Here is a 144,179-nt window from a genome sequence, read left to right as displayed (position 1 = left end):
TATTTTGTGTTGAACGTATGTGCAGTAATCTTTCTGTTTTTATTGGCAGTGATGCCTTTGTTTGTCACTTAACATACAATTGTCTGATTTAATTAGAGCTGGGTTTCCATCATTCACATAATTTTCTCCCAGTAAAAGGTGTATGAATATATCCAGATCTTTAGAAGATTATGAGATATGTACCGGAGGACAAGGGGTATCCCTCTTCTCTTTACTGAACTGATTATGCAATGGATATATAGTGGTCTTCCTGCACCAGAGGAGAAAAGAAATGTTTGAAGTCGTATTCACCTGGGACTATGAATAAGACTATTAATTAGCAGCTAGTTTTAATTTCTATCCAAAAGAAAAGGACAAAAATGATCAAATCTGTTTGTACAATGTTCTTCTACTCTTGAAATGAGTGGTTATGGTGTTATTTTAAGCATAAGAAAGCACACTTAATTATTATTTTAATAAAAAAAATTCCTTTACAATGTTTCAAAATGGGTGTCACAGTGGTGCAGCAGTTCACATTGCTGCCTTGCAGGTTCAATTCTGGACCTGAGGTTCTATCTGTATGGAGTTTGTACAGAATGTTGTACCCATATTCGTGTGGATTTCCTCTGGGTGCACAGGTTTCTTCCCACAGCCCAAAGATGTACTGGTTGCTTAATTGGCTGCTGGGCTGTGTGTGCACTGCAATGGACTGGCGTCCCATTCAGGATGTCTATTGCTTTGCGCCCATTGTTTGCTGCGATAGGCTCTGGCTCCCCCACAAAACTTAAATTTCCTTTTGATTTCCAATTCCACTTTGCTTATATAATGTTCAAGTGGGGCTTATCAGTGTCACACAAATTGAGAGGAGAGGGCTAGTGTCAATGTTTTTGCTTCACCGTGTTTATTTAAATAAAAAGTAAACCATTCCTCTGCTCTCTCTCCTAATAGAAACTGTAGCAAATGGAAGGAAGAACTGAGCACGTCCAGCGTTACTATACCTATACTACCTATACTATACCGGAAATAATATTTACTGCTGCAACCTTACTTTCAATCTTTTATTTAAGATTTTATTTAACAAACTGCAGTATGTCCAAAATTCATCAGCCAGGATCCTGACCAGGTCTAGTGCAAGTGATCACATTACTCCTATCCTGGAGTCCTTGCACTGGCTTCCTGTCAAGTTCCATGTATAAGGCTCTGCATGGTTTGGCACCTCAGTACCTGTCTGAACTTTTATCGCCCTACTCCCCACCTCGCAACCTTTGCTCTTCAAATTCTGCCCTCCTTATTGTCCCCCAAGCCCGTCTACATTGTATGGGTGACAGTGCCTTCTCCTGTTATGCCCCCAAGCTCTGGAACTCTCTCCCAAGGATATCAGTGAGTCACCTTCTCTAAACTCCTTCAAATCCAGACTCAAAACCCTTTTTTCCAGAAAAGCCTTTACTTAACTGGTTCCATTCTTTACCCCTCTGCTCCTGCTTAGTACCTACTTAGTACCACCATCCATGGTCTTTCTGCAAAGTGCTTTGAGTAGCCACCTTTAAAGACGCTATATAAAATATTTTATTATTATTATTATTATTATTATTATTATTATTATTATTATTATTATTATTATTATTATTATTATTATTTTTATTATTATTATTATTAAATCAATGAATAACAACACTGCTAAAACTGAACTTGACTGGATTTGAATTTAACTAAGCTGCTGATAATATTAATTGAGCTGGTACCTTAATACATTTTTAGGATTTGTCCAGCAATGCCAAGTGCATGATTTTGTAATTTTCATATTAAATGCAATTCTAGAATTTTATATCATTGAATAAACAAATCCACATAAGGCTATTACCTTTATCTTAGTAGTAATTTTTAATGCAAAATGCTGAAAAATGTGTGGCTTATTTAACTTACTGAAATAATTTCAGCAAGTGGCAGAATTTTGAAATGATGGAATGGAATTTTTGTTGGGTGGAAATTCGGCAGTTAAAAGGACATCATTAGATTGCTTGCATTCCACAACTTTAGCTGAGGTTTTTATTGGTTGGACAGCTGGTTGCTGCCTGGAAAGCCTCTATTTATACCTGCTATAAAATCTAGACATAAGGTAGTACACACATTTTACATGTAAAAAACACATAAACACTATATCCTTTGCCCTCATGGCACTGCCCACCATAAAAACCATGAAGGACCCTATTATTAAAACATACATATACATACATATGAGCTGTCAGTCACCGGTAGCTTACCACAGTGACTTTAGTATTTATTTAAAGGGTACATCCTGACTGTTTTGCCTTACAGTGCTTAAACATTGAAATAGATGGTATTCTTTTATGAAGAGTTTTAGGGAATTTAAAGAAAGACTAAAAACAGCAAAAGCATTTTAATACAAAATTATGCAACTTATTTTATTAATCATTTTGGTTAGTCCTTTTCTTTTCTCTTGCTTTAGTAGACTATATGAGGAATTTGTAGTATAAATTGTATACCCTATGCAGTGCATTTGCCATTTGGGGGAAATTACAGTAGTTCTTAAGGATTATGGAAGTTATACTATCCTGTTTTCTTAAAAGTGTAATGTAGGCTGCATCATGGTTGTCCAAAACTCTTAATTAGTAGAGCTAAATAGACAGTATGGTCCAAAACATACAGACATAGTAAATTAAACTATTTCAGAAACTGAAAAATAAGTTGTATTACTGTGCAATTGGCTTAAGCCAGAACTGGACAAGATTGAAAAAAGCATTAAAAAGCCATCTATCTATAGATTAGTTCAGTTACAGTATTTGTGCAGTTTATTTAGTTTTTGCAAGTATACAGTATTAAGACATTCTCCTAGCAAGACATTATCTGACCAGGTTAAAAAGTCACAAAATAAATCTTAGAGGAGCTGTTTTAAGTCAGCATGAAAACAGGAAACAGGGTTTGTTTTTTTTTAGTAAACAGCACAATTTCCATGGATTTCTGCCATATTTTAAAGAGCAGCAGTTAACTTTCAGTTTGAATATTTATTTTGTGTATTTCTTTTCAGTACTAGTTAATACTGAATGTGTTGCTTTTATTTGACCTTGGGTTGACAGGATTTTCAATGACCAAGGTTGTGAACTTACTTAATCTGAGCTCCTTTATTCCAAAATCTAACAGTTTAGTCACAGAGAAAGTGAAACGAACTGTAGTTAACATGCATGTGACAACATTTAGAGGAACATTTAAAGGATTTTAAGAAGAAACTTTCATACTGAAAAACTGATAAACGATTGAAGAGCCAATGCTGAAAAGGAGTTAAATGTTTTTTATGTTTGCTTGTTTTTTTTGCTGTTGTCACATGACAGCCATGGGTTTAAGAAAGCAAATGGAATCATGTGGTACATGTGTGTAAACAACAAACAAAAAATAAATAACAAGAAAATCACCCAGGCAGTGTCGATTACCAATAAATGTACAAGAAATGACAAAAAATTAAGATACGTTTTTCTTTTCAGAAATAAATTTGGGATAAAAGGGCTTTCTAAATATATTTAACAGTGGTGACTGAAAAGTGTCTCTCAGATTTTAGATAAAAGTTTGTGACACTTGGAAGGGTAAACACTTCTAACTTCAAAGGAGAGAAGATGTTTGCTGAGGTTTCTGGGAACAGAAACTATTGTAAAGTTCACCTTAGTATACCTAAACAAGCTGTGAATTAATCATTGTCAAGGAGCAGTACAGACACACACAATATAAGATCACATGAAGTGCAGAGAAAGAAACAAGAAGCAGACAACAAGGAGAAAAGAGAGGAGTCCGCAGGACCAGAGACTTGAAGCTTGTGCCAGCGAGAGCCCCTACTCCATGAACATCCAAAACCTCACTGGAGCCAAGTATTTGAACCTTATTAGAGAGAGCATGCTATTCTGTGTTTTTAGGGAACTTGGGTTTCCTGAATTAAAGATATCTAAGTTAGAAATATCTTTCCTGATTAGGGTGCATTTTATGGATTGGGATATAGGCTCCCATTTATTTCGTGGCATCCAGGGTGCAGAGAGAGAGATTTAACTGCAGGTTGCTTTATATTTAGTTAAAATGATGCTCATCTCTTATGTGGCCTGTGTAGGCATATTAAGAGTTTAATGTTTAGTAGCAGTCTGGGGTTTTCTGGATGACCAGAATGTTAATAATAATAATCATAATAATTGCTTACACTTATATAGCACTTTTCTGGACACTCCACTCAAAGCGCTTTACAGGTAAATGGGGACTCTCCTCCACCACCACCCATGTGCAGCATCCACCTGTGCACCCATGTGCAGCTCACCACACATCAGCTATCAGTGGGGAGGAGAGCAGAGTAATGTAGCCAATTCATAGAGGGGGATTATTAGGAGGCCATGATTGGTAAGGGCCAATTGGAAATTTGGCCAGGACACCAGTGTTACACCCCTACTCTTTTCGACAAGCACCCTGGGATTTTTAATGACCACAGAGAGTCAGGACCTCAGTTTTACGTCTCATCCGAAGGACAGCGCCTGTTTACAGTATAGTGTCCCCGTCACTATACTGGGGCATTGGGACCCACATGGACCACAGGGTGAGCTCCCCCTGCTGGCCCCACTAACACCTCTTCCAGCAGCAACCTTAGTTTTTCCCAGGAGGTCTCTCATCCAGGTACTGAGCAGGCTCACACCTGCTTAGCTTCAGTGGGTTGCCAGTTGTGAGTTGCAGGGTGATATGGCTGCTGGGTTAGGCCTCTCTAACGCCTTGCTTGTAAAAACTGTACATGGAGTAACTTGTGTGTTGTTTGTTGTGTGTAGTGTAGTTTGTGTTGTGTCATTGTAATAAATATTTGTTAACCCAGTGTGTCTGGATTGTTACTTCTCTCAACAAAGCTGTGCCAGAGAACAAAGAATTCCTGTGCCTCTTATACCAGCCGCTCAGGTATATTGCTAGAAATCACTCACGAGTCAGGGGTAATGAATAATTATTTCACTAATTGACAAATCAGCTCAGTCAATTTTTGATTTTCACCAGTTTCATAATCCCCCGTTTGTAACAATAGAGACTGAGAGAAATGGAAACTTAAAGAACACAGTGAACTGCAAGTACTGTACAGTATGTGTCAAAATCAAAATCAGAAATCTTAAGAAAGATAAAAAGAACATTGTACCAATAGAAAAAACTAGCATAATTTGTTTTTCCAGCACTGAAACAATGAAAGAAATGTAAAGGAAGAGCTAAAGCTTAGAGGATTTTGTGTTGATTGTACATCATGAAAACGGTGTTACAGTAGTTATGCTAAAGGTTCAGGACCCCGGCGTCCTGGCCAAATTTCCCATCGGCCTTTATCAATCATGGCTTCCTAACAAACCCCATCTATGAATTGGCTTCATTACTCTGCTCTCATCCCCACTGATTGCTGATGTGTGGTGAGCATTCTGGCGCACTATGGCTGCCGTCGCATCATCCAGGTGGATGCTGCACATTGGTGGTGGTGGAGGGGAGTCCCCATTACCTGTAAAGCGCTTTGAGTAGAGTGTCCAGGAAAGCACTATATAAGTGTAAGCTATTATTATTATTATTATTAATATTATTATTATTATTATTATTATTATTATTATTATTATTATTATTATTATTATTATTATTATTAAAGGTTCACAATATATATAAAAAGGTGCAAAAGTAAAATTGACTATGCCACCTAGGAGTATATACAGGTTAATTAGGTCAACAAGGACGTATTAACCTAATGAAATATCGTATCAAAATATTTAAATACTAATATTTAAGTTTTAAGAAAAACTTTGAAAAAATCCCTCATAGAAGATAATTAAATTAAAAACTATAGGATTTTAAAGTAATAAATACACAAGAAATGAGAATAGGTAATAAACATAAATCATCCTATGGATTCAAACTCCAATCAAGCTGATGGACTGTATGTAGTGGTGTATGACAGAGTTTCATTTTAGGCTTTTGTTTACTCCTCATCTATGCCAACAATTTCTTAACACAGAACCAGTTGAGAAAACTCTATAATTCCATGGAAATGGGGCAAATTGAATTTAACATTGATGTGGTAATTGCAAAGGGTAGTATGGTGGCGTGGTAATTGACATCTCTGCCTCTCCGTGCTGGGGTCCTGGGTTCAATTCTAGACCTGAGGTGCTATCTACAGTATGTGGAAATAATAATAATAATAATGAACTTTATTTTGTAAAGCACCTTTAAAGGTGGCTTCTCAAAATGCATTACAGGATGAAAATAACAATAAATAAGAATACAAAGAGCAAAGAGTTCCAGAGCTTGGGGGCATAACAGGAGAAGGCCCTGTCACCCAAACAATGTAGACGGGCTTGGGGGACAATAAGGAGGGCAGAATTTGAAGAGCAAAGGTTGCGAGGTGGGGAGTAGGGCGAAAATAGTTCAGACAGGTACTGAGGTGCCAAACCATGCAGAGCCTTATACATAGAATTTGACAGGAAGCCAGTGCAAGGACTCCAGGATAGGAGTAATGTGATCACTTGCACTAGACCTGGTCAGGATCCTGGCTGATGAATTTTGGACATACTGCAGTAAGGTTGCAGCAGTAAATATAATTTCTGGTTTAGTATAGGTAGCATAGGTAGTGTAGGTATAGTAACATGCTCAGTTCTTCCTTCCATTTGCTACAGTTTCTGTTAGGAGAGAGGACAGAGGAATGGTTTACTTTTTATTTAAATAAACAAGGTGAAACAAAAACATTGACACTAGCCATCTCCTCTCAATTTTCTTTATTTACAGGTTAGTGACATTTTTTGGTGTAAATAACATTAAATCCTTGTAGTAATCTAGGTGTTCATTACACCACTAATATACATTATACAGTATGTGATGTTCAAATTTATTTTAATGTTATCTGCAGTAATTTTTGTTATAGGTTGCGAGGTGGGGAGTAGGGCGATAATAGTTCAGACAGGTACTGAGGTGCCAAGCCATGCAGAGCCTTATACTGTAGGTGAGCATGGGGATTTTAAAGTCTACACGGAATTTGACTGGAAGCCAGTGCAAGGACTCCAGGATAGGAGTACTGTGAACACTTGCACTAGACCCGGTCAGGATTCTGGCTGCTGAATTTTGGACATACTGCAGTTTGTTCAGAGTAGATTTAGATATCCCAGCGAGTAGAGCATTACAGTAGTCAATTCGAGAGAATACAAATATGTTTATCAGCTTTTCAGCCACAGTTAATGATAGCATAGGGCGTAGTCTTGCGATATTTCTAAGGTGAAAAAAAGATGTTTTGACAGTATACTGCACATGTGGGTCGAATGTTAAGCCAGAATCGAATATAACCCCAAGGTTATTCCATTTTGTTTGAAGCTCAAGTACAGAGCCATCTACAGATAGGATTACAGGACTGGCTTTACGAAGTTGATGGGGGGTGCCAATAAGCATGACTTCAGTCTTGTCGCAGTTAAGATGTAGGAAGTTTTGAGTCATCCAAATTTTTATGTCAGAGATGCAATTAGATAGAATAGAGACAGCCACATCAGTGTCAGGTTTGGTATGGATGTATATTTGGGTACCGTCAGCGTAAAAATGAAAGCTGAGGCCATGTGATCTTAAAAGTTGACCAAGTGGGACCATGTAAATGCTGAAGAGCAAGGGGCCCAGTATTGAGCCCTGAGGGACACCAGTAGACACCAATTTCAGACCTGTACCCATTGAGAGAGACAATGTGACAGCGATCAGTGAGGTAAGATTTAAACCATTTGAGGGCAGTGTCAGAAACTCCAAACACAGTCTCAAGACAAGAAAGTAAGATGTTATGGTCAACAGTGTCAAAGGCAGCACTGAGATCAAGAAGGATGAGTATAGAAAGAGAACCAGAATCAGAAGCTATTAGAAGATCGTTGGTGACTTTGACCAGGGCAGTTTCTGTGCTGTGAAGTTGACGGAAGCCAGATTGGAGGGGTTTGAAAAGGTTGTTTGTCATGAGGTGGTTATGTAACTGAAGTGTGACAGAACGGTCTAGAATTTGTATGTTCTCTCTATGTTGGTGTGGGTTTGTGGTGCTCTGGTTTGCTTCCACTCCAAAAACCAACATACTTGCACGTTAATTGGTTTCTGGAAAAATTGCCCTTGGTCTGATTGTGTGCGTGTCTGCTTGTCTGCACTGTGATGGACTAGCATCCCATCCAAGGTGTATCCTGCTTCATGCCCTTTGCTTGCCAAGAGGTTCCAGCTCTTCCAAACCCCTGAATTGGAAGAAGCAGTTAGAAAATGGATGGATAGATGGAATTGCAAAGGGCTCCATGCAGGAAGCAGTATCACATGGGTGATACAGAGCTGCAGGAAGCTGTGGAGGAAAAGGATGTTTAAAGTATGTACATTTCTCTACAGGGATCATTTGCCACTTTGGATCCAAAAGTGTGACATTTAAATCAAGGGAAGTGTGAACAAGCTTAATAATGTTAAATATTATATCCTTTGAAAGAGTTGAAAGACAAATCACAATAATGATTCCTGGTCTCAATAGAACATCAAGTTAAAGGAATTAAAAGAGACAAACAGTAGATTTGGTACAAATATATAAGAAAATAAGAGGTGTAGATTGGGTTAACCCGGGAGACTGTTTCGGTCTCAGTAACAAAACAAGAACAAGATAGGAAAAACCTCTTTGCACAATGGTTATTTGTGTCAGGAAAAAGATTATCTGCTAGATAATTGAGCAAAATTTTAAACTTGTGTTCTTCTGGAACCATTACATTGATCTGACACTTTCATCACTCCCATTCTTATGTCAGAACTGCACCTCACAGTAGTTCTCTGGAGAATTCACTTCTTTCCTGGTTTTCATTACAGACAACCTCTTCCTGAAGCTAACTGGTCTTTTTAAAGGAACTTCTCACTTGATTAGAAGTTTATAGCTTGGGGCTTGTAGCCCATCTATCTTAGATGTTTTTTTCCAAAGAAATATAACAAATAGTGGTCAATTTTCTTCTCAACTTGCATATTACATGGTTACATCCTCTGACTGATAAACATAAGTGACAGGTGAAAATAGGTGAGAAATGAATTATGTCTATCAGACAATGTATCTATCAGAATTGTGTTCTGTAGTGGTCCAGTTATATACATTCTTGCCCCACTTCTTCACACCTACAGCTAATGAGCACGTGCTTAACAAAATACACCCTGTAATGTCAGCTCCGATTCTGCAAACTATCCATTAATTATGTTCAAACTTTATGAAAATAATTTGAATACCCAGAGAATGAACATATTGTACATTAAACTAGAATGCTAGAATGCTATTCTAATTACCAGCACTCCCTCTGATCTATAATTGAAATTGTCTCAATAAAATCTAGTTTATCTCAATCACTCCTATCTTCACAGCTTCCATTTGAAGTATTAAACTTAATAACCCACAGTAAATCAAGGAAACCAATTAACCTAATGAGCATGTCTTTTTCAAGTGGTAGGAAACCAGAAAACCCATGTGACCATAGGTGGAAGAACATGTAAACTCAGCAGATGGCTCTCCAAACGAGAATTAAATTTAGGGCTCAAGACAGCCATGCAAACCATCAAGCCACTGTGTCTCCCATAAACAAAATAAATGTTCATGACTAAAATATCAAATGCTAATGTGTATATAGTCACATACAGTATAATTACATATGTCCTGACAAATTGCTGGTCCAGTTCTCTTTATCTCTGTTGACTATAAATTAAGATAAAGCAATGCCAACAGCTCATAAACTATTTTTTTTGTTAGGGAGAGTCCAAACTATACCTTTAATGTATTTGTTTTTTAAGTTTCTGCTTGTTTCACATATTTCTGCTTAATGCTTACATTCATTGTTACTGTTGCTTAGTTCTAAATCAGATATTTGAGAAACAAACATAGGACATCAACAATTAAGAGGTTTAATGCTAATTTATTATAGCTGTAAAACTGTCAATAATTACACAAGGCACATTTTCAAGGTCTTAATGTGATTTTGAAGATTTGTCAAATTTTCTTATTCATATTATACTTGGGTAAAAATATTATGCAACATCTTACAAGCCCTTTTATGAGCCTTATTGTCAAGCTTGTGCTAATTTCAGAGCCAGGCTGTTTTCATTCTCTCTGCTAGTAATTTAGAGGCCCATTTTATAGAACTGTGCTTGACTATAGATCTAGAAACAGACAGAGTAGCTCTGCCATTCTGCTGTTTCACATCAATGTCTTGGCCTACAAAAAACAGAATTAAGCCAAATCTATTTTTAGGGATGATGAAGAGCTTGATAGCTGTAGGAATATGCCAGTGAACCTCAATAAAGTCCGTTTTAGGAAGTACGCACTATATTCTTTGAACTGTATTCAAAGTGCAGTGAATTACTGTCAGAGGACTAAAATTCGACTCACATTTCATAGAACACAAAACAGTACACTCCTTTCTTTTTGAAACACACAGGCCTATGTGCTGGAAGTTCAGGTTTAAACAAAATGCTGAAGAAACCAGTGGCATACCTAAGTGTGTTACCATGTATTCATTAAGTAGTGCATCACACTGTATAATAATAACATTACTTTTTTAATTTAAGATCAACACTTTTCACTATATAACTATATATACTGTATACTGTATATATTCTATTTTGCCTATTCTGCTGCATCTTTGTGCATCTTTGGAAATTTTGGAAAGCTTTTCTTTACATTCTATATAACCAGTATCCACTTATTATGTGCAATGCTTATTTCTGCTACATGTACATTAAGTAGGACTTAATATCAATATATCTATATTAACTTTACTTTTCCAAATGTTGTCTGACCCTGTGATGCAGTTGTTTTGACAGATTCACCTTTAAGCACCTAAACCAAACAACACCTTTGGCCCCTTTCTGTGTTGGAATTTATGCTCTTCAGACATCTTAGGGAGTGGCATCAAATCAGTTTACATTATATTAAAATACTATATAGTATATGTTATACTCTCCCCTTCTAAATGGCAAAAAAAACTGAGCAGTTGACATACATCAATTTCCTTGACTACTTAGTTGAGTCAGTTATTAGATACAAAGGAATTTCTGGCTAACCAAAAATGATGGAGGGGAATGTCACATTACCAGGTACAATCTGTTCTGAAGAGACAGGAAATATAGAAGAGGGGGAGGTATTTTACTATATATTAAAAAAAGGATCTCAGGTTCAGGATTGTAAGTTAGAGAAATCAAGATTCTCTAAATCTATGTGGGGGAGATTAATTCTATTCCAAAGCTGTAATTTTAGGTGTATACTATGGATCAGATCAAATACAGATTATAATAATAATAATTGCTTACACTTATATAGCACTTTTCTGGACATTCCACTCAAAGCGCTTTACGGGTAATGGGGACTCCCCTCCACCACCACCAATGTGTAGCATCCACCTGGATGATGCGACGGCAGCCATAGTGCGCCAGAACGCTCGCCACACATCAGCTATCAGTGGGGAGGAGAGCAGAGTAATGTAGCCAATTCATAGATGGGGATTATTAGGAGGCCATGATTGGTGAGGGCCAATGGTAAATTTGGCCAGGACACCATGGTTACACCCCTACTCTTCTCGAGAAACGCCCTGGGATTTTTAATGACCACAGAGAGTCAGGACCTCGGTCTTAGGTCTCATCCGAAGGACGGCGCCTGTTTACAGTAGAGTGTCCCCGTCACTATACTGGGGCATTGGGACCCACATGGACGGCAGGGTGAGCGCCCCCTGCTGGCACCACTAACACCATTTCCAGCAGCAACCTTAGTTTTTCATTGATTAAAATTCAATAGTAAATAAGGGATGTAAAAATGTATGTACAAAAGAAGTAGTTTATATGAGAGACTTCAACTTTCCCCACAGAGACTGTGCAAGACCTACTGTATATGTCATAGCTGAAAACAGCAGAGACTGATGATTAATGACTCCTTTCTCTCCCTGTTTGTCAGAACACATACAAAAGGAACTCCTTGTACAGAACTTGCCATTTCAAGACAGCATGAATAAAACGGAGATGAGAGAATAATTAGAGAACTGTAAAACTATACTGGTTGAGTCTAGATTTTACCATTTCTGGAAAGCAATTTTAATTACTTCATAAAAGATAATAACTGCAAGCTTTAAATAAACAAAATGTGAGATTGTGCCATGTCTGAATGTGGTCTCAATTCATTGTTTTCTTTCCATAATGTTGTACTGAATCCTTCCAGGTTGCCCTCAATGATAGAGATATTCACCAGTAGTCACAGCTCAGGTTGTTGTTTTCAGCCAAAATATTCAGAAATGGAAAGGATATGTTTAATTACTGGAACTCACTACATCTTAGTGTAATTATTTTTGATTAATCTTGTTGCTGGGTTGGGTTTTGCATTAAATATATTATGAATATATTACATAAGGTTAAATATGTTTTTAATAAAAATGGTTAACAGTTAGCCACTTTTATAAATAATGGTGTTGAGTTGATGTGTGTACAGGACTCAGACAATATTGTCATTTATCCTCAAGATAGCAGCACCAGTAATGAAGAGTAATTAAATTACTGTTTAATCTTGTCTTTTTGGAGATTCCAGAAAAGTTGTTTTATTCAACAAATGTCAGTGTCTTTCAATTGCTGTATTATAACTTCAGCATCTCTACAGTAGTCAAGTATTTCAATTTAACTCTTACAGTAGTTGTTGGCTTGTGCACAGCATAACAGCACAATGTTGAAAACATTTTAATTAGGTTAGTACCAAAGGCTCTTGATCTGAATCAGAAGCATCAGGATGTCTGTGTTTGTGTAGCTCAGGTCCTGTCTGAGGTGGAAATGTTATCGGGAACATTTAAACATTTACAAGGATACTGCTTGATGACCTTTAACCTTTGGATACACTGTAGTTTATTGTCCCACAATCACTGTGTTTCCATGTGCTGTCATTGCAATGCAACTGTTTGTGACTTTTCCTGTATCAACGGGCTTGGGAGAAAGAAGTTTCAGCATTTTATTAAAGAATATCCAAGGTCACATAAGTCATGGGAATGATAAAATGTCTTGGCAGCGCTTGCAGTTAGTTAAAGCTTTTCTATACTATTTTATTGCATGTTGAAATGAACACTAGTTACAGTATATACCAATAGGTATTGTGAAATATCAATTATACATTCAGTATCATTTAGCCAATACAAGCCAGAAAACAAAGAGTAAAAACTGATGGCTCACTAAGGCCACCTAATTAGTTGGTCCACTATCTGTGGAGAGATATGCAAAGCTCCTGGTGAGGTTAAGGAAGTTGTCTTCTGTAACTATTCATCAACTGGAAGTTATTTTCTAGGGCAGAACCATGCCTTTGGATGGCTAAAGAGGTCAACTGGAGTGAGACAGCAGAAAGGATAAATGGTATCAACCAGTCTCAGCCACCCATGCAGAACGTCTTTCCTTGAAGGAAGAAACAATTAGGTGGAATCATATATGGAAGATGAAACAAGGTAATGACACAGAACCCCAAGAGACGAGTGAATGACCCAAAAAGAACAGGTTAGTATATCAGATGTAGGTAATTTCTTGGTTGTATTCTTTTTCTTTCTCATCTTCTAGAAAAGAAGAAACTAAATGCTGTGAGTGAGTTCCACCATTCTGGAAATCCAAATCATCATTATTTTTTGCCAACTCTTTGTAGAAGGTCTTTATGAGTACTGAAGAGCCTGGAAGCTCCTCCCCTGTTTTTACATTTGAGGAAAGATTTATTTTTTTTACCAAAAAGGTAGAAAATGTATCTCTCTGATGCATTATCTGGTTTATACAATCAGTTCCATTAATTAAACATCAGTTTTAGGAGGCAGACGTATTATAGAGAATTCAGCACTATCTCCCGAAACAGATGTGTCATTGTTAATTTGTAGTAAGACTCATTCTTTTTGTGGGGTAAGTGAAAAGGATGTACAGTCTCTGTAAATGATTAATGGTAAATATTGCATAGTAAATAGTACATATTTTATATTGTTATTGTAAAAATATTATCATATTGTAAATACATAGTGTTGTAAATAAATATTTATTTGCTTTTTAAATGTGTACCTTTTTATTGCTCTGCCTTCTCACTGTGCCAGGAAAACAACAAAACAACTTGGTCATTTATTTCATTCTTGACAACTGGGGGAATGTTATTAAGCATTTAAAATTGTACAATTAATACATTTCTTATTAATTACTTCTAATTAATAAGATAAATAAATGAAATATTTCGTGTTTATAAGATTATATTTTGGTTAAAAACATATTTTTAACAGAATAAGAGAAAAGATTTTTGTATTTCTTTGCTTGAAATCAGGGCTAGGGAATTAGAGGTCGTAGTACACACTAAAGGTCCATTGACCAGGAGCCACAAAAGTCTGATGCTGGCCCTGACTATGGCATATTTATGCATATAATTTTGTTTTCATAATCATTGCCAGTTATTTTTGTCATACCTACCCAATTTTTGAACAGCTAATTGTGTGTTTTTCATGTCCTATCTCTCATTAAACCCTTCAGCTGCACACAGAGAAGAATGAGGAAGTGTACACAAACTCCTCTGACTCAACCCATCTTTGAGTTCTTCATTTTTTAAAATGTCACAGGCAACACAGCCCAGGCCTGGAAGTTCATCATCAATTGGAAGAGACGTACCTGGGAGGCAGGTTTGTAAGATGTAAGAACATAAGAATGGTTACAAAAAAGAGGAGGTTATTTGGCCCATCTAAGGCATTGGGTTAGTATTACATTATCTTATTTCCCAGTTATTTCTTGTTGTGCATTATTAAAAAAACACTTCACCAAAGGTTTTGTTTAAATAATTTATATTTTGGAAAATGAATTCTGTCTTTATAAAATTATTTTATTCTTTTTGCTTTTCAGTGTGATCTCTATACCAGTTATGTGAGCCGTTGACTTATATTGCAGATTTCCTCCAACGATAATGTAATCAACTGAATGGCTTGTCTGTTTAATGACTTTTGTTTCAGTTAACTCAGGTTCTACAGACTTCAGACTTCCTTTCCATCATGAAAGTAACAGATGCAAGGTGCCAGTAAGCCACATCTGATGTTTAACTAAATAAAGTGGATAAACAGTTTCCAAAAAGATAATCTTTGTTACCATGCTTTCAAAGTACTTGAGAAAATCACATGATACTCATAGAAGGTCATGGAAGTGTCAATGGTTGTCAAAAAAAGAAGAAGTATTCCCCACTAGGTGGCAATAACTTACTATATCTGTTGAATATTTGTCCCATCCTGAAAGCGAGCTGGATCAAAACATGATGTGATGCAGCATGTTGCTCACATAAGCATACAGTATCTCCTGAAATTACATGTACTGTACAGTACAGTAAGTTTTATAATTGAAAGTGAAATCAAGTCTACAAAACACCTAATTCTTTCCTAGTGATTATTATATAACTGTTATTTAATGTATATTGTAATTGTGCTGTTGAATTGCAGTTATTGTATTAAATGGTATTATTTTGTATTATTTTGAGTTGAAGAATGCTATAGTTTCTGTAATGTAAATTTGTATTTACAGAAGCGTTTCAATAACCCATCTGAAAGTTGGTTACTGTCAGATCAGCTCATTGCTTATTTGAAACCTCTGAATTTAAGTTCACTGCAAGGCACTTAAAAAGAGAATTTAGAGATACTGCTTAAGTGAGCCAGCATTACTTTGGAGGCCATAAGAAAACCAAAACATCTGGAGATATTGAGAGCTTCCTTGTGACCGTATCATTCTGCACATAATCATTTACAATATTTTTTAATTTTGACTATGACCTCAAAAGGATAGTGAATTATGGAACTATAACAAAACTTCATACAAAATAATAACAAAGGGTATAAAAGAAATTTGAAAGGAGTCTCGCACCCTGATTTTCTTGTAACACTTCTCTCTCTGGCTCAATCCTCGCATTTGATCCTCTGATACAGTACAGTATGTCCTTAAAGCGAGTCTGCTAATTCCCTCAGCCAGGCAAGCTATTCCAAATACACTCTGCATATTTCATTTGTCTCTTGCATTTACTAGGATCTACAGTAACTGAAATACTGCGACACTAATAATCCCAGCATATACTGTACAGTAGATATCCATTTGCGAAATTATACAAAGATGTGGTTTCAGTTGTTCAGTTTGGAGGCTGTAGGAAGTGGGCTTCTCATGCTTTGACCTACTGTAGGGGCCACTGTGTTTTGTGGAGGGCACCTTTGACAACTTGACTACTGGTACCTGTATGTATTGTGTCTTTAGCATGAACAATGCTCTACCAGCAAAGTTATTTTTTTTATTTTGTGGGTCTGTACTTATAACAAATTTAATTATAGTAGAGAGGTTCATGGACAAAGGTATTAAAAACATTTCATGACATGCTTTAAGGTCTTAGCTCAATCCCATAAAAAACATAATGTGGGTGATTTCCTCTTGAGTGGCAAATAAGCAACTGAATGGCAAAGCATTTTTATGAATTGAAAGTTTAGCCCAGGATAGGGACTACACTTTATTAAATCCATCCTTTATTTTGTAGTTTTGTCTCTTGTCCTTATATTTTTGGTTAGACAATGGATGTATTATGTATGGTCTTAAAATTAATAAATTTGAAATTGAAAAATGATACCTTTATCTTGTACAGTAGGTTAAGTGTATAGCTGATATACAGTAAGTCATTAGCCACTAGTTTTCTTGCTGTATTCTATTCTTAAAGGGTTATTAGATCCCATAAACATTACCTGCAATTACCGAAACCTTGAAATAGAGAAATCTTGGTTGCTACAAATATATTATTTAATAGAAGAGCTAGAAAATAATAAATGTTGATATAGATTATTTACCAATGTATTTTGGGCGGTTTCTTGGACACCTTTGTTTTACAGTATATACAATTTTAAAATGTAGTAACAGAAATTTTGTGTCATGGAAACACTGATGCTAAATTTGCTTTCATAGCAATTTATTATATCTTACCCTGTTGCTGAACCCTGTATTCAAATAATATTCATTCTATTATTGGCTTGGTCATCACATTGTGACTTAAGGGTTTATTACCATGGAAACGTTTTTCCATTACAGCTGATCCAAACATTTCACAGGATTCTGATCTTTTGCAAACAAAATTTTTTTTTTTTAGTATAACCTGCTTCTTCCTTTTTTCTGTTAAAGTGCTCTTGATCTGCATTGAGTAGGTATTTTTGTGTAATTGATGTTCTCTTTGTTCATTACATTATAGGATGAGGGCACTTGTTTAGCTGTGTTGAACAATCACTCTGGAACCCAGCAGCCGCTGTTAGTGTGGCTGCTGCCTTTTGTTTCCTAGAATCTTGTCTTTCATTTAATTTACCATATATTACATTACTGTTGTCATAAATACTGAATTCTTTAAGAGTGCAATGTTTCAGAGTATAATATTGTAAATAATATAAATACTGTACATCACATAACTTGTCTACTGTCAGAGGATGATAAGTGGAGATAAATTGGCAGTTCCTGTTCAGTTTGAACTGCAAGTGGGGAATGACTTTCTGTCCACTGACCAATTGCAGGAAGGCAATCATGTACAATTTTGGTCACTGTGCTACAAAAAAGATATTGCTGTTCTGTAATCAGTCCAGAGAGGAGCAAACAGATGTATTCCTGGACTTACAGGAATGTCCCACACTGACTGACAGGCAGAAAGAACTGAAAAATGAATTTGTATGTACTGTACCACATTTTGATATTGTTTTAATACATTTGAAAACTGTAACAGCACTTCCACTTGACATACCCATGTATCTCATGGTGTTCAAGTAGTTTAAAAGACAATCAAGGACATGTTAGAAATATTACCATATATTAGCAATAGATTTTGTAGCTTATGCAGTAGTTCTGCCAGTATTCCAGTTCCAGTAAATATACTCAAGACTCACTTTGGTGTTGCTAGCGGAAATCCACTTTTAGATTATGGAATGTCTCAACCATACCCCATATGTGACTGCTTTTGAGTATTTGTATGAGTACATTTTGCAAAATTCTGTTTTTTTTTACCAAAGCCTTTAACTTTGGTTTATTATCTATAGTATACGTTATATATTTTTCAGTTTTTGTCTGTTGCATACAATATGAAGAACATTTCAGAAAGGACACAGTACTCGCTAATCAAATATACAAATATACAAGGGGATGTTTCTCATGCCTATACTGTATCCCCTTGCTTCACATCTGGATGTAATTGGTGTTCAGCTTTCTGCTGCTTTCACTTTGCAGCAGGTGGTTTTTGTACATTTATTTTTTCCATCTTATTTGGAGGTGCAATGCCACATCAGTCCTTCTAGTATCAAACAATTGATAAGAGTGTCAGTAGACTATGTGTTTGATTTGAATTGTTTTGTTTTTAAATATCAGAGTTATAAAGTTTGTAAAATTAAATAAAAACAATAAAAACAAAGTAAACATGACAAACAAAAATAAATTTAAATATTTAAGGTACAATATGTGTTCTCTAGCACTAATGTACAGGTGATTATTATTAATAAAGCAACCCCTCTCTTCATTCAATAATACTACTACTACTTCTAATAATAATAATAATAGTTTTGTACTATACAGACAGTAGTTAATACAATTCTGCATTTTCTTGGATTATTTGTGGTATTTTTCAGAAGAAGATAAATAAAATGTATAAAGGACATACAAAGGATAAATAAACATTTCTGACTGATTTAGAAATTTTAGATCTAAAAATGTTTAAAGTATATCAAAGGTGTAGAGTATAGACAGAAGTTTATAGTTCAAATGACTCAAATATCCTGATAAACTTTAAGAATAGAATTTCATACTTCTAAGTTGGACACCATGGTCAGAGGATAGAGAACAACTCTGAATCAGCATAGAACTCCTTATGTTTTTCATAAGGAAAGGAAGATATTTTGTTTCCAATATGAGCTTTACCTTTCTGTACTAAGTGTACTTTAAGAGATACTATCTAAAAACGTACTTGCGTTTCATTCAACCACATCCTTTGGCCCACTTGACTTGTGAGTCAATTAGTTGCTTTTTACTTAATTCATGTCTTTTTATGTTGCCAGGGAACTCTGCCACAGACCCTGCATTCATGATGTCAGACTTTTGGACACATTGTATCCAGATGATATCAGAGTTTTTTGAAGATGCCTAATTGATTCCCATGAGTGTGGAGTTAGTTTCCCCAACACTCCTTTTCTGATTGCCATTTAGATAAAGTTTTCTTACATCCTCTTCCTGGTGGAGAAGAAAAAGTATACAGATTAGGCCTACAGTGTAAACTGCTTGGTGCTCAACTACCACTGTGAAAATCAGGATGTTTTATGTTTTTTTTTTATATCCTTGGCTAAAGTTGTTGTGGTCAATAATATTATACTGTACATTACAGCTTCAGATAGATCACTTTATCCATTCTGAAGTGGTTTTGAGTAGTTTGTTTTGGTCTTTAAACTGTAACACCCAAAGGTACAGTAATCTAGCTTCCAGAAGCCACTATGACATTTCTAAGGCTAAAAAACAATGAATTTATAGTACTTTTTAGGATGTAGAATGTTTAATGGGGACTGCAGTCCCAATTTCTCAGACCTATTATTAAGCCTCAATAACAAAATAAGTTTGTTGACGTTATAGAAAAAATTGAAGAATTTCAAATTAAGCACAAAATCATGAACTGTAAGTCAACATGTTGGCACAAACTCGTAGTCGCACCTGGGCGAGACTTAAGAGTGCATGAATTGCGATGTGATACAGGCTCTTCCTGCTCACTAGTCACTGTAATGGCTAATATAATGTGATGTGTGAGTGAATGAGTAGAAGTTACGCAGTAGACATTTCACTGCAGAAATGTTCCAATGTGATCTGCATGCAGAGATAACAAGTAAGTAGTATTTATCTGCAAAAGCATTTAAATTTGAGAGCAATATCTCTATTGGATTTAAAGAGGTGTGTTCACAAGCCTGCTTGTTTGCAATGTAATAAGAAGTGTCACATATTATCACGTCATTGGAAGTTTCGTTGCCTTGTTCTGAATTTCAGAATATCAGAATATTATGCAGTGCATACCAGGAAATATTGTCTATTTTGTGATGTAAATTGGAGGTTTTACAAGTAACTGTGTATGTTTTATTTTTATTATGGTTTGAAATATGTTCATTAATGCTGATTCTTTCTAACCCCAAAATATAAAAGTACCATTTGACAATATATAGAGTTGTTTTTGATGTTTAATATCCTTTTGCATATTTTTATTTCATACCTACAAAAAAATTTAAAACTCTTGATGTACCTATGCATTTTCTTTGCTATGGCAGCTTCTAGTTACAGTATGTTACATGGTCCTCTGTTTGAATTAGGCAAGTGTGGGAGGAAATTAAAATGACAGAATAAGTCAATTCTACTCTATATAATCCCCCTCTGCAAAGATACTATGTTTATCTCAGACTTGTGTTTGAGATTCTACTACCAAAACATCCCTTTGTACTGTTAGCTGTTATCAGTTGTCCTGCAGCTGTTACAATGAGTTTGAAGAACAAAAAGATTAGAACAAATTGTCATTTATGTTTGTCACATAAAAAAGCAACAAGTATTTTGACAAAAAACAAGAAATTTAAGGGCGGTGATGGTTTTACATTTTTTGATGCAGCTCTTTAATTTGTGTCAAGAACTACAATTACAATAACTACAATTTGGTATGCTTACAACTTTATTTGTTGTCTTGCTCTTTAGCTTGTTGTTTCCAGTTTGCTCTTGTTGCAAGATTGCTTTGGGGTTCCAGGAGTGGGTGTACGTTGCTTTTAGCTTTTGTGCAGGCATTGGTAATACAGGAGCACAGACAGGAATGATAGAGATTTTTTTATTTTATTTGTGTGATCCAAAGGAAAATAAAGGTACTGAAACAATAGAAGCAGTTTGGAATTTTTTTAAATATTTTTATTGAACCAATTACATAATAAGAATTTTCTTAGTCTCATTCCATAATTGCCCTGATGATTTTAGCTCATTAGTCTTCTTTGTACTGTACATCACACAGGCAAATCCTCCAGCTGCGTAAATTAAATGCTTAAACCCTAGGGGGACTAAAGTCTATAAAGACTAAAGGGACTCTAAAGCACTGTTGCTTTGTTATATAGGCAATTTGTTTGATATTCTAGAGAGTAACGAAGATATACTGTATTCCTCTAGGCACCCAACATGGGGCCTCCTGTTCAGGGCTTTTTGTATAATGTCTGTTTTTGAAATCTTACAGTCAGCATTTCTTGGCTTCAGAAGGGGGTAGGGTGGTGGGAGGCACCCGCTAATTGTATTTTAAACACAGATGTTTTGTGCAATACAAACTAGGCAGCAAAAGACTTCCACATGTTTTGGTCTACTCTGGTGTTGATAGGGGGAATTGACTCAAAAATGTCTAGGTAAAAAAAAAGAATATATGTAGTATTTATTTATATTAATATACATTCATGAAAGTGCCATATCTTTAAGAAAAAAGAACATGCATTGAATTTTTCAAGATCTTCCAAGAATAGATGCAGTTTTTACATTTAAAGGGATTTTTAAAATTAACAATTCAACATTAGAATATTGTTTCCAAAATCAATAACCCAAAATCTTAGAAGTAGGGCATTTTCGGATTAATCAGCAATTGAAGAATAAATAGGATTAAAAAGGCAATATATATATATATTTAGAGTCATTGACAAGTATTAGAAATCATTTATTTAATCTCATTTTATTCTTTTCATGCTCTATGTTACTTATACTTCTGTCTGCTTTCTGGTAGCTACCAATAAGAGCACTGTATGTCATTTCATTATCAAGCAGCACGATTCCCATTTGACATTTGCATATCCCTCTCCTTTAATCCTCTGGTTCTGAGGAAAACATTTTTTACTGACTGCTGTGTCTGCAACACCCCTTGAAGTTCAACAAACTAGTAATCATTACAATCAAAATGTTTCCTAAGGCCATGCTCACCTTTGGTTACCAAAAACACTTTTATAGAAATGGAGAAATGTCTCCTCTTCTTTAAGACACAGTGCTCACCAACTCATACACCTGATGAAATTAATACAGTATACATCAAATAACATATTTATTTACAGATTTAATAGCATTGCACAGAGGAAAGTCATATTTGTCATAAAGAATTTAATTCTAGAAAACGTGAGTGTGGGTGGCATAGTGTGACAATGGTTAGCATTGCTTCCTCACTGTGCTGAGGCCATGGGTTAAATTCCTGGGGCCTGGAGTTCGAATGTTCTACCCATGTTTGCATGGTTTTCATCTGGGTGCTTATGTTTCCTACCACAGTGTAAGCGTAGTTTAGGACCCTATGCAGACAGGTATAATCCAGAAGTAAGTGGAGAAGGACAACAGCGCAAACACGATGAGGAATCAGGATGGGATGACAGACGGGGGGCGTGACGACGGTGATCTGATGCTCTGGGGGCATGGTGCAGGGAAACAAGTCCAAACAGTCCAAGGGGGCAGTCCAGGTCACAGTCCGGGGTCCAGAAACCGGTAGAACCATCAGAGTCAGACTAAGTTAAAATCCGTAATGGGATCTGGAACAGGAACAGGGACGATCAAGGCGCCGTGATGAAGCCTATGCCGTCAGGTCTCTCCTGGACCTGCTGGTAGGCAGGCTTCTGAGAATCCATCTTCCAATGCTGAGCCAGGAATAGCAGGAGCACCATGCCTAAATAATAATAGACAAAACAGGGGGCAGGTACAAGTAATCAAATAAAATATGAAAGGGTCGGAGCACCCTTAAGAGCAGGGATGATGACTGTGACACACGGTTCAAAGACATACAGTACTGATAGAATAACTGGCTTCTGGGAAAACTGGCCCTCATGTGAGTGTGTGTGATGGACTGGCATCCCTTCCAGGGTTTGTACTGCTTGTATCCATTGCTTGTTGGGACAGGCTCTGGCTCATTCACAGCCCTGTATTGGATAAAACAGTTAGATGGAAGAAACATTAGGTACACATTTATTCACACTCCAGTTTGTTATTCTGTAAATCTTCTTGTGATAGAAATTATTCTGACCAGATTCCTCCTTTAGTGAGCTACAGTATTTGGCACAGTTTGTGAACATTTCCTCCATGTAGAATTACTCTTCAGACCCTTTGGTTCATGTTAGTGAACAGCTATTTTGAGTTAGAATAATATCAATTGGATTTTGGTTTGGAGATTGAAACATTTTTTATGCAGTTAACCATTCATTTATTACAGTAATTTGGATATACACTTTGCATCATTGTCGTGGTGGAATGTCCATTTTTGTCCAGGCCTGAGCTTCTTGGCAGAACAACCATGAATCAAACCAGGGATCTATCCAAAATGTCCTGGTACATGGTGGAATTCGTAGTTTCTCCCACTAAAGAAGGGCTCCAGGATTCCTAAATGCAAACAATCTTAAAACATAACAGACTCCCCAAAGACACTGTTTAGGTTGTTTGGCAAGTCTTTTTGTGGTTGACCTCAGAAAAGGTTTCTTCCTTGCTGCCTACAATATCTACAGTATGAATGCCACATTCATGCAGAAACCTTAGAATGGTAGTTTCTGAATTTTTTTATCCTGAAGATGTCAGTGCATCTTGGAGATCTGTACCATCTTTACCTGTACCTGTAGAATTTAAGATTGTCTCCCAAACTTCTTGTCTCACAGCATATGGTTGTAAACTTGAATTCTATTCCTAGCAAAGTTATACCAGTAGTAGATTCCTTGATAGCAATATCCCAACTTGCGAAGATCAAATGACCACTTTCCTTCAGACTTCAAAGAACTTGACTTTAACCATGATGAGCATGTTACAATTAATTTTTTTTCTTGTACGGGTATTATCTCTTTCCATTACCCAAAGAAACTGAAAACCTTCAGAGGCCTCTATATAGTTCAGCAGGCTTCCATTTCTCTCCCAAAGTAACACTTAGGGGTATGAATAAATGTAACTTTATTGTTTTCTAGACAAATTAATAATTTCTGACAAATGTCACTTTATGTGTAGTGCCACTATGATTACAGTACAACATTAATATAATTTTTTTAAGTGAGGCACGTTATCTAATTCGTAATGCATTGTTCTACAGTATATGATATTTTGAATTCCAATTTCATACTGGCATTAATAAACCTAGATGGCGCTGTTTCTGCTCTTCTTGATATCCTCTTCCTCAACAGCGAAATCAAATTCCACTGTTGAGAAACAGGAACCATAAAATATCTAAATTTTTTGACAATGTTTTGTAACTGAAGACTTTCTGCAAATAACACTAAACCAAATATATATACAATAGTTGAATTATGTTCACAGTGGTTCCCAAACCAGGTCCTGGAAGAATGCTGAGTCCTCTTTTTTTTGTTACAGCCAAACTCTTATTTATAGCCTATTTGTCGATTTGGGGAATAAATTAAATACATTTGATTTCAGCAGGATTTATAATTGGTATCAACCCTGTACCAATATTTGAAACAAGTTAAATAGAAATTAAAGCAATCAAGCAGAACAATTGAGCCATCAATTACCATCTGCAATTTAGATTTCAGCTAGAATGAAAACCAGCTGATACAGTGAACACTGATCAAGCGGTTTTTAATGTAGGAGATCAATTGTGTCTCATTTGAAATTACTTCTTGATAACAGAACACAAAGGACAGTCAGGTGGCATTTTGCACCGAAACCATATTTCAACAATCTCTAATTGTACTGCCAACAGAATACCTAACAAGCAGCCATTGTAGATTATGCAGGACCTTCATTTTGTCACATGTCAAGTTATCTTGCCAAACAGTTGGACAGAAGAAGCTTGTGTAAGAGACCTATAGAAAGTACAAACATAGTACCATCCTAGTGATAATGCAATCATGACACAGTAAATAGGGTTTCTGTGTAAGCCAGGATGCCTGGCAGATAGCCATTTTGTTCCCTTCTTCATAAATATTGCAAAAACGATTGGCCAGTTTGTTCCAAATTTGGTAGGCATCGTACTAGCGACAATGCAATTTACACACGTCAAATTGAGGCTTCTGCTTAAATTCCGTCTGCTGCCTAACCACCATTTTTCTGAGAATTCATACTGCCTCTGTTTTGTAGGCAGCCATAATAGTTGAATGGTTGAATAGAATTTGGCAGGATTTATCAGCACTCAAACCTGGTTTAAACTTGCACTTCACAGATTGCAGAAATACTGTACGTTTTCTTCTCACATTGGGTCCTTTCTTTGTTGTCAAATTTCTAGTCAATAGATGGCTTGTAGTCATAGATGGCAAAGTCATATTGTTCAAATCTCATTACTGTCACATTGCTTTATATAAGTATAATATAACAGGGACTTCCTTCAAACTGTTTGGCATTTTCTATTTCCTATTCAAGAATCATTCAACTTTGAGCAGAGGACATTTCTTTATTACTAGAGGCTTGAAACTGTCTGCAGTTTGTGCTCCAAGACATCATAGAAGCTTACAAACATTAAATATTGAAAAATATCTTCTAAAATAGTAATTTTGTCACAGACTAGGACACTGTCAACATCAGTCTGGAAAAAGAAAACAAAAAACAAAACTATGCTGATCTGGATAAAATGAAGTACTGGCATTGTATCCAAATACTTCTATCTAAAATATAGAGCTTTGCAAATAACAGCACAATTAAACATTCAGAAAATTAACAGCCAGGAAGGGGCATGATGGGAACATAAATTAGCTCATATGAGTACGAAATCCATCAGCTTAATATCTTAAACATGGTATGCAGCTGTTGGTAAATTTAGTACAGCTGTTATATGATGCAACAGATCTGTTACCATTAGCACTCTTTAATGATAAGAGAGTGCATAAAGAAAACAGAAGTATAATTAATTATGTTATGTCCTTTAAAAGAATGTGAATATGTTGGCAGGTACTTTCGTCTTTCGTACTTTTGTCTTGCCTTAACACATAAGAAGCATGACTTTTATCCAGATGTTTTGGAATAGTTCAGGTATTTTATCACCCAAGGCTTTCAACAAGTCTTTGACACAGCTAGTTGTTTAATTATACACTTGAATTAACTATTGTATTAATCAAAAATTAATCCTGTCATGGAATGAATTGGATGGTCTGGTATTTGAATACCCTTTCGTCAAACGGTTACTGTCCTGTGCCTCGTCAATAGATCATTCTTATCGTATTATTTATTATCATATTATCATATAACCAATGATCTTCAGTTCACTCAGTTGCACAGAGGAGTTGCATGTTCACTCTAAACTTTCATTCTCAAGAAGAAATGTGTGAAATACAGTAGTTTCCATATTGAGGAAACTGGGATTTTAACAGTAATCTAAACCTTTGCTAATTCTGCTGAGTATGCACCTCAGAACTCTAAATATACATCTTAGATGATTGATCAATGTGTTATGAATTAATATTGATGTTCTATGAAAGTTTTAAGAAAGTAGTCTTCTACCAGTATTTGAAACATTGTTCTCAGAAATGATCAGTTTTAACCCCTCAACATATTTTGTTGCTGCTCTATGTACAGTACTTGGATTTTGAAAGACACACAAAACACAGACTGAGAAATAATAATGCTGGTTAATGCATGGTAGAATGAGAGAAATGATCACTACATAAATAGAATTGCAGAAAGCAGAGTCGTTCATACAGTATATAAAATCTTCACCTTATTTCTGGAAAATAAGTACTGGTTATCCTTCAAGAATATAATTTTTATTTCCTTTGGTTCAGTAAAGTAGGGTTTTCCTGCCCCTGGTATTTTCCTTTGATAAGTTCAATTGGGTATATTTTCTTGAAACGCCAGTGGGTGTACGTTTTTGGAAAGATGTGTCATTGGGAGGGGGCTGGTATAAAAAGGAGGGCTACAGACGGTGGAAGGGAGGAGGGTGGAAAATTGAGAGGGAGTGTGGGGTTTTGTGTGCGCTGTTGTGCAGGGAATACCATCATCTCGGTAGAAGAACGTGCACATCTTTGGTTAAAGAAAACCTTTGAAATTTTTGTTACGCAAAGGTGAAGACTGATTTTTGGTGAGCCACGAAGAGCTGATTTAGCGGTTAAATCAGATTTTGTTTCTTCATGCTGCAAATAAGAGGACAAAATGTTCGTCGTCTAGTTTCAAGCTTAACGGATGTGAAGAGACAGAGGATGTCAGAGAAGTCCAAATAGATGTCTAGTTTGATTTTTATATCACTTTTGCGACTGTTACTTCATTATGACTTTGAATAGATAGCTTTTTTAAACTTTCCGTCTTAAAGGAGAAGCTGCGTCACGCTAATCACTCACTTTCTATTTTTTGAAATATTGAAGTAATTAACTGGTGACACGCTTTCCTTATTTATTGGATCGTGCATTGCTATTTGCATTGTTTTACGGTGTGTATTTAGGAATGGCAGGATCTGTTCCTTGTCTATTACTGTCGTTTTTTACCCTTTTTGGAGGGGCTTGGAGTGTATCTTACCCTCAGCGATACAATCTCTACACTGGGCAGAATCAATTTCAGTCTACCCAGTCACAGTCACAGAATGGGCCAAGAGCAGCTAGCAGACACAGGTAAGTTTTTTTTTTCTAGTTTATTGAACATGCAAATTTCTCTGGGCTCAACATATAGTGTATTGAAACTCCGTCTTGCGACAAATGCAGAACAACCTAGTAATAGACAAACAGAATGAGAAACTTTTAGGAAAGACACTTAAGAGACGTGACGAATAACATTCGTAATTTATTAAATATTTTATCCATGAGAACTGTGAACACGGGACCTAAAAACCAATCTTGCACAAAACATTATTACTTTTAAAAACGTGTGGACGGCGATCAACCGTTTTCAGTGGTAATGTGGACTGTAAATGAAGATTAACATTTTCAGATTAAGTAAAAAATATGTGTTTAAGGGAAAAAAATGGAAACAGAATGACCTCTTGGCTGTCCGCAACAGATGAATACTTACCAAGAACAACTTTTGTGTGTCTACCTACGCGTGTATCCTTGAAGTCGAACTTTACTGTAGGTATCTATTTTAAAGCCGTCTCTGCATGCCTCTGCATTAGCTGTGGGTTGTATAGTGGTTAAAGTGTGAACTACTATGAAAATTCAAGAAACTGTACTGTGTTAAACCAGAAAAGACGTTGCGGTATGCATGTCGGTGAAGGAACTAGACGGAGCAAACCTAATACCAGATGGTGGCAGCAATTCACGGACGAGCTTTGGGTATCCAGCATGTTAGTTTACAGTATATAACAACAAAAGGTGCACAAAACTGCACATCTATCCATCCATATCCTTCTTCCAATTAAGGGTCGTGTGGGAGCCAGAGACTCTCCTGACAAGCCTTTAATATACCTAATACCTAATGTATACTTAACAATATTTCAAGATTAAAAGAATATACAATATTATTTATGAGCATATTATTTAAAATACTCCACACATATTATACATAAGAAAATCACGACGAATTGACCCAGTATACCGAAGAGTGAAAATAAAGTTATATTGAAATTATAGGTCATCAAATGAGTTGAAAAAATGTCAGCAGTACAGTATGTGACTAATGGTTTATGGGCAGTGAGTTTTACAGACGCAATGCTGCACGCAAAAAGTCTCTATCACCCATTGTGAGTGTGGAATTCTGTGGAGTAAGTGGGCTTGAATCAGCAGATAATGAATTGGACTATACTCATGCAACAAATCCGATCTAAATCCGAAGAATCTGAAGCCACAGTAGAACATTCGGTGTCTTAGACGTGAACACTAAATTTCACAGGGAACAAGTACTATTTACTGGGGATGAGCATCAGATAAAAAGAGATAGGTCCTTAACCAAAGTTATGCAAGTTGAAGAAAAATATCCCGTGATAATAATAATAAACTTTATTTTATATAGCGCCTTTAAAGGTGGCTTCTCAAAGTGCTTTACAGAATGACAACAACAATAAATAAAAAGAATACACAAGATAAAACACAATTACAATATACAGAGTAGACAGTAGATGGTGGTGCTAAATATAGTAGGAGCAGAGGGGTAAAGAATAGAACCAGATAAGTAAAGTGATGGCCCTAACAAGCAGTTCAAATGTCAACACAGTTTCAAAACTAGCACCTGCCGTAGGTTTCTAATTTCCGTTGAGTCTTGGGTTTCAACACCATTAACAAAAACATGGAAGTTACCAACTTTCTGACACTGATGTTGCGGGCCTATGAGTTAATCACTCTTGTCACAGTTTAAAACAGCTACAGTTAGGTCTGTTACATCCATGTCTTAATATGAGACCTCTAAAGGTTAGAATCTACAATAATAATAAAAATGATTATTATTCTTTGCATTTGTATTGCAACTTTCATCCTGAAGGATCCCAAGTCACTCTACATATGGAAAATTATCCACTTAATCCACTACTGAATTGCAGCACCCACCTTTGAGACACAGAGAAGCAAATATGTCAGCAATTCCATTAAAAAGCAGATCAGGTGGAAAAGTAAGAACATACAGTACTTCACCGATTAAATGATTCGGGGAATGTGAGGTAAGGCAGATTTAGTTAGGACATTGAGGTTAACACCTCACCTTTTTATGAACAGTGAGACCTTAAATGACCAAATAGTCAGGTCACCTAAAAATAGTTCTTCTTACAGCATGGCATCACCCATTCCTTAGTGCTATGTGCTTTGGCCATTAGTGTCATCTTCATATCAGTGAAGCTAATTTAAATAGTAAAGATTCCAGCACAAAAATCAGTTAAGCATCCTGTTTAATTGATTGCAGATTTAAAACCACCACGATTTCTGCATTGGCTCCTGGTAGCCTAATAGGGAGTCAAACTAATGAAGTACCAGTGATTCTTAGATATTTTTCCATGACATTTAAATCCCAAATGAGAAAATTAAGTGACACAGAGCCAAAAGTCATCAGTAAAGCATTAAGTGCCTTAAAAACAACTGTCAGTAGTCTCTCTGTCCTTACCTCAATGTAAAAGATTTAGAAAGTTTATTAGATGTACAGTAACATGAAAGCTGCTACTGTCTGTTCCAGAACTACCATGAGATAAGGTAAATTAGAAATAGGGCAATAGTTGTGAATATTTAGGATTCCCGGTCACAGTTTGTGTGAATAAGTGTGATTGCAGCAAACTATAAGGACTTCATCCTATAGTAACAAAAGCGGAAATTGAGGACATATTGATAGATTAGTAACAAATGGACAAAGAGCACAGAAGCCAGATTTGAGTAAGAGTAAAGCAATAATCTCTAAGATGCAGGTAGAAGGTTTTAATATATATGTTAATATAAACTCAGTCTTATAAATGGTACCGCCGGCAAGAAAATTAGAGAAAATAAACTTAGTCAGCAACTGGTAATAAGTGTTCTGTATTTTGCTGTGAAAGACTTGCAGCATACATTAACTGGTTTAAGAATCTTATCAATGATCTGTAAAATTAGCAAACATTAAGAACTGAAACACTTCAGACTAGGCATTTTACCAAAAGTGGATATTTTGTTTATATTTATTTGTTTATGTTGTTAAACATGAAAAAAAATAGTTGTGTTTGGGGAGACTTGCCAAAATGTAGCAGGAGGCTTTAGCACTTTAGGATGCTTTTTTCTTTGGAAAATCATTAGGAACTTTGAATTGTACTCCAGCTGCTTTGCATTGTTGGAGGAACAAGGGCTAAGTGGTAATACTTGGATCTCATCCTTCTTTTTAAGGGAATGTGGTGTGCAATGAGTGTGCCAAGACTTTGGAGATGTGATGTTTAAAAGATGAGTACAAATGTGGTCAATATTTTGAGAGTACACAAAGATAATGACTCTCAAATTTACTGCCAAATTAGTCACAGCTGAGGAATAACTAGACATATGGTGCAGTATACAGTAGACACCTCTTGCCATTTTGGTCTCCAGGGTGGGATTCAGTTTAACAATACACATTCCCTTTAATTATGGACTCAGGAATAGATGATGTAATCAAAACTAAAGCAAATCAACTGAAAACCTGGCAATTGTTTTTTCATAAAGTTCCCTATGGACATTATCTCAGGTAATCTGTGTAGCCTTAATATTGTTTTGCTGGCAAATATCTTCAGACTGGAGAGAATGGAAGGGATCACACCAAAGTGATTTGTAATACATTTTTAATACACTAAGATGTTTTGGATTCCAGAAAGATCTTGGAACTGTTATGTGGCTGACAAAACTAGTTTCATCTTAAAAATGTACTCAAACCAAGAGGCGCGTGCCTGAAGATAAATCATAGTCAGCTCTGTTTTGTGAATTTTAGTTTGTGTTGTATTTTTTAGGTTCTTTTCCTGCTTATATCTTTACTACCTTGTAATGGACTAACAGTCTAGAGACATTATCACTCAACATTAACATATAAAAACTGTGGACTACTCTTTTCATATTTACTTTACAGACGGTTACAGTATGCTGACATGCACTATTAAAATATTTAGAACAACAGTTCCAAACACTGTTGACTAGATGATCACCTGTTTAAACCTTCTTAACCTAAAGTAAGACCTGGACATTATTTATATAAACAGTTACAGACTACATACAGGATCAGACAACACCGAAAGTTTGAGTTTTCAGAAACCATTGATAGTACCAGTTACAGTAACTAATAGAAAAAATACTATAGAAACTTTAGTAAGCTTACCCCTTTAAAGACATTCCCTTTTGGGCATATTGTCTTTGTGATTTTGTGGTGGTTTCATTTGATGAAATTAAATGTACTTGTTTTTGGTGAGCATTACTGTTGAAGTTTCACACAGAGAGTGCAGAACAGAAGCAAAAGTATCACCGAAGAAGTCTCCACAGCTGAAATATTGTGTTTCTTCTCTTTCCAGCATGGAATAAACTTTTACTTGTTCCTTTTCAGAAATATCAATGGCCTGTCCAGAATCTAGGAATAGATCCCTTCTTCTAAAAACACTGAAAAAAAACACAGCATCACCACATTCTCCTGAGCTCCAGCTGAAACTAACCATTGCATGAAATCTGGAACAACAGATTCTTTTCCTAAGTTGATAAAGTCTTATATTTCTTTATCTTGTGCTAAATCTTTGCTACATGTCAGCCAAGTACTATAGGTGAACCTCAACAACCACAGGTAATCCATGAAGCAATCAGAAAAATGGAAAATTAAGAACTGAGAAAAACTAAACTTAGAATGGGGTCCAAAGAGATGGGTCAACATCTTTCCATAAGAATTCCATTTCACGTCTGTAACAGACAAAATGTCTGTAAATTAAGTGAGTCTGCATTGAAGAAACTGATCTTCAAGACCAAAAGTCATTAGTTTTAGGACAGCCCTAGTGTTGATACAGATGCAGCCATTCAAAACAAGCGGGCGATACCGCATTATTTTGCGGTGCGCTTTACGCAGTCTACCGCGAGTTACTGTAAATTCTCTAATAGTACTGTACCTCAAGTAAAATAATAGTATCTGGAATTTCCGCAAGGTGGAGCTAATAAAGCTCAACCTCTCATGTTTGAGCTGTTGCCATCAAAGTCTTTAACGAGGATATTACTAATAGTATTAATAATGAATGACCTTGGACAAGCTGTAAACTCAAAGTATTGCCCTGGTCCACATTCTTTTTTTCATTAACCGTCTTTGTAAAAGTAACACCACAGCATTTCGCAATCACGCATTTGTTTCCAATCATGCAAAGTACAGTAATTTTTGAGAATCTCCGATTCACCATGCCTTTCACATGCTCATAAAAGAGATTGATTTAGGAACATAAACATATTACTGTATGCAAACTGTACTGTATACAGTATGTATATGTATATTTAATGTCTTTACTGTGCCCGTTTAAGTATTGAATATTTATATGGAATTTTACCACTGAAGGGAAATCTTAGTAGCTGAGCATAAAAAGAATAGGAGCATACTGGAGAGTCATGCTGGAACCTTAACAATTCAGGCTGTATTTCAAGTTTGGTAGCAAGTGCAACTTCACTAGGTTTTTCCAGAGCACATCCTTTTCTGTGTTATTACCAGTCTGAGCAATTTTTACTCTTTCCTTATAGATGTATTCCATAGCTCCTGACAACACATGGAGTAGTAATTCACTTCTGTATTTGTTTTCTTTAACAACCAAGCCTCTTGGAGTTATGTTTTCTATTAAAATGTCAGTAAGAATGGTAAGTTTCAGGCAATAATTTGATAGGTGTTAATTGGAAGGAATGGACTGAGGAACTGATTAACTTTCCTCAGCATTTAATGCAAATACTAAATATATGGAATCTAATAATTTTCTGTTTAGCAGTTGTTGTAGAAGGAGCAACAGCATTAACCCATCCACTGATTTATTACTAGCTGGAAAATCAATATCTTCTTCAAGGTCCAACCCACATGATTCATCAAATATGTTTTTTTCAGTGTACTGTATAAGAAGTAAGGAATAAGAAGGTAATTATTGTTGGTAATTCTCCAAATTCAAAGCAAAACACACACTGAAACAGAAAAAAAATCACCATTGTAGCCAAGAAACCAGAAGCTGTTAGCTGCACAGAACCTTAACAAGAAAATGGATGACTTTACTTGTTTGGGTGTTTTACTGTCACAACAGGTAGTTGCATTGATGAATGTATTTTTCATAAATTATTTACAGTATATGTAATAATAATAATAAACTTTATTTTATATATTGCCTTTAAAGGTGACTTCTCAAAGCGCTTTACAGAATGACAACAACAATAAATAAGAATACACAAGATAAAACACAATTACAATACACAGAGGAGACTGTGGATGGTGTTAATAAGTACAGTATGGTAGGAGCAGAGGGGTAAAGAATGGAACCAGTTAAGTAAAGGCTCTTCTGAAGAAGAGTTTTGAGTCTGGATTTTAAGGAGTTTAGAGAAGGTGACTCTCCTTGAGCAGAGAGTTCCAGAGCTTGGGGGCATAACAGGAGAAAGCCTAGTCACCCATACAATGTAGATGGGCTTGGGGGACAGTAAGGAGAGCAGAATTAGAAGAGTGAAGGTTGCAAGGTGGGGAGTAGGGTGATAATAGTTCAGACAGGTACTGAGGTGCCAAGCCACGCAGAGCCTTATAGGTGAGCATGAGAATTTTAATGTCCACATGGAATTTGACAGGAAGCCAGTGCAAGGACTCCAGGATAGGAGTAATGTGATCACTTGCACTAGACATGATCAGGATTCTGGCTGCCGGATTTTGGACATACTGCAGTTTGTTCAATGTAGATTTGGATACCCCAGCGAGTCAATTTGGGAAAACACAAATGTGTTGATCAGCTTTTCAGCCACAGTTAGTGATAAAATAGGGCGTGGTCTAGCGATATTTCTGATGTGAAAAAAAATGTTTTGACAATATGCTGCACGTGTGGGTCGAATGTTAAGCCTGAATTTAATATCACCCCCAAGGTTTTCAATTTAGACTGAAGCTCAAGTACAGAACCATCTACAGATAGGGTTACAGGACTGGCGTTACAAAGTTGATGGGGGGTGCCACTAAGTATGACTTAAGTCTTGTCACAATTAAGGTGAAGGAAATTTTGATTCATTGAAGTTTTTTATGTCAGAGATGCAATTAGATAGAATAGAGACAGCCACATCAGTGTCAGGTTTGGTATGGATGTATATTTGAGTATCGTCAGTGTAAAAATGAAAGCTGAGGCCATGTGATCTTAAAAGCTGTCCAAGTGGAAACATGTAAATGCTGAAAAGCAAGGGGCCCAGTATTGAGCCCTGAGGAACACCAGACTTAACAAGACCAATTTCAGACCTATAACCATTAAGAGAGACAAAGTGACAGCGATCAGTGAGGTAAGACTTGAACCATTTGAGAGCAGTGTCAGAAACTCCAAACACAGTCTCAAGCCGAGAAAGTAAGATGTCATGGTCAACAGTGTCAAAAGCAGCACTGAAATCAAGAAGGATGAGTATAGAAAGATAAATAGTCTCATACGTTAATTTTCTGTGCACTATCCCTTGATCCTCTACACTGCTAGATGATGGAAGGTAAAGTAAGAAAATGAATGTACTGTAAGTAGTTTCCTAAAAAATGTGCACTTTAATATAATTAATTTCAGTTACAGTCTGTGCATGTACCACTGCCAGACTTTCTGTATGCCAACAGCGATATAATACATCTTAGTTCCATCTTACCTGCCTAAATTGCTATGTCCATATTCTACTGCACATGATCTGCTTTCTGAATACTTCTGACATTTCACCATTGAGTAGAGCAGAATACATTTGGTGGCAACTCATTTAGTTATCAAGTTTCCCATTGTGGAACTCCAGCCTCCCAACGCATTAGCTTCAGTGTCTGTTTTTTTACCCAAGATTATATTTTTATAGTTGACTGTTACAGTACTTAATATTTATATTATTTATGCCTTTTACAGAAATTCCAGTGCTACTTCAAACTTGATCTGCCTCTTTGTAATCTCAAGGATCTCTACAGTCTGGCTCAGTGGATAATACTTTCTGTGCTTTTCCAGAATAGATTTGAGAGCTACTGTATATGATCTCTTTATTCACATTATGATTATAATTAGGCACATAGGGGTTTTCTGTTTTAGTACGGTTCATCATATAATTAAGAAGTTAGATCATTTATCAAAAAACTGACACAATAAGTAGAGAGCTCCACTCAAGGGTTCTGCAGGGACGTACTGTACTGTATGCTGTCGATTTAAAAATATTCAGGAAGAAAAAGGGTTACAAGGTATTAAGCTTTTTTTCACCAGGAGTGTTGCTATTTAAGGCCCTTGTGTTACAATCTGTGACACAGTATTTACAACATGCAGTTGCTGGTACTGAGGATGTTGATCACCATTTTAAAAAAATATAGCTGGCCCGCCTACAGTTTCAAGTAAAAAAGTACTAGGTTACTGTGTGTTTGGGTGGTTGAAGGATTCTATATTTGCTGTAATAATCTCTGATACAGTACATACACAGTAATCGCATTATAGTCATACAGATAATGAAACTAAAAAGGTTTGGAAAAGAATGTTTACTTTTGGCCGTACAGCTCGATTGCCTGTTTGAACTCTTTGTTTTAACAGATGTAAAAACAAAGATATGCAACCAAGCATATGTTACCCAGTTTCTTTGGCTTTTTGTAATTTTCTGTAGCACCTTTTCTTAAACAGTACTTGTTTTTAGTACCTCCATTTATCATGTTTCTTACTTCACAGAACAGTTCACACTAGTTCGGTAAAGGAAATCTATGAACAGTATCTATTTGGGCTAAACAGAAAACTAGTATTCCATTATATGGAAAAGCAAGATAAAAATGTTCATTTTAAAAGAATTTGTCTTGCTTTGTTCCAACAAGCCTATGGGAGGAAATCAACTGTATTTACATTATTTACACAAGCCAAAGAAACCCCTAATGGGTGTACACACCAAGAGGCAAGGCTGAGAAAGGCCTGGTTGAACAACATCTTCATGGTTTCAACATATTGTCATAAAGTCCTGACTTGCCCTTGGTTAAAGGGAATTGAGATCAAAGAAACTTACAGTCACTTATTTACATGTACAGTACATTAAATGCATGAAGTAAAATATGACTTTTGACATTTTTGTAAAATGCACAGGGAAAACAACGGGAGCAGTTAAAATGATAAATGTAAATGATGAATAGTCATTCAAATAGGTTTTTTTTAACCAGCTGGTGTCTCATAGCCTTATTAGTGTAATATCTGTATACAATTGAGGGCCATTTTAAATCCCATAGGAAAGTGTGTTATTGAAGTGGCCAGGCAGTGCACATACTGTAAAGGATACTCTTGTCTTGTTACAAAAGCAAACGGAACTGCAGAGAATTCAATTAAATCTGCCTGTTTGCTGAACTTCAGACTTTTTGTTTTGGCAGATATGAAGCATGATGTTGAAGTACAGCTACCAAGAGAAAATATTGGCAAGATGACGTAATACTTCATGTATAATTCACAATGATTGGTGAAGACAATTTTTATGTTATGGATTTATGTTTTTTGTGGACTTAAAATTAAAACATTAAATGTAGTCTTACTGTTGATTACCAGAGTAACCATATTTCTCTTATGTGGAAAGCCTAAATGAGTTGAAATACTTCAGTAAATAACTGTAACTGACCATTATGGACTTTTTCTCAGAAATAACACTAGAGGAATTAAAAATTATGTGTCAAAGACAAAGTTAAAAGTATACTCTTTCCCCCCTAAAAATAAAACACTCAGATAGTGGGTGACCCATTGTTAATTGTGATTTAATAAAAGAAAACATAAATACAGTAGAGTCTTGACATTTGCAAGGGTTTGGTGCAGAGAACCATTGCGAATAGCTTAATTAGAATATAACCAAGTCCTCTCCTATACCGTCCGATAATGTATTACAGTATATAGTATGTATGGTTAAAATACATACAGTTTGTATTGTATTTCTCATTTATAACATAATTAAAGTACTAATACATTGGCTTTAAGTTAATTAAGATAACATTGATCAAATTAAACAAACAACAGTAATCACAAATGTATGCTATTCAGTGAAAATAAACTACGTGAACCTCTCCTCTGCGTCCAGAGGATGTCTGCACTTTCATTCTCTGCCTGCATGATTAGCATGTCCACCATGATGAAAAAGACAGGAAAACTGTCAGTGAGCTTGTAAAGGCATCTCCAGCCAGTCATTCTCTGCGCTGTCGACACAGAACTGGAAGTGTTCACTACAATATAAAAACAAGAAGAGATGCGGGCGCCAGGTAGTGTGTACTTTTGTAGGTAGCAGGGAGAGGCTCACTCACTTGCTAGATGCATCCGACGATCCTAGTCTCTTCCGCTGCTAATTTTACTCATTCAGCCAAACTGAATTACGAATAAGTACATTTGAGATGTCGAGACCCTACTGTAGACCAAAAATCTTTTAAGTTGTAACACATATAGAAGTGTAACACCTACAATACATCATTATTAAAAGATTTGATTGAACAAAGTCATTTAACTTTAATAAAGATTAACATTCTGATTAAGATCTAACTAGCACTTGAAGACTGAAATGCTGAATTAGTGTTGAAATGCTGATTGAGTTAAAACAGAATTTCATTGAGCAATTTATATACAGTAGCTGTGCAAGTATTACATATTGGGCAAGCTTAGTATGTTCTCTTACTGAAATAAAGGAAAGATGTTTTTTATTTATATTCCTTGTATTTATGTGTCTAGCACTGAGAACTTTTTTCATCCAGACTTTCATTATGTTTTGTACACACCTCTCATTGTATTGCTCATTTGGGTGCTGGATGATAAGGAGCAATACAATGTGTATTGATGCCATTTTCCTACAGACATTGTGACAGCTTTTATCTGGCAATCCACATACTGCTTGGTGATTGCAACGCCTGAAAAGGCCTTGACATATGGATATTACCAGTGTTTAGTTCATTGAGCTACTGGGCAACTGCTATTGAGGCCATTGTCATCCTGAAGACACCCTTTCCAGCAGGATAGGCTACAACATAGAGTGAAGATGACCATTAAGTAACTATTAAGTAGCATTGATCTTGGCCTCAAAGGGAATGAGTATAGCCAAACCATGGCATACAATATTCCCAAACCATCAGAACCCTTTACTACTGGAACCTGGAATTCTTTAGGTAGATGCCACATGTATACTGTACATCCATTTGTTGAGAAAATTCATCTAACAATTTCACATCTTTCCACGTTTGGACTTGCAAACATACATTGCCAGGTATGATCAGCAGGTTGTACACTGCTACCTGCCTTAGGTTGAAATTTGAAGTCAGTTATTCTGCATATTTTGCAATGGATACAAGTTACGCTCTTAGTTTAAATTAACGAGGTGCAACGAAAGCACTGAAATTAATCACCTCCATCAATAGTCTATTTACAGTTACAGCGATCTCTTGCTTGTATTTGCTGGTGCCCATTATACTTGCACTGTTGCCCCTTTGCTGCTGATGTTGTTCCTTGGAGTTCCATGCTAGCATCAGCTTAATGTCGCTGTGCTTGAAAAACATTGTAAATGTGGCTCCTTGCCAAATACACCCTAACAATGAGCCCTGTTTCAGAGTCAGTGAGATCTCTCAGCCATGCTAGCACTTTTACAGGTACTGTATTTCCATTCTTTTTTTGTCCATTACTTGTACAGCCCTATAATTTTGCTGAGTTCACAGCTGCTCTTGGCATTTGAAGTGAGCTTGAAACTTGTCACTTGTTGTATGTGGTGAGCCATTTAATTTGAATTCCCAAACTTGGGACTGGATGGGGTCCTTCAAAGTCAAATTGTCATGTTGTACGACTGCATTTGTATACAGTACATACATGGTAATACAGTAATGTATTTACATGCTATCCAGATTTACAGTATTCTGTGTCATAATGAATGTAGTTCTCATACATTTTGATTTATGGGTGCATCCTGATTGTAAACACCCCTTCTCTATCTACTGATATGTTATGAAATTATTCAACAGTAGGTTTTAAGAATTTAGGAAAGATTACTTCAGTGCTTTTATCTCTGTTTTGGTTCAAGTGATTTTAGATGTTATTTAGAGTTTTCAAATGTTCAGTTTCTGATATGTTTGTGGTCAAAATGTTATCCATAAACAATATGCTCTCTAGTCCTTAAATAACTTACTCCATTACAGAAAGATTAAAGGCACAATTGAGACAGCATTGGTAATCTAGGTTTTTTTCAGATGGAAGCTGTACTGTTATTTTAAATGAAATTAAATTTAATTTTAAAATCTTCTACTTTTGGTGGTGTTTTCCAAAATATACCGCTTTCTTTCTGATACCTTCTGTGAAACTAAAACCACCATGCTACAGTCACTAGTTTGGGTTTGTAATGCTTATACAAAGCCTGTACAAATTTCAGAAATGTTTATCTAAGTGTTTTTGGTACAGTTACATTTCCAAGCAGCCTGTATGGCTCAGATTCTATTACTTACAAAAATGTAGTCATGTTTGGTCATTTGTTATATTTCAAAATCCTTGACCTTATGAAATTGAAATACCTTACCTTTTCTGATCGGAGGCATCACAATCTCCTGTTTCTAATGTACTAGTCATCATTCACTGGGAATTTTCTTAAGATAAACACCACACTGGAAGTTGAAATATACAGTAGTTCCTTGTTAACTGTTGACCTACACACTACAGTACAAAAATACAGTATATACCACTGTGAACTTATGCCATTTGTTTTTAAAAGTATACAGTAAGTCTCCCAGTGACTACAATCAGTTTTGTACTGTTCACAAGTCATCGTTTGTCATGTAGAAGGCCAATTAAAACATACATAAAACTGAAAAGAATAGCATATTTGATTTTGTTTTCTTTGAAGTGGCTCCTACTGTATAACAACAAACAGTAACCTATTAGAATAATTGTACTCTAGAAATGTATTTGTAATACAATCTATATAACTGAAAATCAGCCTTTGAAGGAAAAACAGTACAAAGAATACACTTTTCATTTTTTGTGCTAAGAGTTGAATTATATAGGGTATGTGTAGGGTAGGTGGAAAATGCGATTTACTCACAATTAGGGACTCAATCAAACATCTTTAAAAACTCTTGCAGTCCTTAGTTATTTTTCCTTTTTCCTAGGTTTCACCAGTAAGGTCCTTTTATACGACTTTTCTTTCCCCCAAATAAGTGCTGAAATCTGTCTAATGTCATTTTGTGGTGAGCTCAGGATGTGAATGCTTTTTTGACTTCTGAAGAACCCTATTAAAGCACCTAACAATAGCTGGCTCAGGCTTGTCCTGGTTCTTAACTCTGACCAGATGTTGGGGATTTCTGGTGCTCTTTGTATTAGGATTTAGTGATCATGGGCTTTTCACTGGTCAAACCCGAGAAATGCCTTTGCGTACGACAGGAAATAAAGCCGAAGGTTATCTAATTAATTACTGTAGAGTCTGAAACTATTCTGTATATGAATTCTGTGCTTTAATAAAGTTAAGAGATAGTGTATCTGTACATGAAGAATGATGGATACTTTCTTATTACTACTCTCCTTGAACATTGGCTTTTCATTTGTCTTAAAAGGGAACCCTGTGAGATCAATAAGAAAATTCAGAATATGCAGTAAGAGGCTTACATCATATAATTTATAAGATTCTTTATGTAGTTTTTATATTATTGTTCATGTCATTTAATTAATATAGCTCTGAAAGAACATAAGAAAGGTTGCAAACAAGAGAAGGCTATTGAGTTTATACTGTATACAGTATATACAGTATATTGTTTATTTAGTAGATTTGTAGCTCCAAACTTTTGCACAGTTTTTGAAGGCGCCCAGTTTCAGCCACAACCACATCTCTGGGAAGTTTGTTCCAGATATTTAAGTCTCTTGATAAAATGTTTCGTATTCTAAGTGGATTACAGTTTTAGTTTTTAGTTGTGGCCCTGTGAACTTGTTTCACTATTGAGTTGTGAAAATCAATACATCTAAATCTTAAGGGGTATAGATAGGTTGACCCTCTCTGTATTCCTTAGGTTTTTACGTACTTGAAACAAATCTCCTCTTAATCTCCTTTGTGCTACACAGAAGAGACTCAATCCCCTGAGAGCAGGGATCATTTCTGATGCTCTTTCTTGATATATTTCAAATGTCCTAAATTATGTTGTAGTGTGGTAAATGGACATGAAATGAGGTCTAACTAGTACATTGTGTAGCTTAAGCTTATTTTCCTGAAATTTAAACTCTACACTTTTTGCTATATACCCAAATATTGTGTTTTCATTTTTATTGCTTCTCCACTCTCTTTTGATGACATGGTCATGGAAGAATCTATATAAACAGCCAGGTCCCTGTCATGCTCAGAATCACCCATTAAATATGTTACTGCTTCCTGCATGGATCACTTTTGTACTTAGCAAAATTAATTTTTATTTGCCAAATAAAGTGTCTGCCAAATTCATGGTTTGTCGAAACTTTGCTATTACAAAATGGGACATTTTGGATGCAGTATCAAGTTAAATATGAGGAGTTTCTTGTATTAACTGTGGTTTAGTTAATGATTCCTGCATCTAATAGGATTCAGTTAAAGGCTTCATTAAAGAGAATTCTGCTATCTTTGCCTTGCAACTGTATACATCTTCTTAAAATTACTGAATAGATCACTGCATTAGAAATAATCCCTGTTAGAAAATAATTACATTTTTTTGTTGAATTTTATGCCATATTTATTATTTGTAGATCTAAGCAACATTATTACAGCATTGAAAGGTTGCATTTATACCAACCATTTAATTGGCACTAAAGGGGTTCAACACAAACTAACTACATATTTCTCCCCCTTTACTCTAAATTATAAATTTTGGTCATTTGATATGATCGGAAAAAAGTGGATAAAGCTTGGAGAGCTGCTGCTGACACAGTGTCTCTGTTACAGCAATCTGATAAACTATGATCTGAATCAGACCTTAGCTTGACAATCTTTTGGATGGCAGCTTGGAGAAATGTAACGTTGATAGCTGGAAGTTCGCCAAATGGACTCCTAGCTTTTCCTTTGCTCTAATGAGACTTAACTTTATGTAACAGTTGATTTATTTTTATATTACCTGATATAAAGAGTAGTAGATAATATTTAATACATTGTGATTTAGTTGACTTTTTTTTAAACTTTGGAGTTTCTTGTTGTCCCCTGTGCACACCCTCTACCAACATTAATTGTAGAACTGCAAATTGATCATAAGCTTGGCTCACTGTTCATACTGTACATAAAAGATGAAAACGTTATTCTCAAATTCTCAGAACTCTGCACAATAAGCTAAAGGGTCAGATGTAGAACTAACAGTGATTCAGTAGTTCAGTTTCTGACATCACTGCAAGTTCTGAGATGCATGGTGTTCAACACGTAATGCTGTTTAGCAGAAAGCTGGGAAGCACATGGTCAAATCTGAATCCAAATATGAACCTCAGTGGCATAGAATAAAGGAATACTGGTGAAATATTCCATATTCAAAAGTGCTTTATATTGAGGCATTACACATGCTTTGTGATATATAGTATTCTTTGTTCTTTTCAATGTTATTGACAAACAAGGTCTTTCAGTTCTGGATAATTTGTATAGTGTATAGTACATAGAATTTGGACTACTGAAATTAATGTATGTACTGTAGTATGGTCAATTTATATGATAATGGTCATATTTCTGGAATCCTAAATATTTACTGTAGGATGTGGCTAGAGAATCCAGGGTACAAAATATCAGCAAAGTTCCTCTTTGGAGTGAATCTGCTGTGTGTCCTGCATTCCAGAATTGAAAACAGCACTGAGAGATAAATCACGATAGCAGACGATCAACCATGTAGAGGAATTTCATAAGCAGTTTTCGGCAGCAGCTTGCTGAACTTTAAAAAAATCCCAACTAATCTGTCATCCTTGTGGGCCTCATCCAGGATTCTTGGTTGAATGTTTGTCTGTTTTTGTCTTTGTCCCATTGTACTTTATGTTGTTAGTACATAACAAACTTAAACACTCATGTACCTGAAGAATTTAAGGGGTGAGACCAGAAAGGTCATGCTCGAAACTAAGATGGTTTCATTTTTGTTGCTGTTTGTTATAATAATAAGCATAAAACATAAACTTGCAGTCTTTCCAAGAAAATGCCAGTGACACAGTATACTGAAATAGAATGTTCTGAGCAGCAGGAGTATAGGTCACATGCTTAAAACAGTAGGAAAGGACAGTTAAATGTCAATTCTTGTTTCACAACATTAGAATTATATTGCTACATGGATTATACCTACATTACTCTGTTTGGGTTGATCTGCAAAACACTTGCATAGTTCCAATTTAAATTACAGACCAAAATTCAATAAGAACATGAGAACACATGGTGTGGACACAGAAAGTATTGTGTTGAGATGTACAGGTTTGACTGTTGATGAAACCTCCATGTTTCAGTTTTGTTGACACAGCTGTTCCCAAGAGAAAGACGAAGTTTGTGATTAGGAGCAGTTAGCCACTCAAAATGCTTAACAATAAACGAATAAAATACTGGCAGTCATACCATAAGGCTAGATTAGCTTTATTTCATATGCATTGTCAATAGAATGATAGACATGCATTTTGGAGTTAAATGCTTTGGTAATAGAGTTATGTAGAATAAACTGAATGCATATGTACTACCTTCATCCAAAATAATCTCTGCATTGTGTTCTCAAATAGTATTTAATGGTGTTTACAGTTTTGAAGACATACACATGCGCCCATTAATCAGCAGTGCCTTCTCTAGGTGTCTATACCATAAATAGACACAAACACCGGTCACTAGTTCTCATAGAAATGGTCACTGCCCCCTTGTCACTCTGAAGTTTCTGTGGGGTTTTTTCAGGGTGGCACTACATATACGTTTTAGTTATAAAATCACCAATTATTTGGTTACAACCAATTGTGAGTTTTTCACGACTTGGTTCTCGGTTATGGGCCCAACAACTGAGAAGAATAAAGAAGTATAGCCAGAGTCCTCTGGCCTGCCTGCATTTGAACCACTTGTCTTTTAAGATGTCAAAGCTAACATAACCATATACAGTACAGTATGTATATATATTTAGTGCCAACTGGAAGAGAAGCATCCCTGATTGACAGCAGTACAAACCTGCAACCCTCTGGTAGTCTGCAGGGTTTACTAAGAGCCAAAAGAGCCCTGGGCAACTAATCCTACTCCTACCCTTACTGAGCACATCCACTTAGGCAATCCCAGTCACATCTGGCAAATTACATGACCCAGGCCTGAACCCATGATCACAGAGCTCAACCTGCAATAGGAGAAGTACCTTTTTAGCCCTCCATAAATCAATTAAGAACCCACATCAGAAAGTAATTTCATGAATTCATTGGGGTTATTCTTCCTTCCATCTCTCAGTGTGATTATTTGTTTCTTATAAATAAAGTTTTAATCTAAGGTGAATCTGGTGTATTTTGTTTATACTTCTCATTTGATGGTATATCCCACTTCCTGTGTCTTTATAAAAACAAACCCAGTCTTGACTGTAAGGAAAGTTGAAAACATGATTCATTTTCTACCTTATATCCTTGCATATGGATTTGTGAGGTGATTTGAGTTTAAGATATTGTCTCCTTAAGACTACAAAGAGAGTGGAAAATATCTGAAACATCACAAACACAGAAATAAAGCTTTCTTGTTTTTTCATAAACCCATCTAAAATCTTCCATGTAGTTTGTGTCAAAATATTTAAGTGATTTAAGCATTTAAATACTTTATGGTAAATGTTTTGTGGTCAGACATGATATAACTGGAACATTTTGGTATAAATGCAAAGTGTTACATCTGCCACAAAACCCAGTATAGTGTATTACTCAGTCAACACCATCTCTACAATGAAGCATGGTGGTGGCAGCATGCTGTTATAGTTCTTCTTCTCATCATGTGGGAGTGGGAAGCTAATAAAGACTGATTCAAACATTCTGTAGATGGAGCAAAGTACCAAAAAATCGTAGAGAAAAGCCTACTTCAGACCTAAAACTGGGATAAAAATTCCAGCAGGACAATCAGTCAAACCACACTGGAGTAGCCCAATCAAGTCCTGACTTGAATGCAATTGCCATTCTGTGGAAACACTTGAAAACCGCTGTCCAAAAGCAGTTTGAGAGCAATTTGAGTGCACTTAAGTAAAGCTACTTACATCTAGAAGAATGTACAAAAATTATACCAAGTTAGGCTTTGACACAATTATAGCCCTAAAAAAAATGTAATTGCTGCCAAACGTACTTCCACCATAAATTGAGTTCATGATTCAGAATACTTATGCAATAAGAATTCTGTTTTTTGTCTTTAGTTTCTGGTGACATTTACTGTGTCTTATCTTAGCTTTGGAAGTCTTCAGTTTAAGCAATCAGTTTAATAATGAGGGTCTGAATCCTTTCACAAAGCACTCCAAGAATGTAGAAATAGCTTGTTTTCCTCATGTCAGCCTTAAATCATACAAAAGAACAATTAAAGGTTAATTCCATACTGAAGAGTCGAAAGTTTCAGCTTAGGAACTTAGGCATCTGTAGCAGAAGGGTGGGTAAGGAGAGGATTTTGAAGAGTTTTTTGAGTACTGTATGTGTACACATGTTGATATTTTCTGCACCTTGCCGGCTCTGAACTGTTAGCTATGGTTCCTCAGTAGCTTTCTGTGCCTCTCTGAATTCTGGCTGCCAGATCATTGGTTGTCTGATGTCTTTTTTTCCTCAAAGTTGTATGATTTCATTAACCCCAGCAGGGTCAAATTGTTCAACACTGCCACGCATTTCTCCTGGAAGGCTTCACAGATAATGATCTAGAATTATCACACTACTATCTGGGTGAATGAGAGGGGAACAAGATATTGTAGTCATTTGTTCACCAGATGTATCCAAGGAGAGCATAGAGTGTGCTGAGGCATTGGGGTGTTAACCAGACTCAGATGGAGTCTGTGAGGAATTTGTCCAACTATGACATTTTTAGGCAAATTATGTGAAATATCTGTACAAATGAATGGAAGTACTTTAACAGAATGTGGGGATGGGTTACAGATGGAGGATATTGTGGGCAAGAGTTTTGAAAAGTCTATTACAGTATACAGATATTATAGTATATCTGTGTGCATTATTTTTTTTTGTTTAATCTGCCCTTGATTGTTGTCTTGCTTGCTATATAAGATAAATAAGAAAAATATACAGTATATACTATTTTCCAGAAAAAGCTGGTGTGTGGGTTGTGCTTTGACTGGTAAAAGGATGGGAATCAAAGATTTAGCCAGCCAACATGTTACTGTAAGAACCTGTGCAATATTTGTAGCTAGAGCTCCAGAAGAGCTAGATTTAAGTTTAGGATTCTGGAAATATCCTAATATATGGCATATACTGGAAGTGCTAACAGGAATTAAGTTGTTTCTTACCCTAGAGGACATATCTAAAAGAGCTTGGCCTTCAGTGACCTGGCAGACCCAAATGTCACAGTACAAAATAGTCAAAGCTGTGAACAAATTAAAGTGAAACCAAAACAATAATATTCCAAACACCATTTGCAGCCGAACCAAATATATTGTTTCTGATTCCTGCTAGAGTAGACAAAAACTCATTATCTGTCTTCTTTGAAATCACCTGGAAATTGTTGTAAATGATCCCTTGCAGTGGTTTTGGTTGAATCATATTTTTGGGGGAATCTTAAACATTATTGGACTGGACCCCTTCATTGGATGAAGTAGTTAGAAAATGGATAGATTTGAACTCTATGGAATTTCTGCAGGCTTGACTTTATTCTGTAGCTTTTTATGGTTTGGCCTGATTATAGCCCATTCCCTCTGGGATTTCAACGTGGTGGTGACCCCTTCCATAACCAAAATTCCCTTCTTAGAGGGAATATATCTCTATATCAGTCCTTTTGTGGCCAGTCATTTGGTTGCCAATTTTCAAAATAACGGTTATAGCAACAGCCATGTCCATGGTTCCTAAAATTGGAGTTATAAGACAGCCACTTATTTCAATGTAATGGAGAATTCTCATTTAAAGCATTTTTATCAGGCTTATTCTTGCCAGTAGCAACTGCTATCTAAGATTTTCTCTTTAACTTTTGTTTGGATTCGTTCATCCAATTCCATGTTGCCCAATACCTTATCGTTCTCCAAGTCAGTACTTGCAACTAATTTGAAGGATTCCATACTTCTTACAAAGAATTTTCAATAACTAAGCATTTACATTCATCATCAGCTTTCTGTGAATTACAAGAAAAGAAACTAAAAGCACCCAAAAGCAGTGAACTGGTGAGCTTCTAGTCTCTGTTTAGTTCTTGTCAATTCTGCACTCCTGTCTTTATACCCTGTAATTTTAACAACATTCTATCCTGTATCCTCCATTGTTTGTCCCTTTTTGAGCCTCCAGAGGCAGACCTGTAGACATATGGGATGATAATGTTCATGGTAACTGTTTTATGCTCTCTTCCTCTGTACCTAGCTTGATATACCGTATAGTACCCACATGCTGTACCTTATTCAGATATTTCTGTTTGGTTCAAATAAATCTTCTCTGCTCCTACTGTATAGGTAGAAATTTAGAAGAGGAAATGTTTTGTAATTACCTGTTCTTTTGCAGCCTACGCATGCTGACGCAGCTACAGTACCTACTTGAACTACTTTTCTATTTTTATGTCTATCAGTAGCACTTTCACCTACTGTATGAAAACCAAAAGCCACAACATTTCTGATGGGCTGATTGAATTCTGAGTGCAGAATTCAGTTGGTTCATGTATCTAGTAATAACTGCCCTTTATAGTCACAGCTCTACATTAAATCAGTATCTGAGTGTGGGGCAGATGGTTTCATTAAGCTTTCAGAAAGTGCTGTGATTCCCTTCCATTCCTAAACACATTTTTCATGTTTTCTATTATAGATTTGTCTCCTAGACTTGTGCTTGGGTTTAAGGAAATCAATGTTAACATATTTTTTATTAATTCAAAATCTATTAAACTTATTCTTCTGACATTCTGCTTTATTCATGTACCCTTTTTATACAATATATTGTTAGAAGAGCTGTATATAAACATTGCATACTACATTCTTCTTACTGATTTCCTATTAACTTTTCATTTCTAGTTGCCAATTTATATCTACTTTATCCATATCCAATGCAGGTACTCCTGATCCATGGATGTTGTAAAATATGTTGCAAAAGGAATGTTGTTGTATATTCTACCATTCTCCCAACCTAACTAAAAGCCTCTGTTTAGTTAAACCTTCACTCTGTTACTTTCTGTAACAGGAACTGAAGTAGACCTCCATGTCTGTTGCAACCTCTATTCAGTGTTTACACTGGGGTCACTTCTTGGATGCCAGTAATGTTGAACAATATTTTTGTCTGAATAAACCATAGCCTAGTGAAACACAAAAACAAAGTGTATATACACAACCTTTATTAGACAAGAATATTGAGTGTTAGCTCTCTTGGGGACTGAGTGGCAATTTATATTTTCACCCTTTCTCTATACAGCATTACACATGCTTCAGTAATTCAGCTCAATAGACAGGGTAAAACAATCTATAGGAGTAATGTCAGACCACCACAGTAACGTGAACAAAACTGAAACTGAATCTAACAGTGTTCTTGGTCACGAGTGCAAAAATTAAATGATTATTATCAATGGATTGAAATACTGCAGACTTGACCCTATTACAGTACATGAGCACATGTCCACTGCTGATAGGGTTGATAATGTCTTGCTGTGAGGAAAATACCCTTATACAGTAGGTTGCCTCTTGCTTAACTAACCTGCCTTGGTGCGGTTAGTTGGTGCAGCCTGTAAGACATCATCTATGTGGACACACTGGAGCCCCTCACCCTCACTTCCTTCAAGTTTGACTATAGCTGTGTGTCATGAGGTCCCTGTTCTACAGGGCATCATGTGTTAAGTACCAGTCATTAGCTAGAGTTGTGAATCTTTAATATTCATTACCGGCTCTCTCAAGAATACATCCGGCATGTTCCTGCTTTCTGCAGATTCTGCTGATAAGACTCTGTACAAACTGTAGTTCATTAGCAACTTCCTGTCTCCAGCTGGGCACCAATTAAATAGTATTTCTGAGCTGTTAGGTGTCATTGTTGAGCCTTGACAGGACATGACATTCTGAATATTTAAATGTCTGCCCTCAGACCTTTATAGGCATTAGTCAGAAGTGTACAAATTAAGGCATGTTATTCCTCTCCTTAATTTCAGGTGCTGCAGTGAACAATAATATGACTCACTGAATGAGAAGATGAATGAGTGAGTGAATTTTTGTGAATGTACAAAAACCTCTTTTCACAAGTTTTGTACAAAAGCCCAAATATGTACCGTATCTTTCTTTTTGTGACTGGTGTGTAATGATGTTTAAAATTTCTATTCAATCATATTTTGAGCTTCAAATAATCAATTAATGCTGTCTTTGACATGGATGTGTATTCTGGACCCTAGGTTCTAAAATGATTGAGCATTGTCAGGCAAATCAAAGAGTCATGAAAGGATATACGCTCAGGAAACCAAGAAGAGGCAGGAAATAAACTGGTTAGAGCAAAAACAAGATTATGTGACATCAATGAAAGAATCAGGGACTAAAATGGCATAAGTTGGATGTTTACCAAGAATAACTCATCATCAGGCCAGGAGAATATAGGGTTCCATGTATCAAGAAATGACCAAGAAGGTGATTTGCTTTGCTACTTTGTATGATGAAATCAATAGGTTTGCAAGAGCTAAGTGTGAAAATGTTTTGTTGGTGCACTAAAATGATGGGCATTTCATGGACAACAGATTAAAGTTATGGACATTTGTTAGCAATGAAGTTAAAAAAGACTAATTTTGTTGAAAGCATTTTGCACTCTGTTATTACAGCAAACTATGGTTTATTTGTCGCTAATTGTTTGACTTTCATTTGAAACACAGTGCAGTACAGTTAAGTCCTGACTGTCTTTGCTGAACCCATATTTACAAGGGACCATGTTTAGAATTTGTTTATTCTCAAAGTAGCACAGAGTTTGACCCTGTGGCTATCTGTAGACTAGGCTTTATGAGAAGGAAATGGTTCTTTCCTTTGAAATGTGCAAAGGGTAGTGACCTGTAGTTTATTTAAAATTTATGTTCATCACTTGTTTAACTTAATGATTCTGTAAACATTGTTAAGCTTTAACCGGACACAGATTATGCTGGAAACTGTGAATAAACACCAAATGCAGAGTCGAAATGGGGAAAAAGTTTCTTTAGGAAAAACCTGTGTATCAGTAAAAATAAGCACAAAAATAAAACACAAGAGAGATGTGAGGCACACAAAGAAAGTAAATGAAAGAATATGGATTAAATTTGGTACAGTATACAGTATATCTTCTAAAACCTGTGAAGTCAGAAAGTACTTCAGCCATTTAAACTAAGGTCCTGTCTACTTGGACATTAAAAGTTCCATGGGACTTTTTGAAAGAGTAAGGTTCTTATTAAGGACCCTGCTGTTCTGGCTAAATTCCCTTTGCGTTTATACAATTTGGCATTCCTAACATTCCACATTAATCCAATTCATGAAGAAATTTCTCACTTTTCAAATTGATCTGCTGTGTAGTGAAGCTGTTACACATGTAAATGTAACCTCAGTAAATAATAATGACAACAAAAATAAACGACAAGACAAAATCATTGTTAGCATGCATATATTGCTGTTATTGAAATAACACGGTAGTCTGTTTAAACTGCTAAAACTGCTACTGAACACTATTTGTAAAACACAATGCAAAAAGGCTTAGATTATTCAATTACATTGGAGAAGTGTACTGTACATCTTTAATAAAAAATGTCTTGGGATCTTTTTGAAAAAAAGAGTTACCCGTCCTTATTAATAAAGTGAGACATTTACAGAGCTTTACAGTAATTTGTAGAGTATAATCTAATTTTCAGAATATGTCAATCAGAAGCACATACTGTATTGAAATCTTGTTTTGATTAGTTAAGTCATCTACAATATATGTTGCATCTGTACATAAAAAAATCAATAATATTCACAAATATGCTCATACTTAGAAATTATGGTGAAATACAGCAATTAAATTGAAGAATTGTCTTAAGTTTTTGAGTTACATAAAATTGTATTAAATGATCAATTAAATCAATTAAACAAGTCATTATTTTAGGTGTTTTCTTTCCTGTATATTTTCTTTAAATGCAAATGTTCTGTATCTATCATCACATTCTCAAAGATTCTCTTTAGTCTTTCCTTCGGTATGGGGGAACTTTACAAGGAGGTTAGGTTGTTTAGATCATTCCAATTAAAATGAAAGGAACAATAGTTTTGGTTAAGCAGCCTTGTCTGACATAGTTGAAGCCTGGCTAGGACTGGAGGTCATCAGAACTCCACAACTAGGTGGAATGAGCCAAGGAGCTTATAGAAAAGCAGCAAATGGAAAGAAGGAGGGATGCAAACCAATGAATGCTGGAAGGCATGTTGATAAGAAGAAGTGTATGTGTGGTTGGGGTCATCCTTCTCCCATAACTTTGTTAAAAATTCAGTATCAGTAGTCTACATTTTCCCAGTTATTTTGAGATGATTGGTTTTGGCTCAACACACTTTTTTGAAGGAGTGACAGCCTGGCTTGTTGAGATAAGGCAAAAGGAATTTCCATAAGAACCAAATGGAACACCATGCCAAAAGGGCAGAATTACTAAGTGCTAACTTTAAGACACAATGGTGAATGGAAAATTCAGTTGGAAATAATAAGTTTCTGTAGATAGTCACATTTAGTTTGTGTGGGTTTAACCAAGCACTCTTACAGAGGACGGTAAGGGGGACAAAGGTTAATGGGATAATGTACTGTAGGATGGCCATTTGTCTGTGACACAGGAGAAAGAGAGTGTGATGGCTGGGAGTCCTATGAGTGAGAGTGTTAAATCATTAATAACAATTGTGACAAGAACAAATACAATAATAATGACTGAAAAACAGCTGGAAAGGCAAAACAGAAAGAAAGGGGAAGTGAATGTTTTAGACTCCATCATTTTACCATAGCTTTAAGATGCAGGAGGCTTTACTTAGGATATTTTGCATTGCATTTCTGCAAACATAACTGTACCTGTTTGTTCTCTAACCCAAGCACACACCAATTCTTCAAACCATCAGTAAATGTACTAGTGATTATCTGACACCCAGTGAGGCTATTTACAACCACTAGGAGTCTTTGGTGCCCTCTAATGGTAGATCCCTAGTCATTACAGTCCCTCTTTAGACGGGCGTGTCATAAGGTTCTTTAGACACTAAAATGACATAAAGCAGCGGTCTGATCATGCAAAATAGACAATAAATGTTTTGAAAGGAAACATTTACAAGGCACAACAACTAAAACAGAATCATCATTAGGTAGGCAAAGGATCCCTGGTTGAATCAACCTCTGAATTCTGTAACTGTTTTAAATCCACCATTGTTCTCATGGTGGTATCACTAACCAGTTAGTACCATCCGCTTTTAAATGATCAACTTCATCATGCTGAAAGAGATAATTAAGGCCCTTCTCCTAATTTGTGCCTTTACACAACCTTATCCCTGAGTTGATTTGAAAGCTCCTTGGTCTTAATATTTGAATATTTGCTTGAAAAAGAGATCAAGAGAGAGAATGTAGCAGCAACTAGCAGTCCCATGAGGAAGAAACAGAAAGAAAGGAAAGTTACCCTGTTCTTATAGGGGGAGATAAATGAAATAATGCAAGCATTCAAATGAAATCTATACCCCAGAGACACCTTTTTTCTGTTTTTCATTCTAGTCAAGCTAAGGTGTTTTCTTTTAACGGCTAGGTTTTTGGAATTTATACTGTTAGACCCTCTTAATTAAGAATGCTTTTATTGTAATGTTTGATACTGTGTAATCTGCCCATCCATGTGTTTGCATCATAATAGCCTAAGAGTTATTGTGACAGACACAGAGGAACAATAATGCCTAAAACTAAATGAAACCAAAAAAAGCATTTTTTCTAAACTACTTGGCACCTAATAGACCTAAAGCAGAGTATTTCTGAAACCAATACTTAAGGTATGTTAAAAAATATTACATTAAAAGAGTTCAATTCATGACTTACTTAAGTATGATGAGCTCAGTTAGAACATGAAATACAGCATACTGTACTGTCTATAGTATATAGTCTTGAGGAAGATAAAAATCCCTGATCTGTATTACTTTTTCATAGTTTTTGTAGAAAGAAAGTAAGATATCATCTAGCGTGGTCAGCACACCTCTTCAGAACATCTTTATCTTCATCTTTTGTAGCAATAAAATCATTTTTGTTTTGGCATAAAGCATCAGCAAACCAAATTAGATGCTGTGATATTTAAGTTATTTTGAATGAGAAAAACGACTGATATAATATATTGGAATGAGTTACAACATGGATATTTCCACTGTTCCCACTTGTTTCCACTTTTATTACTACTGTCTGTCCTTGGGTCGATATAGACAAAGCAATTTACTGGTTTAGTCAGGTGGGAATCAAAAGGTGAGGAATTCTGCCTGAAATTTGGTATATTGACAGATCAATGTGCACATATTTTGAGATGTTATGTCTAGGGATTTAATCATTGTACTTCCTGTGACATTAAATAAGTACATTAATTTGGGGGTAATTACTGCCAAGAGGTGGGAATTTTGGTATAAAATAATAATGAATGCTGAGAAAATGACAGGGTGTTTTGTTACACAAAACAATAGGGCATCTGTCTCTTCAAATCACATCAAATGTAATTAGTAGGGCATAAAAATGAGAGGGTGATTCTTTATATTGTGTTTGTATGCATTTAATTTATTTCTTTCTTCTTACAAAAGTGCTGCTGCAGACATTGTTATATACCTGGTGGACATTGTAGAGGGTTAGGTGTAGCACACTACTGTATGCGATTCGTTTATTATCTGTTTTTCATAGTTGTCTTCTTTTGAATTTATGTTTTCCTATAAACAGAAGAGAAACCTTCACATCGAATTTGTTTTCAAAGCCAGACCTGGTTTCAGGCTGTGACTGAAAATGAAAACATCTCAAAGTCACAAAAATATATTTTGTTTAAACTGTGTAGAATACTTGATTAACTTTACGCTGGTTGATGGAACATTTCATTGTTGTTATCTGTTAAAGAGGTTTGGTTGTTAAATTAAATTAAAAGGGCTAACTGATACTCCATCTCAGCAAAACATCCTTTCTTGCATCTCTTATAAACATTGAGATCCTGTAAAGTCCTTGCAAAACATTTTTTCATATGATGCAGTGTTGAAAGATATATTAATAGGCAAACCAGTGTTAAAATGAACTGTAAATCAAGCAATGCTGCTAAGAGACAGCACTAGTGCCCTTAATGTCTGCATGTGAATTTGGTGTGGCTGAGTGCTAGTGACAGTTGTGAAGATGCTGGAACTGTAGTTCATGAAATAGACCAATAGCTGCAAGATTGTATATGATTCAAAGTGCCTGAATCAAATTAAATTAGAATTAGAAACACAAAGTAAGTTAGGTTTGTTCTATATGTTTGACTGTGGCAGTATTTCAACATTTACAAGCATGTCTCTAACAAGGAGGTTCAAAAGCTGTTTGTGGATGGGTTATATGGTACTTATCAAGCATCAGTATCAGTAAATGCGAAGGCCTTGGCGTACATTGGTAGATAGCCCTTAGTTATGTTTGCCTCTTCAGACAGGCAGAAAAGCATCTTTCAGATTGGTGGAATCTTCTGTCACTGTAGTAGGATCATTAATAACCACTTGCCCTACTGTTGCTAGCATTGGTTAAGATATGTTAATATACTGGTTGGCACTGTAATGAGCATTGCTGTCTTGCACTGCTGGGGCTCTGGATTCAATTTCAGACCTGGGGTGCTGTCTGCAAGTTTGTATGTTCTTCCTGTGTCCTCCTGGGTTTTTGCTGGGTGCTCTGGTTACCAAAGACAGACTGGTAGGTTTATTGGCTTCTGAGAAAACTGGTGTGAGTGTGTGCATGCCTGTTTATGCAGTGAGATGGACTGAGTCCTGTCCAGTATGTATCCTGCCTTGCGCCTGTTGCTTGCCAGGAGAGGCTGTTGCTCCCCTGTAACCCTCAATTGTGTAAAATTCTAAGCAATGAATTGATGTTAATATAATGGTTGTGTGAAAATCCTGGATTGAAGCATAAAATCCTGAGTGACATTGCTACATGGCGGTGATCACCAGTCTTATCATGGCATTATAATTGGAAGGGCAGTTGTGAATATTGTGATGTTCTTTTTTTTCTCCTTTGCTGTGGCTGTTCCTTTCATTTTAAGCAGTCTTCAACACGTGCTGAACTGTACACCCACTGATAGGGAACATGAGCTGGATTTAGACCCTAATGAGACTGCATCAGTAATTAATCCTACTGATTGCTTTAATAGTAATCCTACTCAGAACAAGAGGAACCTACAGTAAGGTTCAGAAATCTGGGCATGTGCTTGGCTGAGGTAATTGTGGCAATTGTGTCAGTTGAGTTATGACTGATACCTCTAAATCAGAATCCTCCTTAAAATGTAGGATGAGGTGTATGAGCCTTCAGTGTTGGCCAGTTCTTCTTGTGTATGGAAGGAGGTTTCATTTAAGCTTTATTTGCTGATTTTGGCAAACCTATGCCTGTCCTATTTTTTAGTGACCAAAATTCAATGGTGCACAAGAGAAAAAACACCCAACAGTGCTCAGTTTTGGCAGCAACACTCCATGCAGCCTTTGGGAGCTGCAGTTGTTACAAATATATAAGTGAATCCTCCAAATGTTACAATTCTTTTTCTGGGCGGCTTCATATGCTTCCTCAGATCTGGGTTGATACAGTACATATGCAATTTGTCAAATGCTAGTACCATAGTCAAATGGAGTCTTGTTACCTTAAATGAATGGACTGTGAAAGCTGTAGCAGTGTCACATTGTGACATTCCTGCCACTAGAATTTCCAGAGCACAATCCTGCATTTCTTCACAGAGCTGTCCTGTATTGTCGCACTGTGATAAAAAATGCTAAACCAGAGAATATTTCTTGCTTGCTTTCTTATCATACCTGGGTTTTCACTCTTTTTGCTACTCGGGTGGTAATTTGTTTCTGCACTACAGTCATATTAACAACCTCACATACAGTAATTTCACATCCACACAGGATAATCGGTTAGACTAGCATAATTAATAATTTGGGGTGAAAATGAAGGGGAATTGAGGCATGTGGTGTTATGGGAACTGAGTAAGGTAGCAATAAAACCCAATTAATAATAGTTTTATTGCTTTTATTTTATTCCTGACCTAAATTGCTCTTAGTATTCATTATTATTCTCTTAGTTATTTCTGCTAATAATGTCATTTACCTTGTTGTTGTAGGAAATCAAAGAAATTCTGAAACATCTGTAACCTCTATGTGAATAAATAGTAGTAGGAAACCTAATAGTGTGCACATCTTTTTAGCCATATTAGAATTGTCCAATTTTATTATGACTTTTTAGCCACACATATAAGTGATTAAAATAAAGATTTTGAAGTTTAAAAATACATATTAAATGAAAAAATTGGGTTTTGCTTGGCTTTAGAAAGTTGATAGATCAAAATACATTTAGAATTAGAGAATATAAAGTGGCATTTCTGTGTTAGTGCAGTACATAATATTAACTGGAACTGGAAGGAATACAGTAAGTTTATTTTTATATACGAACTATATACTGTAAGCTGTGAAAATGAATAGATTTCATTCTGTCAATCAGAAATTGTTGGTATCAACCTTTAATGTGCAATTAGTGTTACTAAATTTCAATCATATATCAGACTTTACTCTTTTTTACTGAGCCTCTGTGCTTTCAATCCTGGAGGCTATATCATTGTGTCCTGAAGTTACTAAAGCCTTTTATAGGCATGGGGTCATAGAACTGGAATACATGGAATTTCTATAGATAAAAGGGTTACTGTTTGTCACAGAAGTAGCTAAAGGGATTTCAAATAATAATCACATTTACAGTGAACTGATTTCTTTAATACTGTAGTTTAGAAGGAATTATGTGAACTTCAAACTGTCACAAAATCAGGAATTTTTACATTAAAGAAAACAGCTGCTGTAAGACACCATACAGTGTGAAAACACTGGACTATCTTGTCTGCCTGGGCTAAGCGGTAGCTCTTTTATCTTATGTCTGCTTTAAATAGTATTGTCCGCACATGTTGTATGATGCAGTCACAGATTGGGCAGTCAATTACATGCAAAGAGCCTGTACCTAACAAACCTGCCTGTCAGTGTACATTACGCAGTACATAAGAATACGTAAGTCATCTCCAGTTCCCTAGAAGTGCTTTATCCATTATGTAACACATTTAAAAATGTTTGGTTACAGTCTGCCCATGCTTCAGATTGTAAGGCCTGTACTGTTGGGATCAACGTGCTCTCTGAAAAACATTTACTGTTTTTTAATTTTAACTTGTAAGTTTTGTGTAGGAAAATAATTTCATTTAAATTAAATTACAATTACAATTACCTATGTATTCTGTTAATAACATCAAATAATTTAAATAAAATGATACAAGGATTTCAAAGGTTTATATGGGACTGACGCAATGTACTTACACATTGTTGGTTAGAAGATTTTCCTGTCAACACTGAACTGAAAGCAGTTAGAAGATGAAAGATTTACCATAATATTTACATGATTCTGTGAACTTTTGACCATTTGAATTAAAATTCATTAGGTTAAGTAAGTGAAGGACATACAGGAAATTATTCAGGAAAAGGCATTTTCACAGACCATAGTGAGCCATAATCATTCATGGAGACTAAGTTGTTTAGATTTGCAAATGAATCAAGTGGTGAGCTTCATCAGTATGCAAGCTGCAAAAGAACATGTAGAGGTTAAATGCTTAAAGTAGAAAGTTGTTTCAGCTATGGAGTCTTCTGCAGATGTGTGTAGGCTGTGTTTATTCTTCTTTCTACGTATCAGCATGGAAATCTAAACTTGTAGATTTATAATAGCCTAACTTTGCTGTGAAAGTGATGGTTTGTGATTTAAAGTTTAACTTAAATTGAAGGAAAAACAACCAAAACCTGAAAAAAATGCAGACCAGTTCTTGTTTTAGAACAGTTCAAGGTGTCTTCCATCACAGCAAACATTTACCAGCAAAAGAAAAATACAAGCAATTGTGAAGCGTCAGAGAAAAATGCCCCATATCCTCTCTGCTGTAGACCTACCTGTAGACAAAATGTTTGTGAGATATGTATAATCAGGCATTTTTGTGGGCCTTATTTAAACAATGACACATCTAAACTGACCCAGTTTCTGTTTGTAATTAGAAATTGAATCTACCTTCTTTAAAAGTCTTCACAATCAAAATACACTATTCCATTAGACTTTAAGTAATCTTTGTGTGCAAATTATGCAGATGTCTGACACAGAAATAAATATTGTAACACAACAGGGGCTCAGGCAGGCACCCTTGCCGCATTAGGTCGGCCCCATCCCGACTGAGGCTCGAACCCGGGACTCCCACGTCTCTCTGCAGCGACCTAGCCCCGTGAGCTGAAGAGAGATCTCTCTACAGCCCAGTAGCTGTAGTCCTGCTATCACAGGGAAGGGCGGTGACGTCACCTGCTCTGGTACGCCGGCTCTTACACAGTGCCTGTCGGCCGTAAGCGTTACAATATCCCACTTTGTGTTCTTGCAAGACATCCCAAGAAACTTTTACAGAGAAACTTATTTATAAATAACTTAAAAGGAACATCTTTTAAGAATATACAGTAAATAAGAATATTAATTATATCTGGTTCTTTCACAACCCTAGAAAGCAGAACCACCTAAGCAGATTAAATTTTAATCTACAAATATAAAAATCAAACTTAACAGCAAAAGTCAAAACAGCTGTCTGTGGCTGACAATCTGGAATTCCTATCATGTTATATGCTTTTATAGCTGCTTTTTAGCATTATGAAATGGCCAGAACTAACATTTACATTCCCGGAATCTGTAGTGACTGCTTGCTCTTAAAATAAACCATAGCTCTGAAAGGTGTTCCTTGTAAAATATTGTAACACAGGTGGGGGGATGGTCTGTTGGGGAATGGAATTTTAAATGGCAGGCCCTAAATTTATCAGGTGTCAACAGGACTATAATTTAAACTGACATGCAGTTGTGGTTATTAACAGAATTACAGCACTCATTGTTTTAAGGATACAGGTTACCAAAAATCCAGGTCCGTTCATAAAGTATGTAATTTAGTGTCTTCAAGAGTTTCTTCATGTGTTTACTGTAGACATTCTTGTTCCTTTCAGTCTTTATCCCACATGTTATCGCACTAGCAATCCCTGACTGCAGGGGTTGGAATTATTCAGCTTTAAAATTTGTTTGCATAGCTAGCTGGTATCAGGACCTAATTCCATTTGATTCAATTAAAGACATTTTAACACCACGAAAGTTTGTAACTATAAGTCTGTATTATGAGAAATTACAGTACTTTGGAAAATGTAAAAATGTTATGTGAGCTAATTTTTAATTTAGTTTTTTTTTTTTCAAACATAACAAGTCCAATACATAACATTACACCACTGCCACAACTCTCTTGGTTCATATCCCACTCCAGATTCCCTACCTATGAGCCTTAAAAATAAAGTCATACTGTATGTCCACAGCAGATACTGTAACAGCTCTGACAGTAAGGTTCTGAGGCATACAGCCTGGTACATGAGCAACATTTCTGAAATCAACTCTTGTTAATGGTACTGTAGTATGTATTCCTTCAAGCAAAAAGTCAACTGGAGTCAGATAAGATTCAGGAGTACTGCCTTCAGTGTGAAGCGATTTACCTTATATAAATTCTTGAACTGCTCCCCTAACTCAGAGAACCTGTAGGTTACCTGCCACTTGAAGAGATACAGTGTAGACTACTGTATATGAAGAGATTGGAGAAACCTCATGCACTTTTATTGGCCAACCGATGTTTGAACTGTGTGTTTTACATATAAAAGGACAAATGTGAGCTTTTTCTGAATAGCGTCTAACAGGAATACAGTACCACTTAATATGATTCAAACATATTTTAGAAAATCCATATTGGTTTTTCGTTTGGTGGGTTTAGATTTATGCAGGTGTGATGTAAATACAATAAAATGCTCCTTAATTAAGCCTATAATTGTGTCCTTCATGTACTATATGTAGCTTGAAACTGCTTTTGAAACATTTGTTGAACACTTTTATGCACTTCTCTTTATTTTCACAGAAACTGGTGTGCGTATGTGGCTACGCGGACAGTGAGCTGTGTTGTTGAGGATGGTGTGGAGACCTATGTGAAGCCAGACTACCAGCCCTGCTCCTGGGGACAAATTCAGTGTTCCCGTGTGGTGACGTGAGTAGCCCATTATATCTTATAGTTATTTCAAACTGATATCAGATTCTCTGAAAACTCACATAATGTATACTGTAGCAACACAGAGACGTACTGTATTGGGAGTGAATTGAAAATTTTAAAATTCTGAAGATTTTGTTTTATATGCTGTACATGGGTATTCAAAAATGAAGTTAAAAAAGGCAGATTTATTATGATCTGGCCCATTTCTTAAATACTCAGTACAGTTTACTTCATTCAAGATGTAGATTTACAAGTTTGCTTCAGAACATTAATGTGTTAAAAATTGCAAATGAAACCTATTGCTGGAATTCTAATAAAAATAAGAGTTATAAAGGCTTTTTATTTTAATCACTGTTGATGTATAGATGACCTAACAGAATGGAAAGCATCTTTGCTTTCAAAATGGAATAAATAATGTAATTCAAGACATTATTTATTCCTCCCTGACACTGGATTTGGCCTCTGATACCTATGACTTATGTTTCTGTTTTCTACTTAAATGTGTGCAGACTAAATGTGTCTAGCAAATGTGCTCTTTGTTTAGATTTGCTACATCGGAAAATTATGTATAGTTACAGTATGATACAGGCGTTTAATTATAATCAATATGATGTTTTATAAAATAACAATTATTACTATGTGGCAGCCTCCTCTTCTATAGAGAAAGAAACAGGGTGCAGTAATTGTATTACTGTATGAATTAATTTTTGAATTTCCATAAGGAGGTCAGGGAAAGATGACCTAGGGAGACGGGTATATTTGAAAATTAATATTTTAGGTAAACGATGTATTTTTTTACATCTTGTGTACCTACTACCTTCTGACCAAATCCTAGCTACTGTAGATCATGTAGAGTTTAATACGCATATGGACACAGATATGAATGCTGTCATGAATCATATACTCAACACATCAAAGTCAAAGGAGGAAAGTTCCTAGTCTCTGGTATTTATAGCACTGAGAAACTGCTTGTCTGATCTGGTTGTGGTGCACTAGATATATATTGTGTTTCTTTACTCTTCAATAAAAGCATATGCTTGTTTTTCAGCTAGACTTAAATCACAGTTTTATTGTTGAATTGACTGTGTTTAATGAAAAGACACTATCTTGTAGCGTTCAGATCATAATGCCACTTTTTTTTAATTTGCAGTAAAGGTGGCATCTTTCCATACTTTACAGATTCCTGTTAACAGCATACTGTATGATGATATACTGTATGATGTAATTACTGGCTACTGCTGGCTTTTGCCTTTTTAATGCAAAAAATATTTGTTTGCCTGTAAAATTAATGGTCTGGTGTTCCAATCTATTCCAATCTATGTACCACCATTTCAAACTTCAGTTCTAAAACATGAAAACCACCACAATGACTTATGAAATTCTTAAATGAACCACAGTTAATAGTTGGTGAACTATAGGTGGGTGACTAGCCAGACATACTTCAGACTTCCCATCATTTTATTTTCCTTTTAATTCTTTGCAGTTGGATCCACTTCTTAGAAGGAAATAACACTTGACTTAGAACATCTGTGCATGAATAAAATCAAAACCTTGTATGCCTCTACCAACTTCAAATTGAAACCCATAATTCATGGCAGATTTGTCCTATGGGTACTTGCAAAGATCCTTTGGACAAGAGAGGCATAGTCTGTAAAGAGCATAGTATTGGGCCAGAGCTCATCTCATACCAAAGCATTAACTGGACTGAGAGCATATGACCCCCAATGAATGAGATGCCAGTCTACTCCCCCTGCAGCAGTGCTTGTCCTCATTTATACAGCTGGCTATAGTGGAGTAACTAGGGTAAATTACCATGCTCAAGGTACAAATCAGTGTTGATTTATTTTGCCTTGTAATGTAAACCTGAGCAGCACATTAAAATAACCAAATTGAATGTAGCTTGCTGCCAACATAAACAGCTGGTTTGTTTGCCATTTAAAAACTTAACTCTGGAACCAGCAGGCAAACAGTGGTAAAGAAGATGACGTATAGCTTTAAATGATCCTGAATAGTCCCGTTTTGGTAGAACGTGTTAGGGCTGAAGACTGTGTCAAGAATTACTATTTGGCATCCATTTTCCAATGACAGCCAGCATGCACATATCCAGCTGGAAATGTTTAATTTCATTAGCCCAGATTGGACTCGCATACTATACTATGTAAAGAATGGCAAGGCACTGAATTCCTAAACCACAATTAACCACCACATGGAACCTTAAAAAATAAACTACTTCTAACACCTCTGTTTTTTCTGCTTTGTGAATGTGTTATCCTAACTACTTGTTTTCTGTTCCCTCATAATGGACAAGTATTAGCCCGTAGAAATGAAAACAAGGCTATTCAAATAAAGGGAGCTTGTGATATGTCATTGCTGTGAAATATGTTTTCAAAGTTAATACACAGCTTACAGTGTGAAATATAAAATCCAATATTAGGATGATGATTCGTGACTACATTTTTGGAATGCAATTACAGTATGTAACTCAATAACAATTGCTTAACAATGACTAATCTGTTTAACCATGCAATCTGAATCTACAATTAAAGCCAATTACGTTCAGTACACTATCAGTCTGTATGGGATTTTATTAGAAGAACATGAAAACTATATACAGTATACAACTACAGAATAAAAATTTAAAAATGTTTTTTACAAGCAATAGGTTTTTAGCTTCATATTCTTAATCATATTTAATGATGCTTTTAATCAAAAATGTTATTGTTTTCAGCCTAGTATTATGCTGTTTCCAAGCTACAAAGACAGTTATGGCAGAAGAGAGAATCCCTTAACTCGTTACATTGACATTTCCATTACCAGTATATTTTTTAATTAAGCATTGTACAGTGTGACCACTTTGATCAGCTCTTTGGTGTCTTGATTGAAACAATTAGATTTCACAGACGGAAGACAGATGTTAATTTATTTTTAGGTTTGCATGATATATGCTGGCAGCAGAAAGCAAATTTATGGGCTTTACAGTATGTGTGCAATAAATTATTTTTTTAGGTTTGAAAAAAGGCTACAAAGCAAAATGTCCTTTTGGGATATGGGAAAATGATTTAAGAATGCTAAAGTTTCTTTTCTTTTCCACTGCTTCTATCTCTGAATAAATGCTCATTGTTAGATTTATCTGTGCTGCGGTAGCAGCTTTGGTTGGATATATCACTGTGGCTAAGAGGATGGTCATTCAGCACCTACAGCTTCCACATTCCTTTCCCCAGTGTCAGTGGGCCCTTTCCTTTCTTGACTTTGTACATATGGAGCTTACATGGCTTCACAGGGCTGAGGAAGTGACTGTCTGATTTTTGGATTTTTGGTTTTACTAAGCCCATTCCTTGGGATAGGAATTATGGCAGTTCTCTGTGGTTTGGAAAGGAACAGATTTCCACCTGTATAGGGGTTAAGCATTGGGAGGAAGGGAGAGGGGTTTCCACTTGGGTTTGGTTCTTGGGATGGGAAGAGGGAAACACAGAGGAAAACTGAATTGTTTTTCTATGTTGCTATTTTTATTACTTCTATCCCCAAAAATATTTTTAAAAAAGAGTACAAAAGATACTTAAGGAGCATATATATGTGTAAATGTATATCCTTATACTACATTTGTAAAGAGCAAGATTGATTCACAAACAGTGCTGGATGGCAGTTTCAGTTGGTTTCTTACTTTTGTGCTGCTATTTTAAATACAAAGGTGAATACATTTACTTGAGCTTTACAGTGCACTTAAGTGGATGATGTATTTTACATTAGGGAAAAATAATTAGGAATGCTAGGTTCTTTCATTCACTCAACTTTTTAAATTTAATTTTTTTATATTTTTAAAAGTTTGATTTAGCTTTAGAAAAAAATGCATTTAGAGAACAATGTGAAGTAGTGCATTTCCCACATGGGACCTAAAGACATCAAATGAATAAAATGGTTAAAACATACCTATGCTGTGTTATGCATAACTTTTTCCAGAGTGTTTTCAACCAGCAGTATCGCATTTAAGTTGCTCTGGTTCATTTTGAAGCAACATGACACATACTTTCACCTCTGATGTTTTCTTTTTCCAGGTATCGGACATATATGAGGCCCAGGTATAAAGTGGCCTATAAGATGGTCACAGAGATGGAATGGAAATGTTGTCATGGTTTCTCTGGAGATGACTGCAGTGAGGGTCCTAGTGGAGGACAGTCACATGTGACCCAAATCTCTACTGCCAGGCCTCGTCCTAAACGTCCAGGGCAGACCGGTTCAAACTCAGGGACAGTGCAAATTGGAGGAGAAGGTAAAAACCTGCATACATTTGTTGATAAGTGCCTTTAGTTACATTAGTATTATATGTTAATATATACAGTACTATCTAATTACAATACTCAGAATATTGAGAATTATGGATGTGATATAGTATGTACTGAGAGCCAAGGGAGAGAACAGTATGCTCATTGTTGTTCAATGTAAAATATTATTTGAAGCATTTGCTTTCTGTAAGCAGACTAAAAAGGCAGTTCCTTGTTCTTATCAACAGGTAGGGGTGACACTGACAAGGTGAAACAGCTAGAAGACAAAATCCAGAGCCTAACCAAAGACCTCCATGATTTGCAGTCCACTTTGCGTGGACTAAATGAAAAATTCCAGGAGGAAATACGCAAGCCAGGATTAAATGGCAACACACATTTTGACGCTGCAGACTCAGAGATGAAGGACACTATTGATGTTATTCAGACGAAGCTTGATCAACTGGACAACCGCACACAGGCACATGATGAAAAACTGGTAATTATTAACAATCACTTAGCAAATGGAAAGGGGACTGGCAATGAGTTGGACACTACTGACATAAGGGTGCAAAAGAAATTTACAGAGTTGAAATCAGAGATTCTCAAGGATTTGGAGCAGAGAATAAAACTTTGTTCAACCTGTCAGTCTGGAATAGAGGACCTTAGGAGGAAGCAGCAGGAAGACCATGAAAGGATCCAAAGGCTAGAGAAGCAAATCAGTTCCATGGATCAACGTAACAGACAGACATTTGAGAGTGTTCAGGAGAATCTGTCCAGGTCCCAGAGCTGTTGCAGTCAAGTTACTGATCTTAGGACCAAAGTCAGTGACATTGAGACAAAGATGGATTCAATATCAGAGACCTACATTGTGAATGGTCATCTGGACAATAAAAATGATATCAGAAGCTATGTGGAAGATCTAGAAGAACGGCTGAACAACACTGAAAAAAGAGCTGAAGAACAGTGTGCCTCTGTTGAAAACGATCTGAAAGACTATTTCCATAGGGAGCTAAGTGACATAAGGCATGAGTTCATTACTCATTTTGATGATGACCGAAAAAAGATTTCTGACTTAGAGATTGATGTCAGTGGTTTAAAGGACTCAGTTTATGCTAATGAAGAGCACCTTGAGGAACTTGAAAACCTGATTTCTAACCTGAATGATTCACTGGCTTCTGCGGTAAATAGTTGTGACAAAACCTGTACCAGCAGCAGTGGGTCAGGGACAGGAGATGAAGTTGTTGACACAGTGAAGACTTTAGAATGGAAGGTCATTGAGAATACAGGAGAGATACGCAAATTTAATGATAGGATAAAGGACCTTTCAGTGTCAGGAGATTCTTTATTTGACAAAGTTGTGGGTATCAGCCATGAAATCCGCAAAATAAAGGCTTTAACAGGGGAGAATGGTGAGCATTTCAACAGGATAGTTAATGATATTGAAGACTTGGAAAATACGCTGGAGGTCACATCTAAGAACTGTGATGTCTGCAATTCCCTGGAAGGGGACTTGATGTCACTGAGGAACCAAACCAATGACAATTTTAATATGTGGAACAGAGATCTCAATAACCTACGAAATCAAATTGATTCTGATGAAACAACCTGTTCTCAAGTGTGCTCAACCTTACAGGAGGAGGTTGGAAAATTAAAGGAAGAGGTACAGAAATGCAGTGGACAGTGTAAGATCATTTTAAATAAGCCCACTGGTGATGAGCAGAAACCATTGGATGGCTACAGTGTCAGTGGGCCATCCAATGCCAACTTCAATTCTATTCAAGGAGAGCTTTCTGGGGTTATTCTGACATTCAGTTCAATTAATGATACTCTCAAAGGCCTGGAACACACAATACAAACACACAGTAGTGTCATTTATGACCTGAGCAACACTAAAGATAAAATCATCTCTGAGATTGATAAAATTCAGCAGGAGGTCAGCGAGCATATTGAAGACAGCAAAGGGAGGTTCGACCATGTCAGTAAAGAGATTCATCGGTTTGGCAACAATTTCATGGTAGAAATGGGTGACTGCAAGCAGTCATCAAATGCACTGGAAAAAAGGATCACAAAAATGGAGAACCTGTGCGGAAAACTGGACTCTGTCTCAGATAGCCTTCAGAAAATCAAGGATGGTCTAAATAAGCATGTATCCAGTCTCTGGAACTGTGTCAATAAGCTTAACACCACTGTGACTAGTCACAGTGCCCAATTTGACATCATTCAGAGCACAGAGTTGGATGGGATTAATCGGAAACTGAAAATCCTGAACTCTTCTATGCTCTACATATTCAATGAGTTCAATAACTTCACAAGTCAGGACTTCATTGGTGAGTATATTGTATTTTTAAGATTTTAAATTTAAAGAATTACTCATTCTCTGCATCTACTGTATATATTCAGTTTACAAAGCCTTTCTATGATAATATAGGAAGCACTGACAATGGGGTTGCAGAACTGCAGCAAAACACTTGACAGTAAATGGAATGTATATATAGTACAGGTAACAGCCAACATAAAGGAAACACCAACATAGAGTGCCTTAATAAGGCGTTGGGAAACCACAAGCTGCCAAAACAGCTTCAATGGACCTTGGCACTGAATCTACAAGTGTCTAGAACTCTGCTGCAGGGATGCAACACCATCCTTCCATGACAAATTCTATAATCTGGTGTTTTGTTGATGATGGCAAAAATCACTGTCTCAGGCACTACCAATACATTCCTCAGAACCTTCTATAAGTGTTCTATTCAGTTGATATCTGGTGACTGGGATGGTTATGGTACAGTATATGGTTTACATCGTTGCTCATCAAATCATTCAGTGACCACTCATGCTCTCTGGGTGGGGGCATTGTCCAGTGGGGCAAGACTGGGGAAAGCTGGGGGCATGATTTCACTTCCATCAGAACAGAAATGCTTTACCATTGGATGAACATGATCAGAATGGCTTTGTATTTATTGGCATTTATCTTGCCCTCTAAGGGTTTGAGTGGACCTAAATCATGCCAGGAAAATGCACCCCCATATCGTAACAGAGCTGCCAGAACCCTTCATAATGGGAAACAAACTCTCAAGCGTCTTTTAGTGTGCACCACACATGTTCTTGTCTGCTTGTTGAGAAACAGGGTGTAGTATGACTCATCTAACAGTTGTTCTTTGTGTTCTTTACACCACTTTACTTGCAAAAGTCCTTTTTTAGCTGTAATAAGATGTTTATGATGCAGCCCTATCTTCGTGAAGTTCTTGATGGACTGCACATGAAGAAAACATGCTGCTCATGCATTAGATTGACCTTTCCAGTCAACCGATTCAGATTTGTTCATCTATTTAACTTGCATCTCAAAGCAATGCACGGCCATCATGGTTGAGGAGTATGCACTTTCATCCACAGTTGCCCCTAATTTATTATGTTTTTTCCTCACATGTCCATGTCAACATCATGTTGGCCACTGTTCCTCATGAAACATCATCACGTTGAGAAGCATTTGTCACTGAAGCTCCTGGCAAATGTGCCCCAACAATTATCCCTTTCTTAATGTTGCTGAGATCCCTTCTTCTACCCAGGCTTCCAGTGAGACAGCTGGGTCTGTCCAGCCTTTTTTATACATGATCCTAAGCATGATGGGATGATAGTTGCTAAATTAACTCAGGAACCGCACCTGTAAGAAAGCATCTACCTTTAATAAAAGGAAGCACGTTCATCAACTTCTTTGGATGGCTATGCAATTAAATATGCAAAAGAGTGTATTAAGAACTTTGTTCATTAGTTTAGTCTCAGCCAATTATAGGATTACACCTGTTATTTCGAAATTACAGCATTGTGTTGCTTACCTTTTTTTTGGAAAAGGACCAGGAAAAAAATAATTTCAAACTAACAAATATACTATAAAGATGTATTTGCCTGGGGGGTAAAACTAATAGTACAAATATTGAAAGTGTTACAGTAGGTCCAAACCAATGTGTACTTTCCACAAATAAATAGATGATGTAATTCAGAAAATCATAATAAATTATTTTGGCTCAAATACCCAAAAATTATGTAGAAATTTAGAAAATTACAGAATTTAACTGCTAACTTGCTAGTAACGTTTTGTGAGATTCTGACTGTTTACTCATTCAACTATATTTTCAGCATTAATCTGTATGTCAGCACAAGATGTTCCATGGAGTTAATAATTCAGCACTAGAATAAGCCTCAAGGAAATCATTAACACACAGAGTAAAAAATAACATCTCTAGTGCTGTGCCATAGGGGACACACAATGCGGAATTCTGAAAGGAAGTTCACATTGTTTTATATCCAGTAAAATGTCATCCATTCTAAAGTCTATTTTGATGCATTATTTTACATAAATAAGAAATCTTCTACTTTCAAACCCAAAGGTTAAGCATTGTTAGGCTGAGATTATATCCTTTCTAAAGAATAAAGGGAAACTTTAAAGGAAAGATGTTATTCTCCCTGTGAGGAAATAATTAAAAGTGTCTGTGAAGTGCTTTGGTCTAAACCTAAACTGCTTTAGGTGTTTAAATTATATTCATCCTCTGAACGTGCCATCAAGCTGCTTAGCTACAATGTTTAGAAACTTTGGACACAGCTGCAAACATAGTAATGGATCTGTTATTACTGACTTCCGCAGAATCATTAGAACTAAGTACCAGGATTGCACCTACAGATTACTAAGCATTAGGAAATACCCTGTAATTTCTAGATAGGTAAATCATATGAGTTAAGTATGAGTCATAGTACTTCTAAATATCTTTATAATTACTGTGTCCAAACACATCATTGGCCTTAGTGCTATTCAAAGAACTTAAGATTTTCTGTTCTTAAGTGCCTGTGATTGCATGCATGTAAATTTTGATCTAAATAGTTTTGTTTTGCAGAACACCATGGATAATCAGTTCTGAACATTATAAATGTTTCAAACATCATAAAAAGTTGATACAATAGTATTACTTTATGTTATGTTAAATTTGCTCTTTTTTCTCTATTAAACCCTCTATTGTTTAGAATATTAGTTGTCAAACTATCAATAAGCTTCCAAAAATTTTCCCTTGCATGTTATGACAATGAAACCTTTTTTAATAGTTACTTTATAGCATAACCATTTGAATGCCTCTACTTCACTATGTTCACCGATTGTGACACAGATCTTTAATTGCCACAATCATTCATTGCTCATCTTTATTCACTCAGCAAAATTAAATTAATTTTATTACTAAATCAGGTTCCAACCCTAAGATGAACAGAACATATCTAAACTGTCCACTCCATTCTCTTGCATTCTGAACTTTTTAGTCGTTTTTAGGCAGAGTAGAGCAGCATATTCAGTTATGCTAGCCAGCATATCACATCACATCTGCCATTTTACCTGTCATACACAGCCTATCTTACCTGGACACAAAATGATTCCAAGTAAGTACTTGCCATGCCTTAGGGTCTCAGTATTGTCAGCAAGCATACATCTCTTGAAAAATAAAAATATATCAACATAAAATCACCTACAGACTGCATCAGGTGTTGTTTACATCCCACAATAATCTCTGAGAAACTAACAAATTAATAGTTTTGAGACATTTATGTTTAATTGGTTTAAAATCTATTACCCTACACAGGTGAATCCATGAGAGTATAAAAGGATATTGACAGCTACAGTACAAGCTACAAGTATATCTGACAGAGATGGCCGAGTTTCTTATTGAAATTCTGTCATTAACTTGCATTACTATCTTATACTGTATGTCCACTGATCAATCACCAACATAGACTGCTTACATGGTTTTGGGGTGGCAAAAGCTTAACATTAAAAGGACTAGTCTCTTAATACACCATACTTTTCCAGTTTTTTTTCTAACATCTTCTCCATTGCTTAATGTGCCTTATTATTTACCTAACTAGTCACAATCACCATCTTGCCAAAGTCAGTATCTTACATTGGATTATAAAGATAGCTAAAAGAAGCAGAATTTGGCTTCCCATCAGTGGAATTACAAAATGTACAGTAATTCCACTAAATTGAATAGTGTGTTCATTGTGAAATTTTTGTGACAGCAGTTTTATAAATTCAGCTGTGGTGATATCACTGGTTTTATATTTTTTCATTAGGTCTCCCAGGGCCACCTGGTCCCAAGGGAGAGAGGGGTCTTCAGGGGGTACAGGGGCCTCCAGGCAGAGAAGGGCCAGTGGGCAGAACAGGCCCAGAAGGACAAAGAGGTCCCCCAGGTATGTGTCCTTACTTCACATAGTTCCTAGGACATGACAGCCCATCAAACTCTAGTTACAAATGTCTCAGTTACAGTATGGCCCATTTTACTAGTTAATAAATACAGCTGTATACAGTATAAGATAAATGTAACTGCCATTCATTCTTTGTATTTGCTGTAACTGAATACAATCCCTATTAATGTTGTACCAATATTACAATATTGTAGTATACTGTATATTGCAATATACAGTACTGTATATATACTGTATATAGCTGGATATACCCATAGATGGCCAGCTGTTGTAAAGAAGTATTTATAATTCTTTCTTGCATCTTTTGCTGATTATACTGCAAATCCACTGTAAATCCAGTTAATGTAATACAATGAAATTGGCTTTACTATAGTTTTGATAGTCACAAAAATCCCTCGATGAAGTCAGAATCATAAGTAAACTGTTTGCAATTTGATTTTATTTTGTAATGGTTTGTTCAGCGGTAATTTTATCAAGTTAATTAGAAGTTCTTTAACATTTTTGCAACTAAAATAGCAAGATTCACAGGCTAGTATTTGTTATTACTTCAGATAGAATAGGAACTTATATTGACAGTGGGCACTGAAGGTACTGAATATGAAATCGGTATTGTTGATCAGTGATCGGCTGATTTATTTGGTATTTGATTCAAACTGCAGTTGGCAAATACTGGATGAAAATGGAATGCAGTTTTATCCAAACAAGTGACATGCCACTGAGTAAAGATTACCTCTTGTTCTGAAGAATAATTAGCTAACACTTAAAAACATAGTTTATCTTGGCACAAGTGGTGCCAATATCAAATATCAAACAGTATCAAATAAATTATAAAACAATAAGCATTCATTTTTTTTTCTTTATTTCAGGCCTCAGAGGTGAACAAGGTACTGTATGCCATCTTTTCAAAACCCTTTCTGTAGCATGACTTCACAAAATATCCATCTATGTACCACTGAATACCTGTTTCTGCTTAAATTGTCATTTAAATCATTTAGTATCTAGGTGATGTGTAGAATTTAAAATATTAACACCCATGTTTTACTATTTCAAATCTTCCTTATGCTGACATTTAATACAGCTTTCAGATATTTATAATAGTGCTGCCTCTCACTCAATCCATATTTATCTTTGATTTCTTAAAGTGTTGCAAAATTTTTCATCAGCTTGTTTTAGATTGGGTCATTGGCATACAGATAGCTAAACCTTCTGGCAATTTTGCAGAATGTTTTCATACATTGTTGTATTCAGTAATGTTTCAGCTACACTTTACAATCCTTGCACTACCAGGATACTACTATACAGCCATTTCCATTCCCCTACAACCCCTTTCATTAAGCATCCAGCTGCTTTGTACTCAACTCATTATTGCCTTGAAGTTCACCTTCAATATCTTCAAAAGATACTGGGAATGACAATCTTGTCTTTCAGGTTAAAAACATGACTGCAATCAGTAATATATTGAAATCTCCAGTTAGGTTTTACATAGATTTGTTAAATAGGATGCTTGTCAGAGGTGCCACAGTAGCACAGCTGTTAGCGTTGCTGCCTTAGGTTCAAGTCTGGACCTGTGTACTATTTGTATGGAGCTTGTATGTTTAACCCTTGTTCATGTGGGTTTCCTCCTTGGTTTCTCTGGTTTCTACCCATACAAAGAGATAGGTTAATTGGCTTCTGGGATAATTGGCCCTGATGTGAGTGTGTGTATGTCTGTGTATGCCCTACAAAGGACTGGCATCCCATCCAGTGTATACCCTGACTTGTACCCGTTGCTTACTGGGATAGCTCCCCTGCAACCCTGAATTGGAAGGAGTGGTTAGAAAATGGATGGATGGATGCTTGTCATAAGGACATTGCATTTTTTTAAATCTGGTTTGATTTTGAGGATTGTTTGTCCAGCCTCAGGAAATTGTGTGTGTCTTCCACAGAAATGTCCTGTTATCTTTATTTTTTGCAACTACTGTATGCCATATTCAGGACATTGTGTCAGTAGTTGTGTTTGAGACTGCATGTGATGTGTAAATGCCATCATTAAAACTACACATCTTGTATGTCTTTCAGTAAGCCAGTGTCCATATTGCCTCCTTTCTCTAGGTCTTCCTGGTGTAGATGCACGGCCTCCAAGGGTGTCCTTTTCAGCTGGCCTGACACATAACCTGGTTAATTCTGGAACTATTGTCTTTGATAAGATACTAGTGAACGACGGAGGTTTTTACGACCCTACAACAGGTATTTTTTGCTCAAGGGGATTTAAGAGGTGATGGAGTTCAAAAGAAAAAATAAAATTAAAAATTAAAACCAAGCTTGCATGGACTGAAAAACTATTGCAGCATGCAGTAAACACACACAGATATATGTTGACTTTAATTTCTGTGTATTATTTTCAGTCATCTAAAATGTTTTATATTTTGTTTCTTTTAAATTTGACCACATAGAAAATGAAACTCATTGCACATTAATAAAATTACCTGAAGGTTACTTATGACTGTAGTTGTGTTTAATGCTATCTGAAGAGATCAAGGCTTTAACAAAGCTGGTAAGCTCCTTATTACAAGTCAGCAGTTTCTTACCTATTTTTGTTTTCCTAGGAATCTTTACTGCACCATACGATGGACGGTACTACTTCAGTGCCATCTTGACAGGCCACAAGAATGAGAAGATTGAAGCTGTCCTCTCCAAATCAAACTATGGGATTTTAAGAGTGGATTCTGCAGGCTACCAGCCAGAGGGCCTGGAGAACAAACCTGTGGCAGAAAATAAACCCACCCCAGGTTCTCTAGCAGTCTTCAACATTATCCTGCCCTTGAACATTGGAGACACTGTCTGTATTGACTTGGTTATGGGCAAGTTGGCTGACTCAGTGGAGCCCCTCACAATTTTCAGTGGAATGCTTTTGTATGAAGATCTCATTTAACCCCTTGTTTTGGGAGAAAAACCTGAATAAATAAGACATAAGGGTAGCAAAAAGGCTACCAATTAACCATGTTTATCCTCAATGAAAGAAGGCACTGAATGGCTGTCATTTTTTTCTTGTTAACCCACTGACGCTAAAAGACCTACAGTATTAACTGCTCCTGGAAGACAGGAAAAACAATATGCAATTGTTTATGACCAAAATCATATCTGGATGTGTGAGGAACTTTTTCTAAGATTTCCAGCCCACTTCCGCTAATGCAACTACAACAGTCTTGATTTGTAGCATACACTATAGACACTGAATTCTTAATGAATTTTTAATTTGCCAAAGCTTATTTTGTGACCTGCCTTACTTGCTATCTGGGTGGGAATGAAGTAGTGTTTCTACCTTTCATGTTGGTGTTAAGATGGTTAATGTTTTAAAGAATGTTATTTTATGCCTCTTTGTGTGCCATGACTTTTACTTCATTTAACCTCACAAGAATACAGACTGCACAGGCAAATTGTAAAGCTATATAATCTAACAACAGAAGTGCCTTGATCTAACTAAAACTAGAAAGATGTTACTTACATAATTGAAGAAATAAATCATACACAATCTTTTTCATACTTTTTTGGGGCCTTTCATGTGGTGAGTTGTTATCCTGTGATTCCTTTCCTTAAATTTTAAAAGTGATGAATTGCCTTTTTCCTTCTCATTTAAACCAGAATTATAATTATTGTTCTTAAGTGACTTCCATTGAATGTTTAATACAAAGGGCTTCCTTTTATGTCACACCACCCATACATTTCTGTTTTCTGTCTTTAAGGCTAAGTTGGAAGTTTGATTAAATCTTAGATGTTGCTCACACTCGCACTACTGTTTATTTCTTGCCATTAAGTCGATAAACTGAAAGCTTTCACAAACCTCAAAGGATACATATTTTTGACTTTTGTAAGTATACTTTGGTGGTTTTAACAGTGATTATTATATTAAATGTATGTTTGAGACACATTTTTTATAATCCTAACATTAATTTATGTAGTGGTATAAGGAATCCTTGTTTTTCTTTTACTTTAATCAAATGCACCAGAATTTCATCGCTGCAGTAATTGTAATCACACTCCAAAACATTTTCACATTTTACATGTTCATGTTTCTCTGGGAGTAATGGCTGTGATGGTTCATAGCTTTTTAAAGCAATTTTTTGAAGTATTAAACCTCATTCCCAGCAATTTGTTTTAGACTCCTTCAGATTTTTTGTAAAGATGTGCCTCCTATTTTCACTGCCTATTACACCTGCAAATTCTGTGCACGTTTGTGCCTTATTGATTTTGAAGTATTCCTGTGGTTTGGTTTAATCGATAACTTCAGAATTGTGAATCCTTGAATAAAGACCTTTCTTAACCTGCCTTGTTCAACACTAAAGGTATTCAGTACTTTTTTTTTTAAAAAAGTACTACATTAGTTTCAGAATACAGCACTAACCTGAGCTTTCCTGATTCATTCCTGAAAAATGCTTTAGTTTGGTTGTTCTTTGCAGCATAATTGCTTGAGCTTCCATTTAGAGTTTAATACTTGGGATGTAAGATGCTGAGCATAGTATTTCCATATACAATATGTGTAATAGTGTAATTCAATATAAATCTTAAGGGAAAATAGTACTAGCTTGTCTGAGCTTTTTAGAAATGTTAATTGCTTTATTGCAAATGACAAGGCAGTAGCTTCAGCACACACACATTTTTTTAAAAATATATATTTCAAAGAATCATGCATTAATGTTCTGCTATTGCTTAATTGCTTAATAATGTGTTGGCAAAATAACAGATTAATCCTTTATCTGGATGTTTAATAATGTACAGTCTTAGATCATATTTTTTGATACCATGGTCTCCACTGGTGGATGTTCACACCCTGTCACAATATCAATATCTCTAAAATCTGTTGTGTCAGACAAGTCATTTTTACAGCTCGGTTAACATTTAATCAGTATTAAACAGAACAAGTACTGTGACTCAAAACCAATGAACAAAACTGCTGACATTTTGCAAAATGTCACACAAATACAGTATTTGTACAAAAGAAAATGCTGCTTTTTTATTAATTTCAAACAATAACTTTCTATCTACTGTATGTAACACTCAAAGCTGTTTTTCATGGAAACAATAGCAATGCTTTGCAATAGTAAAGCATTGCCCTTGTTTTGGATCCAGACTAAAAAACTGAATTGGATTTACCTCAGACACTGACAGGGATGTGGAATCCCCTTTGGTAATATGGCATCTTAAAGTCACTCGTAAAACTAAGCTCTCTAACTAAGGTGCAGTCCCAGAATGCTCTCAGTAAGTTCTGGTTATTGTTACCTATTCATTCTTTTAGATCATTGGACCAACTGGGGTTCAATTAGAGTGGGGGGTAATATATTAAACTGGAAGCCAAGAACTATTTTTATATCACACACCATAAAAAAGGGTTTAATGATAGAGGTATTTAAATCTTTTTTTTGTGCTACAACTTTCCTATCACTATTTTCTCCTTTTTTGTAGGTTATTTTTAATCTCAGCGTCCCGTTACTTTTACTGGCGCATCTTCTTCTGATGATATGAAATGTGTCCATAAATTTGTGTACCTTCAATCTGCAATTCCTCACGGTATTTTCCTTTTCCGTTGTTTATCTGCACGTGTGGGTCAAATAAAGGTATTTAATTTCACACAGCTTTTGTTTAGATTTTTTGCCTGGAAGGCATATGGATGTTTCTTGATGTGTTGCACATGACCCAGTATACTGAATTCATTGTCACACTGTCCGAAAGGAAGCAGGATTGATTAAATGCTGCTGGAATTGAATGAATTCAAAGTCTAGCAAGGTTTCCTGAATTTGCTGTGTATCAGCATAAGTTCAAATGAGAGCTGCATTTGATGTTTTATCTGACATCTCAGTTCTGTTGTTTAAGCAGCGGGTGTACAGTGAGAAAAGTAGATGACCTCACATTTTAGAGGAGTCATGTGTTTCTATTATCATTCATGACCCAGTGTGAGAACTTCAGTTGTAAGAGAAGTGATTCACCAGTTGGTCACAATAGTGAATTGGGTGCAGTAAGAAAAAAATAATTGATAATTACATGTTATTTTTTAAGAAAAAAGTAGTGTTCACATGGCTATGCTGTAACCCATACTGTACCGCTGAAGATTCAGAGCAGGATTGCTATGGCAAACATTTAAAAGAAAAGAAATCCATTCGACCAGCTCTCCATTCATTTAGAACACCCCTTAAAAATCCAGGTGGCTAGGTTATAGCCTTATTAGGAGCAATATACCAGTGACTCTGTAGAACTAAATAGGAAAGTGATGGGCACATTTCCTATACGAGGACAATTACCTTTCAGCAGGTGTGGGTCTAGACAGAACTATCTCAAAAACATTCCAACTGCTTGAGTTCACAATCTTAGCAATTTAACATGTGTAAACAAGATCTATTTAAACTTCACTGGTCAGGAAATTTAAATTCTGCAAATTTGATACATCAATAGTTAAAAATGTTATTAATTCATTACTTGATTTAAGTGGAGAGAAAGCCTGATAAGTTACAGTATGCATGGTCAAGTTCACCAGAGTATATTTTGATCTGAAGCAGTGATATATTGTCTTGTGAATTCTTTTAGATTTAATATTTCTATGAATCACTTTACTGAAATGGTGTTTAATAAAGCATTTTTAAAGCAATCCAAAATTTCATGAGAGTACAAATTTCAGGATGTAAATTAGTAGAAGACAAATTAGCTATATAATTTGATTTAGGAAAAGTAACATGAATATCTGACTATACATACAATACACTGAAACAAATAACTGTTTTAAGAAGAAAATAAATACAATACGAATTTTGTGATTTTTTCCCCAGTTTATTATTTGCTTGACTTACATATTGTCATATACTGTAAGCATTTTATTAGCTTTAGTTATCTAATTTTCACGAACAATGAAGTACTTACATAGTACTTCCATCTTTGTGATGCTCTCTTATAGGTGTTTGCCTATAGTGGTATACTGTACCTGCTTTTCCTGTTAAAATATCACTCTCATGTTGGTACTGTATAGGGAAATCTTGACTCACTTACTGCACCACAGTGCTACTTTTAGGACCACTAATGTTAAGTATATTCAATAGATTTGTGAGAAATCAGAACAACTCTGTTAGAATGAAAGGAACACAAATGTTTATACATGAAAAGGAAATAATACGTTTCAAATCACTGTCTTCTTAGTTCAAAAGGAAACAGTGTATTTTGTTACCTTGGTATTTTCTTACAGGGTTGAAACTGAATAACCACGTCATTTTCCAGATCCCTAGCCAAGTATTTTATTTGGAGAGGCCCTCCAAATTCGTGAAAGCCCAACTTCCCTGGATACAGATCAATAGAAACATTAGATTCAATTTCAGAGGGAAAGTTGGTGGTACTGCACAGCACAGAAAATACTGAAAAGCTACAATGTTGTTTTCAGTCTTGAAGAGGCTTGACAAGGCCCGATTAGTAAAACTGGGACTTCAGATCTTTTTTTCATTCAGAAATTTCTTATTATATTTTTATAACTCAAGATTAAGTTATCTTAATATCATTAATTATTAAAACAAGTTACTGTATAAACAATTGTGCAAGTACAGTAATAAAAATAACTGAGAATTGAAAGAACTGGAAAAGTTACTAAGGAACTTAGTACAAGTACAACTGCAATTGAAACACTTTGTTAGAAGGGCAGGGAAAATGACTTGGTGTATTTAATCTCTTAAATGGGCTTAAAGATGATTTGTGGATAGAAGAGATTTAAATTATTGGATCTGTAAAGAAATTACATGACATCACATACTGTAGCTGGTTTGAAAAGACTAGCCTTGCTCTCAGGATCCACATAGCCACACATCTCTTGGTAATCTGTCTGGCAATATTCCACATCAGCACTTCATCAAAGTAATGGTTCTAATTTGATTTTTAATCAGCATTCATTAAACATTAGAGTATGTTTCATTCTAGGAATTTCTTTGTAGCATAGTGCAGATGTCTTCTAGATTTACTCCCAGTTTAACTGAAGTTGAGCCACTTGCATCTGTCTTTTGTGGGATCCGCTATACAATCCCATCATAGCCATGAATACCACACTTCTTTCCAGCAATTTGACATCCAAATGTCAGAGCCTCTTGCAGGCTTTTTCCTGAAGAGACCACAAAAGAGGATAAAGTAGGAGACTTTAACAACAATTGGTAAGTAAATATAGCTCAAAATCTAATTTCAATACAGCAAAGAACTGTACCTGCGTGGGTCACTTATACAGTATGGTTTCTTCTTTCCTGGTGATTCCTTCTATATCTGTTTCGTTCTTACAATTCATCACATTGATAGTGTATTATCTGACTCTGTCAAGGAAGCTAATTTAACTTACATCAACTTAACAAAAACTCGTCACTGGTAAACCAAGATAATAAAACTAGTTATGAAATGCAGTGATCACTCCGTCATAATATTTCTGAAAACAAAGATTATGACCTAAAGAACAATTCAAAATGTTATCCATTTCTGGTCATTCCTCATATTCAAAAGATCTTATTAGTATCTTTCTTATCTTATTGCCAGTCCCCCATTTGAGTAATCAGTCAGATTCTGCTAGCAACTCATGTGTGTCTTCATGAAATGAATGTCAACTTACTGTACCGTATATATACAGTAATAGAATAAATCCTCAAACCTTGTCAATTCACCTGAATTCTTAACATGACAAAGAGGAATGATTGTTCAAAGAAATTTGCAAAAATATAATTGACGGCACTTATAACACAATATTTTTTAAATTATTTTAATCAATGTCATCAATGCTTTTAAATAAAACTGAATATTAAATGTTTGAAAACAAAGAAAAATGTATACAGTACCTCAACATACAGTAACAGATTTTCTGTAAAGTATATTTACAAAATATAGTGTATGTAATTTGCTACATTTTTTTTCTTATTTTTATACTACATTAATATTACTTGGAAAAATAAAATGGATAAATGTTTTCTATTAAAATCTAAGGAAACTTCTAAAAATGCTCTTGCTTATGTAAATGAACAGAGTTTATTGTAGATCCTCCAGATTCAAATTTCCAATTTATTAATCTCCCAAACTGGATGATAAACTCATCGATTCATGTACTCTTTTAGTACCTCCAGTACAAGAAACTGTTTAATACTGCATTTACTAGTTCAATACCGCCCTCTAATGGGCTTTTTGCATGATATATACTGTATCAGATCTTATTTACGCATTGAACCATAAAGGAAACCTTTACTGAGTTTGAATCTTACCATGTTGCAACAACAACATCTTTTTGTAAACTGTACATTTCTACAAAATGTTACTTTTTTCCTTTCATCCTTTGTCTATGAATCTTTTCTATCTCTTGTTGTTAACAAATATTAAATACTTATGCCAGATAATGATCACATTCTCCTACCACAGGGATTTTATTTCCTGTATTGTCATCATTTAAACATTTTTGGACCACACTGATTGCTCCACCAACTGTTAGCTGTCTGATATTTTTCACAACTTCCAAAGAAACACCAAAGTTGTAGTAGGATACTGCCTGGAATGGCAATGTTTAATGGCAATTAACTTGCACTGTTAAAATTAGAATTTTACATAGCTGCCAATGGTTGACTGTCCTTAAGAATGGAATATACACTCACTATGAGTGCCACTTATACCAAAGAGTGATTTTTGCTTTATTTCTGCTTTCCAGGAGTGGTCATGCCTGTATTAGCACAATGCGTGACATTCAAATTCAGCATGTGAGCCAGAATGATATCCACATGCTAGGAAATCTCTATCATCTCCTTGTTTGAATTTTATCAACATCTAAATTTTTTCCCTATTCTGAGGTTTTTGCTAAAGGGTTAGATCACAGCATATTGCTTGCTTAAGACTTCATAAGCAACAGAAATACAGAAATAAAGTATTATATATAAGTTAAACACTTCTGAATGACTAACCTATACTAACAAAAGTAGATAATATTAATAATCAAAATTATTTTTTAATTAACCGTTGAAGTCAATTTTAGTTCAGAAAATCACCAGCTGCTCATCAGTCAAGATCTCGTACCAAGGTTTTCTTTTACAATAGTCTACTTATTGCTTATACTTCTTAGATTTTTGTGACACTTTGTTTCCTGACATTTCTGTGTCAATTATTTCTGTAAATATGGGTCCGTCATTTAAAAAACAACTCTAGTAAATAATTTATCACTTCTAAATTGAAAGTCTAAAGTTATACCTGTCCTAATCATCACACCATTCACAACACCAAATGTGTTCGTTCATCTGTGCAGCACGCTGCCAAATTCATGAAGCAGGTTTTGTATCCTTACCGTTTGAGAGGGAAAAAATAACTGAGGCGTTGAAAGTGTCACCAGCCCCCAGAGTGTCTACGATTGCCTCAGGAGCAAAGGCATCTGAATGGACGACTGTTCCCTCAGGGCCCACTCCATCCGCCCCCATCTCTGCCCAGGCACAGATCAGCAGTGCCCTGCAGAAGAAAACGTGTAAAACAGCCCAATGTCTTCCACAATGCAACACCTGGCCTGCACCCACTGTAGTATGTGAACCAATCTTAAAAGCAATAAATCACTGAAAAGAAAAGCCATGTGGTGTACATTCACTAAACTTCAAATACAGAGTTATTTCTCATTAATTAATTGGGTTCTTCTAAACTTCTTTTTCATAAGGCTCATTTTTTACAAATAGAACCCATTAAGAATTCAAACAATAAAGTACATCACAAATTGTAAAAATTCTTGTACATTCTGCTGAAATCTTGCAATATTGATCAATTTACAGGATCTTAAACCATTTTCCAAGAGAAATTAGAGCACAGATACTGTATGTAATTCACTTAACTTTTTGCACCTATTAACAAATAAAAATTAACACTGAAACATCTCACTACTTTATTTTTCCAGCACAGCTTATACAGTGCACTCCTGTATAAGTAGAATTCATACTACTGACAACATAAAACAGCATAACAAAATGAGCTATGGGATTAGAAAGTGCAAAGTCACATTTGTCACAAAAATAACTGAATTTCACAAAACCTGATGGTCATATTAATTCAGATCTCTATTATTTCAAATAAAATAAAACTAAAACAAATCAATGATAATATCCTGTGTTCTGGAAGCTGGTGGAAATATACTGTATACAGTACAGGTCACCAAAAGTTTCCCTTTTTTCTAAGGTATAAAAAAGAGGCAACACATTCAGTAGTAATATGCATCGCCATGTTAAGGTTCAGAGATCTCTTCAAAAATTGCAGGCAAATGGTAATTTATCTCCACAAGTTCAGGACTGGCTATGAAAGAATCCATAAAGTGCATGAAATGTTTACCACTTTCCACTGCAATGTCCATTAGTCCAGTGTCCTGCCAGGAAGAGGATGCAACTATGGTTTACGAGACAATTAGTTCGAGAGACAATGGTATATCCAAAGGCAACAGCTGGAGATCTCCAATTATAACTGGTATCTTCGTGATACAACAGATTGAAAACAACAATTCAACAACACCTGCATATTCTGTTCAAGAGTTGTTTTGTATGTACTCCATGGGTCCTGAAGCCTTTGTTAAGATGAATCATGGGGGAATCATCAACTCCAACATGCACCTGGATATTATGGCAAAACATCTGGTTCCTTCTGCCAAGAAGTTCAAGATTGGCCAAAAAAGGCATGATAACAATCCAAAGCATAAATCCAAACCGAGGAAGAATGGTTTCTTCGAACAAATGTTCTTGACTGGCAGCCTCAGTTTCCAGACCTCAATCCAATTGAACATTTGTGTTTCAAACTCAAGAAAGCAGTTCACAAACAGACCAATTCTTACTTACTTACAGAATTGCTAAAATCACATAAACTTTGTGCACTACAAGAATAATTGCAACTACTCATTTGAATAATTATTGTCACAGGAAGATTTAGGGCTATGACCAAATATTACCTTTGTGTTTTCTTTACTTCACTTATGATAAATATGATGTTCCTCTGTGCAGTACTGTTAATATTAGGGTATGACATTCTTTAATATTTTTTCTGTAAGACACATCATTCAATCTGAAAACCTATCTACTTCTATCTATGACTAAATCTGGAGGACACTGTGTATCCAAGATGTAAATTCACATATATCAAAACTTACTGTATATTCAACTTGTGTTAGCTTTTTAAAAACTGAAGCGAACTGAATCACCCATGTTCTAGGCTGAAAAAGCTTTCACATGTGAAGTGCTTTTATGTGATGATCTCTTTACCTACCCTTTCTTCACTTGACTGTAGAAACCCCTCAGGGCTTCGGCTGCAGAGTTATACCCAAAATGCCTGGCAACATCTTTACTGACGAACACCTGTGAGAAAATAAGAATGTAAAAGTATCTGCTACAGTGAGAATTCTTTCCTTCCGTCATTCTGCTCACAGCTGGAACAGATGCTAAAATCCTTTTTTCAAATTAACATGGCAAATGTAATTCTGCACTCCTTTTAACTTTTTAATACTTTTATTAAGCCAACACATCCAGCTGAGATCAACATCTCTTTTGAAAAGAAGGTCCTAAACCAGAGGCCGGCTTTTCTAACGGTGACAGAACCATTTATTCACTAATTGTGGGTGGTAATAAGAAATGATGTCCTACAAATCTGGTAAGGATCAGTTCCAACTTAAGACTGTGATCTGATCCCTACGCTCCACATGTTATAGTGCAGAATCCTACAAATGTATTGGCACATTGAAGTCTAAACAGTGCTTTTTAACTATGAAATCAAATAATATTAATATCTCATGGAAAATATTTTATCCTTTGGGTCAATAAATGGAATCTAATTTGAAAGCCAGAAAATACTGGGACCATTGGCTGGAAGATGTTTATTGTTGTGTAACTAAACACTTATTAAAGAACTGTGAACATCCCATTAACCTGTCTCACTCTGACATCATTGTTTTAAGTCTGTAGTTAAAAAGAATAGCATAACCTGAAAACCAAAACTTTCTGTATAATTTTGAGTGATTTTGAAGCTTAAAGCTCAATCAGGACTACAGCACAAAAAGTGGTCATACCAAAATCAACAATTTGGAATCACAAGCACCAGCTCTGTGGGTACTGTACGTGAGCAAGCACAGACCTCAGTATCTGCTTTTAATTTGACTTCTTACAGTTTAGTAACACCAAAATGATCTTTGAATGAGCTTAATGTTTGTGAATTAATGTGTTCACTGTAACTTTTATTATTTTGTTTACTGCTATGACACCTAAAGACACTAAACTGTGAACAGATTAATAATATTGCTTTCACAGATGTGAACTCCACAGCTGGCTTCAATTATATATTTTTTTGCCGTTAACGGACAAAAACATGTTTACATCAGAGCATGCTGGACTTTCAGCACCAGAGGGCGCTGAAGGACAGAAGACCCATTAAAACTACAGAGGGGGGAGAAGCCAAAAAAAATCCAAAAGGGAGCAATGTCAAACAACAGGAAAACAAAAATAAAGAAAGGACGAGGCAAATAGTTGCTCTTCTCTAAATGTTCAGAGCACTGGAAACATTTCACAGCTGTGGAGTTCACATCAATGAAAGCAATATTATGAAGCTAACACATTAGTCGTCAATTATTATAGAACTGCAATCACAAGTACACCACAACAGTAGGTGAAAACAATTCAGACAAATGTGACAACACTAGATACACAATGTTCCTGAAAGACAAAAAAGACAGAAAAGAATAAAGATTTAGCACTATATATCAAAGAGTATTCAGGCTTTAGTAACAAATTAAGAATTGCATTTGGAGATCTTAAGTTACTTTTGAGACACAGTACAGATGCAGCCATTCAAAATGGGTGAGGTATTTTGCGGCATACCCCGGTGGGCGTGTCGCGGTATCATGCAGTTCACGTGTGTCACGTGACTAACTATCCGGCGTCGCCTTGTAAAACCGCCAGGGGGAGCTTAACCTCTCATGTACAGCATTTGAACCTTTAATTTTGAACTGTGTATTACAGCATGTTAATCATCAGTCATTAAAATGTTGGTATATTTTATGAAAGCAAGATTGCTCAGTTGGACAAAAGTACACAACCTACCTTTATCAGAAATATTTATGCATCAAAGCCTTTACTGAAGATATTACTAATAGTATTAATAATGGATGACTTTGGACAAGCTGTATACTCAAAGTATAATTTCTTTAGCACATTTGTACAAGCACTTGGAATCTGTCCAAGCCATACTTTGTCAGGCATTTTGTTTTACTTCAACGGGCATAAAAACTTCCTTGCTTTTAACAGGGCGTTTCATAATTTCTAGCTACGAAAATGATTTAAAATTCGACACCTATCATTCAACTAGAGCTTAAAATATCACAAGGAAAAATACACACCGGTATACAAGCATACTTTTAGAATTTTAATAAAAGGGAATATAATATGGAATCGCGTATCTAAAGAATTTAATAACGGTATGATTATATCCGTGTACTGCGACAGGGCTGTGTAGGGCTGTTTCGCCTGCCTGATCATGCGAGCTGTCTTGTAGCCTACTGGTCTAGGTGCGTGACTACCAACTGGCAGGTTGTGTGTTTGAATCCAGCTGGTGCTGGACTTTTATTTTAACAAACATTTCTTCGAAAAAATAGGTAAGCGATATTATGGACAATCAATTGACTTTTATATTTCAAAATATCGCAACATGATCGATATTTGCGATATTTTGAACATATTTTCCCTTCTGACAGCGGTTCCTGCTTCTATTGTGTGTGTGCAACAGTAAATTTTTATAGAGAAATGGAGGCTGGACAGTTACAATATAAACATTTATATTGATTTAAATCGTGTTCTGATTTAAATAGCAAACGCGTGTTTAATTATGTGTTTTTTAATCATAATCAGGCTAATGCATGTCTACATTTTCTGTATGAACCAGCTTAGAGGTTCATACAGAAAGACAGCTTGTGTTTAAATTGAGTGTAAGGTAATTTATGCTTCTAAAGTCATGGTCAGTATTTTTGTACTGTGCTGTACTGTGTCACATTATTTTATAGCGTTTTTATTGCGTTATTAAATCCGGTGGCGCTGTGTTAGTTTCCTGACTCACATTATTTAAACTGCGACACTGATCATTCATCTCTAAATAAACTTTATTTTATATAGCGTTTTAAGCGAATAGGTAATTAGATTGCTCATAAACCTAATCGCTTTTTCTACATAAACACAGAGTGATTGCTCTCTGAAAATGCTTTTCCTTTATTTTTAAAGTAGGCTCAGATTTCAACTATAGATCGTATTATTATAAACTTTCTTGGAAAAATGTATTTTAGGTAAACCATGTTTGCTATTAATTCATTTAGGGCTAAAATACGTTCATTGTCTTCCAATCGAGTCGAGTTGACATTGGAAGCCTGCCACACCCGGACTGTTAAACCAACGCATTAGCACGTCAAAGCCCATTGAGCCAGTATTGGCTTTAGTATTCCCCCCCTTCTCCCCTCAATTCAATTCAATTCAAGGTGTTTTATTTGCATGACAGATGGGTACAAGCAGTGTTGGGTATGTATATTGTAACGCTTACGGCAGACAGGCACTGTGTAGGAGCCGATGCACCAGAGCAGCGCACCGAGGGAGCGTCTGCATTTATAACTTAGTTTTTAAAATTAGTCAAGCAATACGAACCATCTCCTTTTACTTAGTGCCTGAGCATACTGCAACGCGTGTGAAGCCCATAAACGATATTCATTTTGGAACTTAAACATACAGTATATGGCTGGTCTCGGTACTTTAAAGAAAACATACACACCAGTATTCCATTTCTCCCTAAACATTGTAAGCTTCGAAGTCTTTAACTAACGTGATACCGGAGTCAACAAGCATACTTTTAGAATTTGATTAAAAGGGAATATAATATGGAATCGCGTATCTCAAGAATTTAAAGACCAGACAATCGCAAACTCGTTTTCGATAAAATTATTTTATTCATTCAGCAGTTTGTGAGAGGGACATCCAGCAGGGAGAGACACACACACACACTGGTTTTCATTGACAAAATCGTTTTTTTTCAATTCCTCTTGTCTAACAGGAATGTTTTGTTTGTGGACAGACTGTTAGACGAGAGGAAAACACCGCCTCCTCCTACGAAGCATTTCGTTGATCCGATCACGAATTCTTTTCCAGTCGTACGCAGCAAGGGTTGAGAATCTCCGATTCACCATTGTACTAATGGTTTCCCGGAGATTGCAAGGCAAGGCACTTTTGCCTCTGGACCCATCGAAATTTACAGACGTGGTCCACACCCAGTAAATTTCAAAAGTCACAAGATTTCAAAACACGAGGACGGCGTAGCGGTCGGCTCTTGCTTTCCCGTCTATGCCGATGCACTGCAAGTACAACCCCCCCTCCATCTCCTGGGTGATGGGTAGCAGTTGGACATCTGGGAGAATTATTCGTCCCACTGGCATCTGTGAATTCCGCTGTGCTTCCTGGGGGGAGATAGGCGGCGGGGACAGCATCAACAGATTCCTGCGCGGTGGTGAACTGAGAGGCCGGGATGGAGTGTCCTGAGGCGGTGTGTGCTCTGCGGGGGGCAGAGCTTCCGCCAGGCATTGCAACCTGCGCGGCGGGGAGAGGCACTTTTCGGGAGACAGCTGCTCAACTGTTTGACTGCTGGAACATACTGTCTCCTTCCTCTGCATTTTCAGGAGTGTCTCTAGCCTCCCAATCCTCCCCAGTAATGCATCGTACTGCTCCCGCTGCTGCCGAAATGTCTCCATACAGGTGCTGCTTCTACAGGTTGGCACCCTGGCCAGTGGCCGAGAGCAGAGACCCACGGCCTGTGGCAAAATAACATAATTCATGTAAGAAATAAAGTCACACAGTAGTATTCATCAGTCGCGGAACAGAAGTCAAAATAAACTTTTCTTTTTTTCCGTCTTACCGCTTTCTTTTTTACTGTCCTGGTGGTAGATCGTTTCGCCCGTGCAGTGTTTTCTTGAAGAACAGGCTACGAAGAAATAATTATAATTGAATTTAAAATTCAAAACGGCAATAATACCTTGTAATATGCGCTGTAATCGCGTATTTCGGATGAAGTCTGCTGTATTTGCTTACCCTTCGCTCTTTAGAAGCTGGGGCGGCAGAAGCACCCCGTCTCTTTCCGTAAAACGCCTTGGTCTCCATACTGTACTATGGTCGCTGTAGTGCAGGTTCGCAGTTTTTTTTTTTGTGATGGGAGCTCACCCAATCCCTTGGTGTCTTTTATGCGTCACACATACTGTATTTCAGCGCCATATATTTCATGGATATTATGGAATATAATGGATGGATATCTTAGTTATCTTTCTAGTTCACAGGTTTGCATGCATAATTTTATTGTGAAAGCCACTGAGACATCAGGTACTACTGTTGTATTTATGAAAAAGAAACAAAACAAAAAACATACTAACAACTGTGCCATCCTACTCTTTAGTTAATACATTTTATTATTCATAAACAGTTAACATTGTTAGCTAAATATTTTGAATTATATTTAACCCTATTTTTTCTTTAGTTTTGTATTTAACTTATTATAAGATAGTCAGACTTAATGTATATTTGAACAATGAAAATATATTTTTACAAGATTTTACATTAAGCACTTAAAATTAATATGGTTAATAATAGTAAACTGTAACATGCTGTAACAAGATCGGTTAAACTGCGAAGAAAATGCTTTCAGAGAAAATGTTTCAGGTGTGAAGAACATAGATCTCCAATGCAATTTCAACCAAACCTGTTCCCACACACCCTGCCCCCACTACCATTAGAATATACACAAACATTTTAGCGTTTCATTCTGAGCAAAAGACCCTCACACCTGAAGAGTGCTGGCTGTGACGAATTAAACCGGTTTTACAGGTTTCAATCACAGACCATGTGACATGGGACTCAGTAAACTAACAGCGCCACTGGATTTGATAATACCTAACCAAAATTCGCAATATGGAAACAGAACCTGTGTGATTGTTGATAGATGATGTACTCGTAACATTTTTTCAAGACGAACTCCAACATTTAAAAAATGACTTGTATGTACTTGATATCTCTAATCAATCCACGGGTCCCAGCACAAAACGAAAGTAAAACGCATACCGTTTCGCGCTTCTTATTAGTTGCTCAAAAGTAATTTGACCGTATGAAATGCATAATATAAACCTAGAAACATATACGTGAGCAGTACTTAAGTACTGTAGTATCGGTGTTAAGACATACCTGTCAAATACTGTAAATCTAGTTAAAAATATCTCAAGACCGATTCTGGTCGTAATGAAACCATGTTTCGTGTATGTTTTCTTTTTCATCTTGAAATAACTCATTTCTAAATACCTTTTTCACTGTTAACATCTTGCAGCAACTTTGCGACAAAATATACACTCTGACAGTTCATCCTGCTACCAACATTAAATAAAACAAATCTTAAGATTTCTTTATTTATGTCTTTATTTAGTGGTTTCATTCGAAGCTTACAATGTTTAGGGAGAAATGGAATACTGGTGTGTATTTTTTTCTTTAAAGTACCGAGACCAGCCATATCCTGTATGTTTATGTTAAGATTTCCCTTCAGTGGTAAAATTAGATATGAATATTCAATACTTAAACGGGCACAGTTAAGACATTAAATATACATATACATATTGTATACAGTACAGTTTGCATACGGTAATATGTTTATGTTACGCGATTAAAAAATAAATAAATAAAACTGAAAGGTCCAGCACCAGCTGGATTCGAACACACAACCTGCCAGTTAGTAGTCACGCACCTAGACCAGTAGGCTACAAGACAGCTCGCATTAACAGGCAGGCGAAACAGCCCTACACAGCCCTGCCGCAGTACACGGATATAATCATACCGTTATTAAATTCTTGAGATACGCGATTCCATATTATATTCCCTTTTAATCAAATTCTAAAAGTATGCTTATTGACTCCGGTATCACGTTAGTTAAAGACTTCGAAGCTTACAATGTTTAGGGAGAAATGGAATACTGGTGTGTATTTTTTTCTTTAAAGTACCAAGACCAGCTATATACTGTATGTTTACGTTCCAAAATTAATATCGTATATGGCCTTCACACGCGTTACAGTATGCTCCTATTCTTTTTATGCTCAGCTACTAAGATTTCCCTTCAGTGGTAAAATTCAATATCTACAACGGGCACAGTAAAGACGTTTACAGTAAGTCTTTCTACGACAGACCAACGGACCACGAGTGCCCCTGTCGGTCAACCAATCACGCACTGCGGTACCCTGTGTCATCTTACCTGCGGTACGTGTCTGTACCGCACACTTTGAATGGCCGCATCTGTAGTTAAAGGGCAACATTCATCATGTTTATAATAATAATAAACTTTATTTTATATAGCGCCTTTAAAGGTGGCTTCTCAAAGTGCTTTACAGGATGACAATAACAATTGTCATAACAATAAATAAGAAGAATACAACAATAAATAAGAGAAGTACACAAGATAAAACACAATTACAATATATAGAGGAGACCGTGGATGGTGGTACTAAGAAAAGCAGAGGGGTGAAGAAAGGAACCAGTTAAGTAAAGGCTTTTCTGAAAAAGAGGGTTGTGAGTCTGGATTTGAAGGAGTTTAGAGAAGGTGACTCTCTGATATCCTTTGGCAGAGAGTTCCAGAGCTTGGGGGCGTAACAGGAGAAGGTCCTGTCACCCATACAATGTAGACGGGCTTGGGGGACAGTAAGGAGAGCAGAATTAGAAGAGCGAAGGTTGCGAGGTGGGGAGTAGGGCGATAATAGTTCAGACAGGTACTGAGGTGCCAAGCCATGCAGAGCCTTATAGGTGAGCATGAGGATTTTAAAAGTCTATACGGAATTTGACAGTATGCTGCACATGTGGGTTGAATGTTAAGCCGGAATCGAACATAACCCCAAGGTTTTTCAATTTTGATTGAAGCTCAAGTACAGAGCCATCTACAGATAGGGTTACAGGACTGGCTTTACAAAGTTGATGGGGGGTGCCAATAAGCATGACTTCAGTCTTGTCGCCGTTAAGATGAAGGAAGTTTTGACTCTTCCAAATGTTTGTCAGAGATGCAATTAGATAGAATAGAGACAGCCACATCAATGTCAGGTTTGGTGTGGATGTATATTTGAGTATCGTCAGTGTAAAAATGAAAGCTGAGGCCATGTGATCTTAAAAGCTGACCAAGTGGGAACACGTAAATGCTGAAGAGCAAGGGGCCCAGTATTGAGCCCTGAGGAACACCAGACTTAACAAGACCAATTTCAGACCTGTACCCATTAAGAGAGACAAAGTGACAGCAATCAGTGAGGTAAGATTTGAACCATTTAAGAGCAATGTCAGAAACTCCAAGCACAGTCTCAAAATGAGAAAGTAAGATGTTATGGTCAACAGTGTCAAAAGCAGCACTGAGATCAAGAAGGATGAGTATAGAAAGAGAACCAGAATCAGAAGCTATTAGAAGATCGTTGGTGACTTTGACCAGGGCAGTTTCTGTGCTGTGAAGTTGACGGAAGCCAGATTGGAGGGGTTCGAAAAGGTTGTTTGTCATGAGGTGGTTATGCAACTGAAGCGTGACAGCACGTTCTAGAATTTTAGAAAGAAAGGGTAAGTTGGAGATGGGGCGAAAATTGTAAGATTGTCGAGAGCCATGCTTTTTTGACACAGGGGTAATGGCAGCAGTTTTGAGGACCGTTGGTACAATGCCAGTGCTCATGGATTCATGTTTAATATTGGGGACAATGGGACAGAGAGAAGAGAAACAGATCTGAAATAAAGTGGTGGGAACGGGATCTAAAATAGATGTGGTGGGTTTCATGCGTGCAACTAGTTTATTGAGGGATGCTGAGTCAAGAAGAGAGAAGCTGGAGAGAAGGGAACCAGAGAAGTTGGATGAGGAGGGAGGAGGTATGGAAATGATATGTGTAATGAAGAAATGTGATGCCGGATGTTGTCAATCTTAGAACGAAAGAAATCTAAGAATGTTTAGGAACTGAAAGCAATTAAATTAGTTCAATTTACGTTAATATAACAGAAACAAAAAAAAAAGCCAACAGTTATGGGGGTTCCGATGGCAGTAGCTGGGAACCCCTGCTCTAATGAAGTAATTTAAGACTAATAAGACATAAAACTAATATTATGATCTATTTTTAAATGTTATTATTTCATCTTTTATTAAATGTACAAATACGGGCAGTAATGTGTTTAAAAAATAATAAACTAAACAGGAAGTGTAAATAAGAGTCCACTGCATATAGATACATTAAATAATAAATGTACATTAAAGCCTACAGATTTCATGTACCTCTATATGGTGTATACTGATATTGTTTGGCCTAAGGATACATAATAAAGCACTTTACCACATCTCCATACTGAAAGAGCTGATACAGCTCTTCCCTGGTCTTCTCAATCTCCACAGAAATGGTAATTTGTTCTTCTGCCATCACAGAGCTGTTGTATTCCTCCACATGTTTAATCATCTTCACCTGCTCCCCAGGATTACGACCCTATAGTCAAAAGATACAACACAGCACTTGTTCCTAATCCAGCTTTTGCTGTCAGCTAATCACACCATTACTGAGCTGCATGACAAAATCCAAACATGCTGTTCCCAATCTGTTGTATGAACTAAGGCTCTACAGTAGGTTTGCTCACTGGTAGCATAGCACAGTTACATGACGAGAAGTAGAAACCAAAGAAGATGAAATGTTGCTTGGCAAGTTTATTTCAAGTACACAGTATATGGAGGCATGTTTTCAGTTGAGCATCTAATTATGGTTTATGATGAATACATAGAAGGAATTCATGGACTCTAAGCATCTTCAAAATGAGCAAAACTCTGGCAACACATTAACAGATTATGTCACAAAAAATCAATCAATCAAAATAAAATTCTCTTACTGTGCATTAATGCTAATTTCTTACCATCTTCATCAGGATAGTTAATTCCAAAAGTGTCAATTTGCTAGCCACTTTTCTACAGGCTTCCACTGATGGATTCAGAACAGTAATATTTGGGGTAAATGCCATACCTACTTTAAAATACAGTAGTAATAATAATAATAATAATAATAATAATAATAATAATAATCATAATATAAACGTAATTTTTAAAATACAGTAATAATAATAATAATATAAACTTAATTTTATACAGTGCTATACAGAACAACATTAAAAAATAAAAAACATACACAAGATACAGTAGATGGGGGTACTGAATATATTAGAAGCAGAGGAGAACAGAACCAGTTAAGTAAAGGCTTTGTGTCTAGATTTGAAGGAGTTTAGAGAAGGTGACTCTCTGAAATCCTTGGGGAGAGAGTTCCAGAGCTTTGGGGCATAACAGGAGAAGGTCCTGTCACCCATAGAGTGTAGATGGGCTTGAGGGACAGATAGGAGTCCAAAATTAGAAGAGTGAAGGTTGCGAGGTGGGGAGTAGGACGATAGTAGCTCAGACAGGTACTGAGGTGCCAAGCCATGCAGAGCCTTATAGGTGAGGATGAGGATTTTGAAGTTGACACGAACCGTGACAGGAAGCCATTGCAAGGACTCCAGGATAGGAGTAATGTGAACACTTGCACTAGATCTGTTCAAGATTCTGGCTGGCGAATTTTGGACATGCTGGAGTTTGTTCAATGTGGATTTAGAAACCTCAGCGAGTAAGTCAAGCCTGAATGTCACTCCCAAATCTTTCAATCTAGAATTATTTTTTTATTTCAGTATTGAATTTTGAAAGCTTTCTCATATGTGGAATTGGAGAGTAACAAGATAGAGAGTAACAAATTAAACTTCTTGTGTCAGCCTCAAATAATCTAATAATACAGAATTTGGCCAAATGCAAGACTTGAAGATTGTGTGCTATTAAATTGTGGTTTAGGCTATTGTGTACCAAGTTGTTGATATTGGATGGAACCTACAGGAGAGGCTTGACTGCCATATCTCTCCTAGTGCTCAACTATTGAAAAATAGGTGGACCTAATATAGTAGCCAGTGCTGACAGTTTTGTAGAACCAAACATTCCAAGCAGCTTTAGCTGTGAGGGTTACCTGTTACCTGAGGGTTACCTGTGAGGATCTATTTGGAAAGTGAGCCTTGTTGACACATACAGTAAGTGTCTTATAGTACCTTGCAGTTCAAAGTGGGTTATAACGATGAATTAAGATTTTAACTGAGCTTTCTAAAGGGTTGTGAAAGATGACAGAACTTGCTTTTCTACAGGAAACATCATATAGAAAACTAACTAAAACTCTGCTATGCATTGAATTTTCTCACCTCCCAATGAATCCATTTGTACTTGGTAAGGTCCACCTTTTGGAAATCATCAGCTGTTACATCAGGCAAATTCCTGACCACAGTCAGAAAATAAAGAGAAGATACAAACATTTTTAACATTTGAGTTATGAAAACTATGTCAACTGTTGTCCCTTTTTTCATACCTTTGTATTTCTTGATATATTTGCAACTCTGTTTTATCATATAATTATTAGTAAATGATGAACAAATACTCCAGAGCACAGCACTAAGAAGATTATCTACAAGAAGTAAAGTATAAAGAGTTTCACCATCTTCATATAATTTATGAGAATATGAAGGGCAAAGCATTTCTTCTTATCAAACGCTTAAGCCCAATATGATTAAAAGTCATTGCAATTTCAACACAAAGTTGAAATTACAATTTTGAAAATGTTATAGCTCCATAAGGTCTTCCCAACAAAGTGCCTCATTACTATGAAACCAATTCAAACAACAATAAAGTATGAAAACATATGAAAGTTATTGGAAATATAATTTCATTGATATGCAAAATGTAGTGCACTGAGAAATTAAAATATGTTTGTGAAGGTTTCATTTTTTTTATTTAAAATTTTCTTTAAGCCAGATTACTCAAAAATAGAGCAAATTCTCATTTTCAATGATGTCCTGGACAGTACACATACTGTATATATTGTACTATAGGGCATTTACTGCAATCTGATGGCCATAACCTTGCCCAGGGGTACAACAGCAGCATACTTCACAACACTCCAGTCTGAACTGCAGAGCCCTATTCACTACTCCACACTGGAGCAGTATTTGCTTTGCGTGTTTCTAAAGGAACACAGATTAATGAGTGTCTAGAGTGAAGATGCTTCTCATGGTAATAACAAACAATAGGTCACGTTAATGACACAAAAAATAATGAAATACTTAAATTATAACTTAGCTCTATATGTAATAAGCAAGACGTATAGAGGGAGTTTTTCACTAAATTTAAATTTATGTGCTAAATCATTCAGATGTTTTTAGTTATTCAGATGTTTTTTCCTTAACAAAAGGAAACTTAAAACTGTCAGCCATCTGTGCTTGGATACCTCTCCTTGTGTACAAAATTACACAAGTCTGCAGTCATGTTCACTTATATTAAGGGTAAGACTAAAAAAACAATTACTTATACTTGGAGACTGCAAAACAGAATTGAAAAAAATTAGTTTAGACACAAATTATTGATGTTTCAAACTCAAGTAATTCTCATGGACTAAATCCAGAGAAAAAGTCATACTTTAATCTACAGTGGTGTGAAAAAGTGTTTGCCCCCTTCCTGATTTCTTATTTTTTTGCATGTTTGTCACACTGAAATGTTTCAGATCATCAAACAAATTGAAATATTAGACAAAGATAACACAAGTAAACACAAAATGAAGTTTTTAAATGAAGGTTTTTATTATTAAGGGAACGTGTGAAAAAGTGATTGCCCCCCCTGTTAAAACATAAATCAACTGTTGTTTGTCGCATCTTTGGAAAGCTGAGTTCAATTTCTATAGCCACACCCAGGCCTGACTACTGCCACACCTGTTCTCAATCAAGAAATCACTTAAATAGGACCTGCCTGACAAAGTGAAGTAGACCAAAAGATCCTTAAAAGCTAGACATCATGCTGCGATCCAAAGAAATTCAGGAACAAATGAGAAACAGAGTAATTGAGATTTATCAGTCTGGAAAAGGTTATAAAGCCATTTCTAAAGCTTTGGGACTCCAGCGAACCAATGTGAGAGCCATTATCCACAAATGGCGAAAACACGGAACAGTGGTGAACCTTCCCAGGAGTGGGCGGCTGACCAAAATTACCCCAAGAGCGCAGCGACAGCGACAGCGCAGCGGTCACAAAAAAACCCACAACAACATCCAAAGGACTGCTTCACTTGCCTCAGTTAAGGTCAGTGTTCATGACTCCACCATAAGAAAGAGACTGGGCAAAAATGGCCTGCATGGCAGAGTTCCAAGACGCAAACCACTGCTGAGCAAAAAGAACATAAAGGCTCGTTTCAGTTTTGCCAGAAAACATCTTGATGATCCCCAAGACTTTTGGGAAAATACTCTGTGGACTGACGAGACAAAAGTTGAACTTTTCGGAAGGTGTGTGTCCCATTACATCTGGCGTAAAAGTAACACAGCATTTCGGAAAAGGAACATCATACCAACACTAAAATATGCTGGTGGTAGTGTGATGGTCTGGGGCTGTTTTGCTGCTTCATGACCTGGAAGACTTGCTGTGGTAAATGGAACCATGAATTCTGCTGTCTACCAAAAAATCCTGAAGGAGAATCTGACCTCAAGCTGAAGCGCACTTGGGTTCTGCAGCAGGGCAATGATCCAAAACACACCAGCAAGTCCACCTCTGAATGGCTTAAGAAAAACAAAATGAAGACTTTGGAGTGGCCTAGTCAAAGTCCTGACCTGAATCCGATTGAGATGTTGTGGCACGACCTTAAAAAAGCGGTTAAGGCTCAAAAACCCTCCAATGTGGCTGAATTACAACAATTCTGCAAAGATGAGTGGTCCAAAATTCCTCCACAGCGCTGTAAAAGACTCATTGCTAGTTATCGCAAACGGTTGATTGCAGTTGCTGCTGCTAAGGGTGGCCCAATCAGTTATTAGGTTTAGGGGGCAATCACTTTTTCACACAGGGCCATGTAGGTTTGGATTTCTTTTTCCCCTTAACAATAAAAACCTTCATTTAAAAACTGCATTTTGTGTTTACTTGCGTTACTGTATCTTTGTCTAATATTTCAATTTGTTTGATGATCTGAAACATTTCAGTGTGACAAACATGCAAAAAAATAAGAAATCGGGAAGGGGGCAAACACTTTTTCACACCACTGTATATGATGCTATATAACATCTGTTGAGTTCCCTGTCTTTCTCACACCCAAAGAAGGCTCCACAGCCGAAATGTTGTGTTTCTTTTCTTCTCTCGACAGCATGGAATAAACCTTTACTTGTTCCTTTGCAGCCTAAGCATGCTGACGCAGCTACCTACTTGAAATATTTTAATCTCTACTCTTACATTATTGTTCACCATAATAATTAGTTTATATTACATATAATCTATTTTTAAATAACAATTTAGTTTGATTTATTCCCTTACCTTCTGTTATTTAAGCCTATAAAACAGAGCGTAGTACACCTTGTAGATAAGTTATTAAAAAATTGTGCTGTGGTTCTGGCTTCCTTTCATTAGTTTCCCCAATTACTGTAATTGAAACTGAAAAATTAACCAGATACAAACTCTGATAGGTAATCAAAATTGATTAAGTAAATTACTGTAAAAATTGTGATGTTTGGCAGGCATACTGATTATGATTCTTAATTGGCACGCAGGCACACAGTGCTACAGCAGAGATAGGCAGTAACCTACATGTGAAGTTCTCATTCTTCGTCTTATTGGATTTTTTTTTATCTGTAAATCCCCTTCATGAAAAACTATAGCATATACTGTAAATATCACTCAACCGTTCAGTTTTACAGCAGGGTTATAGGGTCTCACATCATATGACAAGCACCCTACTCACAGATGTGATTTGACCCATTTTCAGACTTTCAGTGCTTGATTCAATCATCAAATGAATAAAAACTTCTTAGATTTTCTACCATGTGTATGGCATGAAACATGTGTCTGTCTATGTCTACTGACTATAAGATCAAACAGCCTTATACAAAGAAACCTAAGTAGCAGGGACCTACTTGTAATTGCTTGTTACTATTAAGACCTGCCTTGCTACAAAATCCTAAAAAATCTTCACACCAAGACCTGTAAGATTAATCCAAAGGATAAAACAATAATAAAAGTCAATCTGAAGTCAATTTCCCCTGCCAATATACAGTATTTACAATCACCAATATCAGCCATCTTGCTATCTCTGCAGTGGCACTGAATAAATTCTGCTGCCAAAATGTTCAGTTTTGCAGTTGGCAAGACCAACAAGCCATCTTACGTGTCGAAGAGAACGACAGTGCGTGAGCCACTGGGGGGACAAACGACACAACAGGCACAAGGAGTCACCCCTTCCCTCTGCCACGCCACCCCCGACACTTCGATATCACGCCTCTTAAAATCATCCACTATAAAGCTTTTTAGAGAGAGACATAAAGAGAGAGAGAATAAATGACATGCTGTGCACTCCCCTTAAGCCATAGGAAAAGGAGTGGGAAGGCGGCTTTGAGGTCCAGAGGCAGCACACCTGCTTTTAAAGAGAGCCACATTAGAAAGTAAGAAGCAAACAGAATGTAATTACTGTACCTACTCATAGACAGTCAATATTTTCAGTTCATGAAGGTGAAGTTAACTTTTACTCCTTATGGATTTTCCTCATCATACATAACTGTAGTCTGAATTACCAAAAAGGCTGTTGTGCTCACATCTTTAGATCAATGTTAAAACGTACAGGGTATTCTTTCAGTGCTGTGTTTTAAAATAAGCATCATTTGCTTTTTCTCCCCTCTGTTATCTGTTCCCACATACTGTATGTTGGCACACATATTTGTCACGAGTTGCTTTCAATGTATACTGGCATGCAATGTACTATAAATGAAAATGAAATAATAATAAATAAACCTGAGAATAATAATAATAATACACTTGAGAAATACGCATAAGAAGAACTCTACCAATGCAAAAGTTTGTTCTGAAATAACAAAATCATTAGTTTGCTGTTTTATCCTAATTCACACATGATTTAGGAGTCTTTTCTAAGGTGCTAAGAGTCACTGAATTTCATTTTATGAAGAGGATTTTAAACCAGATAGTTTTAGCAGTAGTATCAAACCGAGTTCACCATGAATGTCAATCAAGAGCCTGATGCACAATACAAAAATGTATTTTTTTGAATAGGTAGCACATCTGTTCCCACATGTATGCATTTATATTTGAAAAACAGCAATTTAAATACAATTTACAGTGAAATTGTCTTTTTCTTCTTAAAGCTTATTAAATTCAGAGCTTATCTGAAAAATAAAATGCAATTCAACATCTGAACATTTCAGTAAGAATGTTCTTCTTAAGGATTACAAGAGTTCTGTCCTGGCTAGCTCTGGACAATTAACATAGAGTCAAAGATGCAACCCTGCAAATCGGTATCCATCACCAATCTAAAAAGCTAAGCTCATAATCAGTAACGTTATTAGTGACAAATCATTTGCTAAAACATGCACTTTAAAAAATAATATCCAAGCACACATGGCTGCTCAGTGTAGCTAAGGCTCCTCAACACCATAAGTTCACACAACTCTAAGGAAGCTTTCTCACAGACCTAGTCTCACCTTTACTGCAGTTCAATCTACAAAACATTGCCCCTGGAAAATATATTTTCCCTCTAAAAACAAAAGTATCCCTTTCATCCTCTAAAAAGCCTATTAATTTTTTCTTCTCTGTTTTATACCCTAAGGAATTAAGGAGATATCATTTTATTCTAATGTTGAAGGTACTGTACTGAATCAATTTAGAAATATCTATTCATTAATATACTGTACAGTACATTAATATATGTCCTCCCCATTTGAAATTGGGTCATTTTGCTTTGACCTCACAAACCATTCACCCACAAGGTTTGAATTAGGAAGTAAAGATAAACCCTTGGGTCCCAACTGTCCATCAACTTAATAATCTTTTCACACACTACAAACTTGTCAGCGATGTACAGGAGATTCTACACCGAGCATAGGAGAGGCACATCCCTCAATGATGCCACCATAAGCTTGCAGGTGCTAATCGAGCCACAGGGGTCACTCTTTCACTGAAAGCTGAAAGCTCTGCTTGGCTAACTCAAGTCCCACCCCCAGCAGTTCTGAGCCAGCTGAGTGCTATCACTTGAGGAATCCCTGTCACAATCGACTACTGACATGACCCAGGCTTGAACCCACAAAGCATAAATTCATCAAGCTCAGTTTGTGCTTGAAATAAGCCTTCGCATGTTAAGCCACTGAGGAACCTGCAGCTTTTTTTCCCCCACAGAGTTGGCATAATACATCACTGAAAGGTTCTTCTAATGCTAGAATACTATTTTACATGTTCCTTATAGTCAGAGCAAGAGTCACAGAATCAGGCTTCTTAAGTAACAATGTGCCTTCGGTATTTTAGTTGACACCAGGTCAAATTTACAAGAAAAGACCACTAAATTAAAACTGCAAACAAAGGATGATTCTGAAGATCTTTTTAACATTACAATCCTGTCAGGTTCAGAAATCATGTAATGGAATTTCTTGTCCTTGATTAATACTGAAATTTTATTTTTAAATTAAATAAATTATCTCATCTTAAAAATATAGATACTATGATTTCAGCATCACTATAAAGACTGCATCAAAGCTGGATTCCAGTATTCCAGTCAACTATAAACTATAACCTCTGGGGCTGAAAGCTAATAAATATCTATTAGTATCTAATTATTTTCTGAAAAAGAATAAGGTTTTGCTGTGCTGGAGTAGAAAGGGGATAGGCTACAGCATATTATGATTAACGAGGTCATGGAGGAGCCGGAGCCTATCCCAGCAAGCATCAATCGCAAGGCAGGATACATCCTGGACGATCCCAGGGCTCCAGGGCTGAGGCAGTAATGCTAACTTCCCCTCCACCGTGCCACCCATCTGACAAAATCAGTTTATAAAATTAAATATCCATATTGTATATCTTCATACAATCATTTAATTGTACTCTTCAGTGTAAGCAAATTGTCTTTCCAACTTCTCCCTTAAGGTACTACAGTATGTAATATACTTAATTCCAGTACAACTACTTTTTGCATTCAAGTCAATATACTGAAGCCTATAGAGCCTATAAAGACACACACCAAAAAAACAGATAATCCTTGTAACACATAGTGTACAGTAGTTACATTTAATGATGTAAGACCTGTTCACAGAGAATAAACATAACCTACCCCCACAAACCTGTTCATATGCAGTATGGTACGGCTCCCATTTCTCAAATTGCTGATCACTATGGAGGATGGGAAAGAACATCCTGAATGCTCCGCAAGGAGAGAAGTGTCAATCTTATACCTCCGGAAGTCATCCAGAACAAAACTGCACAACAGCAGCCCAAGGCACAAGGGGAACAGAGAGGCAATAAAGAGCAAATCATCCATAATTGTGTACGTCCTTCATGATGAGGACCTACTACAACCCTCCCAAAGGTCTACAACTCACCTCATTTCCTTTCCCTCTAAAATGTATAAAAAAAATAGACAGCAGCAAAAAATGTGAACACAATCTATACTTACTTTTTCTCTGGAATCTCTTCTGAATGATAAACACAGGCTTAAATAATTCCAATTCTAATTCACTTCATACACCTGATCTCCCACAGGAATGTAATGTACAATAGGCAACATTTCACTATATTTCACTCCCCATTACAACCAAATAGTCCCTCATTTCTAATACTATACTGTGATACCCTAAAACTGGCCATTAGAGCTTTGGCTAATTTAGCATAAGTAATATTAAGACATTTAAACTGAATCACTCTGTGGTAGAAGGTTTTATCTCCTCTGTTAAATGTGAATCCCTTGGTTTGCTACTGTTTTTATAAAGTTTTGTTTTATTACCTATTTCATAACCTTAGTCTTCAACATGTTCAGTTTATAAGTATGACACACAGTAGTTCAACATACTGCAGCAGTTAAAGGCATCATTATTCAGATTTAATATTGAAGGTGTAGATTATATTAACCAAGGTGGTCCATGCTATCAAGACCCACTGTCTGCAGGTTGCTAACTACAGGGCCACCTACAGAAAAGAGAGAAGCCCATCACTTCATGTGTAAACAATAAAGTGCACTGTGGCCAACTGACATGTGTCTGTTCAGGACCATGAGGGATGGAGCTAGCCAATGCTATTTTAAGAAAAGTTCAACAGACATCAAAATGGCTGAAACATTCCAATTCAGAACATACATGTTCCATTGATATCAAATCCTTAGCCTAATTTCTGGTTACAGAAAAGACTGTGTCTGTTAAACATTTACAACTTAATCATATGCGATTGCTTTTGAATAGCACTTTTCATCTTAAAGGATTTGAACTGTAGAAGAAGATCCAGTTGATCTTCAGTTGATGTGCAGGTGATGCGTGGCAACTGTTGCTCATCAGATCAAGTAAAAAAAGTCATAAATTACTTTTCCACTGAGGAAATTACTGATCTGCTGAGTGGAAATCTAGGCAGTTTATGTTGTGCAAGCATGTATTAGATTTTGGCAATAAAACATAAATTACTACCCTTACAAAAGAGTGTCTTTAAATACTGGTATTTACTAAGTATTACTAATTACTAAGTATTTTAATTATCTTAGTGAATTATTTAGATATGGTAAACCCTCAGTTTAACAGACTAATAGGGAGGAAGTGGAGTCTGTTATTGGCGAATATCTGTTAAATCATGAATTATGTTTTTTTTCCAATTTCACAATTACAGTATGTGAGAATATATATATATACTGTATGCTTGCTGGATCTTTTGACTTATTTTTAACATTTGCAATCAACGCTGAAAAATGTTCCTGTGCCTTTTATCATAAATATACAAGCTCTTGATTTCACATGTTGCAAATATACTGTACTGTATAAAATTCTGCTAAAGCACAGGAAACACTAGCCCATCTCGAGTAAGCAACTGACCTATCCCTGTTTGAAACCACTGATATACCTGAATTTCAAACCTAAGACATATAGAACATTAATATATTATTTGAGCATTTCACATTATTGCAGGGAAATTCCCCTTTAGCAGATTTTTTCCATTTAATCCAAAGCATGTTAAACTTTATTTTTTGTGTCTTCTGCAAATTATGTGGCCTAGAAGAACTAGAACAAAAAACTTGCTAGAAAGTTTTGGATAGCATACAAAATGTAGTTTTACAGAGCTATATCCGGTTTCACAGCCGTTTCTAGAAGAAGTGCAATTGTGGTACTTACTCGGCCACTGGGCCTGGAGCCAGAGAGCCCATAAACGCACATGGTGCCCCCAGGAGAGAGAGAACTGTGCAGGAATTGGAGGCATTGCCACCACGCTGCCATCTTTGTGACAAACACCTTGATAAAGAAACACAAGCTGTCACTTTTTGTAAGTATGCCGTAAATGCTGTGAACATGCAGGGTTTACAATATGGTTTACACAGTAATTCTCCTTTATAATAAAAAAGGACCCTGCTTGCTTAATTCCCAAGTAAATAAAGCTTTGATTTCATAACAGTGAAATGTCTCATGGCTATGCCACCACTGAAAGAAATGTAAATACTTCCAGAAGACTTTATTTATTTAAGAGTAAACAACTTATAGTAAAATAAGGAACTGAAAGCACCTGACCATCCTACTGCATGATCAACAGTTTATTACAGCTGAGATTTAAAGTGTCCTGGAAATGTTCAAGTACTGCTTTGTGCAGCAGCATCTGCCAATGCTGTCACAAGCACGAGCATTGCAATCAGGCATATGACTGCTGTAACCCTATCCAAAAGAAAATACAAAAGGAACACTGAAATCTCAGAATACTAGATTACTGTATTATTCATCTGATAGTCATGAAATCTCAATGTTTATTTTGACATATGATACGCAGTAATTTACAGTGCTTTTTAATATCAGTGCTTGGCGTACTGAACAATACATCCCTATCTAGTCCAGGCTTTCGATTTCGTCTTCCCCTAATGTTTTTCTTCATTCGTGTATACTGTACCTCGACTAAAAATGACATCTACAGTATATTCCCGAGCCTTGAAAGCATCCTACTGCGTATTGTGTATGCAGCTTTTACTTGCTAGTAGTATGCTTGGTAATATGCACAGTCTGTACTGTAATAACGCAGTGAATGCAAGCTACTGTAAATCCACAAACCCTAAACACAAATCAGAAACACATCATGTTAAACTTTCACTGGTGATACAGTTGTAATTTCTGTTATTTCTAAATTTCCATACATGAAAAACATTGTGTCATTTCTGGCAGGAAAACACAGACTGTCAAAACACTGCAACTGTATAACCGTCACGTGGTAAAATGTACATCTCTAGCGGAAGGTGAAGAACTAATCAGACTGCTGTATTTGTTGTTTTAACAACCAAACAGCACATGCACAGCTCTTGTAGCATCCTGCCAAACCTTGTGTCGGTGTCTTCTTCCGGGTATTTGTCCACGACATTGATGATATCCAAGCACACTAAACCGATACACAAGATCCTTTTATCCCCCATTTCTCTCGTATAAAATGTATAACGTGGACTTCGGACGGCAAGGTGTCCCTGTTACATAATTTGAGTGCTCTTTGGATTTTTTTCCCGCAGCCAGGGGGTGTGATTCTGTCACAGTTCTGCAGTCTGGGTGGATAAACCTCACTTTTATAATCCAATATGTCCGACATGTTTCGGCACTTTCCGGATTTTTTCGTTTCTGTGAACCTGTTTGCGGATTGTGCTCATGATTAAGCTGTTTGTGTTATACATTGTACTGTCAATTACTTCGTTGTAATTATCACGGCTTATATAACATATTTGTTAGTAATCTTTAAGACATTCCACACAAATGTGTTTACAGTTTTGGAAATCAAGAATCCGATTAAAGTGTTTCACCTTCGTCGGCTTGTTTACAAAGTACTGTAGCTTGGAACAATAAACCAAAACGGGTTGGAGTTTGGGGAAGATCACTATCCCTTACTGACATTTTCATTGAACACTATTAAATGAGTTGTGTTTAAAAGTTTTTTTTTTTACACATGAAAATTGCGAGCGCAAGTAAGATTAGTAAAATGATAGTAACATTAACTTACGGATGAAATTCCAGACAGGTCACATTAGACCTAAGTGTTTGGTAATTAAATGACATGCATAGTACTCTACAGTCTACAAGTCAGAATGTAACAATGCCCACACACACCGCAGTTTAAGAACCTCCCCGCATTCCCTGTGATCTCACATTTTGTTGCTAAGGATACATAGCGTCTAACAGAGTGTGGGGCATCTCCGTTGTGACACAATGTTTTCTGATTATGTTCTAAGTCAGCCTGTCTGATAGTTGGTCTTGCGCTGTTTGTTGTGTGACTCACATTTGTTTTAGCAATGCTTTGAAAAGTTGTGTAATCGTGTCGGTTTGCACATAATCCATCGCACACTCTCTCGGGGGTAAGTTGCTGAATTTTACTATCGACTTGCTTGAGGGCTGTTTCTGTAGAGCAAATTTCAAGTGTTGTGATTTTTACTAATGCTGTTTCTGCTTATTATCATGGAAGTATATTGAAGTTACTACAACAAGATAAAGTTTAGTATTCTTATTTAGTTTGAATGTGAAATAATTTAGTTTAAAATATGCAATGGTTTGTTAACCATATAAAATCGATTAATTATTGCACTCAAACATAGAAATGAACAAGTAAAGGTTTATTCCATGCTGGAAAGAAAAACAAAGTGTCCTTTGTAGCCTGTGCATGCTGACGCAGCTATCCACTTGGACTTCATAAACATAGAAAGACAATTTATTGTGAAAGAGACAGTTTTGAAATGGCCAATATGTCAGTTTTAGTAGCTTTCAAACCAAGTATAGCGTCAGTAATTATGAACAAATGTCAGCATGTGCACATACTGTATCTTTACTGAAGAACATAAAATTAGATTCTACAATGTAAGCCCTGGGAAGTTTGACTGATGAAGATATTTTTGTTACTAGTAAGCTCATTGTCTGCCTGAAAAAAAGCAAAATGACCTTACGGTTCCCAAACTGAAAGATGATATACTGTAGTTTTACCATAAGTCATAGCAAGACAGTCCATAGGTTTAGTTACTGTATTTGCAAATTAAACTCTTGAACTAATGCTAATCCACATCCTGTCCAGGGTGCCTTTGTTATAGCTGCCAGAGCCTCTGCAATTGCCAGAGTGCCTGGGATTTTGTACAGTAATTCTGGTTGGAATTGTAGCTTGCTGTTGCTGCCTTGGCTGTCCACTATCAACATGGAATTTCCTTGCCTACTTCCCTCGATGACATGGCAGTCCTTATTCAATACATACACTGGGGTTCAATGTTATTTCTGGAATTAAAGAATGTACAGAGGATGAACAGCATGGTAACAGAAAAACCAAGGGGAGAAAGACTTTCACAAAGCATTCCGGCCCACCCAGGGTCTCTCTGCCTCTGTTTCTGTTCTTCTTAATCCTCAAATCCTCAACCTCTGCCCCCAAGTCTTTGGTCTCCATGACAATTACACTGTCTCTGCCTAACACACAGCTGGTGGTCCCAGGCTGAGTTACTGTACCCTTTTTGAGGCAGTTGATGACTAAGAGCATAGTCCGGTCCATAGGCCCCATAACCTCACTGTGCTAGAAGAGGACAACATGATCCTAATCCTTAAATGAGCTCAATGGTGAATGTTCCCGCTAAGCCTGCATACTGTACAAGTAACTGTGGCTTGGTGGCCAAGGAGATTTTTTCACTCATCCACGTCTCCTCTCAACTGCCTCAGGACCTCTGGGATGCCAGGCGCACAACAGTCCCTACTGCATTCTTGAATGGTGCATGCAGTTGCCCTGCTTTGGGGTGGTGTTTCATTAAAGCTTATTAGCCTACCCAGGGGTTCCTTCAATCCTTTCTCTCTCCTCATGTATGTGCTGCATGGCCATCTCATGCCCAGCCTGCTCCAGGGCCATGCAGGCCAGTGACCAGACCTCCATTGTGCCTTACCCACAGATACATTGGAGCAGAGTGACAAGAAACTAAAGTCAGGAAATTATGGAAAAAAAGCACAGTCTTTAATGTCTTCAGCTCTGTGGGGTACAGCCTAACACAATCTCCACTTGCTTCATTTCCGCTTTAGCGATGTGTCATCATACATTTTCATAAACTAGTTTTTTTTTTACTATTTAAATGCTGGGAAACCATTTTATGCTATTTGATTTCTAATGGACTCTCTGCTGGTGCCTGTAAACACACTATCAATCTGTATCAGTATTTTGCTGGAATTTAAACCAGATCTAAGTCCTTATAAGCCCATAGCTCCTGGTATGACCTCCACTGCACTGGTTTCCCACACAAAGTTTGGGATTAATTTTGAAAATACTTCTTCTGATTTAAAATCCCTGAGTAATTTGGATCCTTGCCACCTCAAAGACATACTGAGATATTTCTTTCTACCATTACAGCTTCTTTCATCGGATTAAAGTATTTTGAAAACAAATTTCTTCAAATTTGTATTTCCTGTGTTAGTTTAGAAATAATAATCTGTTTTTTTTTATTTTGAGCAGTGTCATCATGTTACTTATGCTTGATTGTTTTTGTTTGTTTTAAATGTAAAGCACCTTGAAATGCACTGATGTGAAATGCACCATATAGGATAACTTTAGCACACCATCTGTGTTATTTCCTTTATTCTAGGATTGCACTTCTTCAGAAGAACAGCCAGTGTGGAAACATGAAGAGCCCTTTTGCTCAGGGGCGGTTAGAGGTGCTGCAGATCTTCAAACTGCTGCAATGCATTCGGGAGAGGGACAAAGCCCAGATAGAGAAGATGGTTAAACATGGGGTGTCCAATCTCCTCAACATAACTGAGCCCCAGAGTGGGAACAGTGCCCTACACTTGGCATCTGTGGCAAATGACTCAGAGATGTGCTCATTTTTGCTGTCTCTGGGGGCACATCCTGATGTGCAGGACAAACAGGGCTGCACTCCCGTGATGAAAGCAGCAGAGTTAGGCCATGACACTGTGGTCACTATTCTTGCAGAAGCTGGGGCTGACATGAAAATGGTAGATTCTGAAGGAAAAGGTATGTCAATGTACAGAGTTCTTAAATGGCACATTTAACGATTTAGAGGTCAGATCTTTTAATCTCTTTCCATAGGAAATCTAAAAACACAAACTCAAGAAAGATTTAACCACATATGCAGAATTTACAATAGACAAAATATAAGCAAGTGAACTTTACATTTTAATAAAGCAAATTATAGTCTCATACAGTCCACCAGCATTTACTGTATTACTGGACCTAACTCTGGATTCAGTGAGATGATACTATACAGTATCTGTTTTCTAAATTGAATATATTTACTGAACACAGTCTCTTTCTATGAAATTCGTATTAGTAGGGGCTCAAAGAAACCAATAATACCTGGACCAGTTTATAATATAATGTTTTGGTTCCTTAGTAAAGTAATCCTTATTTTGTAAAACGCAAATGCAGAGTGCTTTTATGACGAGAATTATAATTTAGTTCATTGACATTTTTTCATGTATATATTATTATAATATGTTTCTGGGCGTCACAGGGGCATTGCTACCTCTCAGCACTGGGGACATAGAGTAGGTTCAGTACCGGACCCATCTTCTATGAGTTTGTACAGTATGTTCTCCACATGTCCTTGATAATTAGAACTGTATGTCCTCCCACAGTCCAAAAACATACTGGAAGGTTAATTAGTTTATGGGAACATTGTCCCTGGGGTGATTGTGTGCATGTCTGTGTGTCTTCTTTGCAATGGGCTGGCATCCCGTCCAGGGGTGTATCATGCCTTGGCCCCATTGTTTGCTGGGATAGGCTCTCCTGCAACTTAATACTTATTTTGTGTATTACATAGAATGCTGTATTACTAATACCATCAAAAAGTTAATATGTATTTTTTTAACTTTGTTATCTCAACACATGAAGCTTGGAGATAAGAGTGGTGTAAATGAGTGTTTAGTACATGTATGTGGCCTTTGCCCCTATACTGTTGTTGTGAGCTCCTTTTTACCAGGGTTGAAAGAGATGACCAATGTGCTTGAAACGTACAGTACAGTATTTATCATAATATGAGAAATGTAAATTAATTAGTTACACAGATTGTTTTCACCCATAATTATTTATTTAATGGTGGTGAGTCTCTGAATCAGAAGGATATCAAGATCTCCACAGTAGGAAAATTGCTAGTATCCAAAATTTTAATTGGATACTAAAAGAGAATGTTTCCTCTTCCAAATTTTAATTTTCAAAAGATAACAGATATTCAGTAGCCTACATAGAGAATATATACTCATTCAGCAATAAAGATTCAGGAGTGATATCTCTGAATGTTGTATTGATGTAAAAGTAAAAATACCTATTTAAAATATAAGATAACATATCCTATATAATCAGGAATGAAAGTCGACCAAGTGGGTCATATGGTTTCTTTGTCTCTTAGACACAGAGAGATGGTGGAGCAATGAAGGCCTCAAAGACATTTTCTTTACAACACTTAGCCTTTAACAAAACCTATTTGTCACTTTCTATTCAAAGATGAACAACTTATATTGCATATATAGTATATATATTGTACTTAAAGAGGCACAGCAGTGAATAAACTTTGTGAGAATTGTTTCGCCAAACCAGACATTGCATCCTAAAGATATAAGCTCTGACTGGTATTACTAAAAATAGTTTTTCCCTTAAATGCAAAACAAAAACAACAACACAGGTCTCTGTTTCCTCAAATTGCTTCCAAGCACAGACATACCTGTTACAAAATAGCTTTGGATCTGAAGGAAGTTGTATCTCACTCACAGTGTCTTGGTCCTTTCATTTGTAATGAGGAGGTACAGTATATACTGTATACAGTATTAAGTTGGTCTTCCAACTTGCTATTTTGTTATATTGTTTGGCATCTTTTACAGAGGTCTCCTTGTACTTGTATGTCCCCCTTCAAAAGATGATTCAGTATATGTGGCTAGAGATTGGGGGCAACATTTATTTATTCATGTCCATTTCCACAGACCCTTGAAGCCAGACCAAAGCTCCTGGTCTGCCTTAGTGACAGACTGATTCTGATTGGTGGGTAGTGACAGGGAGCATGGTGAACAATTCCCCAGTCTGACCTGAGGCTAACCAGCAGGTGGCCTGAAAGAGCCATCTGTGTGCCCTCATTTTGTCATTGCTTGTCTTGCTAAATGGTATGGGATTTTTATGATACTGTAACTAAAAGATTATTTCCAAAGAACTAAATGTAGGTTTACACCAGAATTGTTTTCAACATAGTATATCAAAAAAAAGTTCTGAATGTACAGTATGATTAACATCACAGCAAAAAGCAGTTCCATGTATTTCTAAATATACAGTTCTTAACTTTATTCATACCATGTAAATATATTGAAATCTATTTATATTTAAAAATATAATTACTGTAATTTTAACCACTTTTTTAAATAAGCACATACTGTACGTGTGATTAAAAGGATGTAGGGGACAGTCTGGTCTGTTTGATAGTTAGTAGCTAATTCTAAGGATATCATGCATTCATTTCTTGAAAGAAGCCAATGTATTTACTTACCTTGAGGATAATTTATTTCATACCCCTGCAACTCTCTGTGCAAAGAAGTGCTTCCTGTTCTTTGTTTTAAATGAACTTCCACACAATTTTTACTTGTGTGATCTGGTTGATGTTTCATTGTATATTACATTTCACTGGGTTAACTCTAAATATTTGTATCAGTTCCCTCATTTGTTCTGTTCAAGACTAAAGATATTCAGTTCCTTCACCCCATCAGTGTACAACATTTCCTCAAGCCCCAGACTAGAGTATTTGGCTATTCTTCTCTTAACTGTTTATTGAGCAGCAATATTTTTGTACAACTTAGTGACCAAAATGATATACAATATTCTACGTGAGGCCATACTACTGCCATTATGAAAATGTATTGTCATATTTAAATTCTAAGCTTTTAACTATCAACATTTAGTTGACCTTTTTTGTTGACTCCCCACATTGTGTTGACCTTTATTATTTCTGGATATCAAAGGAGAGTGAGACAAATCACCAAGTTTCACCTCAGTGTCATATCACAGAGGAAGACTGGGAATTATCCAAAGATCCAAGTCAAAGGATTATCAACCTCAACAATTCTAGTAATCGCTGTAAACAAAACTTGAGACATTCCAGTTTAGATATGCCCAATGTTGGTTTTTTTTTTCTCTGCCAGGAATAGGATAATTTTGTCCAAATATACTGCATAATCAGAAAAGTGGTATAGGGGCTAAATCATACCACTTGGGAACATTAAAAAAACAACATTATTCTCAGGATACCCTATTGTCAAGACTAACATTTAAGGTTCACATAAATCTGGTGTCTGTAGTAGAATGCCATAGCAACTTGGAAAGAAATGACTAAAGAGGAATTTTCCAGGCATCAACTAATTGGCTTTCCAGTCAAGTAGAACATGAATGGATGGAATACAAATTGGTTTTTAAACCAAACTTAAAAAGAACATTATTAGTTACTGTATGTGAAGAATATAAATTGCTCTGTTCTCTGTACTGCTTTAGGATTGTTTTGCAGTCCCTGGTCATGCCCTTTTAGTTACACCTAATGGACAGATATTTCCCAAGGTTTATCCAGATGCAGTATATTAGACAGAAATACTGTACATGCCTCTGTACAAAAGCTCAATGATGTTCACAAATGGGACTTTATAGTAGGATAACAATAAAAAGCATACATCAAACCTAAAGACCAAATGGTTAAGGGGCCATAAAAAGGTATGAATTAAAGGAAGTGTTGTCCTTTCAAACTGGAGGAGCTGGAAAGGTTCAGCGTGATAGAGTGGTGCAATATTCCTTAAAAAAAGCTGAAGAACCCTTTAAAAGGGTTCTTTTCAAGATATGAGTACCTTTTGAATGCCATGCATTCAAAATTCGTTAAGAAGAAATAGAACTACCAGAAAGGGGTGTTGGAGCTGTGACATAACATGGGACCTTTAAAAATAGGTTCAAGTGCAGTGAAAACAGCTATCAAAACATATAGTCTTTGAGCTTCTACCTATACTTCTTGAGGTCCTCTTTCTATCATTGCTAAGCTGCTTCCTTGTCTCCATATAAGCCATTCACACAAAAAGTCTCTCTCCCTGAGACTCTTCACAAAGTTTCATTGCATTTCATTAAGGCTATGAACAAATACTGTAGATTGTTGTAATTATTCCCTGTAATAAAGATTTAGAGTAAGTGCTTTATTCTAATACAAGATGTCAAACCTGAAGCAGACTTTAAATGGACTGCTATGATTATATAGATAATTGCCACATACGTTTAATTGATTTTTGTTACTTTTTTCTTATACATTAAAAAGAAATAAATCCATTGATCACAATCAATGATTTGTTGACCTTTTATTTACTGTTTTAAGTGACTTCATAATCAACAAAAGATGTTTTAATTAGGACTTTTCTATCTACCAACTATCTCCCGTCATCTTGTAAGAGATATTTAATAGTGACATGTATGAAGTAATTTTGTCCATATAATAATGAGTAGTTTCAACAGCTCATACATTTTTTCTCATACAGAAAAAAATCTATTAAATCAATCGAGACTGAAAAGCAGTTAACAATCTGAAGATTTCTAAAGTCAATAAACCAATCAAAATATTTAAATATTAATGTCAGATTCAGCTTGTGCTTTGATTTTGATGTATACTGTATATAAATAAGCAAAAGTGAAGTAATTGTTTCAGAGCTATAATGACTAATTCCATGAGATAAAGATTTAACTATAACAGTTGTCTTAACGTTCTTAATTTCTGGGCTGAATTCAGGGAGTCTTAGTGAGTACAATTCTGGATAGTTTGCCTTCATGCAGTTACTGTTGACTGAATAATCTGAATTATTCAAGACTGAATAGCTTTATATAATTAATTTAAAATAATATTTTAATAATGTTAATTCTATAGTTTACCAATCTGGTGATTCTATACAGTATATTTAGTTTTGTAGAAAGCACATTTCCCTAGTACAAAATAAATAAGAGTTAAATCCATCCATCTATTTTCTGACCACTTTATCCTGGAGGGTTACAGGAGAGCTAGAGTCTATTCCTGTAAGTGACGGGTACAAGGCAGGATACACCCTGGAAGGGATGCCAGTCCATCACAGAGGACACAGAGATTTAGACAGACACACACACTCATGCCACAGTCAATGTTCCCAGAAGCCAATTAACCTACCAGTAGAATATGTCTTTAGACTGTGGGAGAAAACCCAGGAAAACAAAGGGAACATACAAAGCTCCACACAGATAGCAGCCCAGTAATTGAACCTAGTGCCCCAGTGTGGCAAGACAGTATTGCTAACCACTGTTCCTCCAAGTTGATCAGAGTGAAATGCTTTCATATAATGCAGCTGTAAAGAGATAAATGCAATGTCTACACAGTTTATGCTGTTATTTCTGCTTATATTTGCTGTTCTTTCAAACACGATGTGTTCTTGGTTATATTTCTGATAAACAGCCCATGGATTACTTAGATTTCATGGTTATTAGTTGAAGGTCTCTTACATTGGAAGAAACTACTGAATACAGGTTATTATTTCCCTACAAAGGGACATCTGTGATCTACAAGGAGTAGGGAGGAATTCCTTCAGCATCCTGGCTATTACAAAGCAGACCATGAAAAACAATATAAAAAATCCTGTAAAATAAGTCACAGATATTATAAAATAATATCTCAATAAAATAGATAAAATAAGTCATGATATTCATCTTAGTTTAAAAATCAATATTTTGTAAAGTAAAAGCTATAATTATACCAATATATCTTAGACCTGTCTAACCTTTATTATTGTCCATTATCATTTTCAGGTGTTTTGTTCTATTGTATTTCTCCAACAAAAAGACACCTGTGCTGTCTTCAGATCAGCCTCAAGCACAAGGCTGATGTCAACAACTGTTCAAGAAAGGGAAAACCCGTGTTTCTCCTGGCTTGTGAGCATGCAAAAGATTGTGTCACTATTTGCATGAACATCTTGGAAAATGGAGCTGATCCAAATGCAACAGATGAGGTAAATTGACATGAATTTGTCTGGAGAGTAATTTGGTAGATGTGCAGTAAGTGTTTGATTCAGATCTACCAAGTCTAAATATGTGAGTCTAATATTTGAGTTAATCTCTTGAGATTAAAAATAAAAAGAAAATATTCCAATTAAGTTCTTAAAGGCTCAGATCCAATCAAATTGGTAAAGCCTTGAGACATAAGTCTCTTGAGAGAAATTAATTTAGTTAATTGTCCTAAATAAGTGAATATTAAGTAGAAAACTATTCAACTGAACAAACCACCTGTTTCAGTGCTGAAAATAAAATTGCTTACAGTCATGGTTTTAGGAAGGCCCATAACATTTGCTGGATTGTGACCTTCTTGGACGAGTAGTGCTAGAAGCTTTTTAAAATGATTTCCCCCCATAATGTACACTTTAGAATGCAAGACTAAAGATGCAATAAGGCAAGCACATCATTACAGTATGTGGCGGTTGGAGAAGTCCCTCATTTTTTCTTAGTGCAGGATTTCAAATGATAATGATCCATTTCTTGTCCAGATTACAGGTCATACTGCTTTAATGGAAGCAGCAAAAGCAGGCACAGTGGAACTGGTTCGAGCAATTCTACAGAGAGGGGGCAATGTCAACGTTCTAGACAAGAGAAGAAACCATGCTGCCCACTATGCAGCTGAAGGAGGATTTTTTGAGGTCCTGTAACTATAGTTATATTGTTTCATAGTTCTCTGATTCATTTAGACCCAGTTATGAAAGGCAGAGTTATATATGTATAAGAGTTACATGGATAATAAAGTTTTTATTTTGTACAAAACATTAAAGTATAGTACTTCTCTCGGGGTCCTGGAGACCCAGCAAGAATAATTGTAGCTGGTATATAACAGGTAATGACATTTCATTCAAAATGAGTTCCTCTTGGACGTTCACTGAAATTTGGAAATAAAAAAACGTTCAGCCATTAATACAAGAGGGACCAAACTGAATATGTTTTAAAGTTTCAAAGTAGCTTTAGCATTGTCTTGGAGAACAAGAGCACAAGCCAATGTGATTATATTTTATGTAGCCTTATCAAATATTGAAATAGACCCCTGATAACCCCTTCTGTTTCAGACTCTGCCCTTAATAAACAGTTTGGTTTAGTATTTCACTATAGTTTCCTTACTTAACACTTAAACTTAACTTTTATATGTGTACATTTTTAATAATAATTGCTTTGATCTGTATAGCACTTTTTATCACAAAGGATCCCAGAGCACTTCACATTTAGGAGGAGAGCCAATTCATCCACAATTGAAGTACCACACTGGGTGATGTGCAGCAGCCATTATGTACCAGAAGCTCCACTTCACAACAGATGTGGTGGAGAAGTGAGAAACTGCTTCCCCAATTCAAGTGGTTAAGCCTTATTTTCCAAGTACAGAGTGTAATGTATTCAGGACACTAGCACTCCTACTGTTAAAGTATCATGGGATCTTTAAAGAGAGTTAGCGGGACCTCAGATTCATGTCTCATCTGAAGAACACTTTGTCTCCAGTCATTGGTTTGCATATTTTGTTCCAGAGGGAATTGTACCAGCCATCTCCACTTACAGCAGCAACCTTGTTTTCCTTAGAGGTCTCCTATTCCAGGATAGACGAAGCCCAGCCTTGCCTAGCTTCTGATATCTGATGACATCAGGATACAAAGCAGTAACACTTCTGTCACAGTTGACTGACCAGGGATTATATTTGTAGTAGAAAAGCTTTTATGGGAAATTTAGGATGTCTTTAAAATAAAAGCTCAAAGAAATTTCAGTCAAGCTGCTTTGCGAAACTATCAAAAATCTATGAGATCCTGCTATAAAATAACATCCATAAATAGAAACATTTTTCTTTTTGCCACATCAATGAATTTCTGTGTTGACATGCAGGTAATTCAACTGCTTTCTGCATATTCGGCTGATATGGGAGTCGTGAGTATGGATGAGAATACACCACTTCACCATGCAGCCAAAGGAGGCTTCACTGACTGCTGCAAATTTCTCTCTCAGAGAGGTAGCAAATAAACTGTGAAGTAGTAATGCAAAATCTACATCATGTTAAAAATATAATCTAAATTTTTTTTATATTTTTCAGGTGTCATTGATTCCCATTAAGTGTTTTCTGTGATTCTTCAGCTTTTGTCAAATTCCTTATATTGTACATGCAATCAAGCTTAAAATTTTTTTAATGTAAAAAAATGTAAAAGCTGTAAAAAGTTTTTACTTTATGATCTGGCTACCACAGGAAGCAGGAGAAAACACTATCGATAAGTTTAAAATTTAAATTGTGTTATATTAACTATATTCTAAGTAATGGAATAAATCTATAATAATGGATAACTGACTGGAGAGGGATAGTGATGTAGTGATCAGCTCGCATAGCTGGGGACCTGAGTTCAATCCCGGACCTGGGGTTCTGTCTATAGTTGAAAACTGATGTGTCCAGATTGGCCACACCAATATTGCAGGGTCAATGGTGAGAATATTTGAATTAATTCAAATATCATTGACAATGCACCTGTAATTTCTATGACAGGACTGCCATGATACCCCCTATTTGCTGACACTATAAGTATTATTTGATATTCTAATTGGGATTTCTAAATCCATAGTAATGTCTATTATTTTTCTTTTTGGTTTGTTATATTATCTTTGTATTTCTGAGTCTATATCTTGTACTACAATATACATGACCTATTTCCCTAAGTCACATTTTAGCATGAGTCTAGTACTACACATTATTTTAGGAAAGTCACCAAGGATATACTGTAAGCATCTGTTAATTAAGAGTAAGAATTTTTAACATCATGCTGTGAGCATTTGCTTTTTCCAGGCTGTAATCCTAAACTGAAAAACCTTGAAGGACTGACTCCACGTCTGCTTGCTAAAGAGTATGGACATAAAGCAGCCATGAAGGAGCTTAGAAAGGCAGAGAGTCTTCATGCCAAATACTCCAAACCTGGAGCAGTTAACCCCAATGAACCCTGGGCAATCAGACTTCATGACTGGTCCTTTGAAAATGAGGCTGTGCTCCGCAGTGCATTCGGAAGCATAGAAGGAGAGGCTGAAAATGTATCAAAGGAAAATTTTGTGACAGTTCTTCAGGAAAAAGGTGCACCGGTGAACCTGGAGGAGATCCAGAAAATAGCCATGGTTCACGACAAAAGCCGAGAGGGGTGTATAAATATCAATGAGTTTTTTAAAGGGTCCAAGTTCCTGCAAAAGGCTTTCCTTTTGTCATCATATGCCACTAAGACGAAAAAAGGAAAAAAGGGGATAAAAGGGAAGAAAAAGGGAAAATTCTCAATCCCAATGCCAATATGTACTCTTCCTAAAGACCTCATATGTCGCAGGGATGATGGAGGTCCTCCACAGTTCATGATTGAAAGCTACCAGCATTACACAGACACCAATAGGTTCGATCGCGACCACCCCCCTTGCCATCCCATTGAAGATGATTCTGTGTGGTACATAGAAGAGCCTGAAAAAAATTACGCTAACATTAACTATTGTGCTAGAACCGGAGATTTTGAATCCTTAAGTCTTGCCTTTAGCCAGGGTGTTCCAGTGGATGTCTCGGACAAATTCTACAAAACTCCACTGATGTGTGCCTGTTCTAGTGGGAATTATGAAGTGGCAAAATTTCTGATAAGCATGGGGTAAGGCCAGTGAAAAGTTTAAGAAAAAACGCTTACAGGTAAAAATCATGTGTTTTTTTAAAAAAGCATCTGACCCACCTGCAAGTCACAAATAAAGCCAATACTTGATATTTAATTTCCAGTGGATATAAACATCTAGTATTCAAATAATAATAATAATAATAATAATAATAATAATAATAATAATAATAAGATGATGATGATGATGATATCATTATATGAATAATATCAAGTATTACTTTGGTCATTTATAAGTGATCGTTATAGGTGATCTACTGTATACTTAAGTGAAAATAAAAGGTACTCTGTGCAAGTTACTGTACTTTACCTTCTTGTGCGCTCTCCTTCAAATGAGAGCTGATGATGAGTGACTCCACAGCACCAGCTGTACAGTATGTGCATAATTCACTCTTTAGTGTTTATGAGGTGCTTTGAATAAAATCTTCTGATATTTGTATTATTCCATTTCTGGTTCTAGTTCAGCTTCCATGAACTAAAAGACCATATTATTGATTTTCATATTAAAAGTTAAATTATTTCTGGAATTAATGTGTGTACTTTTTCCTTGAAGTTTCTCTTCACAAGGTGCATGGGTTAACTGGCTTTAAAAGGCTATAAATCCAAGACTCACAAGTCCACAAAGACCACTGCTTTTGCTTAGCAGAAAAAGCTGACCAATACCTTCTTTTGTTAGGGATAGAAAGATGTTTTGGCCCTGTGTTCTTTTAAGATAAATTAATATTGCACACTTGTCCCAGAGCACACAACGGTGTTAATGCAGTGTAAACCAGTGAAAGGTCCATTACCTCAGCTTTAGAAGATTCTGAAACTGAAGAGAGAAATGCCATCATATGTTAACTTAAAAAGGTGATGCCATCAGTCTAAAATTCATGTACTACACTGCCAACAGATTTGTGACTGAAATAAATTTCATGCATGTCTGTCCATTTTGGGTGATTTTTTATAAAGGAATATCAGTTTATATAATGAGTAACCTTGAATCTTGTGTTGAAATAAGTAATGCTAGTTATAGTATTTGTAGAGCTGCAGTTTCTGTTGTTAATTTGAATTGTGTAATGTAAACAGTGTCATGAGTAAATGAAGTACCCATTGTTTCCTTCAATGCTTCAGGGCTAATGTCAATGCATGCGACCAATTTAACTGGACTCCCCTTCATCACGCCTGTCATGCTGGACAGCTGGACATCATTGAGCTGCTGGTAAACTCAGGTGCCATCATCGATGCTCCTGCAATAAATGGAGCCACTCCACTGATGAGAGCTATAGAAAGCTGCCGGCCCAACTGTGTGGAATACCTGATCAAATGTGGGGCGAAGGTTCAGCTGGAAAATAAAAAAGGTATCCACCAAAAAAAAACAAACAAACTGTGATTTAATTATTTCTAAATGTAACTTGTATCTAGTCTTAAACCATATTATTTAAAGTTTTTAGCTTTCTAAATGTTATACCCTTAAAGGAATTTGTGTGCATACTGTACTCAACTACATTCATTCAGTTCCTAGAGAGAGTACTCATGTATTTTCTGAATTTAATTTATATTTGTTATCTGTATTTGAATTAGTATCTCTCACTGAACTGAACTAAATATAAGCACTCTGGAGATGCTTATGCAGTTCATGCATTTGTTTCATTTTACGATTTGCATTGTAAAACTTTTTTTTTACTTTACAGAGCAAAATGCCTTGGACATTGCTAAAGCATACGCTGATTTTAGAATAGTTGACATGGTACAAGCAAAATTTGACACTCTTCCTAAACCTAAGGACAAAAAAGGAAAAGGAAAACCGGCTGCAAAGTCTAAACCAACTGCCAGCTCTACAAAAGATAAGGTGGTAAAACTCATCCTGTGCATAAAATTAATTCTGAAGCCAGTATTTGTCTTTTCTCTGATTTTATTGTATCTCCTAAAGCTCAAGATTGTATTAACAAGTATAAATTGTTTGCACTCAAGAATTAGTGCCACTCTTAAGAATCTATACCAGAGAATGTCTTATCACTGTAAAGCACAGTCCTGAAATGCAGCTGAAAGTGTCATTACAGAACCTAAGTTTATCAATAAGAAATGTTAGTTATTCATGTGCAGTATGTGTTGTTTACTGTGCGTTGAAGTGTAACTGTGCTGTCCTTTGATATTCTTTGTCTCATAATTAATTTAGTGTAATGGGAAGCATGCAACAGGTAGCATGTTACTGCAGCCCAGCAAATTGTAAGCAAATTGTTCGTGAAGGTTAGAATTACCTCTAAGTGAATGAGTTCACTATATAAGATGTCTTGGTGACATGGATTGCCACGTCATACATTATTTTTAGCCATTGTTTCATTGTAAGAGTGATTTACATTCAGGACTTACATTCAAAACCACTTAAAGGGTATAAAAAACTAAAGAAGTAGAGCTTTATTTGTTTTTATGTTTTTTTTATGGAGCATTGGTATTTATGTAGTTCTCTGTTATGACATCATTGTCTGGTATTAGTTTTCTGGTAAATAATAAAATTATGTACGTTAGTAACTCTTAGCTTTCTGTTTTAGAGAACACATTCATGATGCATTTTTTTTGTGATTTAAGTCTCAGAGACTTAAACTGGGAAAGACCCATTAAACATGTAGGAGGGCCCAAGCTAAAGGGAAGTCTCCTTCTCTTCTAACACAAGTTTTTAAGTAGTAGGGTGGTGCAGAACCAAGAGAATTAAAGTTTCTAAATCAAAGCAAAGTCTGATTTCAGCATCTCCTCGTGTAAAGGATACATTATTTTTGTCTACTAGACCAGCTTTTGTCTATTCTTTTATAACATTAAGACATTTTTTGGCTACAGGTACCCTTTAATACAAAAGTTCAATATAACACAGTAAACATGACAAAATAAGGTATAGAAATAATTGCAAACCTAAGATGAATCATCTAAAAGTACAATTTAGTGAAACAATAATTAGTCAAAGCAGTACTGTACATGGAAAGGCATTATAATAACACAGGGATTACAACAATACAAATCTCTAGCTTAAGTTCTAGACTGCTGTCTCTTGAGGATGCACTAGAAATGTGAATAGGGTTAATTTACTGTACATATTTTACTGTCATAGAATTTCTGTGCCTTTTATAGCATCAGTATATTCAAAAAGTTGCTTTGCTTACTATTTTCTTCACAGCAAAATGCAAGTTGTCTTTCATTATAATTTAGTTTCCTGTATATTTTTAAATTGTAATTATGTTTTAGAAATTAAAAACTGTTTTTTGGCTTCAGGTTCTACTACCTCAAAGTACTGTGTCTCCATCACCATCTGATTCCGGTGGAAAGAAAGAGTCTCTGAAGGAAAGTGTCATATATCAAAACACTCAAATAACCAATGGAGCTCTGAACAGAATCGACATCAGTTTTGTGCCAAAAACAGTAAGTATCTACAAGGGATTGAAGTTTTGACTGAATGGAGCAGGATTGTGGGCAAAACCCAGGGGATTTCTCTAATATTTTCATTATCTTGTATTACATTTGCATTACAAAGACAAGCACAAATGTCTAAATCCCCAAAAAACTCCTACACAACTCTGTTCCAACAATTGCCATTATCAAAGACAGGGAGATTCTCCTTGCACATGTAATGTTTTTTTTACAGAAATAAGAATTTAAGAAATACCATGCCAGGTTCAATATAAACCTTAGATGCTATTGAGATTATTACATACTGTATGCCTTAGCTGGGACATCAAATATAAAGTTTGTGACGGGAAAAAACAAACGTTATATGTGATATACTGTAGGTCTTAAGGCCCATTCAACTAATGAACTCCTACTAGTGTAATAACTAGTACTGTATACCCACTGTTACCTCCAGAATGATTTCCATAGTACTGATTATGTAAATATCAATATGTCTATGACTATAGATGTCTGGGATATACTTTATGTTCGATCAGAACATAAAGTATCTTGTTTGTTACTCATTTGACTGTCTACTTCATTTGATTTCTATTACTTAAATGATAAAAGGATTGTATTCAGCTGTTCCAGTCATGACATCAGCTTTGTGGTTGGGTAACTTGCCTTCTGTTCCCTGTTTTAGACAGTATGCATTTAGTTTTTTTACATTTCCACTTCTGCTTTGCATTTCATTGTTGATTCTGAAGATCTCCATTGGATTGACTATGTCAGTACCTTGAACATTTTGAGTACTTAAATCAAATCCCCTCATAGTCATCACAGTAATTTTGTTTTTTACCTTTTTGCATACTGTATGTTTAATCTTTATTGAATCAAAATAGAATGATGATCCATCAGAAAACACCCTTTTCAAATAGCTCCTAGTTCCCATACACATGACAAACTACTCAATGCCAATAATGTGACCATTTGAAGGGCAAATACATTATACACCAAAAAGATGCAAATCATGTTATAATGATAAAGAGACTTCAATGGTGCCCATTTCTTAGCAGCAGTAGCTGTTACAGTGCGGACCCAATCATTCCTTTGGTCTGTCATTGGTTGATAATACACATACAGTAGCTATTAATTGTAGGTCAGTCTTGGGTGCTTAATTCCAGGTACTGTTAACAAGCGAATGAGTGGATCCTGTATCCTCTTATAACTTTATATTGCACTGATCATTCTTTCTTTTATTGAGCCATAACATAGCTTTAGTGTGATGATAATTGACAAACCTGTATGCTTGTTAAGTATGCTTATGTTTGTAGCAGTAAACTCAGAATCACAAAATTCTTGGCCTGTGTGTTGTCACAATTTTTGTTGCTCTGCAAAGTAAGGAGGGGTGCAAAAAACAGGAACTCAATATTAATATCTTATATAGTCTAAAGTTTTCTAAATTATATTTATTAAATGTTTTCATTATTTAATCAGAGCAAAAATATGTACTGGTTTTCTATTTTTTTCTAATCAACACATTTGGATTTTATTATTTACTACTGGGTCTTGTCTCAATTTATATCAATTCAAATTGGGACTGCTTAGAGTATTTTCATCCAGCTCATAACTGCCATGCACTTCATCTTGTACAAATCTTTGCATTGTAGATGTGGGGTAATCTGCCAACAACAAGTCAACTCCTCAGAAAGAAAGAAGAGCGAAGGGAGCGTCATTCCTATGAAGTGGACTTTGAGGACTTCATGATGCCCTTTAAGAAGAACATAGTGCAGAAATCTCTGGAACTGGGTGGCATAGAGGATTAAGAAATAAACACTGGTCTGCAGAGAAGTGCAAAATGTGTTATTTAAATCAATAACCTGTTTTTATCACTCCATCATGTAGGGGATGAACATAATATGTCTGTGATACTCTACTGTATCTACAGTATATATGAAGTGCTTTCTTTGGAGAATTGATACAGTACAAACACTTTTTTCCATTTCAGATTTAGTTGTTTGCTGTTTGCTTAATTTAACTAATAGCTCTGATTTTATAATTGGAGTTTAAATGCCTTTAAACACCAGTGTGCGAACAAAAATGCATTTAAAATATAAATGTGTACAGTAGCATATGCTTGGTGCTGGTTTATCAAGGTAGTTTAATGGATGATAAACAATGGTGTAGCTACAGTATTACCATTTCTCCTAATCTTAGTACATTCAGACAAATAGCCAACACCAGGCACCCTAGTAGAAGGACACAGGATAATGTATGAAAAATACAGCATCATACGAAAATCATGAATTAAAAGGGATGCAGATGAAAAATGTCAAAAATGTGTAGAATGTAAAAAGTTATGTAAAATAGTTTATATAAAGCTTGTGCTTTTTGTTCTCCAGCGTTACTGTAAGCACATGCATTTTAAGCATTTTAATCCAAATCCTAAATCTTACTTTCAGCTAAAAACTGCAAATATATTTATGAAGTTGTAGACACTCAGGTAATGCATCCTTTGCTAACAATCCTATAAGCTTAAATAAGTGGGCATAAACTCCCAACTGAAATGACTGTGCAATAAAACTTGACATTCTTAATTTATAGTGATGCTGCATGTAAACATGATGAATGTGGAAGGTTGATCATTTTTCCTACAGTACATGGTCTCTACACATGATTTACCATTGATGCTGTATTGAACTCTGCAAGAAATGCAGTGTTTTATATTTGGCACCAGGAAAACTTGAACATTGTGGAAAAAGATCTGATTTACTAGGTCTTCTTTCTATGAAATGTTAGGAAGGACTTAATTTGTCCTGTGTGAGGGAAATAATTTAGTTTTGTTTTGGTCTACATGCATCCAATGCTATCAAATAAATATTGAATATGATGATAATGAATTCAAATTCATATTTTTTCTTTATATTGTATCATAAGAACTACTTTCACCCTTAAATGATTAAATTCTGATAGAGTTGTACAGAGGGATGCTAATTAATAGTAATGTCCAAAAAGGATACTCACACTAAAGTCATGGACATCTTCTGTATGTGGCTAATAGAAGTTTTCCTCTATCATAGTGCATTGATGATAACATTCATGATAAGATAACCTCAATTTTTTTCAAGAAAAAGTGTGTATTTAGAGATGTTTTGTTATGTTGGATGTAATGTATCGTAGCTCTAGAGAAGAGGTTGTTACAACTTAGAACACATTTTGCTAAAAAAGTAGAAGACAATTATAATGGTAATAAGAGTAAAAGTGGGCCTCTGATTACAAAGTTGATCCATAGTTTATTCGAGTCCATCAACAAAGGTTTAACAAGTAGTTACTTCGGAACCTTAGTTTGCCACATTTATATCTTCAGCTAAATCAGTGCTGCTCTAATTTCTAAATTGGTTAGGAAACTTAATATCACTAATAGGTATGTGCAAGTGAGGGGTGAATTTTGTGGACAGGACGGTAACAATTTTAAAGCACTAAATATGGAAAAATATACTACATTGATTTAGTTACCCAGTCAATTCTTCATTCTTCTTTATGTTGCGGTTTATTTCGTTGTGAGGGAGCCACAATCTCATCATGGCTTGTTTTTTTTGGGATCGTGGGAAAAACCCAAGAACCCAGAGGAACTCACAGAAGAAAGGCGAGAACATGTACAAGCTCCGTGAAGATGGCACCTGAGGAATTGATCTAAGGCACAAAGCAGCAATGGTAACCACTGTACCACCATGCCACCCCTTTGAATTAATCACTGCCTTTCAAATAATTTCACACATTCAACCTACAACAACATCTAGTGCTTGCAGCTGATCTGGTCATTTTTATGTTTGTACATTTTATTGATTGGGTATTTTAGTGTTATTGGCATGAACAAAAACATGACATCACAGTATACTGCAGTGAATGATTCTGTAGTGAAATGGCAAATAATACATTAGTCATTATCCTGGGAGATTATTTGTTGTATTTAATTTCAAGAAAATGATATGGTTTTGTATCCCGGAATTTTGAATGATGTGTCTAAACACTGTGATGTATCTGAAACCTACAGATTTTGCTTAGCAGTAAATTTTCTTTTACTTCAGTAAACTACAATCTAAAGTGTGATTGAAATACGTTTTTGTAGGAGCTTCAAGGTCAGTCAAGGGTGCTTGCTCTTCAATTAAATATTCAAAATATATTATTAAAAATATTGTAGTATATTTAGGATATGCAGTCTTTTGGAAAAACTTTAGCATTTGTCCCCACTTTTGTGTCTTGCAGTTATTCGTTTTCAGCATTACAATGTCCTGCATGTTATTTAAGTGTTATGTAAGGTGTGGTATAATAACCAGTAGGGTTGTGTATTCAGAAAACCACATATTATACAACTCTTTATATAAGTCCCATAGACTTTATGGGGGAAGAGTATTAATAGGAGGAGGACGAAGCTGTTGGGAGGTTGTAATGGAGTGTAATTTCTGAACATTATACTGTACTGATGCTTTCATGTGAACATGAACCAAGCCAAAGGTTTGAGGTAAAAAGGTCCTGTTTTACTGTATGAGCTTTTTTGCTTCATGAAATTCCTAAATGGGGCAATTATTTTAGGACTTAAAGAGATAGGCTAATCTTCAATTTCAGGAGGTGACAATTTATTTTTAAGGACTCATGCCCTTTGTTGTGCAGGACTTAATTACACAACAACTCCCAGGATACATATACACACATACTCATAATAATCTTGTTAACAAAGACTGCTCATTACACAGTACTCATTTACATTCTCCATATTGTGTTTATGACAAGGCACATTATTGTTAGGTATAGTTTGTTTAATCTCTGTAGTCACACTATAGAGTTGGAGGGCATCATGCTCATCTTTCTCTACCAGTAGATGGTGCAGTGCTGCTGCTAAAAAGGAAAATAAAATAACGTTTTTGTTTTAGCCCAAGTAGGCTATTTTAAATAATGTATTAATTTTATGTAAGTACTGAAATAATACAACTTAATATTACATTATTTTACCTAAACTAGAATGTTAATAGTCTGTCAAAGATTTTAGTATTGTACTACTGTTTGTACTTAAATAAGACTAAGCTATCCTAAAATTGTGAAACACAGCTATTTAAAACTACAATTACAATTTTACTTACTTTCTGTTGCAAATGCCCCCATGGTAACAATATTACTATAGTAAGATACATCAAACTAAGCATGTATATATTTGCTTTTAGGTTTGTATTAACTACAGACATTTGTTTTAATTCTTTAAACTAATGGTACCACAACACTTATATTTTTAGATTTAAGAATCACAAAATCTATCTGTGAAGTTTCAGCAGGTATAGTGCTTCACAAACTGGGTCTGTAACAATTTTTCTCTTAATCCATTCTCTAAATAATATGTTGTCTTTCAAATGATCAGGTTTGCAGTAGTTTTCAAATTGAATTACCATTATTTATGTTCTGGCAGTAAAATTCTCTTTAATGTGTTAGTGAAAATCACACATTTTCTTGATGTCAAGATGACATCACCCATCTCATAATTAAATTAAACAATACAATGTATAACATTTAAGATGCTTAATTTGGGCTTTCATTTACAAATGGTTTACCCGTGTAAAATGCTGCTTTATGAATGAATATGACAGAAACATCTGTTTGTGTTTTTAAACTTTTAATTAGTTTATAGACTAGTAGTTGTATTATTTACACATTGTGAACAAAACTGTAACGTGATTATGAATTATTCCTCAAAACCATATTAAGTAAAGTTTATTTAACATGCAGGGAAAAATGTGGACATCTGTAGACATTCTGACATTCTGAATTTTTTCAACAACTCGCCTTTAAAGATCAAAGCACAGCTTTAAATGACGTAGCAATGTGTCCCCCGAGGAACATACTTTTTTTTACTTTAGGATTTGAAGCATATACTTAGATTTTTAAATCTTTATGCCATATTTGTATCTTGCATGGCACACAGCTGATTCATGCATAAATGTTGCCCCAGTACTCGGTTTAATAAATGTCTTTGTTAGTCAGTGGCCTGATGAAATGAATGAAGCAATGAAGGTCTGTGAGTAAGATCAGTTATGAAAAAATGACATTAAGCTACCTTGAAGAGCAGAAGCTTGGACTTTTTATGTGTAAGATTTGATGGAGGGGCTCAATTCAGGAGGATTAGTGTGAGCTACAGTATGTAACTGAAACGTGTAAAAGAAGATAAAGAGCCTTCAGCTGTGTGGAGTTGGCAGGGTTTTGAACCCCCTTCCTGCACACCTTCTGTTGGGTGAGAGGAGCAGCCGCCTGGACCCAGCTTGGCTTCCATCCCTGTGATCTCTGCAGCATCTTTATTTCAACCAAATGCCAGCACTGCCCCTCTCGTGTCTGACATTTCAGCTCTCAGCTGTCTGTCTTTCTCCTTTGATCACTAAAAATAAAAGCAATCCTTTACTACAAAATTAGTTTAGCCATGGGTAAAATCAAATTCATTTAAAACATTGTCTGTTAACAATTGCTCTTCACTTAATCTCTTTTTTAAACTATTAAATTGTAATAGGGAATATGGCTTTAGGCTCGTCCTGAGTCATCTTCCTTAGCAGGCACAGCATGAATCCATAAGGGTAGCTCCTAGTAAGCTTGCTTTTGAGCCACAGTTCTGTTCCTGTTTATATTTTGAAATTTAAAACTGTAATCCAAACATGTTTCCTATTCAGTCACATTACAAAAGGCTTCCTGTAAGAAGTTCAGCAATGTGCAGAGTAGTCCACAAAGCACTTGCAAGAAATACTTCAAAAAAGTATTTTACTCACATGAATCTGGAACCTCACATTTATCTGAAGAGATATAAAAGAGGTATAATTCTTATTTTCTTGACAAAGTGAGGTTACACATTTTTTGTGTTGTGTATTCTCTGGAAATTTGCAGCTAAAAAATAAGCGACAGGTTGATTTTATTTCAAATCCAAAGAACTGAACTGTGTCATGCTTCTAAAATAAGCATTTAATTATTTATATATATATATGTGTACAGTATATACAGTAGTTGTTTGACAAAACAGGATTAGCAGTATGTTATTTGAGCTTGGCACTGAAATCAGACCATCACAGAAACTATATATTTTTATGTTCATTAGCTTGCAGTGATGGCTCATCTTTTTTGTTTTGTCACTTATTCATATTAAACACCTGTATTGCTCAACTTTTCAGAATTATACACTTTATTTTTTTCACAGAAGAATCATTGGTTCAGTATGCCATTACATGTACTGAGCATCAAAACACAGAAAAGAACATGCCTCCCTTATTAAGAAAAAAACACTTAACTCTGAAGAAGCTTAATTAACAGTGTATTATTTCTACTACAGTACATCTAGCTAGTTAATAAAACAGGACATGGGGAAGGAAACTCTGCATGTCCAAAAATGACTTTATATACAGTTTGTACTGCACAGTACATACACTCAAATATACAGTGCCTTGCAAAGATACTCACCCCTTCAAAAGATGTATACAATACATATTTCAGTGTGAACAATTTTGAGCAAAACATGAATGTTGAAATGATTCCTGTGTGAAAAGCTAAATATTATCTCTAATAAATGTATTGCTTGCATTCAGGAGATTATTTCCACTCACCTATTGCAAGGTAGCTTCACATGCACCTTTCACGAAATCTTGCATTTCATGCATCTTTCTTGTCTTTGATTGCTTCCCTCGTTTTTCAACAGGCCTGCATTATAGTAATCTTAAAATAAAATCTTTTAAAAAATAGTCTCCTGATTCTTCATCCCTCTAAAACTCTTGAGCAGGCAGTGCACTGTCAGCTTTTTGCTTTTCTCTTGCGGCATTCTCTGCTTGACCCCCGTCTGGCTTTCTCTCAGCACATTAGTCTGAAACTGCCTTTCCCTCTGTTAATGATTCCTTTCACCCAGCTTGTTCTGTATTTTTCTCTTCTGTCTTAATCTTCTATATATACAACAAAATTCCAGAAGTGCCACATTTCCCCACTATTCAATGTGGAACTGTGTCTAGTGAACCTCTTTGAGGAAAGTAATGGGGCTCTGATGTGCCTGTTGATTTATTAGGGCTCACGTCTCCTTTTTGAATTTGTCATTCACTACTGCATATATCATTATAAAAGCATAACAGCACATTTTATAGGTGCTTTTGAATTCAAACATGGCAAAAGTGCTATGTGCTGGTTTTGCTGGCTTTGATTATACTGCTATGATGCAACAGTTCAGTAAAGGAGAGCGGAAACAAGATGTGAGAATGTTTCTAGTAACATAAGACTGTTGCTAAGAATAATGCGAGATTACTTAGACATTTAGCTCCGTCCATTTAAAATGATAATTGTCTCCATAAAGAGAATTATCCATTAAACTTTTCATTAATGAAAACTTTCTGCTTCACTCGTTGCTGATATGTCAGTTGCTTAAGGAAATTAAAGGAGAAAGATCTCTTTGCTTTGTGTTGAATAGATGGTGTTCTAGTACAGTACGTACCTATAGAATCTAAATGTCTAAATGTTATATTACCTGTTATATGTTATAATGTCTTAATGTTATATTACATTTATTGTATGTGTTTGATTATATACCAAGGATAATTTCTGAATAACTCAGTGGATTATTAAATTCTTTTACTCTAAAAAAGAGACATTGCGCCCCACTTGTGGTTGTGGATTTTACGTGCACTTTAGCATCCAAAACCAGATTGCTGAAATATTACAAATGTTAAAAGGAACAAAAGACAGAAATAAATAACTTAATAAATTAGACATGACACAATGAGAACTTGGGGAACCCTATGAATTTGGAACAAAAGCTTTTATAAATTCATTTAAATATAAATTATTTACAACAAATCTGGATGTGATCCACCTCTGTAGATGATTAGTGCTACTATACAAAATATAGTCTATTATTTTGGCAAAATAGCAGTGGTATTTGTTGCTTTTATCTTCCAGGTTAGGGAAATCTAAGATTTTTGCATCTCTTTTCATAATGGCATAGTAGGCAATCCAAATAGTATGTAATGATTTTTGCCAAAGATGTCAGAAAACATAATTTTAAGATGGTTATATGCCAAGCAAGAAGAGCCAATGATTTTATGTGTGTGTTTTTTTCGGAGCGTGCATACAGCATGTAAGAAATCAGCAGTTGTTACATTGTTTTATTTTGTGGCGCTGTATATTCACAGCAAAAACAACCGGAATCAAGCAATTTACTGTACTACACATGAAATTTTAAAGACAATATCTTTATTAAGAAAATGTATGTGTAGTAAGGAAAATACTTTTCTGTTTGGGTTTCATTTTGACTGTAATACGAATATTATATTGTTTATTTCTCAAGATATCTAGTCCAGGATGAATGACTCAGGTTTCTAATTCTAATTGCTCAGGTCTCAAGGCACTGCAGTCTTTCTCTGCCATGTCGCTTGCTCAGCATTTTTACTGTTACATAACACAACCAGCAGCACCAACACAAGTCAGGCTTGTCCTCTGCTCAAAGCACCACTGTGGTATGAAACCTTTGCAGAAAAACAAAACAGTGCTGTAGTGAGCAAGAGCACTTTAATATCACATTGTCATGTGCTTAAAAAAAGTAATGAAACAATACGTACAAGATAAGTAGATTCATCCTATCAGATTTTCAACCTATACGTTTTCAACCTGAATTGTCTGAAGCAAAGGAAAATGGTGCTCACTACTCTAATAAAGGGTCTTAACAATCTTTCTCATCCTGTTTTTTGAAGCGATGCTCTAGAATATAAATGGCTGCTATCTGTATGTTTGTCACTTTTTATTACATTTTCTGACTGGAAGAAAAACAGTTCAATGTAGAGTAGGAGCTGACAGGCTGTTTTTGATTTCATTCAGTCCATTAAATAGATTGCTTAAGTTTGAACTTACAGGCAGATATCCAAAGGCAAAGAGATATAAGTCACTAAATGATTCAAATGTTATAGAAACTTAATTTTGTCTTACACTGGAAAGTTTAGCATAATCTGATTACTTTATACATTTTATAAAAATTATGCTGTGGTTTTGAGCCACAACTGTGATTCACACATATAAAATATTTTAGCAATGCTCAACATACTTTATATTAGTCTTCTTTTAAATATACATGTTCCTTGAGCTTAAGGTCGAATGTTTTGTTCAATGCATTTGTATCTCAACTGTGACAGCTCTCAACGCACATAAATTTAGTTAAAGGCATAAATGATGTGATTTCAGGAGCATTAGTAGGTAAGAAGCCTGAGAACAACTTGATGCTAATCTGGTCCCAGGAAAAGCGAGTAATTGCATTGACAATGCACATGCAATAAGCTTCTAACCAAAACAAAATAAAAATAGGTCGTGGTAATTTCAGCATTTCTTATTGTGTGTTGAGAGGGAGACTATATAAGGCAGAACAAGCAGGAAAAAAAAAGATATCTGTAGCAATTACTAGAAAAACATCAAGTATTCTAAATTATTTTAGTGTGGTTTAATGTTACCACATTCTTATGGTTAATGAATGAAAATCATAAATCTAACTCTATAACTCCAAATGTTTTGAAAAACAAATGGTTGCACTCAACACTCTCAAGAGAGAACATTTCACAGCTTAATGGAAGTTTATTTACAGCAGCCTCCTTCTACAATGTAGACACTAGTAAACTACTCCCATGCTCCCATCACATGAGTGCCATTTTTATCTATGCAGAAATTTAGTTTATGAGACAAAACTGTGTCTGCAATTGTTTGTTTTGCAAGGTGAGGTGTAGCATTATCTTTTGCAGTTGATTTTGTCAATGACTAGGGAACATTCGAGGACATACTGTAGTAAATGCCATTGCATAAGGTGTACTGGTTTCTGAGATACAAGTAATAGGTTCATTCTATGCTGAAAAAAAGAAGAAAGAAAACACAACGTTTTGGCCGTGGAGTCTTCTTCGGGTGTGCTGGTTTCTTTCTTCTGGTTTCTAAGATGATGATCTCCAATGTATTCCAGTGTTAAGCAGGAACAGAGATCAGCAGAAAGTGGCACACTGAAAAAAAGAGAAACATTCTTACTGCTGTGACTTCATCTGATATGGGCCACCACATTTTTTATTAATGGCAACGGATCCACAGTATATGTAAACTATGAAAATATGAATGCCAAATGCTTTAGCTCCTTGCTCTCAATTCATGCCTTTTTGAAGCATAACTGAAACTCTTTGTTAATCAACTATGATGTGGTGGACTATCTACCGCAAACTCAGGCATTGCAGTAGAATGGCTCAGTAACGTAGTGGTTTGCATTGCTGCCTTGGAGAACAATGGATTTAATTTAGGATCTGGGGTGCTGTTGCCATAGAGTTTTTGTATGTTTTCCCTGTAGGTTTCCTCTGCGTGTTCCCATATCCTCCCATTGTACAAAAACATACTCATAGGTGAATTGGCTTCTCAGAAAATTGGCCATGGTGTGGATGTATGCTTGTCTGTGTTTGTGTCTGTCTGCCCTGCGATGGACTGGCATCCCATCCTGTGTGTACCCTGCCTTACAGCCCTTGCTTGTTGGGATAGACACCAGCTCCTGCATGAACCTGAATTGGAAGAAGCAGTTAGAAAAGGGATTGATGGATAATGCGTGCCATATGATAGCTGAAATGTTGTATACGCAAGCAGCACATGCATTATGTTAATTGACATAGAGGATAAAACATTTTGTTTTTAATAATTCATTTTGGAACTTTGTTTGATGTTGATGAACAATAGCTTAACATCAGATGTAGTGGTAACATACGAATAATTCTGATTCAATATACTTTATTGGACCTTTTTAAGGACCTTCTCTTAATTCTGTGATTTGAAGTTAAATATTTGAATATATCATGGAAATTAGAGTGCTTGGACTTATTTACTGATAACATAAATAGGAGCTCCAGTTCTGGTTTCTAGAAAAGAAGATGATAAGTAACCAATAAACCACAGGGTCTTCCTCAGGGTATTCCTAGCATTCCCCATCAGTGATTATGTAGGTCACAGATGCGAAGCTATTTGCAAACTAAATCTATATTGTTGGCACAATACATTTTTCATTCCCAGTCTGTCTCTAGTCTTTTTCATTAGTTGTATTCAAACCTTTCACCTCTGGTATTCATATTGTATATTGTTCTTATAATGGGGGATCTATGCAGGTCACCATTTTGTATGAGGCCAGTTCTACTGTGAGACACAAAAATCAATGTGTCTGAGGCACAAATGTACAGGCAAGGACACAGACCCATGTTTTGTGGTAGCAACTGATACGTGAGCAGGCCTATGTGAATATTTAAATGAGACTCTTGTTGGAAGACTAAGGGAAGAATCAGAAACACTATAGCCTGGAACAGACCAGGGACTGTACTTGTTCAATCATTGGGTATATGTTGTAAAAAGCATATGGTGATGAAGGATATGGTTTACCTTTTTTATGGAGTGCCTGATAAATAGCATTCAAGAGGCTATCAGCACATTTTTTCATTTATAGTGATCCATTTTTGTAATTCATACAGTTATGTTGGTTAATTTAATTGTTGTAATGCATCTTTAGAATAAAATCAATATCAAAATGTCAAATTTATTAAATTTGAAACCACACATAACATCATTGTAGGAAATATTATATATTTATGTGTGACTATTTTAGAACCAGAAATAATGGGAATGCACCATATCATGCTTTATTAGCCACTTAACAAATTTCTAGTATATTTCAGAGTTTTTCATATATGAACAAAATTATTTTTTATTAAGCACTAAAAGGCACTACAACTGACTTCATTATTCACCAAGAACTCGGCAGTCGCAAGCAATTGCTTAACAGAAGCTTTATATCTCATAGGTAATGTTTAATATGAATAATTAATAACCTTATACAATAAACATTTAAATTGATTAAAATTAAAAAAGATACAAATCAATAACTTTCTGCTAGACTCACAATATCACTACTAGAGCAGATGGCGAGGAGGGGTGTAAGGGATATACAAATGACATAATGGTTTTCTTCATGATGTTATTGCTAATGGATGAATTTGTCAAATGTTTTAAACAAAAATGATGTGTTTTCCACACACTATCCTACTTGAGATTTCCTGTGCGCAGATATCTAGAGAACGTCCTCAACATTAATTTAATTCTTCCCATTCCATGTTTATCTCCTCAAGTGACCTCAGCAGAACAAAATTCCAGAGCTGTCATGAGAGTTTTCACAAGGGTGTACATTCTATATTGTGTAAGAGCTGGGCAGTCACCCGAGAAATACTTTCAAATTCTTTTGAGATCAATAACCAGATAATGAATGTCCTGATCCTCAATTAATGCTATTAATGAAGGCACATGCAGTACATTACCACATTTCTGAAGCAATCCCAATTAAAGATGAGCTCCCGTCAGTCGACAATTTGTTGAGCTGTTAACTAACTGTTAATTATAACTGTTAATTGTTAATAAACTAGGTTCAGATTGCTTCAAAGGAATTAGCTTATTAATACACTGCATGTTTGTATACTATATATTATTAATCTTTATATATACAGTAGCTGTTAACTTACTTAAATGCTAATGACACTCTATATGGTTTATTAGTTGTAAACCATATACCACTGTTTAGTCTCCAGACTTTCTATCCACTTTCTATTTACTTTTGTTTCCTGTTTGAATCTGATAACTCAGCATTTACAGTATAATTACAGCCAAGAAATAAAGAAATCAGACAAAGCATAACCTTGCCATCACGTGATGTCTCCACATTATGCAGAAAATGACACAGCAGTTAAACAAAACCTTTTATACTTTATGCACATGTACAGTAGATGTAAATCTCTGTCCAATTACCAGAAACTTAAATACAAGTTATTCAGTAACAGACACTGCTGAACTATAAATTTTAACCAAAATGACTCAGTAAAACATTTTTTTCTTTTGTTGCACTAAATACACCTACCTTAGTGGTCTGTTTTATTTCTGCTGCATGGAGAAAAAACTAAACCGCGCAACTGTAGAAATAAATCATTTAAAAGAAGAAGGAAGCTCCTGCAGTTTCTTCTCTCATGTCTGCTCTTGACCCAGGCAAATAATAGCCAGGACAATGATCATTATGATTAAAGGCACATTTTTTTCTCACTGTATAACCTGAGAGACAAGTTAAGACGTGGTAGATGATAAGAACATGTACAGCCTCAAGAAAGGGCTTGGCTGTTAGGCATCTACATTTTAAGCATATTGTACCTCAGACACAAAAAATATCCATCACTTTAAATCTATTCAAAGAAATTTAATTTACTTGCAAGCTATTAATGTTCTGGCTGACTGCTTGAAAAGTGAAGGAAAACCCTTAAGCAAAACACTGCAGTGGAGAGACTGTCACTGCAAGTGCCAAGTGAGTGCTGCAATGATCGATTCTGCCACACAGCCATGATTTGTTTTCTGAGGTACAGTTTCATTGCAGCAGATAATACTCCCAAAACTGGATACTTGTATGTTATTTAAAGTTTATTAAAAGTCCAAAGTGACATAGATTTTTTTTATTATCTGTTTCCGTCAGAATTACGAGGCATTAAAAAGCGTTACTTACTTCATGATTTTAAGCTTCGAAGACTGTACTGAACACCAAAAACAAACAAACACAACCCACCTGCTAATTAATATCTAATTAACATACCCAATATGTTTATTCATGGGAATTCTTCGAATCTAAAAGATAATCAGTGGTTCAAACAGTGGATCAAGTTCAAATGTATTTTCACTTGTTTTTAATTTTAATTTTTCATTATTTTCTCATTGTTTTGATGCTTCATGTAATAATAAAGACTCCAAAGGAACAAGTAATAGGTTTATTCCATGCTGAAAAAAAGAATAAAGAGAACACAACGTTTTGGTCGTGGAGCCTTCTTCAGATGTAATAAAGACTTTACTTGGCACTGTTCCTGTGTTAATGCACCCTATTAGCATATTAATCTGTGCTGTAACTATTTTCATTTTTTTAATGTTTTGAGTAATTAATGTGGAAAAGTTAGTTGTGATATTTAAATAGTTATTTTTTCCATCTCTAAAAAGCTAAATTTTTCTTCTAGCAATCCTCTTTCCAACTTCAGACATTGCTTCCTAAATAATGTAGTCTGCGTCCAGGTTTCTGCTCTTATCTGGGTACAATCTGAAAAAATGTATAGCTTGAGAATATTCAACTGAAATGATTTAGATTAAGTTACTGTACTGGAATACAGGTGTGATGATAAACAGCATCTTATAGATTAGTTGATGATTGCTGTAAAATTGCATGATATACTGTAGGTATATTTCATTTTAATGAAAGGAGTTTAGCTTTCATATTTAGAAGACCCAAAGGATTTCTATTTTATATGTCTGTTATTCCTGTTTCACATGTAGACCTAACTACTGTAGACCATTAATCTTTCTCATCAGATATGATGTTCATTTAAGCTGCTGGAGTGATGTTAATCATTTAACATTTGTTTTCAAAGACTTCAATATATAATATACCAAAGAATCTTTACACTTAACTACTATGTCCACTACTAGAAAACATTTGAAAGATTAATTTTCTTTGAAGAAGTGTGGTATTTAAGTGCGTGCCTCCAGTCAGAAAATTGAGCTTGTGTTCAATTGTTTTCTTCAGAAATACTGTATATGCTATGATATACTGTAGATAATTCAAAGTATTATGATACTAATAAGGAAATATATTTTCTAATATAAAAACATAATTAATATCTTAAATATAAATGCATGTTGTAGTAAAAAGGAAGCAAATTAAGATTAAAGCAAGTTCTGTATCTAAATTGAAACAAGATGTGCATCATTGATGCACATGGTAAATAGTGGCAGTACTGAGTACTGGTTTATTACTTAATAATTTGCTATCATAGATTCTAAGAGAGACGTGCTATTTAACATTTAACTGATTTATTAGTACCACATTGTGGAGTTATACCACATTCCAATTACATTCTAGTAATTAACCAAGGAGCATTCATGTTCCTCCCTGCCATCTGGTCAGTTTTTCTAACTGTCTTAAAACCTTGATCATAATGGTAGCAGTTCAAAGGAAGATTTTCCTGATCAGTCTAGTATTAAATACTGTTTACTGTATATGAATACATTCTAGTGCTGAGTAAATATTGTATTAAAAATATATTACAAATATGCAACAAAATCCTATTGGTTCAAATACTTGCTGTGTTTTCATGCCTCTTAGCTTATAATGTACTCACAAATATAGGAACAAATAGACATTGATCCCATGCTAAACACTGATACAATGATTTTGTTGTGGAGTTTTTCACACAGTACAATTCTTTACACACTTGAAGAAAACTGAAACATTGTACTAATTTAATTCTTTATTTTTTCCTCTACATGATAATGATACAGCTTCCATTCTAACCTAACCATATACCCATATACAGTATATGATAGTACTAGAACATTAGAACTACTACTAATAATAAACAGTATACTGTAAATATAAATAGAAATGTTACATTTAAGTAAATATACTGTTTGATTATAATCAAGACTCTTAGAGACATTTACAGAATATTACAAACAAAACAGACACAAAAACACTCCTGAATCCTGAATCTGAAATCATTCACGTTTCCTTGACAGCAGATAAGGTGTTTGGATAAAGAAGGGACATGCATAGCCGCAGAAACAATTACCAAACATAACAATTAAATAAGAAACGATTAATTTCCTATCATGTTTCTTACACAATAGTTATTGAACTTCTTTTCAATGGTCTCCTGTGCTGTCTCACTACCTAAACTACCTCAAAAAAGTAAAATTAATTATATCTTTCCCCAGAGCCTAAGATTAATGATGCTGCTGTGCTTCTAATAGTGCACACAAGGTTATGGTTATCTAAGCATGGTTTATTTAATATGAAAATGGAAAACTACTAACTGTCTGGGTTGTTTTCCCTGTTCAGTTTTGAGACTACCTTTCCTTCATAGTGGAGATATGAAATTGCAAGGTAGTTGCTACTCAGATATATTTTATGTCATGGTACGTAGATAATAAGGCTGATTTTCCAGAAAATTAATTCCATGTGAAATGATTTAAACAGTATGTGAACACTAAACATCTCTAGCAAGACATTGTCATGGGGCAGGGTTTTAACATGTCCATGTTATGGGTTGCAATACAAAACAGATTTTAAAACCTTTTCCCAAAAGGAATGATATAAGTGTAATCTAACTAATATTTTAGAATGTTTTATTCTGTTTTTTTTAATCTACAGTACTTTCAAGTATATATTGAATATAAAGCATCTGGATCTAATCTATATTGTTTTCTCAAAAGCAGACTTTCAGGAAATGAGAGACTTCAAGAAAAGCAAAATGGGATTGGATAAATATGCAATCAGTAGAAAATGGAAAGCAACAGTTTAAAGAGATTCTTCTTGAAAGGCAGAACAAATTTATCCCATAAGAGAGTGAAACACAAGGGAAAATAATATTCTAAAATAGTTCAACTAATCATTTAGAAAAAATATAAGGGAAAAGAAATTGCTTTATTCTTCTGAAAAGGAAAATAATGAATCGCAAACGGAGGTAAAAAAGATATTAGAAAAGCCAAGAGAGAAATTGAAAGGAATGCTGCAAATGAATCTAAAACAAATTCTAAAGTTACTGTACTACAATAGCAAAAAAAAAAAAGCCATAAAGGATCAAGTAAAATAATGGAAATACAATTTTCAGACATTAATGAAAAAGGTCTATACAATGCTGGGGATATGACCTATATACTGAACGTGAATTTCACTCAGATGTACTGTAGTTTCACCCAAGAAGTTAACAACATGCCTCAGGCAGTGCAAGAACAAAAGTTTTGTGTTAAATAGTATTAGCATAGAAGAATAAGAAGTATGATGGATACTACGAGCACTCAAGATCAACAAAACCATAGGGCCTGATGGTATCTTGCCAATTGTATTCAAGGAAACAGTAGCTCAAGACAGGGAAAGAACCCATCGACTGAAAAATTGCCAGTGTAGTGCCCATCAACGACAAGGGGACAAAAGTAATCCAAGTCATTATTGATCAGTAAGTCTGACTTCTATTACATTTAATGTTCTGGAAACAATTATTGGAACTAAACTAGAAGAGCTCTTATATGAAAATATTGTAGTATTCTAGAGAAAAGTCACCATGGATTTCAGAAAGGTACAGTAGATGTTCCCTAAAAGAGTTCTTTGAACACGCAAGAACAGCAATAGATACACACAGAATATATGATTGATGTGGTATATTTAGATTTTCAGAAGGCTTTTGATAAAGTACCTCATAAAAGATTAATTCTCAAATTGCAGATGGTAGGAATTCAGAGCAATGTGAGTGTTTGGATTAAGAATTGGTTAATTATTATAAAACAGAGTGTATAGATAAGGGGTGATGTGTATAACCACAGAGATCTTTACTAAAACCAATGCTCTTAATTTATATCAAGGATGCAGATTTTAAAAAAGCTAAGGAATAGAAAATGTGAAGATTATACCAAATTAGGAAGATGAACAAACACTGCAGAAGCTTTAAATGAGACTGAAAAACATTGAGTGACAATAAATTAAAGAATGCTTGGAAAACACACTGATATTCCTTTTCTATAAATTGATTATCACAATGGAATCATGGAACCATTTATGGAATCAGTCCAGAGCAGAACTGTCAGATACAGTATATTCTGGGAATTAAACAAATTGTCATCAGAGTAAAAAACAATTTACCCAGTCAATATGTTGCCTTCTTTGAAGAAGCAATTAGATGAGGTGTTTGGATTAATGAACTATTTACTGTCAAATGAGCTAGATTCTCTCATTTAACCATATCCATTCTTACTCATGAAAACAGTAAAAAAAATAACACACCCGAAGAAGGTTTCACAGCCAAAACATGATGTTTTCTCTCTTCTCTTTTCAGCATGGAATAAACCTATTACTTGTTCCTTTGCAGACACAAGTGCTGATGCAGCTACCCACCTGTGCAAAATAACATTTTGGAGACACTCCTTATGCACAGACAGCAACCCAACGTGTTAATTTGGCTTTAACACGCTTGGCTTGAAGGACAGTCTATATACATTAATGAGGCATCTGGGGCCTTCTTTAAAAGACAATTTACAATTAACCATTGTTGCCACAGCAGTGGTGGTAGAGTTAAAGAAGGGTGGGTAATGTAGCACCTGTCTTTAAGCTGTCAATTTTGGCTTAAGCCACTAGATGACCACGCAAAAGAGAGAATCTGCTTCTGGGTGCATCTTGAGGTTGAATGTGATATTCCTGGTAGCAACAGGGGCTTTCTTTAAAAATGTTAGATAAAGCCACCTTGGCTATTCATAGGGACAAAAGAACACCAACATCAATTTGGCAGATCGGTCCATGTAGGCTACAAAACAACATAATTTATGTCATGGAGGAGACCTGAAGAGTAAGGCAAACATTGTTCACACCCATTGGTTATTGAATGGTGTGGCTTAAATAAGACAAAGGAAAAAATATATACTGTAAAACTATGTGGCTTAAAACAATGGGTATGGGGGAAGCATAGTTCATTCTCCCAGGACGTTAGAAAATAGCTAACACTACTAAGATCACTCTACTAAGAATTTCACTTAAGAGTTTGAATCCCATTACTGCAACCAGATGAAAACACCATATTGCCCGTGTGGTAGTGTGGCTCAGGAGACAATTACACTTAGAATGTTCCACTGGAATATAATGGAAGGTCCAGGAAGATTACTGGCTTCAGTCCTTCTTAATATAACTTAAGGTTAAACAGCATAAAACCTAGATCACTTAAGTTTTTATCAAAAGAGAAAATGTGTCTAATGTCTTTGAGCACCTAACCTTGCTTGCCTGTACAATACCTTTCTAAACCAAGGTGGTCTACTAAAAGACAAAACACACTTATTAACTACAGTGAGGCCTGTTTTCCACCATCCTGCTAAAATAGTTCAACTAATCATTTAGAAGCAACAGTTTAAAGAGATTCTTCTTGAAAGGCAGAACAAATTTATCCCATAAGAGAGTGAAACACAAGGGAAAATAATATTCTAAAATAGTTCAACTAATCATTTAGAAAAAATATAAGGGAAAAGAAATTGCTTTATTCTTCTGAAAAGGAAAATAATGAATCGCAAACAGAGGTAAAAAAAGATATTAGAAAAGCCAAGAGAGAAATTGAAAGGAATGCTGCAAATGAATCTAAAATAAATTCTAAAGTTACTGTACTACAATATCAAAAAAAGCCATAAAGGATCAAGTAAAATAATGGAAATACAATTTATGCGTAGATGCATAATCACTACAGCACTTCCCCCTGTCCCAGGTACTCAAAAGAACACTAAGTATTGAAAGTACTGAAACAAACTTTGGGTGCAAACAGGTGTGTTTATTTAGTAAATATGTGGGTGATATACAGTTTACTTTCCTTATAAACTGTTGCTTTTCTTTTAAAACTGAATTTGGTTTTTAATTTAATAATTCACTTGGGACACTCCTTAAATTCAGCATGGCCTCTAAAATTAAAATAAACAAGTTGATTCTGCTGTAACAAAACTCTGGTGTAATATATATGTGTTAAAGGGCATGGTACATTTCTTTTCTCTGCAGACACTGAATTTATTAGCACATAGTCAGAATTAAGATGATGGAGTGTTTTTCTTTACACTGTTAACATACACACAAAATATATAATGTAGTACAGATTTATATTTCGGCTTTCTTCAGCCTTGCTAACCATACACTGCAATAAATATATAATTAACCTACAGTATCAACCTGCAATTCAAATCAAGATAACATTCATAAACATACTCAACAGTAGTAAGGTTTCACATTATTCAAAATTAAGAAAATCTTGAAGGGAGCTTTTGAAATATGAGCAACAAAGTACAACTTAAAGTCTTTTAACAGAAGAAAATACTTAATAAAAAAAAGTGTGGAACTAGCATACAAATGACCTGCTTAACTTGAACAGTTTCTCGAGAACCAATTATTCTTGACTGTAAAAATCAATGGAGACAGAGTGATTCATCAGAGTGAATTCATAATAGGGGAATGTTCTTTCTTTTCGGAGATTCTATATGAACAGCTTTTATCTGAATATATTCATACCACAGTATCTAAGGTACATGCATTTCAAAATAAAATCCCACTTTTTAATAAAAAAGCGGTCATATTCACTATTTTCGAGAATTTATACTGTATGTGCAAATGTTTGATGAAAGATGGCTTCCATCTTGTAAATATCGCTAGTTAACTAAATAGAATCCAGAAAGAATAATTGCTGAGGCATTGAGATAAACAAGTAGAACAGAAGTGTAATTGCTACACAAAGGTTACTTCTTAAGTGAGGTCATCAGTGCAATGTAGCTATTTTTTTATTCTTCCCATTGTAAATACAGCCATGGTCGAAGATAGTGTGATAGTGTCGGATCTGATACGGGCTGCCTGAGCAACGGCAGAGCGCTTTCTTTTCTTTTGTGCAGTGTGACAGTGTGTAGTCATCTTTGGAGGTGACTGTTATCCAGTATAGGAGAGATTAGTCGACGAACGAAGAGAATATATCCTCTTGTGAATAGAGCACTCGGTTCAATAGCCAGCTTGTGAACGCACTCAGATCTCAGCGTGAACGCCGTCTACGGGCACGGGTGGATCTTAAAGCGCAGCCCTGATTAGTCTCCGGTGTGGTAGCTGCGCATTCCCACGCGCGGAGTGGGGAGTGCAGTGGGAGGTGTGTTCCACTTTCACAATAGATAGAACGTTTCCCCAAACCAAAGTAAATAGGTTTCAAATAAACCTACAGTACTGTATATTAAAGGCTTTGATTCACCTAAGCATCAGAATATGCCCAAACATGGTCTCAGGTGTCTGTTAAGCTTGACCCATGGTTACAGACATTTCACTGAGCTTAGAAACTTACATTTAAATGTAAAACACCCTAGCACATTGGATTCATAAAGCCATGAGAATAATGTTTATAAAAAAGTTCGTTTTTCCTGATGTGCACTGTTACTCGTGGTCTTCATGTCTGACATTTCTTTATATTGTTTATGTGTTCTTGTGTGTGTTGGTCCTGAGACACTTGTATTGCACCCATAAGGACATCCTCTTTTATCCCAGATTTCTGGATCTAAATCTCCTTTCTCCCTGCCCCAAAACTCTATGTTCCCTAAATGTGCCAACTTTTCAAAATTATTCTAAATAAAATTATTCTAATTGTAAAATATATTCACTTACCAAAGCAAACAAAAGATTGTACAGTATGAGGACAAAACAAGCTTTTCAATCCTTTTGCTGATGTCAATTCTGTGAATAAATGAATGAAAAGATGAGATCTGTAGCTACTAACAAATGCTTTAGACCTCTACTTGTAGTTATTGATGTCAACCTGACAGCACAGTGAGACATCTGGGACTTACTGCCATTCCCCTTAGCTCATTCCCACTTGACAATGTTCCTGTAGGACAATTCACGCCCTCAAGGTGCCCATGTACTGTAATAACTTATTTCTTGTGGGATGAGAATATGATTTTTAATGCTGTGGGTGCCCTACTCACTCAATCAACTGGATTAATATATTACATCTAGTTCTGAGAGGCCAGTAAACAGGCACATGTTTGCCTGGGCTCTACAGGAGGAATGAAGCAAAATTTCACAAGTCAGCATCCGCAAACTGGTGCAAAGCATGCAATGTAGCTTTACAGCTTGCAGTGGCCACACATGCTCATGACCT

At 35.8% G+C, this 144,179-nt stretch overlaps 3 protein-coding genes across 14 annotated transcripts; 2 read left to right on the top strand and 1 right to left on the bottom strand.

Annotated features, from left to right (window-relative positions):
* Positions 1-26,870: 26,870 nt before the first annotated feature.
* emilin1b (elastin microfibril interfacer 1b) lies at positions 26,871-76,909 on the top strand. Its single transcript, XM_015345737.2, has 8 exons — positions 26,871-27,533; positions 60,681-60,806; positions 64,862-65,076; positions 65,317-67,395; positions 71,174-71,290; positions 72,172-72,189; positions 73,397-73,531; positions 73,891-76,909. Exons 1-8 carry the CDS (start codon positions 27,370-27,372, stop codon positions 74,214-74,216), a joined length of 3,180 nt encoding a protein of 1,059 aa, XP_015201223.1. The 5' UTR covers positions 26,871-27,369; the 3' UTR covers positions 74,217-76,909.
* A 2,260-nt stretch (positions 76,910-79,169) lies between these two features.
* Positions 79,170-105,477, bottom strand: khk (ketohexokinase). Of its 11 annotated transcripts, none has more exons than XM_015346100.1 (10): positions 105,377-105,477; positions 103,531-103,647; positions 101,506-101,640; positions 98,556-98,690; positions 94,576-94,648; positions 92,661-92,807; positions 83,543-83,631; positions 82,799-82,927; positions 81,603-81,760; positions 79,170-79,406 (listed from the first exon to the last, which is right to left on the bottom strand). In XM_015346100.1, exons 1-10 carry the CDS (start codon positions 105,430-105,432, stop codon positions 79,321-79,323), a joined length of 1,125 nt encoding a protein of 374 aa, XP_015201586.1. In that variant the 5' UTR covers positions 105,433-105,477; the 3' UTR covers positions 79,170-79,320. The 11 variants fall into 11 exon arrangements, with proteins under 11 accessions (XP_015201586.1, XP_015201621.1, XP_015201613.1 ...); XM_015346135.1 differs by having other exon boundaries at positions 101,506-101,554; positions 105,377-105,463; XM_015346127.2 differs by lacking the exon at positions 105,377-105,477 and adding an exon at positions 104,713-104,989 and having other exon boundaries at positions 101,506-101,554.
* A 78-nt stretch (positions 105,478-105,555) lies between these two features.
* Positions 105,556-125,523, top strand: LOC102684304 (ankyrin repeat and EF-hand domain-containing protein 1). 2 transcript variants are annotated; one of them, XM_006625773.3, is made up of 11 exons: positions 105,556-105,728; positions 107,970-108,358; positions 114,173-114,372; positions 114,904-115,053; positions 116,270-116,393; positions 117,213-118,038; positions 119,170-119,396; positions 119,730-119,887; positions 121,300-121,446; positions 123,084-123,252; positions 125,034-125,523. In XM_006625773.3, exons 2-10 carry the CDS (start codon positions 108,007-108,009, stop codon positions 123,237-123,239), a joined length of 2,340 nt encoding a protein of 779 aa, XP_006625836.2. In that variant the 5' UTR covers positions 105,556-105,728; positions 107,970-108,006; the 3' UTR covers positions 123,240-123,252; positions 125,034-125,523. The 2 variants fall into 2 exon arrangements, with proteins under 2 accessions (XP_006625836.2, XP_015200090.2); XM_015344604.2 differs by lacking the exon at positions 125,034-125,523 and having other exon boundaries at positions 123,084-124,309.
* Positions 125,524-144,179: the final 18,656 nt, after the last annotated feature.

The sequence above is a fragment of the Lepisosteus oculatus genome, chromosome 2 (assembly GCF_040954835.1).
Source record: "Lepisosteus oculatus isolate fLepOcu1 chromosome 2, fLepOcu1.hap2, whole genome shotgun sequence".
Taxonomy (NCBI): domain Eukaryota; kingdom Metazoa; phylum Chordata; class Actinopteri; order Semionotiformes; family Lepisosteidae; genus Lepisosteus; species Lepisosteus oculatus.
The sequence above is the reverse complement of the archived record's forward strand: the minus strand, read 5'-3'. Positions and strand labels throughout refer to the sequence as shown.

Bases quoted from the DNA above. Each gene is read 5' to 3' on its own strand.
- emilin1b (XM_015345737.2), top strand. From the start codon at position 27,370: ATGGCAGGATCTGTTCCTTGTCTATTACTGTCGTTTTTTACCCTTTTT. The intron at 27,534-60,680 runs GTAAGTTTTTTT...TTATTTTCACAG, and splicing joins AGAGCAGCTAGCAGACACAG to AAACTGGTGTGCGTATGTGG. The intron at 65,077-65,316 runs GTAAAAACCTGC...TCTTATCAACAG, and splicing joins AGTGCAAATTGGAGGAGAAG to GTAGGGGTGACACTGACAAG.
- khk (XM_015346092.2), bottom strand. From the start codon at position 104,804: ATGGGGGATAAAAGGATCTTGTGTATCGGTTTAGTGTGCTTGGATATC. The intron at 83,632-92,660 runs GTAAAGTGCTTT...ATTTTCTCACAG, and splicing joins TCTTTCAGTATGGAGATGTG to GTGTTCGTCAGTAAAGATGT. The intron at 82,928-83,542 runs GTAGGTAAAGAG...ACTTCTTGGCAG, and splicing joins TACAGTCAAGTGAAGAAAGG to AAGGAACCAGATGTTTTGCC.
- LOC102684304 (XM_006625773.3), top strand. From the start codon at position 108,007: ATGAAGAGCCCTTTTGCTCAGGGGCGGTTAGAGGTGCTGCAGATCTTC. The intron at 115,054-116,269 runs GTCCTGTAACTA...GTTGACATGCAG, and splicing joins CTGAAGGAGGATTTTTTGAG to GTAATTCAACTGCTTTCTGC. The intron at 118,039-119,169 runs GTAAGGCCAGTG...TCAATGCTTCAG, and splicing joins AAATTTCTGATAAGCATGGG to GGCTAATGTCAATGCATGCG.